The 121,896-nt window shown below is 31.2% G+C and overlaps 1 protein-coding gene across 5 annotated transcripts; it reads left to right on the forward strand.

The window, feature by feature from the left end:
* The first annotated feature begins 20,013 nt into the window (after positions 1-20,013).
* Positions 20,014-120,355, forward strand: LOC113403518 (uncharacterized). Of its 5 annotated transcripts, none has more exons than XM_064215945.1 (15): positions 20,014-21,890; positions 56,668-57,045; positions 78,184-78,348; positions 101,382-101,569; positions 106,030-106,205; positions 111,172-111,298; positions 113,308-113,322; positions 113,971-114,123; positions 114,409-114,596; positions 114,835-114,974; positions 116,455-116,754; positions 118,141-118,386; positions 118,473-118,639; positions 119,341-119,496; positions 120,072-120,355. In XM_064215945.1, exons 1-15 carry the CDS (start codon positions 20,585-20,587, stop codon positions 120,180-120,182), a joined length of 3,816 nt encoding a protein of 1,271 aa, XP_064072015.1. In that variant the 5' UTR covers positions 20,014-20,584; the 3' UTR covers positions 120,183-120,355. The 5 variants fall into 5 exon arrangements, with proteins under 5 accessions (XP_064072015.1, XP_064072017.1, XP_064072016.1 ...); XM_064215944.1 differs by having other exon boundaries at positions 20,016-21,890; positions 111,151-111,298; positions 120,072-120,354; XM_064215947.1 differs by lacking the exon at positions 116,455-116,754 and having other exon boundaries at positions 20,015-21,890; positions 111,151-111,298.
* Positions 120,356-121,896: the final 1,541 nt, after the last annotated feature.

Raw genomic sequence — 121,896 nt, forward strand, 5'->3', positions numbered from 1 at the left:
AGTGGTATATTGTATGTTATTGTCTTTAATTTTACAATTTTATACGCGATGACAATATTTTTATACCATTCTAAAGATTGGTTTTGTTATAAATATAGATTTGTAAGTATAGAATTAACTATCTATATTGTGATGTTAAATATTTATAAGATAACTCATTATTCAATTATTTTTTACTGTAAACAAGATAACTCGCAATAATTATATCTTTGTTTAACAGTTACTCGAAAACAAGTAATCAAAATGTTCCTATTTATAATATTATATTCATACTTTACTTTGTGGTGAGGCACTCATCAGATATTCTACCGCCAAACAGCAGTACTCAGTATTGTTGTGTTCCGGTTTGAAGCGTGAGTGAGCCAGTATAACTACAGGCACAAGGGACGTAACATCTTAGTTCCCAAAGTTGGTGACGCATTTGTGATATAAGGAATGGTTAATATTTCTTACAATGCCATTGTCTATGGGCGGTGGTAACCACTTACCATCGGGTGGCCCTTTTGCGGGTCTGCCTACCGATATCATAAAAAAATACTAGTTTAAAACATGATGAAAAACTGTTAAGAACTTTTGAAATTACTCTTTAGTTCGAAATTCGGATCGTGGAACATTCGCAAGGAAGCCGAAGTGCAGCATAATTCCCAATATCGTGGATTTCCACTTGGAATGGTTTGCATTGTCGACAGATGACATTTCGAGCGAACTTTGCCTCTTAGTCAAATTAACGTTCCTCATAGCTAATCGTACTTTTAATACGATGGTAATTTATTTCATAATAATATAATTTTAACATACTATTTTTTTTTTATAAAACAAATGAAGTTGTGTTAGGGTTTTGTGCAAGCCCGTCTGGGTATTATGCGATACTATATAGGACTATAAATATTAGGCAGTAGATACCGCAAAAGTTATATTAGATACTGTCTACGAAAACTATGATAAACGAAGTTAAGTTTCGGACCTTCTCTTTTTTAGTCTCTCAAAACGGATGGACGGATAACTGACTAACCATAAGGTACTTTCGCAGTTAAAATTATTCATATTTAAATATACATATAAGCCGTGGTCACGTATTAATCTATGCTTCAGAATAAAATTGTTATTAATATTTATTATTGATGACGTGCTTATATAAATTAATAAAGAAATATTTTCTTTCTAAGGGTCTTCTCATTTTCTTTATTAAAAAATATCACCCATGCGAAGGTTGGGTTGATACAATAAACATAACAGAATTTTGGTGGCAAAACAAAAAACAGGGTGAAATAGGTATGTCAAAAGTCAGTTAAATTTCTTTATTAAGATTTTTTTTTACCTTAGGTATATAGATAGTGGGACCCAAATGCTCAAATAAGTAGACTTTTCTTTTCCACACACAACAACAGCCTATAAATTTCCCACAGCTGGGCTAAGGCCTCCTCTCCCTTTGAGAAGAAGGTTTGGATTATATTCCACCACGCTGCTCCAATGCGGGTTGGTGGAATACACATGTGGCAGAATTTCGTGGAAATTAGATTAATTATTTGCGTTCTAACCACTGGGCCATCACGGCTCTAGATGAGTATTACTTAAATCAAAAAAAAAGTCACAAAAGATTAGATCAACTTTAATTGACAATTTATATTACATGTTCCGTGTGAAACTTTAAATTTCTAAAAAAATGTATATGTACATTACTCTTACTCCTTCCAATTATCGTTAACAAGTTTAACGGAGGACATGTCTCGTTGACATATGTAGTATTTGATTACTCGGACAGTAGGTCTAAGTGCCGCGTTCCCGGCAGCTGCCGAACAATGTTAACGTCAAAGTTACTTAAAGCCATAGGCCACTCACTAGGTGTTACGATTAGCGACAATGAGATTGAAATTCTTTATAAATTTAAATCAATGCCGGAAATAAGGTGCCAAAAATGAGAAAAAAGTAAAAAAAAAAATACAAATCATTTATATTTATAATGCACGCCGATCATTTAGTGGGAAGAGTTACTTCGTGTATGCAATGCAGTATGCAAAAATGTCCCGCCTGTCATATGTGGCAAATGCTTTATTTTTAATTGAATGATGGGTACAAAGAGTTAATGGTATGCAATCGTTTTTTAATCTATAAACGGTAGCTGTATGACTTCACTGTCCCATAGAATTGACACGCATTCATAATTTTACCGAAAAACCGTAGTGTATACGGTTTTTCCGGGAGTATTTTTTTACCGAAAATACCTTATAAATATTATATAAACGCTAAGTCGAAAAACAACATTATATACTGACTTTTTAAAATGAACTTACATACGACAATATTATAGTAATAAGTAACTTAGTCTACAATAATATTCGACGAACATGGTAAGGCGACTGTACTATAAAATATCAAGATTACATTTTTATTGCCCGTGAAAGCAATAAAAGTGCAATTGTCTTTGTGGTTCGCCCTCCGGCTTTTATCGCCACTGCTCTGCACCTTGCACACATTCCATTTAGACCTTTTATTCAATGGACAGTGGAATGCTAAAATTAAATTTTTGGTTTATACAGCGAAGCAGCAAACGCCGGTCAAAAAATTCAAAGTATTCGTTATGTCTATATGTGATATATAAAATTAATTATATGCTATTATATTTTATGTGCTCTGATGGCCCAGTGTTGGACACGTGAATATAGGGCGAGCATCAAACAAAGCACCACTCAGTTTTTATGTGTTTAATTTGTATTTATAATACATTGCGTGCTCGGTGGTGAAGGAAAACATCGTGAGGTACATAAATCAGTCGGATGAAAATCTACCACAGATGTGTCCACCAAGTCGCATTGTAACAGCTCCAAAACCATATCATCGAGAGCAGGTTTTTTGTTTTAAATATTATATTCAATTTTTGTAAGTCGATGAAATATACAGTTGTGAGAATTGACGTTAACTTGTTCCAAAGCCAAGTTCACGTCGTTTGAGGTAACATTTGATAAGAATAGAGTATATTACGCCAATAAAAATAAATTGCGTAATGATCGTTACATTATTTCAAATAGTGGTACTGGGTTGTAGCTTTTTAGTCTTATCTACGTCAAAAATAACTGTATTTTGTACGAAATTCAATTTTTTTACCGGAACAAGGTTATATAACACAAAGCTGAATGAAGAACGTATGAATAAGGTCGAACTCACCAGACTGAAACCATCAATTTGACGAGGGTACAGAAGTGGTTCAGACTCGAATTACCGTATCGTTTGTAGATAAAACACTTTCCGCGTTACGGACTTTTAGAAAAGCCGATAATGAATTCTCATTCTTACTTATGTATATAATTTTGGAGATAATTTAAACAAATACGAGTATCAATGAGTGAAAATGTTTATTCATATAGCTAATGAGATTAAAAATTTAGGTATACTAATTTATGTTAGTGCTGTACCTTTACTTGGTACGGCTATGTGCAAGACCATGTCAAGAAGAAACACAGTTTCTTATCATATAATTTACCACTAAAGATAAATACTTAATATTTTTGCGTTCCTGTTTGAAAGTTGAGCGAATAGGGTTGCGCATTGACGATTTTTTTTTTTTTTTTTATGTTAGAGGTGGCAAACGAGCAGGAGGCTCACCTGATGGAAAGTGACTACCACCGCCCATGGACATCTGCAACACCGGGGGGCTTGCAGGTGCGTTGCCGGCCTTTCAGGAAAGAGTACGCTCTTTTCTTGAAGGTTCCTAAGTCGTATCGGTAAGGAAAAACCGCCGGCGAAAGCTGGTTCCACAGAGTGGTTGTGCGAGGCAGAAAGTAAATTGACGATAAATAACGACGGAATAATTATTATTTTTTACAATACCAATGGTCAGTGATAATCGTTTACCAGTCTGTCTTATATCATACTATACTACTATTACATATGTGAAAGTAACTCTGTCTATCTGTCTGTCTGTCTATTGCACTTTCACGTCCGAACTACTGAACCGAATTTGATGAAATTTGATATAAGCGAACATGAACTCCAAGGAAGAACATGGGCTACTTTCTTATGCCTAACACCTAACGATCAATCCCTATAACGTAAACGAATCCGCAGGCGACGACTAATTTTAAATAAAATAAAAATCTTTCTAGATACGACATGCGAGTCATATTTTTATAGCCGTATCATTTGTACTACCAGAACAAACAATTTAAATTAGTAAAATACATGACGAAGGTATTTTAAAATAATAATGATCGTACTAAAAATGAATCTGTATTTATTGTATAACAAATAAATAGTTTGCCCTTCTTTCAAACAGAAACAGAGGGAGGGATAATGGTAATTTTCTCTAAAGTGACGGAGACTTTTTCATCCTGGAATAATGGATGCTGCGCTACGAATGACACTCGTTCTATTCGTTCATTAAAATTGTAAATTTCATTTATAATAATGATTTTATATAAAATGATATATGAAATGAAATAATAATAAATTAGAATTATTATCGTATTTTTATACCGTATACAATGGGCGACAGCTAGTTGGAGAATTTCCAAATGGCGGCTATTGGCTGCACAATAGTCACGATTTGTGGAGTAAATTAAGTGGACATTCCTGAATAGAATTTAAAATTCTTTTAAATACTAGGTGACGAAAATGGCATTATATATTGTGAGAGTCTTTTTACATTTTTATATATTTAAAAAAAAATCAGCGTGCTGCTAACAATAACAAAATTGGTAAAATATATACACACAAATTCGTAAATATTTGATAGTTTTTTTTTAATTTGTTCGATATAAAATGCGTACGCTGTCTACTTTGTTGACACTTTAAGAAATTTAATTAATTCCGTACAAAATAGTGTTATTACAAATAAAACAGTCAACTGATATATTTTAAAGTAAAACTTGCTTAATCGAAATGAGTGTCAAATTCGAATTTGAGTTCTACGTTCTATGTATAACGTTAGAGTGCAATGTTTCTGACACAAAACGCTGCCAGGTATAATAAATTGCACTTTTGACGTCAGCTTAGAGCTTATTCTCATCATCGGTTAATAATCACTTGTTTTAACCATTGAGATGGCCCAATATAAAAGACATATTTTTTTTAATAAAGTGGTAACACGCCGTTCTGATTGCCATTCCAAACGAATTAATACATAAAAAAAATGCAACTGATTTACATAATAGGCACAATTCATAGTAAAATTTCCAAGCAGATCAAAATTTCAAAAGGTTAAACAGTGAAGTTAAATTTTTACATTAGATATTTGATATTGTAATTTTCTTTCAGCAATATTTCTTCCAAATATCCTCTTTCAATATTATTACCAAATTTCATTTGCATAACAACAATGTACTCGAATGTCATACAAAATATTCAGTAAACGTATTAATAAGTTTCGTGCGCACTCCACGAGGAAATTGGAGAACAACTCAACCATGCCGAGAACTCCTTTCTATCGAGGTGTCAACAACACCAGGTACTATAAATCTCCGCTTTGTGCAGCCCATTCCATTCACGTTTATTAAAGCAGAAATATGACGGTCCTTTATGTAAAAATGTGTGCAAAATGCAAATTGTTTCCTCTTTTAATTCAATAATATATTATATAATAATAATATATTTATAAAATTAAATTCTTAAATTTTATTACAGTCTGTAATATCCCACTGCTGGAACAAAGCGTCCTCTCCTCTTAAGGTTTGGAAATTCCACCATTCTGCTCCTTTGCGGATCGGTGGTTTTCCCTCATGTACGAGCAAGAAATAAAGTATTATACATAAACAAATCAATTATATGAATAGTTATGCTGGTCTGGATTTGAACCCGCAATCCCCGGGTGTAATTCTCGTCTAACACTTATTATATTATTTATTTATGTTTTAAATAAATATAATCCAAAAATGTCAATATCATCATTATATGGTATAAAACAAAGTCGCTTACCGCTGTCTGAGTCTGATATAAGTCTCTCTCTTAGGGATAACCCACAATAACCATTTTTTATGGTTTATGTGGTTTACCTTTACTTTTTACGAGAAATAATGGCTTATTTTCGAAGCGATTTTAAGCAATACAGCATTAATCCTTATCCAATTAAGTACCTTAAATACATTGTGAAATTAATATAGATGAATTTGGCCTTTTACAGTAAGTAATTTAAATAAATATTTTGGAAGATATTACAGATTTAAAGCGCACGGACAAGCGGTTTGTATTGTCTAATGAGTGAAAACTGTGGACGTTGTAATACATTCTGTAGTATATTTAGTATCAGCATTGCACCCGTGCGAAGCCGAGGCGGGTCGCTAGTACTAATATAAAATAGTAGTCACCACTACCCACAGGTGGACCATTTGCACGCCAACTTAATGTTAATTTGTACTTATTATTTTACATGTTTACAAAAATATTACACGTTAACATGTTAAGACGTTAATATATTTCTTTAAGTCGCGAGTACAAGAAGTAGTTTATAAATCAGATTATTAGATCGTCTACCTTACTAAACTGAAACAGACACTAATCTGCAAAAATTTCCGTTATATATCAATCAGAGGTCATACACACTTCGATTCTTTGTTGAAATAGTCCTCTTACAAATCTCGAATTTTTATTTAATGAACTCATTTGAGTGCAAATCAGAGCGCGCCCATAAAATTTTGAAGCGTGAGTAGCTTGTCAATGCTTTTATACGACCTTTGTTTTCCATTAATTGGGCATTCAGCCAAATCACCACGAAACGTAGAATGGTTTTAAAAGTTGCGAACAGCTTGTTTTAATCGAAAAACCAGTCGTCGAATCTAACGCTCATCGATACAAACGCAATAAAGCGTGTCTTTTGATGCCAAACACACAATTTTCATCAAACAAATCCTTCTCTTTTTAACGTCAGGGGAATAAAAGAGATAACAACATTCAAATTCACTAACAATCGATTCCAATTATTTTGTAACATGGTACTAGGCATATGGAGGTCTGTTCTGACACTCATCTGTGGAATATCGACACATCAAAATTGATGATTGATTGAACCGCAGTATTGGGTATTAAATTTTACATAATTCAATAAGCATAATTTATGGAATGGCATTTCAATTAAACTGTTTGAAAGTATGAAACTGTACTTCATTGATTTTAAGGATTGGTGTTTTATCTACACAGAATCATATCTATTGGATGTTTATTTAATACTTTTAGTATAGACACTGAAATATATAAGATTTATTAAGAAATACAATTCTGTTTTAATAACAAAAGTCAAACAAACAAAAAGTCTAGTTCACTTTCTCATATAAATTAGATATAAATAAAATGTAATTTTATGTGCAATATTTTTTTTTAAATTCTGGTTCACGTCTCTTCTGAGGATAAGGTTTGAAGTTTATTTGACCGAACTGTTTCAAAAAGAGTTCAGTATGTATGCATCACACATTACCTTTTCTGACAAATGCAGGTTTCCTCGCGATGTTTTCATTCACCATCGAATACAAGAGAAGTTATAAATACGAATATGTGATGCTTATCCAGTTATAAACAGTATGAAAGAACTTTTAGTTACAATTACAATTTATTAGGATATTAACGTTTTTGGATAACGTTAATAATCCTAATAACTTTACCGAAAGACCTAAAACGTATCAAACGAACTCAAAATTTTAACTACTATCGTCACAAACTATGAAATAACAAGCGGACAAATAATTTCATTAAATCATAGAAGGTTTAATTTAAATTCGAAGGAACAAGTTACAATCGTGTTAACTTTAACGAACTATTGTTAGAAGAACAATGATGTAACATATGAGCGAGTCTATATATGAAGGAGAATTACATTTCTATTCTGTTACTAAGGTGATGATGGTGTGGAGAAACCCATATGTCTCTTGACATGACAATATACGAATGTTGCCTTTGAAATATTCCATACATTTTCGAAAACGGCATCTACCCATTAATATGATATTAATATGCTTTTGTAATTTTCAACATGTTACTAATTTCCGACTTCAAGATATATATTCCAGTTGGAAAGTGCGATATTTAAAACAATAAATGTATTAAGTAATATTTTATTCATTTAGGTTCATATAGAACCTACTTATAGATCATCATTTTACAAGGTTAAATTTTATGTAATATTTACGATTAAGCAAATGAGTAGTTGTTATTTTTAACCGATCAAAATAGTTAAAATTAGATTTAAATGTACTGTCTTGAAGCCAGTTTTGTTATAAATCTTATTGTGTTTATTTTGTCAAATTTCATATATAATATTAACATATAATTATTTATATACAACGACTATACGCCAAGCTCATTGATTTTAATAATCGCTTACAAGATAAGGGTGACGTCGACGCATGGATTGGGCACTCCATATTTCAATTTGAATTTCAAATTACTCCGATACCTCATGCGCTTAGTTTCAAGTTATTAAGTCTATTTTTGTCAATATTTTCTACCAAAGTACAGATGAAGCTTGATACCTCAAACGTTTTTCGAACGCAAGATTAATTTAAATAATGCGTCAGAATTATTCTTTCATATGTAGCAAGATATTATTTATAATGAGCTACATGACATTTCCGCTTCGTTTTTTAATGAGATAAAAAAAACTCGTACACTTCTTTGATTTACTGAGCAATTTCAAAAACAGTTAACGCGTTAAAAGTGTTGTACAGTTTAATTCTAAAAAACGACTAGTTTATGAATGCATATATATTGCAAGTGCATTTGTGCCAAGCCTACCTGAATATAATGACTTTATGGTGCTCCGGTCGATGGCGAGACCTGCGCTATGGCAACGGTCGTCAAACAATCCACCATGCAATTAGGTCGACGATCTACTTAATAAATTCTAGGAGAATACCCATATTTTCTGACTACATTTTATTTGTTATGTTAGTCATGACTCATAAATTAATAGAAATCGATGAACACAACTAATATAGGTATTTATTATATTGTAATTATTTTTAAAATATAAGTTGGTCATCCCGACTTCGTACTGGTATAACAAAACTTTCATTTACTACGACAGTAGCGCCACCCGGTCCAATCTGGCTTAGATCCATGGAGTATACATACAAATTATCATCGAAATCAGTCCTACCGTATAGAATTAGTTCAGCTCATATACATATACAGAAGATTTATATATATAAAGATAAACATACAATCATTCGAAAGGTACTGAGCTGTACAATGTACAAGGACAAAAATAGACCCAATTTTGTGCAAAAAGAAAATGCACATTTTCCTATTAAATATTTGGATCTACTCGAGATATTCCATGGTGTTCTACTGAGATGCACAGATATGTTATTTTTTTTATAAACGCCCAAAGATATGTGATTCTCAATAATCAATAATTAATTTATTCAAATTTAGCTCTTTGCAATACAAACCAAACAAAAAACACAGTTTACCCTGTTTAAAACACTTTTTTACTATGTCTGGTGTATGAACAAAAAATCAATATTACTTCAATATCAACATTTCTAGTTTAGTGCTATATTCACGTAGGCTCTTAAAACCACTTGAATCGACATTTAACAAGATTAAATTCGATGTAAAGCTACCGATTCGGAAAGCTACCGAGAAAAACCGGCAATAATTGTAATTATTTTATTAATTTATCTTCAATTGAATTTACAAATCCTGGATAATATATACTAATTCTTATTGTTCTCTGTTTAATTTAGATATATAATCTTGTCTTGTCTAGACTTATTATGCTGCCGTAAACGAGAGTATCTTGAAGAACTACATTTTTTTTTTCATATTGCATAATATTGTCGTGTCACGCCAATTCAATATTTTCAGTATCAAAACTTCTCTTCGTAGTTACCTTGTATCATAATACGCAACCTACACATCTTCACCCACGCAAAGAATTCTAAATATTATTAATATAATAAGTTTTATAAGTATAACAATTACAAAACTTAAAGGATACGCATTGAAATATATAGTGTATCGCCGGTAATCGATTTGCAACATTACACATTGATATAATATGAAGTGAGTTCTAATTCTCACACCGTTGTCGAAACATTCGATATAACAGTTAAGTGAATAATAAAAACTATGAACTTGATTTACGGTAACATACATTACCAACTACCAACCTTGTAAACTCGATGTTATGACTGTCTCTTGTGCCTGTAGTAACACTGGCTCACTCACCCCTCAAACGGGAACACACCTGAAAATGAGTATTACTGTTTGGTTTACCATACTTTTAATGTAAATCCTAAGATTTACCTATACCTTTTTGGATCTTTACCATTAAGAATTGATAAATCTTTAGGTTGTAATAAAAAATCTTAGGATTTACCGTAGTTCGAGCTTATACAGTAACATATACATTAAAATATTATTTTGCGTTATTCTATAAACTTTTCATTATAAGAGAATCTTGTAATCACTGAACCACTTGTGGCAATTTGACTGAATGAATTTAGTTGTACTTAGGTCGGGCTTGAACTCAGAATTATCGTTTAAGATTTACTTCTTTAGTATTAGTTATTTTTTATTATTAGATAATCTTCTCTAAGCTCAAGGCCGACACAAACACCACCGTATTGATATGCCTAATTTATTTATTATTGCGCACAACGGTGTAGGAAAACACCGTGAAGAAACGTGGACGTGGTGAATCTGCCAGGTGTATCAACCAGCATTGGAGTAGCATGGTGGAGTAAAAGAGGCTTTTGCCCAGCAGTGGGGTATTAAAAATCTGATGTTATACTTTTACGTTATTTATTATTTCATCAATATAAAATTGACATCATTCGCATGTCTACCTTAGTACTGCGAGAATCTAGTAGATTTGACCCACGACTTTGTCATGTCGTCGACTTACCCGTAGCTTGAGGCTGGACTCGCATGCATTAATTAAACAAAACGTAGTCTATTTTTGCTGTCATATAGTTTCAATTTCAGGACTAAAAACTTACACATAACCAACGCCGGCTGTCATTTAAAATCCTACCATAGGTTTTCGTGCTAAGTATGATCAAAAATATGTACCAATGGTCGGACAAGTTGTTCAAATTACGAAATATATTCGACGTCCTCACAAAAAACATTTCGTAAGCACTCTCGTTACGCAATTTTTTTACATGTATAAATGGTATACATTTTCAGCACTCCGAATATTTCAAGGACATCGCTAAAACATTTTTCTTGTCTAAACAATTGCCTGTCAACATTTTATTGATACCGATTTAGTTCAATCGCACACAATAAATTTGCCTACTCATATACAATGATCTACGAAAATTGGTATGGAAAATATTTCTATCAAGTTGGGTTTTCCATTACGCTGCGATTCCGTACGAATTCCTTCGAGCCACTTGTTATTCGACTCCCCAAATACATTTCGCATACTTAAGTGGTACTCTCGAAATACTTGAATAGATAAAAAGATATATTCATTGGCAATTGAAATTATAAAAACGAATGTTTTTTTTTGTAACATGCATTATGTAAAGTTCTGTCTCGTTTATGAAGGCGATATTATTATCTAACATGAGATATTTTTTACTATACAGGCAAACAGGTGTTATTATTATAGATCATTTACAACCGGCGCGGCGGCGAGAGACAAAAGCGCCTCGTTTGGAATGAAGCCAGATTGCGGCTGAAACAAAGTACCGTTCCGTTCAAAGAAAATATTTATACCCTAACCTCTGCTAACGACAATTCACACTACAACCTCCTGCCTCAACTTAACTATTTATATAGTTTTTTTTTAATACTTCAGTTTTACAAACGATTTAAAAATCGCTAGTGGTACCTCATGAAACCTGGCACACTAGCTGATACTTAAAATATAGTCGTTTTTGAAGTCTAAGTCGAAATAAAAAGTATCAAGTAAGTTATTCAAATGCAAATTCAGTCAACCATTTAATAAATAGTGGTTATAATTTCGACGTCGTTTATAAGATATGCTTTTTAATCAAATATAAATTGCACTACAGTTAGTAAAATACAAATATCGATACTTGATTTGTTAGTTTAGAGATTAAGTCATTAATGCTAAAACAATCGTTTAATCAAACCATACGTCAAATTGGATGAAAAACTTTATTGAAAGTCAATACTTAATCAACATATCAATAGATCTTATAATCACTTCAACTTATATAGAAATATTTTTTTATTACATTTTTAATGTAACTGAATAAAAAAATTCAAGGCAAATACATTGCGTAGTTAATGTCAACAACGCGCACACAACACAAATGTATGTTAATGAATTATTTAATACATACGCGTATGTAGTTATCGATAAAAAATAAATAATTATAATAAACGTTGCTGTTTCTACAAAAAGGACAAAAAAGACAATATTGTAAACGTGAAACAACTACACAGAATCAATGAGTTTCGAAGATATTTTTCTGAAACAATTGTCGAATTAAAGCAAAGTTGTAGTATTTTCGCCCTTGCGAAATGAATCATTTTTAATTACTATCGTGCCGAGACAGTGATGAAAATGCAAACATTTCAATAATTAATCAAACAATACATATAATTTCATATCTTTATTTGTAATGCATATTATGAGTTTCGTTCAGTCTCTCGGAAAAATTATATTACGGATCGTGTGAAATTCCTTTTTTTTGTAATTTTCTTATGGTAATTTTCACCCACAGCCCATAGATCGTGGCGGCGTAAGTAATTTTAATCAGTCCTTACATTACCAAGACGCCACCAACCGGGACACAGTAATACTCAGTATTGCTGTTTGCCGGTAGAATAAGTGATGAAAGGTAACCTACCCAGACGGGCTTGCACAAAACCCTACCAAGTAAGTTATTTCGCAAAAAGGACCAACGTGGTCGCTCTTTTTTACAATCTTCTCTTTTTATTTTATTTATGGTTATAAATATAGGTCACGCCCAATATTTTTGTGATATAAAAAAATTACGTACCAATATTTTAGCAGCTAATTAACTATTACCTACACCTGACGTCCGCGAGCGCTATTTATCATCGCTAATGTTATTTTAAGCTATGCCGGCTTAGAATAAAAATGAGGTATGAAAATTGATCGTGTAGAACTGATTCACGTTAATATTACGACTCATAAAGTTATATTCACGAACGTTAAGACATTCAAATGAGATTAATCATTTTTGGTGATTCGAATTTGTCGGTCTACAAAAGAAGGTTATTCGTGCAAATTATAGCTGGGTTCTAAAAGAACTTTTAGTGATAAGATTAATTTAAATATATTGTAATATTGTCTATTACGTTCCAATATATTATTTAATATTTGATAATGTTATGTATGTTCATTCAAACATAAAACATGATTTCAAAGAAATTGTGTGATGATGATGATGATGTCGTCCTGACCGATAATGGCCACGATTGTCAATCTCAAGAGAGACCAGCCAACTACGCGGGACATATTACACTGCACAAGTGTGTGCACAAACACATGTGCACTCTCTAATCCCTCATTAACAAAATCCGATGGGAAAGCATATCTTTCTCGACCGAAGAGAGTTCACGCGCAGAATCAACGCCTTTAACGTACTTTCCGAGCCCTAGGAGTACCTACACTCTCGACTTTCAGACCTCGGGGTGTTACTGAATTTTTTACGGTTTGAACCCAGGAACTCGGGACCTGCTGAGATATGCTGCTGCTCGTCTACACCAACGAGGTACAACATAGTAGCACAAATTTGTAACCTCTGTTAACCTATTACAAAAGCTTAGGATCTCTTTTATAAAACAAAAATTTATAGTATAATTATAAAACGTTAAAAAACTACAAATTAAATTTCAAATCAATATTACAAAACTAAACTACTACCTACTAATAAATATCACATTTTTGGATCGACTTCGGGCCACTTCAAGTATTGAATGTAATATTTTAAATCTTAAAATTTCGGTTTTATGTTAAGTAGCCAGTAATTTCAACACAAAAATTAATGATTTAGAAGTAACTTTAAAAGCCGAATTCTGGCCGAACGAAATTAGTTTTCCAAGTTTTATAATTCATATTTATAAAATTCAGCTCATTTTCTACTGTCAAGAAAATGAAGCATTGTATGAAAATCTAAATGCTGTAAAATAAATACTGGCAAATCTTTGACAGACAGGGACAAAAAACAGTTCTACTGGACTAGGACAGGCATGTATAAACATGCCTGTCCTAGTCCAGTAATATTAAATTATTTAAGAAACGCAACAAGTACATTTGATTATATTTTTTCTTTTCAGCTACTTACCCTTAGCCTATTCGTTTGAGATCGTAATCGTAATAAATGATTTTATTAATTCAAATTATCGACACTCTTACTGAGAATACGTATGTATATAATACTAGCGTAACGACCCGGCTTCGCACGGGTGCAATGCTGATACTAAATATACTACAGAATGTCTTACATATCTACTGTACTACATTATTTTGATCTATCTCGTAGGTTTCAGCGGTTTGCAATGTAAGCGAAAAATAATGTGTTTGTTTACGACATCTCTTTAGAAACCTCTAAAATTATCAGTGCTCCTCTACTATATTGTGCATTTATTATACATATAAACCTTCCTCTTCAATAAATCTATCTGTTAAAAAACCGCATCAAAATCCGTTGTGTAATTTTAAAGATCTAAGTATACATAGGGCCAGACAGCAGTAAGCGACTTTGTTTTATACTATGTAATATATAATATGCATAATCTAATCCGATAGATACTCTGCAGTGCGCTAGCCGACCTTGGCGAACGTCAGACATGATGGTGCTATTAAAGTCATTCCGAGTACTTCTCTGATAATCGAGCTCTTACTCTCTAGTCTTTCGAAGGGAGCGGGGAGGACCTATTCTTAGTTAACTAAATGTACAAAATATGTTACGCTATTCGTTAGTACGCGTTACGGTTCACGCTTCGAACATGTGCATTAAGAAATATTACGTAACTTGCTACTGGTTATGTCTTCACGTACATACATTTTGTACCGCAACCCTCACTAATTCGCTTTACCTGATATAATCAGTAGACTTATTCTAGTCTGCATGACGAGGAAGTTTTCGTTATATTCCTTTTAAAATTTTATTTATTAATGAATGATATACATATGTGTAAGTACGGAACATAAAATATATTTATATCAAGGTTTGTTTTTAAAAATATGTTTTACTTATAACTCATTTTATACGAGGAGAACACACATGATGTTTTGTAAATTTATTATTGAAAACATACAATAATTACACCATATTATTAGAATTGATATGCAGGATAAAAAATAAGAAAATCTTATTATTACATAAAGATTATTAGGTAAATTGAAATAAAAGACGTTCGCATTGTAATTTACGATTTTATTTAATTTTTACGGTTCCTCGGTATTCCTTCGAGATCAGCCCGCTATAATTTCATCATTCTTTACCGCTTTCGTATCCGTCTCCTACAATTAAGGGCTAATTTAATGTGAACTTTCGGAATAGGAAACTTTTATTCAAAAATCTAAACCAAAATTACCACAAAATTTAAATCAGTTCAAAGAGTCTACTGTTATTAATATGTAAATTACGACAATTTACTAATAGAACAAAATAAAAAAATATGAGTAACGTAAAATATTCTCTAGGAAAAGGAGCGTAAATTAGGTTTATATATGTGACATTCCTTCCGGTCATGTATGTAGGTTTTATTGACCAGCTCGTCATTGCAGCCTCATTTTGAGCACAACAACATTTGAGTGTAAGCAAGCGAAGCGTAAGTCCAGCGATTTCCCCTCCCTTCGTAAATTTTGCCGTCAAACGAGCAGGTGTCTTACCTGATGGAAAGTGGCTAGTGTCACCCATGGACTGCTGCAACACCTGGGGACTTGCAGGTGTTAATATAAGCATAAAATTAAATGTAACTCAATTAAGTTTGCATTCTGACAAATTATTGACATACACGCCACTTATTCAAATAATTTAGTTATCACGGCCCATTATGAAATATTAAATATCGCACGCTTATTCCAATACCGTCACTAAACGAAATTTAAGAAAATTTATATTTTAAAACCATCTAGTTGCTGAGAGCGGAATTTACATTTTGCTTCGATTCTTGTGTCTTAATTCGCAGCCGTTGATCAAGAAAGCAGTAGTTGCGGATCGACATTAAACGAACTCCTCTCCTCCGTCTATTCCTACAACGACAGTAAACGGATAACATGTCGTTGTTTATAAAATACAATTATTTTGAGTGTTAAACCGTCATTTTAAGTTTACTGTCAGCTATCGACTCCCAGGTTTCGTTACCATTAATTAAATATTGTTTGTATACTGCGATTCCAAAAGTGTCACTATTTGTTTTATGACACTTTTCAAATTATTAAAAACATTTTGTGTTATGAAATTATCTGCAATGAATGTTTCATAATGTTTAATGACGTTATGACTTTTCCCTTTTACGTCTATCACAAAAACTCTTATGCTCAAAACGAATATTAGCTGTTTTGTCCAGAATTATCATCACGCCTACGGGCGTTCCAGAAGCAGGCATAATTTTGACCTTCAAAAGCTGTATAAGGTCCAGAATTTAGTTGAATGCTCGGAAGAAAAGATATTTAAAATATCTCATTGATAATAATTTAATCCCATTCTTTTATGGAAACGAGCTTTGTAACAGCACTGTTTGAATTCATGCAATAGCAATCCTGCTGATTGTTTTCTTAATTTCGATATAATATCGTTAAGACTGATTTATTATTAAGATAGTTAAAGGATCTCATAATTACAAAAAACAGTTTTAGTATAACGAGATAAATACTAAATAGTGGTACGTTAAGACAAATAACAATTAATTGCTTATGTTATAGACTTATGCCATAGAACTCCTCTGCTAGCAAAATTATATGTTTTGTTATTATTATGTTTATTGATTTTTAAGTGCACTAAAACAATTTTATTAAAATTTACAAAATTTCTATATTTTTTTATAAATTTATAGGTTGAATTCTGAATAATTTATACGTATTTTATAAGTAGGTGAGTAGTAAACCAAGCAGATATTATCGGTGACCACTTTCCACTAGAAGTATTGTTTTTTCGTTTATTTTTCGTTTTCGCTACTTTATTTTCGCGATTCAACCAAACCAAAGGATATTGATCGGCTAGGTGAAAAATATGAATTATTATTATTTTTGTATTTCCATACACCTATGAGAATAAAATTACACTTTAATTAATATAGAATTTATTTTAAAACAGTAAAGTGTCACTATAATTAAAAAAAATGAATAACTAACGATTAAATGAAAATACAAAAAATATTTGTACCCTCCTTTCATTGACAATAATAGTCGTTACAAATTAAAAAAATTTTTTTTTCGACTAATGTAAATACTAAACTTTTTATATCAAATACAGTTTTCTTAAAATCTTTAAATAGCTCTCCTGTAAAATTTGCTTTTTTCTGATAATGACGGTATTGGATTAAACGTGCAATATGTACATATGGGTGGTTGTTTAATGTTAAGCAGACATGTTACAGTTTTGTACTCATCCTGGTGTTTGTAACAATGGACGTCAATATATAAAAATTTCATTATAACACACTTTTTTTATGCAAAATATCGACAGCGTTAAACAAAATTGAAAATTTATGAAAGTTGTGTTTTTTAACGACCGTCACGTACCTCACGCTGGAGTTGTTAAAAGCGGTTTCAGTAAAACTTTTTTTTTTGTAATTGAGTTCACAATAGTTTTTATGTATCCATCTATCTATCTATATATTATCGCCGCGACCACCAACCAGCTAATACGTATGTACATATATCACATATATATTTTAATGATTTTAATAATGCCAGTATTAACAACTCGATATTATGAAGAATTCAATAGCAATTTATACTTGAAGAAGAAGTTTCAAAAAAGTTTTAAATATAATAAATATATACAAACTATATATTATTATGTAGATAGCTACCCGTCCCAACTTAATTAATAAAAACCGACATTCGTGAATCAATATTGAACAAACCATACACTTTATCACGAAGCGCCTGTAGCGATGCAATAAGCAAAACTACAATCACGGACTTCGAGTTAAGAATTATTTACATTTCAGCCACGTCAGGCACTTGTACAAAACAAATAACAGCAGAGTAATCAAAGCTTTAAGACTGAATGTTTTTAGTACAGTATAACAACACAAAATAAAGAATTAGCTATTTTAATAAACAATTTGTAACAGGGAATTATTTAGTAATTTTGCTTTCATACAATACCAGCGATATCTATAACGTAGCGAGATCACCTATGGTATTTTAATTAATCATATTTAAGGTTTGTATTTCATTATTTATTGGACAACACTGCAATACGTATCAAACAAACGAGAGCCCGTTTTTACATAACATTTACGATCATAGATAATTAGCGCTAGTATTGTTGATAAGTAAAATTTATTTAATAAAATATGACTAACTGACGTACAATGCACGGCCAAAACAATTGGTCTAAGATTTTCAAATATTGCACAGGAATTACTTATGAATCGTAGATGAGCGCCACTTTTCACTTGGCGGTAGAGCTTTGTGCAAGACCGCTCGGGTAGGTTACGTTAAGATTTATTTGGTTTTTATGTAGATAGGTGGACTGGCAATGGGCCTCTTAATGGTAAGTAATGTATGTGATAACAACATTGGTACTATAAGAAATATTAATTATTCCTCATATCGCAAATACGGTGCCCGCCTTGAGAACTAACATGTTATGTCCCTTGTGCCTGTATGTATACTGCCTTACCGACCCTTCAAACCGGAACACAACAGTACTGAGAATTACTGTTTGGCGGTAGGATATGGCTGGATGTTACCACCCACTCATCATATATTACAAACGACATAACATTTTCCAAAAACTACACCACGAAATGGTGTTGTCAAGATCTTTTTGAAATTCATCGCTCTAGAGGGTGAAATTGGGGATGAAAGTTGGAATTGAAGTTCGCTTTTGTTCAATCTTTGAAATATGAAAATCGGTATTTCGACTTCTATTCAGCTACGTTTTCGTTTATAAGAAACAGAAAAATTTAAATACCTATTCGTCCTTCCCGGGGCACGGTATTCGTTTCTATAATAAGATTCCACAGCTATTTTTAACTTGGCCTATTAAAAAATTTAAAGCTCATATCAAAAAACCATTTATAAATAAGACGTGGACTTAGTACATACTGACTTCTAGTCAGGATTTATAAAAAGTAATTGTTATTTACTGACATACTCTGTAATCAAAATGGTGGAAAAGAGTAACTACTGAGTTTCTTGCCGGTTTTTCTCGTTAGAATCTACTTTCCGAACCGGTGGCAGCTTTAAGTTTAATTCAACAGTGTAACGTGACGATTCAAAAGCCTGCTTTTATGAGCCTACTTGAATAAAGAATATTTTGATTTGATTTGACATTGTTATTACTTAAAACAATAATCACAGGTATATCTAACTTTGTCGTTGAACATAAATCCTTGTATAGTATCTAGTCCAAATACCCACTCCCACCTAAAATCTAATGTTGCGCAACTCAAGAAAAAGGTCTAAATGTACTTTTGTGATATCATATTTTTTAAATATTCCTATTATTCTCACAAAACCGTAAATAAAAATACAATACAACAAGAAAAAAACACATGATTCATTCGACGGATAAATTCTTTAATATTGCAAATGACCTTAGTGTTTATAAACGTATTTGAAATCGTAGACATAACATATTGAGAAATAAGAAAATACTTATAAGATAATTACGACTCGTGACGATTCTAACAGTTTCTTTTGTGTGCGAGTCTTGAAACGGTAGTGTCTTCTATCATTGGTATATGCTTGCCTACGATTATTTTTGATTTTAAAAGGAAATTCGTTATTTGGTTAAACAGCTGTTCATCAGTCACGTGTACATATGGCGATGCCTCGTGGTCAAGTGAAAAACTGTGTCAGTGTAAACAGTTGCGTGGACGCATATTATGTTTGTTACGTATTCTAGGTTCAAGGGGAGCCAGCCAGATTGCCGACGCGTTTCACTATTTATAGTGTCTCGAGTCTATTTAGCAGTTTGCTCTCAGTGCAGAAATGTCCGGAGTCGTGAACGAGCTATACCCACGCTCATGTAAAGTGTGTGTCGAAAACTATCGGTGACGTGTATAAGAGTCGTATTCAATTATAAATATTATTCGTTTTAATTTATCGAAATAAATTGTACGCAGATTAATATCACCAACGTAAATTTATTAGACGGTGCATGGAACGTCGTCGGACATGCAACTTATGCAACCGTTTCAAAACGGCGTTATACGCTACAGAGTGTTCAGTTACCATTACAGTGTGTGCTCGCCAGTCTGCCCAGTGGCAGGTATTAGTTATGATATAAATCGTAAATATAACATCAGGGATGTGTGAACGTGAATGTTGAAAAACAAAATTGACATTGGTGCTATTTTAAATTGAATGCCAAAGAATCGTTGGAAATATGCCAAACTGAATACAGCTGACTGTAAACAAACAAATTAATATTAAGTAATAACATATTCATATTTGTAAAACTATTTTTCATTCGTAAATACAAATGTCTGGCGCAAACAACCGAGAAAAATTTGCAAAATGGCGGAAAAAACGGACTCGAGTGATAGTGATAGTCCAATAATAGACGACAACGTGATACGTATCCAACTCAAGAAGTCTAATCACAAAAAATGGGAACTGCGTACAAGAAACCTTTCCCCTGGTATCAAATTTCCAATCATACAGCTTTTTGATTCCGAAGGCAATCTACTGGTTGAAACAAACGATGAAAACGTATCAATCAAAAGTTCTGATTATAGTGATTCAATTTTAAGAACCAGCCAATCTTTACGGGAGAAGGATTATAGACATATAATTAGACAAAAAATTGTACGAAAATATAATTCGATATCTGGTGATAAAGTTTATACGCGCGTATATCGTAATCCTGTTGAAATAAGTGATAATAGCGAAAAAAATAACAACTGTTACATAATAAAAGACGGTAGCAGTGTAGCAAACATTCCAAGTAAACTGACAGTAAACAACAACTTCCACGATTTGCAAATAAATAGCCTCGACACCACGCCTTTCCATTCAGAAGGACCGAGTGAAGTGAGCAGCTATAAAAGTTCCGACAATGAAACTGGTGATGATTTCGCTACTAATGATAAATTGTCCCAGAATAAGACCGAGATTTCTGAAAACGGTATTGATCCGGTCACGTTATCAAAACACCCGTCTACTGTAACTTTAAATCTACTCGAGGAATCTAACAAAGAAACATTTGATAAAACGGGGAATGTGTATTTAGGACTTCAAACATCACAATCACTCACAAATGCTACGTTGTCAGATCATGTTAAAGGGTGTCATACAGTACAGCGTTCAAAATCCAACGCTGTTTACAAGCATCCCCAAAATAAAGTCTCTTTTCTCAACACATACTTAAAAAGCTTACCTGTCCGGACAAGCTCTAATCCGGATTGGTTTACCTTACACCTACGCCAAACATCAACAGTGGCTAAGAATTCACACGAAGAAACGAATCGAAAAGATTCTCCCACACTTATTTCCGAAAATACGTGGCAATCTTGTAAAATAGACGATAATACCGACACTGATTTTATGAATATTCCAACAGATGTTGCAGCTGATTGTGAAATTAAAAAGCGTTTAAAAATGTATAGGCGAGGTATATCTGATATCGAACACTGGAACGCAACTACAAGTTTGTTTACAAGAAAAAGACGACACTCTGTAAGTGGTGCCTGGCGGATTACTCGCACTTCTTCGTCTGAGAGTGTTGACGAAGCTGACGTGGTACTTAACCGCTTAAAGAGAAGGATACTTAAGAACAAGTTAAGAGAGAAACGTCGGAGTGTCGTCACTAAGCCACTTTTTAGTGAGTATAATTTTTCATTTTTATATACGTCACTTTTTCCCATTTTATTCACAGTCGTAATTATTGAAATCTGTTTTATTAGTTCATAGTTCAACAAAAATTCTAAATACGAGTAAGAGCCTCTTTACAAGGAAAAAATATTGTTTTTTCTTTTCGCAACTATTTTGGATGCCTTTGATTAATATTCAGTAAGGTGTTACATATACCGCAAATACCTCTAAAGGATCCATAAATACACACAAACATCGACATCGTTAAAAACACCTCTATTCCTATGAAGATAAGGTTTGTTGATTTATAGGAAATATTTGAAAAGGTCCAAGTTGTGTTAACATAATACTACACTCCATTATTCTCTGATTTATGGCAGCCAGTTGTTTAGTTCAGCTGTCATATGGTTCGTTAGGTAATAATGGTTAGGCATAGACAAAGGTACAAATTATGTTGATTAGAATTTATCTATTCATAAAAAAAAGTTTATATTATAGTAGAAGATATTTTTATTAATAATAAGTAGGCAGGCTGGCAAATGGCCGGACTGAATACCGGATGGTAAGTGGTCACCACTATACAGACGAACAATGCCAATGCGCCACCAAGTTATCGTTACTGGTTCACTCATTTTGTGTTGTGTCCCGGTTGGAAGTAACTGGAATACAACAATACTAACTATTGCTGTTTGGCAGTATAATACCTGATGAGTATCTAGATGGAATTGGATGGAAAACTATAAAGTAGGTATTCTTATGAATAATATTAAGTTCATTTCACATAAGCTGCTTTTATTATTATGTTACTAATTAGTACGTGTGGGATAAATCGTACACCTGATCTACAATTGATCTGAGTGTTCGTGCTTGTATTTAAATCCGTTCTCATCTTTGATATCAGTAGAGCTACTCGTATTAGAACAATCTTAAAACTATCAGTATTTAAAACGGGATATTAACCATGTTTTTTATTTTTATTTGGTGGAGCTCGATATTTCGACATTATCTACGAATGTCTTGTTCGCGAGACAAAGACAATATGGTAAATATCCCGTTTTAAATACTGATAGTAATAAAAATAACCATGTTAATTTAAAATCTTAAAACTTACCGCAAAATACAATCGTGACTTGCTAGAAAGCGATGTCACATGTGAGTACAATATTCACCATAAGTCGGTTTTCAATAATTCACGAGTGAGCCACGAAATGTGTACTTACTTCTTACAGGACGTCGGGCTACAATAATTATAACTCACCGCAGCAGTATATGGTGCTGTTTTTAATATTGTTTAGTTACTACATTACGTTTTGTTTAAATAAATCGTTGATAATATGTATTATTTCATTTTGTAAGTAGATTAATAAAAAACCCAAAAGAGTATAATGGTCTGTTAAAATCATAAGCTACTTATTTCCTTTGGTAGAATGCCAGTTTGTTCAATTAAAATAACTCTTGAAGTTACTATAAAAATGATAAAAGTAGAACTATTCTGTAATAACAAACACGATCATGAAATGTCAGTAATTACATCTAGGTTACTATGATAATTAAAACATTTAAAGGATACACGCTTATTATCTTCCTTTAATTTTCATTTTTCACGAGTATGATGTTAGAAGAGCCCTGTAGTTCCCAATAATTGTAACATAGACGTTTGGAAGATTTGTCCGTGAAACAGAAAAATCGCGCTTGACATGACGCAATAACGATACACGAAGAGAATTTAAAAATTCATTTGTTATTGAAATACAAACGTAGTTATGAATGCTGTAATATACATTCATATCACGATACAGGTCATATAACATTTTGCTTGTCAGATATAAAATTTTAATTTAGTTACGAGTACATATTTCTCAATATTATTCATTTGTTTATTTCTTGTTTACATCATTTTAAATAAGTTTTGGCTTATATAATACGAAAATTTCGTTATTTTAAGATTATTTATATTGTTTGCTTGTAGTATTTGGCTGACACAACAGGCCAGACCGAGTGTACACAACTTTATAGACCCGTCATAAATTATTAACACGTAAAATTATTATAATTCATTATTATTTTTTCATCATCGTTCAATTATATTCTAATGAATCATGTCATACTTAAATATAAAATATTGTATATAAATATTCTATAGTTTCGAGTGACATACAATTGAGAGAGCTGGGCCTGTGGAAAACCCAAGTTCTCGCAGAATTGCGTGTTCAAGTCAAGAATTGGAAAGCACCGCTGGTTTTTCATAATCATGTGCCTAATTTTTTTTTTCAGTTCAGATGCTAATGAAGTAAAAATCCTCCGATATAAAATCTCATAAATGATTAACACATTTATAAGATATCTATTCAAAGTATATAATACGAAAGTTAAAATACAAATTTAATTGCTACATGTAAATTTCAGTTTATAGCGCCATCTATGTTAAGTCGCACGAGCTAAGCTCTGAACTTCAAAGTGTAAGCTAAGTGAGAAGTTTTAGCCCTCTTGCGGTTGCTTTATGTACTTTTAACTTAAATTCTCTTACATACGAACAAGTAGTTTCTATTTTAAACCGTAACTTGGTGCTGCCACATTTAAGTGATGTACAGTCACAGTAAGAAAACCTTCGTCAGTTTTCAAATTCATTCCTTTATCAAGTCGTAAACTAAAGCACTAAACAGACAACTGCATATAAAATTAAACTAACATAGTATGATAACTTGGTTCAAAATAGTGTAACATCTTTGGACTACGTCTAGTGTCATATCAACATGAAACCTTTTTAATGGACTAATAAGTCATTACAAGATTTAAATTAAAAAATTAAACTCGTTTTTAATAAAATAAAAAAGATTTGTTTAAATGAATAAATTTTACCATAATTACTATTTATTTTTATTATTTTATTTACTACTTCCGTCCTGCGGTTTCATCCGCGTTCCCGAAAGATTTTATGTTTTCCCGGGATAAAAAGTATCCAATATGTTATTCCAGTACATATTCTACCTGTGTGCAAAATTTTATCCAAATCCGTTCAGTAATTTTTACGTGAAAGAGTAACAAACATCCATCCATACCTCAGAGAAATCACCCAGATCCATACACACAAACTTTCGCGTTTATAATATTAGTAGGAAGTAGGATTACTACTATGCACTCTCTTTTATAAGAGACAAGACAATGTCCTAATCTCCAATGTTACACGAGCACTCACGAAGGGCTATGAGGTTTCGTGAAAAGTTGGTAATTGTCATCCCGATCGACGAGTTCTTATTATTATAATAGCTTTTAAGCGCTATTATACTCTTTGCTAGATGCGACTTATAATGACATTGCGACGCAATATGTCATACTCCATCGGTAAAGCAGGTTATCGCTCATACTGTGCACACGGAAATAGATCTTAAGGTGACGAACCTTTTCTTACCCCGACTGTACTTTAATACAAGACTTAAGATATTTTGCGTTCAAATATAGACCTATTAATAATCATCTCGTGTATTTTTGTGACCCACATTTTTTTTATTTATAATTTTATAATGATAGATGAGCAAATGCAATATTAATCATGACTAACACATAACACCCTTAATACGTTGCTACCTAACATAATACGTCCCACGGATTGTAATCACACTGGCTCACTCACTTCAAACCGGAACAAGTATTGAATATTAACAAGTAATGAGTGGGCATTTTTGCAATCTAGACGAGCTAAGCTTTGGGTCTACTACACTTCCCTATCAAACAAAATGTATGTATACCTTTCCTCGATCTGTTCCACTTTTGATCGAGGATACCTTTAAGTAATTACACTATCGACTAGTTAATTATTAAATGATTATATGGCGATTACATACAATAAAATACATTAATATTTCTGGGCCGGATTTAGGGGTGGACAACCGGGGCAACTGTCCTGGAGCCTCCATAATATAGGTTCCGACAGGATATCTATCCTATACTATATTGTGGAGGTTGACTATACATATTTGTCTAGATGTGTATAGTCAAATTATAGTAATAGTAATATTAAAGTATTGCTGTTTTATAAGTGACTAATACAAAGAGTAAATAAATTATAAACAAATCTGACCTATTAAAAATAACTAGGGGCACCCAGTTCTCTGCCCCAGGGCCTCCAGACTTCCAAATCCGGTCCTGTAAACATTGATAGTAAGAGGGAAAAAACAGATTATAGAAGGTAAGTAATGGATAATCTTAAAATAATTATATGTATAAAAGCAGCTATTTAAAGTCAATTTTCTATTCAATGTGTATTTAATGTCTACCTAATGAAATAAATACCAACACAATTTATTTTCAATGGAATTAATATTATATAGATATTAAATTAAAGATAGTTGTACGTTTGTACTACGAATTTCTATTAAATTCTTTTAGTATGTTTAATATTTATGATCATTAAAAGAGCGTCATTCTGATAGAAGTATTCAAGAAGATTAACAATAGAAGAATGAAACTATTGTTGTTCCTCTTAGCTACTTTCACTATGACTCAGATATTAAATGAAAGAATCTTTATAATTATTTGCTTCAATGATCGGTATCTGTGCCATATTACCTGTACCTAATTAAAAACATTCAGAGAAAGTGTAGCAACCCCGTTACCTTCAAATTACTTACTATAAATTCCTAATAACTCGTTTGTTATAGAATTAAAAATTCAAAAGTGAAAGACAATTGACAAAATACTAAAATCATTTTATATCTACGTAGTATAATGCAAAGTCCCCGCCGTTTGTACGCTTTGGGTATTTTAATTACGCAAATGTGGGTTGCATCAATAAACTGAGTGAATTAAGATGAAGGTTTAAGTATAATATATATTATAATTCGCGGCTTTACTCTCCTTTACTATGCATATACATATTACACAAGAGAAAAACCGAGAATTTCAACATTCCTAACCGGCAAAAACAAGAATTCTTCTTTTTAAGTTTCGCTCTTCAATCTTAAAGTTGTATATTGTATCCGTGTGAAGCCGGGGCGGGTAGTAAGTCTTCAATAATATACAGAGTAAATATAGACGTATCCACATTGGTAGGTACGTTCCACATTTTTTGTGTACCTTAATATTTCAGTGTAAAAGTTTCGAAGGCTTCGCCTCTTGTTTCATAAATCAATGTAATGGTTTCCGCTCCTTTTTGCCTTTCGTGAAGAAAACCAAGAAAAAGTGACATCTTAGAAATCTTTCTTCATTGGCTTAAGGCCAACACTTGAGACGCTCAGCTGCAGTCATATTATACCAACATGGAAACAAACTTGTTAGAAATAAATTAGTGACCATACTCGAAATCTCGATTTAGGTCAAGAAAATTTATTACATTTTATCCACTTCTTACTCATATTAGCTATATATAACTGCCTTCTTGGTAACCAAGATTATGAGGCTGCAGCTATCATTTATACAGGTCGAGCTAACAAAAAATATTTCTAATTTCTGTCATTCAATTCTCAGAAGTAGCACTGAGTTGTTTTGGCTGACTCGGAAAACACGTAAATAAGTTGATCCTACACCTGATCTCGCTCTCAGTCGTTATCCATCTGGACGTGATGGATTGACGTCCCACTGAATGAGAGGAATAGAGAGTACATCTGTACTTACAAGCACTTAATATCTTATTCGCTAGTTTGTCATTGCGATAAGGCACTGTAGCAGAAATTCGGTCTGGGAAGCATTATTATAATTTGGTACCTAAAGCGAACTCTCCACTATTTCATACTACGCCTTTTACGAGAAATCTACTTCAAACATTATACAAACAGCAATTTCCTGAAGGAATTACCTTTAAGGTATAGCTTAATATATAAATTATAAGCCATAAATACTTGAAATTAAGGAGACACTTTAATTTCCTGTTGAACAGGTGCAATCAGAAAGTATTTTCGGAATTTTCATTTTAAATGGGAGCACGCGCACTGCACCCATCAATCTTAGCAATATCTAATCGAGCCGATCAAAGTATAATTTGTTTAACCCGATAGGACAAATAAATACGAAGATACGCATTCACGTCTTAAGCACGACAAGACCCCGGGTGCAAGTGTGCTCTTCGATAAAAAAAAATATAAGCGACTCGGGCAACGTACCAACGTTAGGTAACCGGCCAAAGTCTTGGATCAGCAAGTCTTAACACCTATTTTTTGCACACCCCGCACTTGGAATAAGACGGGCCTACTCATTCGTTTCTAGTATCCGACAAATGTCGCTCATAGAATGCACTAAGTATAACACGAGTGTGGTTTTGGGATAATTTTATCATAATAAGATAAACTTGCCAAGGACTTATTAAGAATGTATTTAAGTGTCTTATTTGAAGGTATGTTACTCAGTTAACTCATGATTTTAGTTAATTTTGCGATTTGAATGAACTATCATAATAAAAAAAAATAATGACATAAATCAGATAATACATGCATTTTTGTATTATGTATAATTAAAAAGATATTTCATTTCGATGTCCAAAAACGACAAAAGGTTGTATTCTCTAAAAGGTACCTGCATCGATTATAGACATAACTAAACAAGCCATAGACACACATAGCGGTATGTGTAAAGGCCAGGGTAACTTATTTATAGTCGCATTAATCGCTGCCAACGTAAGCACGTCGAGTTAATTTTTGCTTAGGGTCAAGGCCATTCGGGTCATCGCAATAGCATAGCCACTACGGCATTGCGGCTATAGTTCAACAAATATCATTAATCCGGATTGCGGCACAGTAATTGCACATGATCGTAGTATAAACAAAGAAATAATCATAATTTTCTTAGCAGTACGAGCGGCTTAAAAACAGAAACACATGGTATAGTACATGCGCAGTGACGGCGCCGCAAGTCAATATCCTCCCTACCCAACGCCGACGCGCCGCCATGACGCGGCTCGTTTGCGTGGCCTTTAGACAAAGGCATCTATACGCGTTTTATAACTTATTAATTTCTAAAATAAATATATTCCTATTTTACCACTTCAGAAAATTTTGATAAGTATAATTGGCACTATCAAAACAACGTGTAATATGCGCATTATGTATACATATTATATTTTTTTGCGCATACATTATTCGCTTTCACCGAAAATGTAACTACCGATCTCAAATTATACACAAAGGTAATTCAATGCCTTGGTAATATTAAAATAATATATTGATTAAATAATTAATATTTATTATTGCTGTATTATACTTTGCAACTTAATAAAAACAGTTTAACTTAAAGCGTTATTAAATAATAACGCTAAGAAATCAAAAAGATAGTAACGAATATGATATTGTAACATACTATGCATTTAAAATTTGAAATCTTATGTACAGTCAGGTTGCATTACTAGTGCCTTTACAAATACGTCAAGTGTGACTTAGCCCATTTTACCGTAACGCTCAAGTTAGTTGTGCGTTTGTCCGCCAGAGTGGCGAAGATCGCGAACCAGCTGCTCCGTTTGACAGCGAGACCACTCGAGGCACGTCGACCGGTCGAATCCGACCGATGCCGTCACGTGTACCGGGATCAAGATCCGATTTTTGACTCTCCTAAACAACTTTTATATAATTCGTGAAAGTACCGGTGTAACACACGATTTATTACGATTGTGTTTGAGTTTTAAAGCATTCAGTTCCGTTTTATTGTGTGAAATGTTATAGTCATATTGTGTACGAACGCTTTGGTATTTTCGATTGTTTGCTTTTGATTTTGATTTGAACCGGATTTTGTTTTAAGCTGCAGTTCTATAATTGGTAAGTTTAGTCTTTAAATATTTTATTTGATATTGTGTGTTAAAACTTTGTTTATAAATTATATTAGCAACGTTTGTTTACAAAATTACACGTATCATTATTTTTCACATTTTAAGATTACATGAGATAGATCATCAAATATATCCTTGAGCTTACTTAAATATAGTTTTTTTTACGTACTTTTAACAAAGATAATTTTGATTTTTATTTTTCATTGAACATAACTAGATATTATTTCATTTGTTTACTTTCCAGCCAATCTAATAAAAATATCATCTACCTTATTTTAAGTTACCTACAGGCTACATGTCATCCAATATTAATAAATTAAGTAAAATGAATCGAAAGAATAAAAAAAAGTGTATTAAGTACGCTTTAACTACAATTTCGACTTAACTATTTTTTGATTAGAATATTTTTGTTTCCATAGTACTCTTACCTTAGGTAGGGTAGATAATATGACATAAAACTGAAAAGGTAACATTTTATCGAAAGATGTACGGAAGCGTGCGTGTGCGTTACAAATAAATATTTGAAATCTTAAAATTTGTTTAATAGTATTTAAAAATACATAAATAGAACATTATATTCAAACCTTATCCATAAGATTACCTGTTTGTAAATTTCACCTCAAGTTTTCTTTTCTACATTTTCATTTGAATCTCAAAGAACGAACAAATTATGATCTTACGAAGTGACGTTATTGTCATGTTTTTAAACTTCCATATTCTACTAATTATGAATAATCTTTTACAAATGTGAGTCAGACCTCGTAATTAGAAAAAGCAGTTAGCATTGGTATGCCAAAATATATACATACAGATAAGATACGAAAGTTAAAAAAACGTGTTTAAATAAAATATCATCACGCTAATAGGCAATAAGTGTAAAAAAATTGTAAACTAAGTGACTGTCTTAAGAATAATTAACATAAAAAACAAACTTCTAAATAATTTTAAAACGTTAAGTTGACCATAATTCAAGTAATTTTCCTGTTTAAAATTTTCTTTAATTCACAAAACTAATTATTAAGATTTAATTTTTTTGACAACTGGCTTTAATGTTTCGGTATTTGAAGTTTAACATTTTTTTGTCAACTTCCTCTACTTAACAACGATGAATTTAACTTCAAATATTAGATTAAAATCTCGTTTCTGTGAATAAAAGATTCGCTAATTATTATAAACATGAATATAGGAATAATATAGGTATACTGACTGAGCTAAGTTAATATTTCGCATACGGAATATAAAGCAAGCATGCTTCACGCAATGTATTCTTCGGCATTTTTTAACATTGCACTAGGTATGTATTGTTATATACTACATAAGTATACTATTGTTTATTACGATTAAACATTTCATTAGTGTTTCGTTCGAAAAGTTGTTACACTAAATACATATATGAAATGGAAGATTAAATGAAATTAACGTGAATTAAATTAAAAATCATTTAATCGATATATAAATACTTCACATTGTTTTTAAATTACTTTTAATACAATGTGAAAAGTTTTTATATTTTCTATCATTTTACTTTCTAAGAACATTTACATTTTATAGCTTATAGTCTCTTTTAAAACTTTCTATTGCTTGTTTTATCTTAAAGGCTTTACATATAACATTTTATAGTTTTTGTATATATGTTTTCAATTATTTTAATCGAATATATATAAAAAATGATACATTCTTGGCGAATAAAAAGAATCTTAATATAATTATTAAAAGATTAAGATTCCGAGAATATATAAACGAGCATACGATCCCACGAGACAATCTCAGGCAACAAATTTTTAAATACTTTAGAGGGCTTTAATTATAAATGAAACATAATTAATTTTTAATCTATTAAATATATTAAGTTTAACAAAAACTTATTGAAGTCCCGTCATTCTAATAGTTTTAAAAATAAATATCATAATATTTTCCTAAATAATAATAACCAATCATGGATTATAATACATCTATATAAAACTATCACATTTTAAATTTAAAGCATAGCAAAAAAAAATAGATCTTTTCCCTTAAAACTCTAGCTCGTCACAAACAGCGGTTAGTTATATTATAGGCTAAACTTAAAAAAATTGATAGATATTAAAACTGTTTTTGTTTTAATTGAATGAAGTAGGTACTTTTGCTTAGATATAATCAGAGAAAACAACGAAATCTTGTTTTGAGCACTCATAATAAAGAATATTTGTCCTCTAAAAAGCCACGCTGAATGGGACATTTCATTTGGCGACAAAATGGTTGTTTCATCTCGACGGAATAGCTTGACGAATTAGGGGTCACTATGAAAGTGAGCGCGGTTCAACGAAAGCCTTATTATGCATTCTAGCAAGTCTTCACGTTTATGCCTCCAGAGAGCCATCGTGCATCGTAGCTCTGGGAACACCTCACGTTTTGAGGTCAATGTCGACCGCTTTGTTCCATTTGTATGCTAAATAAAAGTTGTGCTTTTGACAACTCGACTCGTTTTGCGGTGTTTTTAGTCGTTACAACCTTTACAAAGACAATATCGAGAATAACTGTGAAGTCGTGTTATAATGGAACGTTTTAATGCTCCGATGTTTTACGGCGACTTGATGGGCTCCGATAATGCAGTGGTCTCGAGCTAACCTCTGCACTATTGTGGTAAACCACTCATGTCACAAGCGTAATCTCTATAAGAGAAATAAATGGTTGAAGCATTTTCCGAGTCGTTGGAGAATTTATCCTTAAAGTAAATTAAACCGAGCTTCCGCTTCTAAACTGCTAGTTTCTGGGCACAGTCTTATTTGAATACATTTTATGGTAATGTAACGCTTGAACAGCCTTATTTTCTCATTCTATTTCACTTCATTGGTGTTAACCTCTTTTATTTGGAAATTAAATATTAACCCATATTCTTATAATATTTACGAGGGCCGAAACAATTAGAATAAATTGCGCCCAATAAAAATGTCTCAACAACAGGGCGTTGGTCCACTTTAATGAAATATTACTAAAAGCTTGACTCGCAAACTGATACAATTACCCAAAAATCTCTTATAATAAATCTTGATTTCTATACCCAATTATGACATTTATTTTTCGCAATATGTACCTATTGATGACAATCTATAATCATATTGGTATAATTATATTAAGACCATCTCCTACTAAAGCAAATTGCAAACTTTTGCGTTTTATATAAGGGACGTGGTTATTTCCTTTGCTGTCCCTAAATTTTTCTTAAAGCCTTTAAATTCTGAAAGATCACGATTCTCAGAAATTTATAACGCTCACCGGTGAGCGACTTTTAGTAATGAATTATAAGATGTGACAAAAGTTTAAATATTATTAAAAGATCAGAGACTAAGTTTTGCGAAGACATTTGAAAGAGAACGGGTCTCTGTGAGCTAAAATATGAACATTTTTTATAAGGTTCTGGTATATATGGTTTGCATATGTAACTTGAACTGATGACGCAACATCAGCGTTTGATATTCATACCGACTACCCTTTTTTCAATTAGCCTTGGTCAGGTAAAAAGGGCGCGGTGGACAACCATTATAACGGTCCATAAAGACCATTTCATTTTAGGTCCACCTTCCGGGCGGTCCCATAAAAAAGATCGATAAGACCTCGGATGCATTAAAGTGACTGTAAATAAAGTATGTTTGCGTTTTCCCGTCCATTATTTAAAACTAGCCAAACGCAAATAACTAATATATTCATTCAACGAATCAATTTCAAGAGTACGATTTAATTTGAACGATACGATTTACACAAATACATTATTTGTCTAATAACTAGAATTATTTAAATAATATACTTCGTACGTTGCTTCACGACGTTCTATTTACAAGTGAATTTATCGATCAAAATGGTAAATAGTGTTGCTTTGGTTCGAAATATAAACAGTGAGCTTCTGTGTCAGTTCGTACCGATCTCTTAATCGTAACAACCCTATCCTGGTACGGCTATTGCTATTCGTTTTATTCCAACACTGGAATTATTGTGTTTGAATTGGTTTATCCGTACAAATAAGAAGTAAGGTAATTCGATTCGTCGATGTATTAGTTTTATTCGAATAACAAAAAAAAAATGTGTCAAATTTAATCTGCGAATTTAGAATTGTGTATAATTCTACTGCATATGCACGAAAATATTTTGAATAAATTGAAAAGTAGGCACCAATAATATTACTAATTTGTAAAAAGTGTACTAAATAAAGATTCCATATTTTTTTTCCAATACTTATCACACATTCCGGAGTTAGTGCTATTGACAATATTATTTGTACGCGCACAGGAAATGGAATTATTTTAACTTTTGGTATGACTAAAAGGTATCGCACATTTAACCCTTAAATGCGATTTGGGCAAAAAATCGTTATTTTCCTTTAGTATATTATAAACATATATATCAATAAAATGTTAAAATAATATTTTAAATAAACATTTCATTCTAAGCATTTAAATTTTACAAATAACTTCGTACATTAGTTACGTACATAGATAACTTAGTGTATATTATATTTACTTGAGAATTCTCTAATTTCGATTGAATCATTAGGATAGTAATTGCAGTAACACGACATTTTATTTCGAGGATGATTTATGTTTTTGTCAATAAATTCTCATTGGTTATTAACCCATTATGATAAATAAAATTGTATACTATTAAGGAACTGTGTCCTTTATGTTAGCATATTAAGTATTTCTCGATAAATAAACTAATAATTAAACTACACAGCTCTAATAGCTCTAGTCTACAATCAAATTGTTACGATACACAGTATCAGCGAGCGCTGCGTAAACAGCAATTGATCAATTGAGCTGGCACTAACGAAGTAGATGATGCCCTGTTGTAATGAAGATAGTCAATATTTTATTTTAAAGGTTAACTATTAATATGACGTATATTGAAGTCACAAAGCATATAATTAATTTATTATATGTTACGTATTACGTTTACTAACTTATGAGCTCCATGAGGTCCATGAACCAAGATGATCCAGTGACTAGAATCTGTTATTCTTAAGCACGGATCGCGGGTTCAAAAGTGGTACTTATTCCAAAGCGATATTTACTGATTTTTGTTGTTTGTTGTTGTAGGTTGCTAAAAGTAGCTGTAAATATGTCATTTATTTATGTCGTATGATAGATACATAGTAACTTAAAATGAAATACATTTGATAAGTATTACTAAGTAAAGCATCGCAATCTATAAAAAAAATATTATTTTTTAATTTACTGCATAAATATTATGTTGCTCAAAGTATCAAGACGCTTTGTAAACAGCAATTGATCCATTTTGCTCTACACTAATGAACAAGATGGATGACGCGCTCCTGTAATGACGATAATAGTTTTAATGCTTTGAAAGGAAAACACGTTAATAGTTTAACTGTTTATAAGTCTCTCGTAAATGAAGTCTTCGAATTTATAAAACTGTACTGTAAACGAAATACTCCTGAGTGTGTTTAATTTTTATAAACCAAACGAATAATTATTATTTTGCGGCTTTGGGCTTTGCGCAGGAGTGTTTTTTAACTTTGCCGATTCATAAATTTAAATCATTTTTAAAAAAATACCTTAATAAATAAAACATATTATTCAACACTTGCTAGTACTGAGTTTCTTGCCGATTGTGTTCGGTAGAATCTACATTCCTTACCGGTGGTAGCTTCACTTAATATAGTTTTGTAAAATAACGTTTCTAAAGTGCTTGTAATAGAATACTTGAATAAAGTATATTTTGATTTGATTTTGGTAGGTACCACTTACCTACTTACCCTTACTTGAATACTTATATAACAATCCCTGTAGGTCACTAGCAGTGTTGCTAGTAATAAAATATAAATGGATTAACACTTTATTGTCGAGTTCCGGTTTGAGGGTGAGTGAGTCAGCGTAATTACCGACGCAAGGGGCGATGAGATTTGCCAAACTTGGCAGCAAATTGACGTTGTGCGAAGTAATTATTACTTTTCACATTATCAGCGCTTACAGGTGACCACTTACCATCAGAGGCACATTTGGTGGTCTGCCTTCCCAAATAAAATAAAACTTGTAACTTTCAGTTTCAAACTTATTGTAATGGATCCGATTCTTGTTACATACGTTTTTATGACAATGGAGTTAAATAAGATAGTTACAGAAGGATGTGTGTATATGTGTTGAGATGTATTTATATAACTTCGGAATGTTGCACACTTGCTCAATAATATTCGAATATTGAATGAATTGAAAAGTAAGCACCAATAATGTTACGATTTTGTGACCAATAGCATACAAGTGTAGTAAATAAAGATTCGAGATATTTTTCCAATATTTATCACACATAGCGGAGTCGGTGCTACCGACAATAATATTTGTACGCTCACAGGAAATAGAATTATTTTAACTTTTACCGAAAGTCAATATAATATGTACATGATGTGTATGCTTGTTGACATGTAATTATTTACATGTAAAAAAACTGAACGAATTATTAGATACATCAAATCAACTTAGATGACGTTCAATTACGTATTCGAAAACTTATTTTTTTTTTATGTGTAATACTTTTTAAATAAATAATAAAACGAATTGTAAGGCTGTTAAGTGTATATAAATAATAACGATTGTCTAATATTTGAAGTCAACCGTTGGATTCAACTGAGAATAGTGTGATCAAAAATAAGCAGAAATTCTATATTTTTATTTGTACGATTTGAGGCCTCTGAAGCGGGGGAGATAAAGTTTTTGATTACTCCCGGGAAACGCTCCATTTCAAAATATCCCATATGTTAATCCATAATATTAGAGTTTACTGTAGCGGGTTTTGGTAACTTTCATGTTATAGAAATATTTGTTTTACTGTTTGTTTTTTCAATATTCGAGCAAATATGAGAATGATTGCTGGATTTGAATTGATTTAATTCGCTCATTAGATTACAAATATATATTAAAATAATTTAGGTCATCTATAATTGTTAACTAAATTAAAATTATATACGATAGCATAAAAAAAGAAAGAGAGAAGTTATCTCACTACATATTTGAATTAATTGATTTTATTTGATTACTCTTAAGAGGAGTGGATTTATGCAGTGATCTTTTTAAATATATGTATATTTAATAATAGATATTTAAACATACAAACAAGATTAACTCAATCAGTTCATTGTGAAAGTAAACATTAACGTTAAATAACTATATGAAACATCCCAATATTATTTCGAAAGTATTTCTTAATTAATTGATTTTAAAAGTGCGGAAACGAGTGTAATCTCAGTAACATAACCGAGCCATGAAGTAACTCTCATCTGTCTCTCAAGCACAATCAACACTTTCCCAATTTAATTGTGTAATGTATTAAAAGTTTCGTGGTCGTTTGCAACAATCTACCTGAAAAAATTACAACTTTTTCAAAGACATATATTTATACTTAAGAATTTAAAAATTAATTACAAATATACTCGTTAAGTATTCATTAATAAAGGCGATGTAAATATAAATTGAATAATCACATTGATGACGATGTAAGTACCGACTTCTACATTTGACCCAATTCCGTAAATAGAATCTGTTATAGTTTTAACCAAGAAGCTTTTGGTATACGGGGTATCTTAATTTAAAACACTAACTTTATTAATGTTATAAATATGAAAGTACTCACTTATGGATACTTTTGTTTCTTTCTTTATGATATAGGTAGGCGGACAGGCAAATGGGCCTCCTGATGGTAAGGGGTTACCACCGTTTTTAGACATCTCATCATTAGACGCTGTAAGAAATCTTAAACACTAGCTTTGCCCGCGACTTCGTGCGCGCTTGAATTTAACAAAAAAGTTATTGTTGTAGCCTAAGTTACTCCTTATTATATCAACTTTCTGCCAGTGAAAGTCCTGTCAAAATCTATCCAGCCGTTGTTCATCATAATCATCCACCTGCCCTTTTGCCAATTTGATTTGGGGTCGGCGCAGCGTGTCTTGATCTTCCATACTTCTCTGTCTGACGTCATCTCACAAGTAACATTTTTTCCAGTCATATCGTCTTTTACACAATCCATCCAACGTTTCTTTGGTCGTCCCTTTCCTCTATATCCTTCTTTATATTTTATTAAGGTATGGAAAAATGCTTTAAGTTGAAAATAAAATCATAATGACAATACTGCGACACACCTGAAATTTCTCTAGTAAATCTTATTTAATTAATTTATATAATTGAACAATAACTCCAAATAGGATAAGATGATAATTTTAAATAAGGTTGCGGTTGCTTGAAACCATTTAAGTTTACATTCACTATATACAAAGTTTTTATGTATAAGTTATATAGTTTTATTAGGGCAAAAGCGGTCGGGATAGCGATTTTCTCTTTGACAACGTCGACACAATGAACTATGTACATCTCATTAAATTTGCGACGCACAGAAACGTATTATTAATTAAATAGACTACGAGCTGTTCTACCTAATGTTAAGGTCTTATGTTACAGGATATGTTATAAGTTAATTTACGAAAAAGGTTTTGTCAATAATATTTTTTTAGTAACTGTAAAATACTGATTAAAATCGTTCACAAATCTTTATTTGTAACAAGTATCTCATAAAATCGAAATGAATAATAAATAAAATTTATTATTGTATATAAAAATGTATTAATATATATAAAAATGTGCTATATTTGATTCTGGGAAAGTAATTGTATCGGTAAACATAAATGAAAATTAAAAATTTAAAAATATTTGATTACAAATATATTATTAGTCATTATTAATTTGCATTTCGTTTTTGTCAGCTTTATATTAAAACCCAATGTAATCTCAAGCGCAAGTTACATAACATCTTTGTTCCCGTGGTTCACGCATGTAAGGATTTGTTGAAATATCTTACGGTGCCAACGTGAGGCCCGTGGTGACCACTTACTATCAGATGGCCCACTTGCCAGCTCGTCTAATTATTTTATAAAAAACAAACACAAACAAAATAAAAGGTAGTTTTTATTCTTATATGGGAAACGGTGTATTAAAAAATATTTATTTTATCTATACAATCGGGTTCAGTACATAGTACTATCACACATTTTTTATGTGAGAAAAGTAGCACCGGTTGCATTGTCTTTAACTCGATATTGTCTTATATTGTAGAATTACTTATAACTTAGCAAAGTACGGAAAAGAAAATAGGAAAAGGTGAAACGCAAAAAACCTTATTGCGCGAATTGTTATATTAACACTTCATATTGTAGTGTCCACAGTTTTCAGTTTATAATAGTTACTTGGAGAACGTAAACAGTTGTTTAAACTGTGCTAATATTATAAATGTGAACGAATTATTGAGAATTTAATTGCCGTAGTCGTGCTATACAACAAAGAAACAAGAGGAGGCTTTTAAAACTATTTAGTTTGAAGTAAAAAAACTTTACTACATTTTAATTTACGTCAAGTAAAGCGAGCACGAAAAAGCTAGTTACTAAGTATTGTAGATAATAAAATACGCTCATATTATTATCAGTGATTCCATCAAATATTTTAATTACACTTTAAATGGTTTTCGTAATGCTCTAGTCTATTAAGAAATTACGATAATAAAATCAATATTTTCTATAAAACTATCAATTTGTTGATCATTAGTTTGATTCCGTACATTCTTTCAGATTGAATCGATTTACGAATTTGACTTTATTTAATTCTGAATGTCACTTCGGCTTTCGTCGTCGAGCGTTCGAAAATTGGTACAAAGAGTCACGCCTTTAAAATCAAAATGAGTCTAGAACAAATCACATGTAAAAAAAATTATTATGTATAATCTTTTATTAGTTAGCCCAAGGTTGGTGGCGCATTGATAATGTAAGGTTCATATTTTTAACAGCGACAAAGTCTTTTCTTATAATAGTATAAGAAAATATTTTGCTCAATGAGCTATGGTGACCACTTAACATCAGACCACTCAACACATATTTTATCGTCCGACATACATATATTATATAAAAAAAAATCTAGTGTCGATGAAAATATACCATCTTCATTATTGTACTTTTGTAAATTTTTAATCGGTTACTAGTTTTGTAAAATACTCAGTTGTATAAATAACATTGTTGCGGATTCGAATGATCATAATAAAACAACCTACATTGAGCTTAATCGACAGAGTAATTAGAGTATAAATTAAATTTGATAGAATAATCATTAAAAAAATTGAGGAAAACTATAACTAATATTATAAATGCGAACGTAACTTTTCTGTCTGTCTGTCTGTTACGCTTTCATGGCTGCACCACGCAAGCTAAAGGCAAAACCTACGTCCGATAGAACGAGTTTGGTATAGAAGTAAACTCAAACAATATACTGAATACAGAAGCGAATAATTATGATTGGATTACGTAAGTTTCTTAGCATAAGCATAAGGTTTTGACCTCTCACTTTGTAATATTATACGAACTAATTTATATCAAGATTTCATTTCGACTTACATATTTTATCACCAAACGTTTGCTATCTCTACACGAACAATACGTATCATTTTATATCATAGCCCAGTAGACACACGGCTTAAAATATAAAATCGTAATATAAGTAAAAGAAGACTCAGGCTTAGCAAAATTTAAAGCAAAATCATCTTTAATCTGTGTACAATAAGAGCTACAGGTGTGTGGTCATTGTAGCGGGATGAGTGAGTAATGAACTTGACAGTGGTGATATTATTGCTGGTGGGCGATGCATTCCGACGCTATAAATACCTAACGCGGTGTGAGACGAGTCGAGTCGGATAACCGCTTAGTCCCTTGATGTGTTGAGGGAGTAAACTTTAGAACTCATGCGTTGGAATTTGCTTACTTTTTTTCTTTAATTTCAGCCCTAAAGGCTAGACAAATTCTCTTTTCATTTATTTCTATGCGCTATTCCCTGTTGTACAGCATTTTCGAACGAAGGCGTAGATGTTAATTTCCTTTTTTTTGTAGCTTAGACTTACTTTGACTTATAATATTATATATGTATATATTTAAGCACAGTTGACTAGGTACCGGTAAAATTCATACGTAGTTACTCCTCCCATTTACCCTACTTCGTCTTCTTAATCGTCATTTAAGACGATTGTATAGGAATAGAATCTTTTAATAAAATTACAATTTTTTAATAAAATGTTTAAACTATTTCTAAGGTTAGCCGTAAATAATCTGTCTGTTGTCGCCGCCAGTTATACAATAAATATCGATCGCTGTGTATGTTCGCTAAGTGCCTTACTCTTCCAACAAGTCGTTAAAAGACATTTCGACATTGTAATATTTTACTACTCCATAGCAATATTTTGCAAACATTTGTTTCTTTGATAAACTGTGAACAAATAGAATGATATATAATATACATAGGTAAACTATTCGGTCGCAGCACTTCTCGCTGGAACACTTAATTTTATATTATGGACCTTATTGGATTTTTTATATTATGATGTCTGATTTTCATAAGATAAAATCAAAATATTCTTAATAAAGTAGCCTAAGCATAAATATATCATTGGTTAGGAATATAAATATACCTACTTAGTGTTGTGCTTTGTGCAAGCCCCAGGCAAGGGCAGGTATCAACGACTGATCTTAGGTATATTCTACCGCCAAGCAGCTGTACTTAGTATTGTTGTGTTCCTGTTTGATGGTTGAGAGAGTCAGTATAATTACAGGCACAAAGGATATAACATCTTTGTTCCTAATGTTGGTGGCGCATTGGCGATGTAAGGAATTGTTCAAATTTCCTATGGCGCCAAACTCAATGGGCAGTGGTAACCAATACGCTCGTCCGCCTATCTATGTATTAAACAAAAAAAAAAAACAAATGAGAAAAAATATTTTTCTCAAATATATGTACATATCATATTTGATTATGTATGGAAAAAAAAAGGAATTCCACGCTATTTTATCATATAAATAGCCTGTTAAACAGTATCTATTGTACGGATATCACTAATATACAATATCAATGCATTATGTGTCCGAAGTTACCGAAACTTTGTATCGCATCCATCATTATCGAAATCTTCCCAATATATGTTTATACCGTTGGGACTAAACTCTTAGGATCGAAAAGGTTTGACATTGGTATATTTGAATAATTTTGTGTATGTCACGAGGGACTTATTCGCTTGGTTAGTTTACCCCACGATCGTCTATCACAACGTTAAACACCCATATGTATAGACATATGTAATGTATATATATATATATATATATATATTACGTAATAACTTTTTCTTCTCTTTTCACGCCTGTATTCCCTTCGCGTTCATCTAGTCGAGGTGGCTCGAGAAATATATCGGATAGCTACGTCTCGTATAACATAAATATTTGCCAGTGGTTTTGCCATTTTTCTGCTCACTCGCCTGGGCACCACTATTCACGCATCAGTTTCAATAAATACATACAAAATTGCATAATGAATATTGTATATATATAATTATTACTCTATAGTTTTACTTCTATTATATAAATCTTCTTATGTAATTTTCGAAAAGTCGTAATGTTGGTCCAGAATTTACTTCAATTGATTAAAGAAATATGTATTTTAAAACGTAAAACATTAATAATGTTACGTATGGATATATACTATCTATATTTAAATAATACAGTGCCATAATAATAAAATAGAATGTTATTTAAATTAAATTGTTATTCATATAAATGTAAAAAATAAAGAAAGCGAAACTTTACTTTAAAAAAAAAATTGTTATGGTGTTTATATTAAAGAAAACAGAAAGTACGGTCTGATTATAATATAATGTTGATTTAAATATATATATCAGAAGTAACAATGATTGTTCATAATATTCCACTACTCATGAATGTTCCATTGCTTTCCAAACGCCTAATTTGCCGTTGAAATGATTTTGAGCTTACTATACCAAGCTGCATCACTGCGGTTTCGAAGCATGGATCCTACAAGTGACAAAATTTCATCCAACATATGCAGGTCACGGTGTTATCCTTCAACGCCGAGAGACGCACGAGATGAATTATAAACACAAATTAAGCACTTGAGACTCAGTGATGCTTTGCCCGATTTAAACCTACAATTTTCGGCTAAAATCCTGGTTGTATCTATAGAGGACCGTGTCGCATCTTTTAATACATACTCGTAGAGTTTAAGTTATTTGATTTATTTAATGATTGTTTAATTCATAATTAATTATTATTGTTTTTTTATTGTAACCAATCAATAAATCATTTGTCTAGGATAATATTCATAAGGTCAATTACCTTTAAGAAGTTTTTTTTATAGCATTTAAAGCAATTGCGTCATCATGTTACAATATTTATATTTGTATTTTATACATTATCTTGAAAGTCAGATTATAATTACTGAATACAGATTTCTTATCGCTGTGGAATCCGTATGTACTTTTCCACATACTTTTCCTTATCAACGTCGTAATATGCACTTCGTTAATCGAGTAAAAATCCGTGTCTCACTTACCTATCAGGCGAACAATTATATCATTGCATTTAGTAAGGTAAATATTGTTATCACTGTGTATACTAACGCGCTGCAGGTAAAAGACGTAGTTACGTATAAAAAATAACGTTTGTTTGTATTTTCAGTTTGACTATCAACGCATAATTTAAACTATATGTGATAGAAATCAGTTCGGAGAAGATATTTCGTAATACAGTGCCATATTGTCTAAGGATCAGGTTTTAGTGATTTTAACAGTCATGTTTGCATAAGACTTATTATATGAACATAAATAAATTATTGTCTTATACGTTTCTGGAATGAGACAATTGTATCGCTTTGAAAATACAGCAATATAATTTTAACTGTCCATAGCACAGACGAATCGTACAATGCTAGTATAATATTATAAGTACTTGACAAGTATTTGTCGAGTATTGGTGAAGCTGAAGGACATATATATGATATGTTTAAAGACGGAATAATAATAATCGAATACAATTTTTATTAAATTAGTGGTCGCCCATTGATCGAAATGCGACCGTAATTCATTGATAATAAAATATAAGATGCGTTCATTCGACAAAAAATTTCACTACTACGATAAAAAAAATTCAAATGTAAAAAAAAAAACATTGATTTTGAACTTTGACATGACGTATTTTGTCATTGGCAGTATATACGTAAACTATGAATGTTTCATAGTAAATATTATGTAGTTTTTTTTTAAATTATTTTAATGTATTTGTAATGGATACTTTATAAAAATTCCAGTCGCACTCTGCACTCCTTCTCATAAACTTTAATAGTGCCAAATTTCATACATTTCCGTGCGTGTCTTTTTGGTAAAAAAAGTTATAGCTTCACGTATTGATATATAGGTAACTAATATTATTGGTAATAAACTATATAAATAACTGTTACTAACAAAAGCCAAGTTTTATTATTCTCATTTTTTATTACATTCACTAGCGATAGATATAGAAACGTTAGGACGTTACGGTTCACAAAACAATTATGCAAAAACAATTCGCTTTGCATGAATTTATAGTAAACGTACCATAATAAAACAATTACGTATAAGTTTAACGTATAATCACGCTGTGATAATTTACACGATACTGAATATATATAGATATAGAAAAACGTAAAAAAAATTACGACTGTTATCTATCTATTAGGGTTCAATCAAAAATTATTAGTTAATAATTGTTTTTGAAGTGTCCATAATTGTATTTTAGGTTAAGTATAATTACAAAATGACGTCGCCACGTCAACAAACTTATGATGTTTATATTTTTTAACAAATTCACGACAATTATTACCAGTATCTTTTAGTGTTACTAAATATATACTGATCATCAGATGTCTTTTATATCATGGATCATAATAATATTATAAAAGCGACTGCGTGTTTGTTCATTTGTTCTCATATCTTTCACGTCTACTCAACTGAACATGACACAGAAAAGATACTCAAAACGCGAAGGACTAAGAACTAGTAAATGCTCGCCATAGATTGCTATGGCTCTATAGTCTTTACACAATTATCCGATACGGCTGGTGCGTTACTTATTGTATATCGATAGGATTGTACCAGAAAGCTTCACCCAAGCGCTAAGAGCAACCAAAATATTGTACTCTAATGATTGAACGAGCATGAAGTCATATCAAGCATTAATTTCTATAAATAAACTTGCCAAAATGCACTATTTAATAGTAATAGTAGTCAGAGACAGTTTTTCGTCAAGATTTAATTAAAAATAATAGACGTTCACGAGCTACGATCAGCTAAATGTTTAAAAAAATGTTTATTCAGCGAATCATCTTATTTATCAACGAATGTATTTTTTCTTTTTTTTGAAAAGGTTAATTTTTCAAAAGTAGGCATATACTAGGTTCTTCAAATTAATTGAACGAGTTTTCGTCAATGCGACTTTGCGCTCGTATATAGACTGCGTTCAGTAAATGCGATACACGAATGCTAAATAGCAATCTTTTAAAGAATAGCTTGAATGTGAATGCAGACTGCAGTGCCTTTGCAGTTTTGTTCGATACTTTTATTTCTTTTCTTTTAAAATGACGTACTCGGTTAGCTTTTCGACATGAACATTGCGTTGTGTTTAGAATTTGCTTCAGTTGCAGAATAAATTGAAGGCGGTTTTAAAATTATGATAGAATTTATAAGATTTTCTTGTTTTTTTTTCTTTCGTTTTTAGATCATGTCATCGATCATATCAAAATAATAGTATTTTGAAGGTTTGAAATAAATCGCGTTATTAGTTTGCTCTGCCTTCATTGATATGCTTTTAACATGCTCTAAGAGAGCCTATAACTTTTTAACGAATATGATGCAAAGAGTCCTTTCAACATCGACCATTAGTGATACGATACGCAAATGTACTTATATTCTGACCCGACCGAAAAAGGAGGTTATATGTTAAATCCTTATGATTTCTCGAATACGGTTAGATCGATTTTAAAGATTTAATTATAATGAAGTTAGTTAGGTTACCATCTGGGGAGATAGGCTAAATAAATATTTCTTAAACATATATTATACCATTTTTCTATCTTTATGACTCGAGAAATATCACGTATTTTGTTGAAAATCGTTTTTGCAGTTCATTAATTAACGCTTATTCTTACTGATGTTCATCTTCCCGATAATTTAAGTTCAAATTAAATGGCACTGAGTATTAATTCTTATCAGAATTGTTTACAAAAGTTTTCTGTTAACAAAAATTACCGTTTATATTTTGCTGGGCTTGGACTGGATTGTAATATCGAATATATATTTAAAATGTATGTATAGAAATCTTTCTGTAACCATGCATTTATACCTTACGGGGTTAAAGTGAGATGTAGTACGAAATATGGCAGGAAGGCTTGTTTGTTTGACACTGTTTGTTTTAAAATATACTAATATGTATCCAAATAAACTAAAATATTTATACAAACGAGGTAATTACGCCGAGATAATTGGAAGCGTCAATAGCGCAATAGTTTACGGGCCGACTAGCGATGTAAAAAGTCGCAGGATCGATCCTGACCCGTTGGGCTGTTGTCGTCCCCATTCCTAACACAAGTGATAAGCTTAAAAGGAGGGGTAAATAGGAATATTAGTAATTCCTTAATTAATTTGGGGCATTGCAAGTACGCTAACTTTCGTAATTATTTTATAACTTAAGATTCAAATAACTACAATTGTATTTCGTTTTCAATTAATTAACTCATTCATATTGATATATACTACACACTCTTTATTGACACCGACATTACAAATTTTGTAAACCTTTTCATGAGATACTTAATTTAGCTATTTTCAATAAACGTTCTTGTATTTTTTAATCGGTTGGTTTTTTTTTTAAAACGGGATTATTTTTAACAATAACTCCAAAATGATAAATATAAGTAGGTGGTATTATTTTAACATAAATAAAAACAAAGTTGTTTGTTATGACAAATCAGTTATATGCGATAAAGTTATCGTGTTGTAATAGAATATGGCTTTAGTATATCACTAATCATATTTCCCTGGGAATTATCATATGAAACGACTCCCTTGATTTAAAGAGATAGAATTATATACGTATATATATAAATAATCCTTTGATAATACGAACTTGTTATTTAATGCTTATAACGAGAGCTTGATTTAGCGACCCCCGGGCTATGGAAATCTTAAGGATTCAAACGCCTCTCCTAACTTAATGGAACGAATTGATTACTTATTTTAACTATCTTATATTATCTAAATTAATTTATGGTACATTATATGTATTAAAATCAAGTAAATTAAGATAAAACGTATCAAAGTGTAAATTTAAGAGTTTTGGTTTTGTCGAATAAAGTTGTTTAAATTCTTTAGGTTATTAAATATTTTGATTAGATTTTTATTAATAATATATGTATACGAATTAGTTTTTTAAGTATTTCTTATTAAAACATTGGAACGAAAAACGGCTCTAACATTTTGAACTATTAATAAATTCATTATTATTGAATTCAAGATTGCAATTATATTTATACAGCTCTGTTCCAATTAATATTTCTGAAAGCCGGTACATATAAATGAAAACAGGATCGTACGATCCAAAAATACACGTCCATTCGAAAGTTAAAATTTTCCGACTACAACCCATCAAAAATATTCCAAGTGACTACTATAAAATTCACCAGAGGCGAGAGTTCTCAAAATCAGGAAATAATTCGGGCAAGTTTGTGTCAGAGTTCAGAGTTGAAAGAGTTTTGTAGAAGTAAAAGCACTGACCAATAAAACTATAATCTGTAATATGTACACATTTTAGTACAATAGCTCACGCAATGGATTATGTAGAATTTCAATGCCTTCAAAGTATTGTAACATGTGAATTGTTTAACTTGATGGTAGAGCCTTGTACAATTGCGTCTAAGTTTATCGTACTCATCACATTTAATTCTACCACCAATTACCAGTACGAATCAGCAATACTTAATTTTAGTATAGTACGGTAGTAGTTATATAGTATATATACGGGTTTGAAGGCTGAGAGAACCAGTGCAACTATAGGCACAAGGGACATCTTAGTTCCTATGGTTGATGGCACATTGACGATGTAAGGAATGGTTATTATTTAGCCAATGTCTATGTACAGTGGTGACTATTTAACATCAGGCTATTTGAAATTTCGCCAAACCACGTTATAAAAATAGTTCCAAAATCAGCGATGAAGAAAATTACTAATATTAAATTTAAAACATAAGAGAATAATTATTTGATATTCTCTCCTAAACTTCTATGAATTCATTCATATATTTTACGTACGATTTAATTCAATACGACTTAACAATATTACACAGGTCTATTTTCGACAATAGAACCTTGAAAACGATGAAGTTCGTTAATATTGACTTGACATTTATGAAGAGTCATTCGCGTTCATCGATCGAAAATATTATTTTGTTGACGAACATTGCCTCCATCGTTCTCGTGGACTTTTGTTAAGGAGATATCATTTCAATCAATACTTTTTACAACTTGTTCATGGTTCAGAATACCTTATATATTTTTAAAGATAATATAAGGTTTTGATTAAAGAATACTGTCAATTTTTATTTGTGTTGTGCTTGCGCTGTCAGGTAACATACAAGGGCAATAATTTATAAATATTATATATATAACACATAATGCTGTGTATTATTGTATTTTACCTCATATGTTGTATATAGACACTTACTTTATTGATTTTAATCAAGAAAGTAACAACCCGAGTGTCACTTCTGGGCTGAAGGCGTGGTAGCTTAGTCGACCTCGCTATACCAACACGAGTTCTTGGCTTGTCGCTGACATTCTTTCGGCTAATGGTTTCCAACATTGCCGCGCACGAAGTCAAAAACCGAATTCTAACCTGCAATCTCCCTTCAAAATTCACGTTTTCTTACCACTAGGTAAGTTCAATTCTCTACTAAAGTAAGGTCAATATAACATATTTTGAGTAAATGTTATTTTGCTTGAAAACTCCGTATTTTCACTGCGCTTATTATCGAAAGTGCTTGCTCCACTCAAATGGAGACAAGCACTCTTTACTCCATATCCGGGAGCCGCTTTATATCTTCTTCGTGCTTTAAACCTTTTATTTCGAAAATAGTGGTGATCCCAGATTTCGTTCGCTGGAAAATAAAAAACGCATTTGAATTAATTAATATTTTACATAACGATATTAAAACATTTCAATAATATTTTCATTTACTAACAATTAATTATACATCAAAAAAAATATTTTTAATCGTGAAATTCTTCATAACTTGATTATAATTGATATTAAATTGTCATATTTTTTTTATTAAACTTTGTATTCCTTTTCGTTTCTAATCTGACTCTAACTTCCAATGGATTCTACAGTAATTTGGCACAAAAGTTAACTACGTCGTTGAATGGCGTACTTATTTTATATATCTTTGTAATTAACAAAATTGTTTTTTTCTTAATTTATGCTTACGAGGCAGGTGATTCTCAGCTAGTAGGAATTATTATTGTTTCAAAATATAGTAAATAGAATATCAATAAATATCATGTCATATTTAAACTATCTAAAAAATAAATTTATTTAATATTATATTACATGTTTTATAGAATAATATATATTTACACGAGGCCATTGAGGTCTCAAAAAGAAAATAAGTCCTAAACAAATTAGGTCTCTAGAAATAATCATAATAATTTTAATCATATTTATTAAAAAAAGCAATATATTAAATTAGCTTGTAGAAATACAACATAATATATTAGTGACCCAGTTATATATTAATACTAGTCGTATTTAAGCTAATAGCGGTCAAAAACCCTTTTGTACCTAGTATTATTCTTTGTTTTAGTCCTCGACTACTCACATAGCAAAATTTATACTAATGTTTTTATGCACGAATTTAAAAAAATAAGAACAATTTGTATAAATAAAAACTATTGTAACAAACTGCGTGTAAGTTATTTTAAGTACAGTTTAATTGCAATAAAACATCTATAAAATCGGATACGAACGGTTTCACGAACCGGATTCACGAACACCAACCATCACGCAACATTAATTATATTGTCAAAATGCTAGATAAAGAATTTAAACTCATTCACATATAATTTATATCAAGAATAGATAATATTTTGTGAAGTCAAAGTATTAATGAAATATTATTGATAAATCATACTTTGGACTTCGTTTATAACTAATTTTATAATAAAAAGTGAAAAATATTCAAAGTTATGATTAGCAATAGAGTGAAATCGTATATTTTGTGGTCAAAACTTTTACAGACGAGTTATATAGAATACTTAATAATTTGTTATTATAAATATCCACAACAGCTTATAGCTTTACATAGATATGTGACACTAAATATATGTATAAAATTATTTTTAAAAAAGTGCGTAAAAATATATATGTAGCATATTTAGTTCAATTTATTTCTCACGCAGTATTAATTCGTATCAAAATAAATACGATCTATGTAAAAAAATGTCTATTCCATTTTGCAAATTCGACTACGCATGAAAAAATACGTTAGGAGCACTGTAAAACGTATATTCGGATAGACAGTTTATATTTAAAATTAACTTTTACATTTTTAATATTTACAAATTTATATAAATAATATAAAAGAAAGTGTGTCTCTGTCTTCATCTCTATCTCCATTAACTTCTTCTTTACCACTCTACGAATTTTGATGCGGTTTACACTAATAGAAAAAGTGATGCTTTGTGCAAGTCCACCTGGGTAGGTACCACCCGACCATTAGTTTGAAGAATAAGGGGGCCAACTGCAGGCTAGAGTCAATTTAGTTCCCAACGTTACTGGCGTAATAGCGATGTGAGGAATGATGAACATTTTACAGTGCCGAGTCTATTAGTGGTGGTGGTTGTCACTTACCGAAATTTGCCCGTCCGCCTACTTATATTTTAATTTATTTTTTTATATTACTGGGCGATATCGATGTATATCCAAAAAAACTGCTTTCGTATATACAAGCGTTAATCATAAACACTGGCTAAATCAAAATAATGTACGAGAAAATTGTAGGTGTTCAAATGCTAAATAAGTTAATAAATAAATGTTATAAAGAAAAGTCATATACCTACCTAATACTTTCTTGCGAAGAAGTGCCCAGAGCTCTTCTCATAGCCCCTAGCGTTGCTGTGCGGGTCGTTAACTATCCTATTTTTAAAAATAGATCGGTGCGATCCTCCAAATTTACCGATACAAATTTAAAAACATTACACTATTTCAGTGTCAAAACTTCCTCTCTCTACTCAATATATAATAAAATCAGCGGGGCTATATATATTTTTTTTAATATTTAATCTTTTCCCGTAGAGCGTATTGTAAGTGATCGTTTCATGCGATCGATCGGTGCGATCCTTGGTCGTATAGTAGTAACGTTTGGCAAACAAGTGTTCCTTAACCAATGTTTTAGTATTAATGGAATTTTACAATTTTTCTGCAAAGCCTTTTGTGGAAACATATAACATATACCTACATACATTGTCGATAGAATACCTATTAGAAACCGGCTTCGATCACATGTAGTACATAGAAAACATTTTTAATAAGGAAATATATAGAGAATTTTACTTTTATATCATAAAAATATTCTCCGTCTATCTTTCTATATAGTTATAGTTCCAGATTCCATTTCCATTATATATATATAAACTGTAAAATAAAGTTTAAATCATCAAAGCCGTTTTCGAATAATCGTTAAATATATATTACATACAAGTTAAACACATAACCATTACTTACTTGCTCTCTACAAGCCCGTCTGAGTAGGTACCGGCCACTTATCATAATTGTTGTACCGCCGAATAGCAATACTTAGGGTGAGTGAGCCAGTGTAAAGGGACATAAAGTCTCAGTTCTCAAGTTTAGTGGCATATTGGCGATACGAGGAATGATTAATATATTTTGCAGTAACAATGTCTATTGGTAATGGTGACCACTTACTATGAGGTGGAAGATTTGCCAGTCCGCATATTTAAGACATTCAAAAAACGGTAAAAAAATAAGCACTAATGCTGTGTAGTCCGAAGTTATAAGCTCCGTTCTTAACGAATATGCTGCAGTGCCGACTCTTCGCTCAACCATTAATATGGGTTTTTGCAGTGCATAGGTTTCCCCGTTTTCGTTTCGCAAATTCGAAATACTCTTGTGCTTATAAATAACAATGCTTCTCCGTTTTATGATACAGCTACGATTACGTTTGGTAGTAGTAAAAATATTTTTTGTTTTTCTTTCCGGTTACTATATTCAAAATGGATTTATTTTGCTTATGGATGGTCTCAATAAAAAACATTCCGTAAGTTTTTTACTTATGCAAAATAACTATAATTAAATATGGACTACTCTACTCTAACTCGGAACTACTGTTTAATAGTAAATGTTGAATACCTAATAATTGCATGTACTTCCACCAAACCGCAGCGTGGTGGAATATGTTCCAAACACTCCCCTCAAAGGGAGAGGAGGCCTTAGCCCAGCAGTGGGAAATTTACAGGCTGTAATGTAAAACCAATATACTATTTTAAAGAGATTTGGGTACATCGTAATTAATTAAACGTCTTATTAAAAAAATTGGGAAATCTTATCATATAGAATATCTCGTCTCGTGGGTTCGAACCTACGGTCTTCTTTTCAAACCTAGAAGATGTGTACTATCTACTGAAACGTCTCGGCTCTATTTCAAAGGAGGCTAATAAAGCCTTAATCCAACCGCAATACCGAATAACTATAAAATAGGTACCTTGGAAATTTGCCGTAAATATTTTACCGCTTGCCAAATGGATTTATTTTACGATTTTGATTAGGAAGTCGGTCCATATAAATGTAGCGAAGAGTTCGCGTGCCATAGCGCGTTCTTACGTAATGTGTCTTCCTCGTACGAATTTCAATAAATGTTATTTCTAAATTTTTAAGACCACATGTACAGAAGTCAGCTATTTTGTTAACGCTTAAAACGTAATAAGTACTATAAACGTAATAGCTAAAATTTGTAATTGTTTGACTAATTTTGTTTGTACATGGCGGTTAAAGTCAGAGAAGCACTGGGTCCTGATTCTAAAGACATCATTGTAAAAAAATAATAAAAATATTTTTATTATGTAGCGTTTTTATTTGCATGGATGATCTACCTTAGGACAAAGTGAACGAAAGTAGTTCTCAGAGAATCGGGACGATGGATTTCTTAGAATGCTTTCAACCCTTACGCTGTTAAACTTCTCGTCATCTTAATTGAAACTTGATTCCGTAAGTTTGAATTACTTAGGTTTATTTCGCAGGAGAATGTTCATAGAAAATACGAACTTTTACGTCTATTGATAATTGTTAAATGTTTTATTTACATAGTTAGTATTTTTGTTGAATTGTTTGTTATATACAAATTTTACAAAACATAAATTATTAATCTTTTGGTACGTAACATACATTTATACTAATTAAAAAGTAAAATAAGAAAATTAAATATAAACTAACATTTGTAAAAAAAATAGCGATGAGTTTGATATCAATTGTTGTAAATCTTGATTTTCTACATTTCATTTTTGGTGAACATTTGAGTAGGAATTCAAATTATTTTTATCTCTTATTTTTTATTGTTTAGAACATTAACGTTTTTCAACAATATTTTAAAATATACATATAAATGGTTTTTTAAATTCAAAAACGTATCGTATCTTTATCGTTACAAATTATTTAGAATTTCAGCAGTGGGTGATGAATATTTGATAGACACGCATTTATTGTTAGATCACGATCAAGATAGTAAAAACGTGTTAAAAATCAAAAGCTATCTAAATATATTTACTGGTTGTTTAATGAAACAGGCAATAGTATATTCGAATAGTTTTATATCAGAATCGAAATATTTGTCCCCACAAAATCCTACATATACATATATTGAATTGTGTTTAATTTTCCATTAACAAGCGTTATTTTTAATACCTTTTTCATTTATAACAATGAACTGTTTTCTTGGCCTAGTCTTTTAAGTAAATGGGGCACAAAGCCTCGCATAGTGAGCATTATGCTGAGTCAATAAGAGGCTATCTAAAAGTCTTTGTAATATCTTACACAAAAGCTTTAATTTTTCCCTCATACGTCATTTTCTTTCTGTTAAAATTGCTTTCAGCTATGTTCGGTATGAATACTTCTTAATTAAAACTTTCAAATGTTAAATGATATGTTTAATGAAGAATAAAAACGTGGTGTAATAGTGGTGCTGGCACAGATTTGAACTCGGAAACATTGGTCCACTCACTGGACCATCGCGGCTCATTAATGAGTATTATTAATTTTACTATTGCTCAAAGGATATTTTCTAAAAAAATATTTATTTATTAATTATCTTTTTTTTTAATACATTTACAACATCTTTTGATAAATTGGCAAAAAAAGACGCTTTGTAATGTAAAAACGGCTTTATATTATGTAACTGATTATATAAAAATTGAAACTTTAGCTATTCCGTAGGTCGCCTAAAAATATAAAGGTTTTAAGGTCTATTGTCGTTTTAATCTATGGTTATAAATTTCCAGAATATTCCGCATCGAAAAGAATGGTTATGGTTTCGTACAGTTAAAAGGAAAGGGAACTTTCAGCGACTCATTTGTGTGGGCTCTTAATTGTCTAGCGAGATTTCATTGCGACCCAAATCGGCTCAAATTTCAGAGCCCTCAAATTGTCTGTAGCTTAAATGGGATATTTCTTAACGCATTGTACTAAAATGTGACAATTGACGTTTTTTATATCTTTTTTGTAAGAGTAATATATATAAATTTTGCTAATGTTTGAAAAAATTGATAAGTATCACGTCTTGTTATAAATTTGGAAATGTACTAACTCCAGCGCTTACTTTAAAATTATAGAACAATGAATTTAAAAAATATGTAGAAGATAAAATAATAAAATTGTGGATTCTGAACGCATAAGTTTTAATGTTATTTTATATATTTTTTTTAATTTTACAAATTCTCGTACAAAATCCATCTAAAATCTAGGTGACGATCAATTAGACTAGATTCGAACAATAGCAAGGACGTCTCCCTTGAATGACATCGAAAGGTCATAGTCATGCTTCATCATGTGCTAAATAATAACTAGATTTTATGCTCCAGTTGCTAGAAAACAAATCAGCTAGTTTAAAGATATATCAAGCTATATGATTTATTTAATTAGGCTCAACAAGCATATTCAAATAATAATTTTATAAGATTTAAAAAAATGTAAAACAGCTACCGATGTAGAATAAATATTCTACCGAGAAGAACCGAAATGAAATAAATTAGTTACTCTTTTCTACCAATTAAATTGCATACGTTAATACCGTTTGATGAGTAAACTTCGGTTTTCAGATTTTATGGTTTTACAAACAAAATATTATTAAACAAAACTTAAAGGACTAATTATGACTTTTCTTAATTTTAATTACACATATATACTAAAATGACAATACAAACTTTATACCCTTTTGAAACCCAATCTGTGAATATTCACATAACACGTCGTTTCCCTTACAAATCTGAATAAAAATGTCTATTCTAAGATTCTTAATTGTCACAAGTGTTTAAAAAGACTATTATACTTCCTTCTATATCTGCTTCATTCAACTACTATCATAATAATCATTTGCAAATTTGGTGCGTAAATATGATGGAAACATTTTCATACCGAGATGGCGAAATGGTTGGTCCGCGTTCATCTTAGCCGATGAATGCGGGTGTTTATAATTTATCTCGTGTTCCAGCGGTGAAGGAAAACATAAAATTCTGTCACACGCGCATCTTCTAACCCGCATTGGAGCAACTTGGTGAAATGCTTCAAACCTTCTCATCAAAGGGACAGGAGGCCTTAACCCAATAGTAGGACTTATATAGGCCGTTATTATATTTAACTGCAAAATTTTCACAAACTCTATATGTATTATTACAAACACAATTATACAACGATATAATTTTGTATTAAAGATCACGTCTTCAAACAGCGTTTGAATTTTTTATTACATAAGGTAGACTTTCGATTGTTATGCTTATATATTAATTCGTTACTAATGGCAAAATTTTAAAATATATATATTTAATTGGATCACGAACTAAGTAAATAACAGTACTGTAAAATTACAAGCCTTAAGCGATAAAGTTCGCAGAACTTGGATTTCAGTTCCAGAGCATGAGTTATGTGGTATCTCTTTAATCTCAATTTAAACTACAAAACATAAGTTCGTGTTTCTATATAGATCTTGCTTGTGATTTGTAACTTACTTTTTGATCTTATATAAAAAATATTTTATATTAAAATCTATGCAATTTTTTATTGAGAGCCGAGATGGCCCAGTGGTTAGAACGCGTGCATCTTAACCGATGATTTCGGGTTCAAACCCAGGCAGGCACCACTGAATTTACATGTGCTTAATTTGTTTATAATTCATCTCGTGCTCGGCGGTGAAGGAAAACATCGTGAGGAAACCTGCATGTGTCTAATTTCAACGAAATTCTGCCACATGTGTATTCCACCAACCCGCATTGGAGCAGCGTGGTGGAATATGCTCCATACCTTCTCCTCAACGGGAGAGGAGGCCTTAGCCCAGCAGTGGGAAATTTACAGGCTGATTATATATGCAATTTTTTAAGGAAGAACCTGCCCAAACTATGACTAATATAATTTTGTTTAATATGTTTAAAGGAACTAAAATTTTAATTTTAGACATGATCTGATGTCTAATTAGAGTCAACCTCGAAAAAACGTTTATTTAAACTAGTACACAATCCATTCAATTCCTAGAAGTACTTATTCGAAATCAATAAAATCGCTGCGTAAAACTCTTGGAAGACGTTCACGATAAACATTGAATTTTAAGTTTAAAGATTCATGATAAGAGTAGTTTGCCGTAGTTTGCAATCCGACTGCCGGCATTGTTTACTAAACGGATGTCTGGAAAGCAATCAGGAATAAAGTATCACCAACTTTTGGAAGTATTTCATTTTGTTCCTAGTTCGACTTCTTTAGCATATATTTGTTTGATACGTAAGTTTCAAACGAGTATTCTTAAAAGATTCATGACTTCAAAATATATACGTAACAATTTTCTGTACAAAATTTCATTGTAATAAAATTTATTTTAATTTTTTACAGATCAGAACGTGTCCGAAGGAACCGATAGCGAATCTCAGGAAGATTGGCGCGATGAGTGCGGCGGGGCCCTCCTGAGGTCCCGCCTCGCAATGGGCTCAAACATCAGCCAGCATTCCGCTAAGGGCCTAAAAGGACGCCGAGCACGCTCTAGTGGAGATCTCTGCAATGGAGAGACGAAAAGTCAGACTGAATCGTCAGTCTGCGGCTCAGTTGTCGGTGATGTTATGGGCTGGAATCGGTCTCTACCCAACCATCTGGACGGAAACCGACATCTAGCGGATTACAGTCGTGTGAACAATAATTATGGTGAATTCGGAACTTATAATCGGTGCCATCCGAAAAGCGGGCGTGGTTTGCGCTACCGTGTCTCCAAGTCCGGTGAGTGTTTTAGTTAACACTACTTCACTATAAAATTTCATTTTAAAATAATTTGAATCAGATTATCCATTAAAATCTTCATCATACTAATTAATGTACATTAAATATGGCAAACTGGTATCAAAAACATTATCTACATGACGAGAAAGTAATCCATAATTAAAGTATGAAAATATTATAATAACTTGTTTAATAAAGCAATATTTGTCGTTTACAAAATGAGAACATCTATTTTTAAAATATATACATTAATAACATAAATTACAATGTCATTGTGGGTGTAAATCTGTCGTTTGCAGAATATGAGTTTGAAGTATGAAAAGATGACATGGATCGAAGTAGATAAAATTGGAATCTTAACGCTAGTTCCGCGAGAAAATATTGGACGAGAAGATTTTTGAATGCATTTTTCTAAAGCTTACGTATAAAGTTCAATACTGCATGTTCACTTAGCTTGGAAATATGTTGTAATAGTGTCCAAAATTACATTGTGGCATTAATGCTTCCTCGAATAGCGTTTTTACATAATTAATGTTACAGTTAAAAAATAGTTGTTCGCATAACGTTCAACGGATTACATTAAAACTACACAGTACAGTTGGTTTTTGTATCTCTAGTGAAGGTTTCGGGTATAATATCATCAATGTATAGTACAGTAGGTGTTGAGTGAAACAGAGGCTTCGCAATTATTATTTTTTTTTAAATATCAAATATTGGACAACATCACATACATTAACTTTGATCCCAATGTAAGTAGCTAAAACACTTGTGTTATGGCAAATCAGAAGTAACGAAGTTACCACAAACACCCAGACCCAAGACAACATAGAAAACTAATAAACTTTTTCTACATCGACTCGGCCGGGAATTTAACCCGGGACCTCGGAGTGGCGGACCCATGAAAACCAGTGTACACACTACTCGACCACGGAAGTCGTCAGATTAATGAAAATGAAAAGAGTAACTACTGAGTATATTAGTTCTTCTCGGTAGAATATATATAACGAACTGGTGGTAGCTTTACATTTACTTCAAAACAGTAACATGACGATTGAAAAGTGATTTTATTCAACCACTTCAATAATTTATATTTTGATTTAAAATGCTGGGCAATAGTAAGTTACGTATACCGAAATACGTATGTTTTTTTTTAATATTTTTGTTCCCGCGTAACAATAAAAAATATACTAAAATTGAAATGATAATATAGAAAATATTCCTTTAAAGAACAGCCTGATAATAAAAATCTGTTTAGCTTTATATACCTTCCCAATCTGGGGCGTAGTCTTATCGGATCAAAAGATAAAACGGCTAATGGTCGCGAGGGGAAAACGTCGATCCGTCTTCTCGGACTATGTTAAAAATGTAACGTATTTTTCTTGGATATTCCTTAAAGTAGCTGAAAAGTTAAACCACGTGATAAAATGTAAACCGATGGCAATTTACATGTTATGTATAGCTGCCAAAAATGTCTAGGACCATATGCATGTGTGTGTTTAATAATATCATGTTTTACGCAACACAAATAAAATAATTCTTGATTTTTATCACTTTTGACCAGCAACCCCAAATAATCAACTACTATACCGCAGCTATATAACCTAAAATTAAATTATTCCACTTTAAAGGTTTAGTAGGTTGGTATTTGCTGAATTACGAGTTTGAATGAAAAATCACCTCTTAAGAGTGTCGGCAATCCGTTGAACTAACGGCGCCGATTAAATTAGAGCTTATATTCTTTAGGACAATTGTATTGAAATATGACATTCTTGTATGACATTAATTTGATGTTTGTAGGCGACCATCTTCGAATACTTACAACAATTTCTAATCGACCTGCCACGGCGGTCTCAAAGAGGAGCGCACCCACAAATATTTTATTCCTTCTTTCATTGTTCATTGAGACTGGATAAAGAACAGGGGCTTAAGGATCATCGGCTATACTCCCTTACAAATAAACGCTTACAAATATTTTAACATATCTTTTTTATCTACTTGACAGAATAGAGTACCTACTGAGTTTCTTGTCAGTTCTACTGGGGGAATATATAAATTAGCATTTCTATTAGTGTGCTTCAAATTCATATTCCGACCAGGCAAGATAAAATCTAAATTAATTATGGAAAATTACGATTTATAAATTTTAGAAGACTTCCTTAAATGATATGTATGTATATTGGTTTGATTTGATATCATAATTACTGCGCATATTTTTTTTAGAAATCGTATCGTCGTATTATAAATATAACTTTGTACGTTTAGACATTAATTTAAAAAAAATTATAACTGTGTCTAAAAATCTTATTTCTATAGAAAAACTTAATGAAACTCGCTTTAATTCCTATGGCAAATGCTTGCACTGTATAATAATCACATAATTCAGAACATCCGGAGAACCGTGCTCTACTACCGAACGGTCGTTAGTTTTGCATAAAGGCGTAACTAAACACAAACCACACACCTGTCTTAATACACTACACATAGAGACTATATTGCGGTAGATGTCTTCAAAACGGATGCCCCTCAGTTTATATCTGTATCAAATTCAAACTCGTCTACCATATATAATACTACTTTTTTCTCAGTAACTGCGAATGTTTTCCACGGGTCCATTTCGTCTATTTACATTTTTATTTAATTTCAGAAAGAAATAGGGACGTTGCAGTAGTTTTTATGGAAACGAGATTCAATTTAATCATTTGCCTCGTAGTTTATGTCGCATTTTGAAGCGCGTTTTATTAGCTTTCTTTTCAGGGAAGTTAAAATTAAATACAAAGTTTTTAATGGAAGTTTAAAGTAGTACTTTTGAATTTAAATGTTATTACTTATTTAATTTTGGTTTATAATATCGTAGTAAAATATTACTATACTTAACGCAATTTACCCAAAACGTCAAGAATAATAAAAAATTATATTATAATAAATATAAAGTAAATATGTACAAATATTTATTTGGATGACATATATAAAAGTGTGTGTATGTACATAATCAGTGCGAGTGTGTTTATATAAAAAAATAAGTAATCAGCTCTAAAATAATAACTCATAATTATAAATTGAACTACTTAAGTTTTGTAAAAAATTGTTTAATTTAATATTTAATTTTTCATTAAATTCGTTTTACCTGTACATAATATAAAAATATCTCTAAAGATCAAAATATTCTTTCTTAAGGTCATAAATTCAGAAATTATTAGTGTCTGCTGAATTTGTTCGGAATCCATTTCCTTTTAATAATTTGGCGGAGCACTTCGACGGCTTCGCTCGGAGATAATGAAAAAAAAAGTTTAACGAGAGTTTTAAGCGCATTACTTTTGTCAAATCCTAAAATCATATATGACCACTTGTCATAATTTATATTAAAATTATACCCGCTACTAGTGGCTTAGATATGAATGGAGATGTAAAATGTTGAATTGAGAAAAAAATAATTCAATCACCTATTCCTTGTGAGACTCTGAATTACGAAACTAAGGCCTATATAGTAATCTATAAGGGCCTCAGTTTCGAAATTCAGAGTTGACTAGCTTAAACATTAATAATAATAATTAGTTTAAGCTAGCTAGCCATGCATACATATACGATTAAACTTGTTAATATAAAATACTGTTAAAAAAATTGAAACTTTTATTTGCACTTTTGTGTGGCGTTATCATTAGAAAAATTAAATCCGCGAAAATGAAATAAAGTTACACTGTTACCTTTGTGGTTTTGCCATTCATTAAAAGTTCAAGCATGTTGTACACGTCACAAACTGTACCAGAATTTTATTGCATTTGTAGAGTAACTTTACGTAGGTATGAATGTTGACACACGGTTTAAAATTTGAATTTTGCGTACGCAAAATACATATTTTATCCTATTTTATACGAGTAATGAAACAACGCGTATGTACTCATTTCCATTATGTTACGATTAATAACTAAATATTATTGATGAATTACGTACTCAAATATATAAAATATATGTATGCTTATCTAAATATGAAATTATTGAAATCAAATCAAAATGCCTCGTCAGCGGATATAAACCGCGCGAACGACATCGTGGTGAACGTTCACTCGTTGAGCCGGAAACCAGTTTCGGGGATCAGCGACACTGGTGACGTCACGCTTGCTCCAAATAACTTTGGGTCAAGGACAAACTTCCACTTACATAGCATGACACATTCGGGCAAGCCTAACTCCATCCAGCACGGTACGCCTTGTCTTTAACATTACGTCACAATTTGCAACGTCGGTTTGCCATGGAAAATCATATGATATTTAATAACTACGTATATTTTAATTTTATTTTTTATTCGAAAAAATGGTACAATTAATTAATAGCCTGTTAAAAAAAACGTATTAATAATAATTAATTTTTCATAACAAAATATTCCCGACGGTCGTAAAAAATCCATCTCCAAGACGCATAGCAAATGTTGTTAATTAATTCATATACTTACATAAACGAAAGCGCTAAAAGCGAACTTTATATTATTATTACTTGTAATAAACCAAGCTTATTAAGTTACTATTATAGTTGTTAAACAATGAAAATTATATGCGAATGAATTCTTTTCATTATAAATTTCTTATAAATTATTTAGTTAATCTTATTATACAAAGGTGAAACTAATTCAATGATTATTTTTTTTGTAAAACATAAGTTGTTGAATGACATTCATTTACGAGTTATTATTTCGGAGTTGATTTAGTTAATCGATATATTATATTGGATAAACATATTTTTCTCACTTAGACATTATATTAAACGAATTCAATGACAACAAGGTACGGATTCATGATTTCTGGCAAACATTATTGTTTGCTCTTGGTAATATTTTCATATTGGTCTTATATTAAGAATCTTTAATAAATATTTATCTTAATTTTACTTTAGGTAAATTTAATCCAGGTCAGTCATGATTGAAATATTTATGTATAAATGCATGACAATTTAATTTTACATACATATATTTAACTGCCGAAATGTATAAAATTTTTACTTTAATATAAAATCAATTAAAATATTTAAGCATACATTACTTATTATTGAGGTAAAAACTATTTGTGCGCTTTGGAGTATTATGACAGATTTACAACCCATTCCATGTCGTGACGGAATACGGAATGAGTATGTCGGTATACGGTCTTATTCCATCATATCTCCCGCCACTCCACTCTTTTATCCGTGCTACTATAATATATACTATATAATAATTATTTATTGATTTATTTGATTAAAAAATATTTCAATAACCGTCAATAAAGACATTGTAAGAAATATAAATATCGTCATCATCATCATCCTGCCCTGCCCTTATCCCAATTTTTCTTGGGGTCGGCGCAGCATGTCTTCTTCTTCCATACTTCTCTGTCGGACGTCATCTCATAAGTAATATTCTTTCTAACCATATCGTCTTTCACACAATCCATCCATAGTTTCTTTGGTCGTCTCCTACCTCTATATTCATCCACATCCATTCTCAAAACCTTTCTCACAACATTCCTCCGCATACCACGACAGCCGGTTTCCAGATAGCTTCTCGGTTACCGGTGCCACTTTCAAACTAAATAATAAATAATATCTTAACAATTCTCTATCTATTTTGGCAGTTGAGTAATTAATTGTTCAGTTAGTGGTATGCACCCAAAAATGCCTGTACAAAGCTCTATCGGTTCTTTATATTTTACCTTAAATTGGTACTCATTATGATTATTGATTTTATAAATATATACTAATCAATTTTTTAATATAACCCAATAATGTTGGCTTGAAGAATTCCTGATACACTTCTTTTTGTATATAATATTAAATATTTCTGCTTCATTTTAAAATTATATTTGTAATGCGGTCTCAAATTAAAAGAACTTATAAATAAATAAAATATAGTGGAGCTCTAAAGTTTTTATAAATAAAACCTTACTAAAGATATTCAAATTTTTATTTATTCAGAATGAAAACTTTTAGAGTAGTCAGTTGAATTCAAAAATTGAAATTAATATCTTGAAGCGTTTTACAAACAAATGTATTAAATTTCTTATGGGTAACTTATTACTTTTGGAGTCATTGCATTCTCGAAACATTCCTTTGCCGATTTGTCACGCTAATCATCACAATGGAAGAGGAAGACCTTTCTTTGAACGCCATTATTAATCCCAATTTGCTTCTTAGATTGGACTCGCTTGACATTGATTTATTGCCGTTTCGAAATGGAAAAGGAAAATGGCCTATTATTATAATAATGTCAAACATTGTCTATTTTAAGCAATTAGTATATATGTTATTTTTATTATACATTTCCTTTTACTTCTTAATTCTAATAGTAGATACATTAAAATAATATTTATAATAAAAATTGGCGCAGGTTTGGTACTTATGACATTATAATAGTGATACAATTTGAAAAAGATAATTTTCTAAAAAGTATTGATTGAATACTCTAGTCTTTAATGGTCAAAATAAAATGCTTATAACTTCGTATGCGACACGTCCGTTCGCTAAGGCGTCCGTTGTAGTTACAGAGTTACATGACGTTTAAAATTTTAAATTTATCAATTTTTATCACAATAAGATTTACATACATAAACATAATCAGCCTGTAAATTTCCCACTGCTGGGCTAAGGCCTCCTCTCCCGTTGAGGAGAAGGTATGAGCATATTCCACAACGCTGCTCCAATGCGGGTTGCTGGAATACACATGTGGCAGAATTTCGTTGAAATTAGACACATGCAGGTTTCCTCACGATGTTTTCCTTCACCGCCGAGCACGAGATGAATTATAAACAAATTAAGCACATGTAAATTCGGTTCCACACTCACCGACTACGGGTAAACGGGTAAGGGTACCTTACCCGTCGTACCGTATATATGAGAAGAAAAAAGCAGTTAATATATAGGTATGTGCAAATACCTACAGAAGCGTATGATTTGATCAACGTGATTTTAACGAATAATACCATTTCAGATTACGTCGTTTTTGCTTAAATACATTGGTGTATAATAATACGCGTGATAAAATAAAATTTAATACACTCGGTATTTTCATATTTTGAGCTGAGCGATTTTTTTAAGGAATATTATTTCAGTAATGGATTTTTTATGGTGTTATAAACGAGCGGGTTTTCTGTATAAATTTTAATCAGGTGCCGAGGTTGTGGAGAGTAATTGTTTTTTTTTTAATTTGTCTTTATTCTTTAATATTTTTCTCATAAATCCTTTTTATGATGTACCTGCCGGTATCCTGAAGCGGAAAATAAGTTACACATTCTAATTTTAAAATTTGATTAAATTTTTTTTTTGATAAAAATATTTTTAATTTATTTAATTGATCAAATTACCATTATAAGACATTTAGGACATAATGAAGTACTAGAACTTCTAATATGAAGCGCGTTGAGCATTATAGTGAAGCAACAAAAGAGAATACGAATTTCTTGTTTACTTGTCTTTTTGTTAATACGTCAACATCAAAATATACTTTATTCAAGTAGTCTTTTACAAGCACTTTTGAATCGTCATTTAACAAACTATTTAAAGTAAAGCTACCACCGGTTCGGAATGTAGATTCTACCGAGAAGAACCGGCAAGAAACTCAGTCAAGAAAGTCATACTAATAACTAATAATAATTAATGTGGCAGCATGTATGTATGTGGCCCTTTGAATCAAATTTGTTCGTTATTTCTTTATTTGGTGCGCCTTTATATTACGAAAATAAGATTTTTAAAGATTATAAGATTAGTTTTGGGTTAGCGTCAATTGTCTTTTAATATATGTAGTTGATAACTTTATAAAATGCAAGTTTATGAAAAAGTATAATATGGATTCTATAACATATCTTTAAAAATGAGCTAAATTTTAACGTAAAAATTTTCAACATAAAGTTTCAGAAGTGTAATCGATTACAGGCGTGACCTAATTCTATTCAGAACAAAAAATTATAAAACTCAGCGGTTTCATGTGGCGAATTCAAATTCAAAGTGGACTAGAGAACACTTACAGGTATAAGTTATTTGCTTTTCAAGGCACAAGTTTAAATACAGCACTAAGGACTTAGCGAGCCTCAGGCAAAAGTAGTCTTTTCATTTTAAAAGTAGCACCTTTGAGCATTTTAATCTAGGCTGTCGAGCCTTGCTCGCGCTGCATCAATTAATTTCTAGACATCCTTTTCATTTACGAATATTAATAAAATTCCATTAGAATTTATCTCTTCAAAGTTTGAAGTTCAGCGTTGCGGTACAAAGATCAAATGATTAATGAGCTTGATCTTATTACACATTAAATTAGCAAATTGTTTTGAGATTTTGGAATGCTCTGATAAAACCTTAACAAAGATATCTATACTATTTCTATACATAAAATTATAAAGCTGAAGAGTTTGATTGTCTGGTTGAACGCACTAATCTCAGGAACTTTCTTTCAGTGTTAGATAGATTTATTGAGGATGTATTTAGGCTACATAGCATCACGAAAGCATCATCCAATCATCATCAAACGGCCGCGACAATGTCAATATTTTAAGGTTGGCTCACTATAACGTTTTATTGTAATCAAATTTGTTCTAAAATAATGAAGATGTTTTAAAATAAATATAAAAATAATTCTTCCCCAAATGAATACAATATTCATATATTAAAATTACCCTCAGGATAGGATCAGCTCAGGTTATAACATAGCTTTAAAATAACCCTGTAACAAATTAATGATCCAGTACTACTAAGTTATAGTTGCCTTCGTTATAAGATTATAATCAGTACTTTTACCTAATGTTCTGAATTTCTAGTCTTACTGATAATCGCGTGATGCCTTACACAACGCCTCGATGTACTTGGACTTTACAAACAATTTCAACTTCTACCTACGTAAATGAAGTCGCAAGCAAAAGATTACATATATTTTAAATACGGACGAATTAAAAGTTACAAAATTAAATTTGGTTTACCTCACGAGTTCACGAGTACGATTTCTTATGCTCTTTGTACAAAAAAATAAATTATTTTATTGTTTATTTATTCGATTAGCAGATCATTGACCATAAAGGTGACGACAGCGTTTGTTAAAAATATTCGATTGATTTTACAATGTATTATTAATTGTAAAATAACTAAGTCGAAAAGTTAATTATGAAAAAATAAAAACGTCTATAATCATATAAATCTACTAGGGTATGATCTTCCAAAAAAACATTAAAAACTATCGAAGGACCGATCACTTTGCATGCATGCGCAACCGTTATAGCGCGCTGATCGTTCAAATATTTTCGATTTTCAATCAATCGCAATCAATTTTTCGCAATGTAGATTGTAACAATAATTAAATGAACATACGTAATTACAATTGTCAATTCATACAATTGATTATTTCGCAACAATCGCCCATCGCTCACATACCAGTGGTAAATGCCCATCGCTCTCATACGACAATCACGTGTTGCATTTGGCTTATTTACCCTTACCTTACGTCCGGTGACTACTTATCTAAATAATTCAAATTATCGTCCACGTCAAACTATCAAAGACTCAACTTATTCATAGAATTTCATCAAAGACATTCTATTGTCAGGCTCGTTGTATAGTCGCTTGATACGTCACACGTCTATGCATACAATAGTACTTGTTAGAATTGTTACATATGATGCAACTGGACATATGTCTACAGTATTGTCGGAGCTATATCCATTGTGGTGGACCACACGCACATACTGTGTATCATTCAATCTCACCTACATACGGATAAGATTTTCTTAATTGGCCATTTCAACAGGCTGACTAGATGTTTAATGTATACTCACATTCATGAGTATGCTTCAAGATTATAATTTTCGAAAAAGAAATATACCTAATACATTGTGCCGATATAATATATCTTAACCAAATGTTTAGAGCTATGCAATTACTTTGTGTTTTATGTATTTAATTTGTATTTAAAATTCATCTCGTGTCAAAGTTATATCCATCAAAACTGTATTTGAAGTTTGTTGGAATTAACTTCAATAACCTTATTTTTAAAAGGTGTGAAGACTCTGTTTGATAATTTATTAGCATTACTTTACTTAATATTTATAATCTATAACATATGTCTCATTATTATATGTAGACATTTTTTCGGACGAGCATATGGGCCACCTGATGGTAAGTGGTCACCACCGTCCATAGACAATGACGCTGTAAGGAATATTAATCGTTCCTTACATCGCTAATGCGCCACAAACCTTGGGAACTAAGATGTTATATCGCTTGTGCCTTTAGTTACACTGGCTCACTCACCCTTCAAACCGAAACACAACAATACTGAGTACTGTTGTTTGGGGGTAGAATATCTGATGTGTGGGTGGTAACTACCCAGACGGGTTTGCAGAAATAACAGGAGTGATATCAGTTGAGTACATCGTTTGACTGGATTTGAATTCATACGAAATAGTAGATTCATAATTAAATCATACGAAATATAGTCACGAGTCTAAATTAATTAGTGTTTCAATAAAACGTATCATTATAGAGTTATCAATTTTACAACACTTTTGATATATTTATTACACATAAGTTATTGTGATTTTGTTCCGACAGTTTTCTCATACGGATTCTATGAATTAATCAAGTTAATCCCCGAGAAACCCTTTCATACCCTGAGATAAGATACATCCCTTACCTCGGCCCAAGATATAAATTATTGCGCCAAGATTGATTATAATCATTTTCACGTGGTGAATATTATGTAAGCTATTCAGCTAGAAAAAAAGACATCTTATAGATAAAATTGTATTAAATGTAATCATATTAAAACAACTACTAAGTTTTATGTCATGTATGTAGCTGGACTAGCAAGTAATCCAACTGACGGTAAGTGCTCAATATCGCATAATTCTTAGCAATCGTACTAAATAAAATCAAATAAAACTAGTTTTATGTTTTAAATGTAAAAATAAACTATTGTTGCCTGAGAAATAAGAGGATTCCCGAGGCTTAGACAAAAAAAATCCCAGACGTCGTACGAAGTCGTGTGCCAGCAGCTCGTTTATAAATATTCGCGTCTCTGTACAGTATTTCGGAGACAGTGAGGCGACATTGAGCCATTGTCATTTCCATCACGTCCCAATTTTCGAGAAAGAATCATATTTTAGTCTCCATTGAATATTATAAGACCCCGTCATCTTTTCACATTACAAGTACATTTTATTATTTGAAAATAATATTTCTATAAATGTTTATTTTATACAAAGCGTTCTATATTTTTTATAAAAAAGTAAGTATATATCCAATATATATAACTGTAATTTTATTATTTATTAATGGAAGATGGTCGATCCACTTGATAGCAATAGCAAGCGAACTATCAGTTCCTGACTGACTGAACGAGAAGTAATCCTACAAAGCACTAATTACACCGTCAATGTGCCGCCAACCATGGAACTTACTCGTAAGATCTTATATATCTTGTATCTGTAATTATAATAGTTCATTAACCCCTCAAACATGTACTCTACGATACAAAGTATTGATAAATGTTCGGTTTAGTATGATGAAATAAAACTAACGTAATAAATATTTCATACAAAATAAAAATATTTTTCATTCAATTCGTTTTTAAACCGTCATGTTACAGAGTATAATTGAGTTTAAAGCGGTTCTGAATATATATTATGTCGTGCTGGCTGTATTGTCAGTAGCTGTTATAATCTAATAACTAGCAAACCCGGCTTTGCTCAGGTAGAAAAACGATTTACATAAAACGTTTATATTGAAAGAAAAACATACGAATAAATATTGATTTTTGTTTATGAAGATATATAACTGTATTGTGTGAGCCTTATCTAGTAAGGTTCTTTTAACATAACTAAAATACTGCGCAATCTGAATATTGAAACGAATGCCGATTATTATTATTTTACCTTTAAATAATTTGTTCTAAATATGAATTTAGATTAAATGTAGAAAATTATTTTCAAACTATTAAATAATTAAATATATTAATTATATTCTGAATATCATTCAAAATCAACATTGAAATGGTATGTTGTGTGCCGTCGTTTGTGCAAACAAAACAATGTCACCTATTATGTTGCAAATTATTTGACTAAAGGAAAATCAAACAGTTAATACGATTGATTTTGGTTCGACAATGGAATCCATTTTCCGTTTCTCGTTTATCAATACAACAATACCGTTCGGGAATCGAGGCGGGAATATTAACTGATTTATACAAGTATAAACGAAACATTTGTGCCTAATGACCCGATCGTTTCTGCGTAATAATATTAATCAAATATGAAATTGAAACAAATCAACATTATTAATTATTTATATTATTAATTTACTATTCAGGAGATATTTTAGTGGAAATGTTCTAATCTAGTGTCAAGGACGTAGAGCTAAAGCATCAAAATGGTATAAAAAAAATGAAGCCTCGTTTCCTAAAAGGACCGTTTTGGCAGTTTTGTGTTCCTACCTTTCAACAATCGATATATATAATTTATTATGAATCGATATTATTTAAAATATTATTAAATATATATTAATTACTATATTTAAAATATGATTATAAGGATATCCTCCTGATAGATTTTATTTATTATTCACTCACTATTCTGCGCAGGAGATATTTTAGTGTTTAAGTGCGTTCGCACAAATTCACGCTTAATTCAGTCACTCCTGTGGAACGACTTTCCGGCTGGTTCGACAATTACTTACAGGAAAACCTTAATAACTTTGTCTACGCTCGAATCTGAGATTAAATATTATTTACTATACATTTTAAAATCAAGCGTACAGCGAATATATTTATTAAGCGACTTTCAAACTTTCAAACTTGAAAAAATATATATAATGTATTTTATAAATAATAATTTTTAATAGATGGATATTTTAAGACTTAAATTTTACTAGCAAGGTTTTTTAAACCATTTAAATGAATCTAAATAATAGATTATCAAGATAATAATTATTGATAGCAATATTTCTTCGTTTTGAATGCATTTACTAACTTATATTGCAGATGTACCCAATCGTTTAATATGTAATATTAAAAAGGTAATTCAACGTAAAAAATCATTATATATTTAAAAATTTTCACAACCTTTTCTATTCCACTGTAAACATCGACGATTTTAATATAATAACAGTACTCTATATTCTATTTGCGGATTTCCCAAACTTGATATTTTTCGAGAACACGAAACTTGCTTAAAAGCAAGCGCGGAAAATTGTGTGCCGACGTCACATTTGCATATATTCATAAATCTCTTCGTTACAAAACGTAGCGAAAGCATAGGCAGTGCCATAAATCTATGTTAGTAACGCCGTACTCTAGAAAGCCCCTAACTAAACCGTGGCATGCAAACCGATATTTTCCCTTTGTTCTTCCAAACTTGTTTTGTACACGCAAGATTGTCTGACGTTAGATTCCTATCTATTATTGTTAATGATATCTTCGGATTTATCTTTTAAATATTATATATATTATTACAAATTTATGGACCAAATAACCAATTTAAGAAATATTTCAAATTAACTGCTTCGTTAGTAGAATATATCCTAAAGCTGATTTCAATTTTGTGTCGAGAAATTTTCTGTAGGTGTTCGAAGTTTCGATGTTGGATGTGTGTACACTGTTTACTAAAGTATTAAACAAATAAAGTCGTTGGTATTGCGCTTAAACTCTTTCAAGTCCTATCGGATTACTGATTATAAGAGTAAACCTGTATGAGAGTACACACTTGTATGCCCTATAATCTTTTGCGCACTCGTCTACTCTCTTGAGAACAGAAATCGATCAGAAAAATATCATAACTATAATTATATAACAATGATATTTACCTTCTTAATAAATTGTATTTTTACGACTCTAAATGTTGTAGGCATATTGTTTATATACTACACGTTTTATATAACTCTTTTACCGATATTCGTTAAATTGTAAATATTATATTTAATTGTCGATCTGTTGTCAGTTGATTATGAAAGTGAAGAAATAGACTGTTCCCGTGTTTGCATACAAAATCAAATCAAATCAAAAATCAAAAATCTTTATTCAATATAGAAGTGTTTACACTTGCTTATTGATTGTCAAAAATCTACCACCGGTTCGGAATTTAGCACCTCGGACCTGAGAAGAACCGGCGAAAGAAACTCAGCGGGATATTTTTTTTTTTTTTTTTTCATTTTGCATGTACAATAATTATTATATTTTAGTTATTTGAAACAGCCTGGAGGCGATCATTTCATTCCCAAGGTGTGCAGTCAACTAAAAAGTCATTAGTGTTGTAATATCCTTTAGCACACAAACGCTCTTTAACGATTCTTTTGAATTTTATAATTGAATAATTTTGAACGTTTTCTGGGATCCTGTTGTAAAAACGTATACATTGCCCCAAAAAAGAGTTACTAACCCTGTGTAATCGGGTACTTGGAGTAACAAGTTTATTCTTGTTCCTAGTGTTAATAGAATGTACGTCACAATTTCTGGGAAAATCGTTTATGTTTTTGCGTACATACATAACATTATCAAAAACAAATTGAGAAGCGACAGTCATTATTTTAATTTCTTTAAATTTATCTCTCAACGAATCTTTTGGGCCCAGGTTATAAATTGCACGAATAGCCCTCTTCTGCAGTACAAAAATAGTATTAATGTCAGCTGCATTACCCCAGAGTAGGATGCCATACGACATTATACTGTGGAAATAACTGAAGTACACAAGGCGAGCCGTATCCACATCAGTCAAAAGTCTAATTTTTTTTACCGCATAGGCTGCAGAGCTGAGTCTATTCGCCAACTTGTTTATATGGGGGCCCCATTGGAGCTTAGAGTCTATTGTCATACCAAGGAACTCTGTTGATTCTAAAACATCTAATGCTTCCCCGTTTAAGCATACACTCGTTTTGACACATCTTACATTGGGAGTAGTGAATTTAATACATTTAGTCTTTTTACTATTTAACATTAAATTATTAACACTAAACCAATTTACTATTTCAGAGAGAGTATTGTTCACATCGTCATATATTGAAAGACGTCTTTTTATTTTAAAAATTGAAGAAGTATCATCAGCAAACAATACTATCTCGAGTTTATCACCTAGGAGATGTGGCAGGTCATTTATATAAACAAGGAAGAGGAATGGTCCAAGAATTGATCCTTGAGGGACCCCCACAGTAACTGGAGACCCGGGAGATCTCTTTCCATTTACATCAACCCTCTGAATCCGATTGCTCAGATACGAAATCAGAAGACTGAGTGCAGTGTCCCTAATTCCATAATGACGTAGCTTCCTGACCAAAGTTTCGTGTTGCACGCAATCAAAGGCCTTAGATAAATCACAAAATATCCCTAAGGCATCCTGTGACTCCTCCCAGGCCCTGTAAATATTTTTAACGAGCTCAACACCAGCGTCAGTTGTCGAGCGACCCCTTGTAAATCCAAATTGTTTCTTGTGTAGCAACTTGTTATTGTTAAAATGTACTAGCATTTGATTTAGTAATAACTTTTCAAAGATCTTGCTAAGAGTTGGTAGTACAGAGATGGGCCTATAGTTGTTGGGGTCTGATGTACTACCTGACTTAAATATTGGTAATACTCTACTATGTTTCATGAGGTCAGGAAACACGCCACTAAGGACACATTTATTAAATATAGTGACAAGGTAGGGTGCGATTACATCAATTATTGAATTGACTACCTTGACAGAGATCCCCCACACATCGGCCGTTTTCTTAATATCTAGTGATCTGAAGGAACTTATTACATCACTTACACTTACTGTATTAAATTTAAAGCTAATATTACATTTTTCCACGTGGTTTTTTAATAATGATTCAGCAACGGTAGGAGAGGAATTTAATGAGTTAGTAGTCGAAAATGGAATGTCAGCAAAAAATTTTTCAAAACCAGTTGCAACATCCCGATCTGAGGAAAATAAATTGTTGTCAATAGATAAGCTAAAGTCGGAGATGTTATTTTTGACTCTTCCAGTTTCACAATTAATAATTTTCCATGTCATTTTAATTTTATCAGGTGCGTCAATAATTTTTTTTTTTATATGCAATGATTTAGCTGTATGACATACACGTTTGAACAGTTTAGAGTAGGCACTAACATAACTGATAAATGAAAAAGACCGGTTGTATGATCTTTCACTATAAAGTTCATACAACCTCTGCCTACTCTTGTGAATTCCGACAGTCGCCCAATCATTAAATTTAAGAAAATTCCTAGAATAGACTGTCTTAGAAGTAAATGTGGCATTAAATTCTGTTTTAATTAATTTAAAAAAATTGTTATAAAGCTCATTAGAATTATCATTTAATTGTAAATATGAGAGCTTTGCCATGATATTACTTCTGAACTTCTCAATTCGATACAAATTGATTGGAACAAATGTCTGTTTTAAATCCTTAGCATTATTTTTTATTTGCGAATTAAATGAAGCCAACTGTCCACAATGATCAGAACTTAACATATTTATAATACATTTATGATTAGGTACACAGTTGGTAAATATGTTGTCAATACATGTTGCAGTGGATTCAGTGATTCTAGTTGGCTCTAAGAATAAGTTAATGAGGTTATATGAATATAATAATGATCTGAATCTAATACTTGTGCTATAGTTTTCTAATAAGTTTATGTTAAAGTCACCACAAATAAAAATATATTTACTTGATCCAGATAATTTCAATAATGCACTTTCCAATATTTTCTCAACATACATACATACTTGTCCACCGTAACTTATCTCTGCAGCTGGTCTTGAGAACACTCGTGTAAGCGTATGTCGATAAGAAGGGTATTCCTGTAATTTAATTTATTTGTTTTTAATATAAAATTTTCGTCCTGCTGTAAATTAATATGTTATTATTTTTCTTATGACATATTAAATATGGTTTATTTTTATAAATAACCTAGCAATAATAATAATAATAACTAATTAAATTAGTTATTATTTTCGAGGTGAAATGATACGTTCGGTAACATTATACGGAAGCTGTTTTCGTTATTCGAATAAATATGAACTATACAAAAGTGATATTTACAATTGTAACGAATAATCCATTATTTCATCAATAATTATCAAATCAACAAAACATTTATCAATTACATTAAAATCATGTCCGCTGTTAACGTAACATGAAATTAAATTTTCATTAACCCCCGTCATCGTTTTAATCAAATCGAAATTATATTCTGTCCAATTATCACTATCGTTTTATTATATTATTTATTTTATAAATATTATAATTTTATGAGAGAAATCACGATTTTTTATATCCACTCTGTGGAACCAGCTTTCGCCGGCGGTTTTTCCGAACCGATACGACTTAGGAACCTTCAAGAAAAGAGCGTACTCTTTCCTGAAAGGCCGGCAACGCACCTGCAAGCCCCCCGGTGTTGCAGATGTCCATGGGCGGTGGTAGTTACTTTCCATCAGGTGAGCCTCCTGCTCGTTTGCCACTTCTAAAATAAAATAAAAAAAAAAAAGAAAATATCATTTTCATATTATTTAGAGGCGGTTTTTTCTAGATGGTCCAGAAAATTTAACAGACGTCTGATAAAATCTATGTGATGCAAAGTTGATGAAAAAAATTTTCAAATGTAATAGGCTTTATTAGGTACCGGCCCTGACTTTTCACGAACCGAAGGTTCTACTGTATAAGATGTAATTGAATATTATTACGCAATCTTTTTTTAGCCAAGCGATCTATTTACCTGTATTGTTCTATTTATTTAAATTGTGTGTGTTTGCGTATTTCTAATATCGTACGATATCTCCGAAAGTTTTTAAGACTAGTTAAAATTGCAAAGTAAAAGCGAACAAATTTTTATTAAAAAAAACACTTGAAATTTATAATTGCGTTTTTTTATAGTTTTTGGTATAGTATTACTTAGTACATAGGTAGGATACCTACCTAAAGCAGAATATTAATCCGCCAAATAGCAATAAGTAGTATTGTTGGTTTTGGTTTGAAAGGTGAGTGCCAATATGCCAAGCATAAAGGAAATATCATCTTAGTTCTCAAGGTTGTTGATGTATTAGCGATTTAAGGAATGGTTAATATTTCTTACAGCACCAATGTCTATGGACCACTTATCATCAGGTGACCCATTTGCCAGACGGCCAATCTATACCAACCTATTATAAAATATATATATATATCAAAAATGGTATATGTATACAAAAAATAGATTTGTCGTCGAATTATCTTTACCTATTTTTAAATTTTGCAAATAATTCATACAACATTTATATAAATACATGTATATAATATATTATACAATAGTTTCGGTACTGTCTGCATGGAAAGCAGGATAAGCAATATTTTCGACTACGTTCATTTAATAAATTATGTCCCGTAAATTAAGGGATACTTTTTTCTGCTGACTTAAAATCTAGGCAGACAAATAAAACGCATGCAATAAAATATGCAACTTGTATGCAATTAGTCTATATCAGTTCTGAACTATATTATGATAAACAGTCATAATATCAAACCAATTAGTAGTATTTGCGTTAATTGGTTTGAACAAACGAAAAAATAAACTTGAATGTTTACATAGTTTGTTAATTTAAACTAAATTAAAGATCGAAAGAAGTATGTGCAAGATTATATATATATTTACCTAATTATTTTTATTGGTTGCACTAAGGTATTTATTTATATATCTAGCGTTTTTAGAAGTATCTACTGTATATTGCCTTAAGTGAATTGAAATAGAGAAGAGCTTACAGATCCTAGATAGAGACAACGTACGTGTCTCAAGTTTCAATGCAACATCGAACTGTATCTAAGCCCCGTCTAATGTGGCTTCCAACTGCCAATATGAGAATTACTTACACGTATTCCACGATCTAGGAATTGTCTTACGACAAGTTGTTTTGTAGGACAGAGGTTTATATATAAATTGGTTTTTCTTCATTGTTTTATTTGCTTTATAGTTGTATTAAATGTTCCTGTTTAATATTTTTTTTATTGTCCACTCCGCTAACGCTACAACTTGTAAGGGTTACCTTTCTCAATTAATGCGCTATGTATAATTTTAAACATTTATTTAGTTCTTATTATGTATCAATAGATGTCGTGGTTCATTTTATTCGTTTTTCTGAGTCACGCTATCCTTTATCAAAGGAAATAATATTAGACTAGTAATACAAATTATTAAACTGTCTCTGTCTAGCTTACGCGAGGTGTTTTATTCACGCCATATTATGAAAAAAATATCTTCAAAGAGATTTTTTATGAGATGATCGCGTTCACTACACAAAGTCAATTACTTAATAATATAAACATAGATTATAAGACTAAACAGTTATCTCAAAATTGTGAAGGTAATATTATAGGTTTGAATTTTTTACTGCTTTTTATTTCATTCATTCGTCTAAATAACTTAAAAGCGCTGAACTTCGGAGACAGCAATAAAAACAACCTAAACTGAACTGGAGCCTTTTGTTATAAAATGGCTGTGAGCTTCATTTAAAAATATAAATTGTCCTTAAAAACATTCGTAGTGCATTATGATTAATACAACGGTCGTCGAACGTCAGAATATGATGGAAGGCGTGACAAAAATATGTTTTTTTTTTAGTATAATACTCATTAAATAATTAGACTGAACGATTACCAACTTTTAGTTTGGAAAATTTTATTTTACATTACACAAAGGTGTTAATAGGAATTAGTTGGAAGATTTTTCATTAAAACTAGACAGCACAAGCACCTTATAATGTAGTTTATAAAGCAAGAATAAAGCGAGATTTCGACTCGATCAACTTCTGTGTTCCAAATTAAATTTAAAAAGGAGGACGCTTACGTAATACAAAAAGAAACAAACATTTTTAAATTCAAAGTAAAAAAGGGTGAGTCGAGGGGCAGGGCATAATGCTCGTATAATAAGATTTTGTTTTCCTTTAACTTGAGTCCTTTTCGTTTCATTTTGAATAATTAACCAGTTTTCCGGTATTTGTTGAGTTCATTCCTGAACTTTTGGAACTTTATAAAAATTTATTCATGTACCGTTAACTCTTTTTAACTTATTTTAATGCAAACAGAAAACATTTAGAAACAATATATCACGAAACAAGATGCGTATTACAAATAACCACGGACATGAGATAAAAATTAGGCTCTTAAATATTAAACCGTAAACAATAAAAAAAAATGTATCCATATTTGTTTTAATAAACGGTGATTCATCAATTAAAAGAATAGCTTAGCTTACTAGTTAGAGTTCAAGTTCTCTCTCATTGTTTATTATTAAAATCAAGAAAATTTTGATACGAAATAATGAAAAAGATAAAATTATCGACGTAAACTCGACAATTCGAATAATGTCAAGAATTCCGCAGTAAAATCATTTCTTAATAATGATTTGGTGTATACTTATGGAATGTTCCATAGTCAATAAATAATTATTTTAAATGATAAAGCACTTTTAAGTCGAAGAATTCGTTATATAGTAAAATATACAATAATAATTTTAAGAAAACAGTTGGCACCGCTTTCAAATGTGCATCAATTTAGTTAGTCGAATAGTTTATTTTGCAGAGTATCTACCTTAAGTGTGATGCTCGGAATATGGAAGTAGAAGTTTTACTTTAAAGCGATTTTTACGATTTTCATTATTAATGAAGCGAAAAACCTTCTTCTGAATCTAGATTCCACTACCATCTCTAACATTTGAATATCCCGCTTAAATCTATCTACTTATGTTTTTAATAAAACTGTAATGTTAATTCAATCATCGTGGCAATCTCAGAATCTACCAGATCCTATTTGAAAAAATATTATTAGATAGAATAAGTAATCTAAATAGGTTTATTGAGCAAGGTTATTGTCTATATAACATCACGCTACGACTGAACGCTGAAGAGTAACATAAATGCGGGTGACGATTTCACCCGGCATGTATCTGGGTAAATCTTACATCATTTTTAACATTGGAAATGTTAAAAAAATAATACAGAATCAGTGTTTCCCAAATTAACTTTGTAACTTCGTAGATCTGTATATTTATATATAGATAGTTTAATTATGTTTTTTTTAATCAATCATATTTATTAAGGATTAATTAATTATTACAATAAACAAAATTACTAAATAATACTTATTCATCGATTACAACCTCAGGTAACAACGTATAATAATTCGAAAAATCTTGTTCAGGTTCAGACGCAGAGCCAGTATGGAAGCTCCAAGATCCGGGATTCGATCAAGGCTATGGCTCTGAAAGATCACCGGAGGAAGACTTCGTTCCGCCCATTGTCCCCCCCATTTCACTGGAGCAGTATGAAGCTGAACTAAGGAACGTTTATCCTTTCATCACTGAAGGTGAGTGTATTAAATTTACTTTTATTATTATTAAACTAACGAACAAATGCAGCTCCTGATCATCATTAAAATTGACATTATGAAAAGAGAATCAAATGTTGCTTACGTTGCTAATACTCCATCCAAAGGATTACATTTCTTATACTTTTTACCGGTGATATAGTAACTAATAGGAAAATAATCTCGATATACCTATAATCGCTATACGTTCAATATTATTAAACGTATAAGATATATATAATATTACACGTTTAAGTATTTATATGTGTGCCAAAATGTAGCGTGCACCATAGACGTTGAAGGGTTGAGTAGATTACTAAAACAAATTCATTATTACATGATTATTTATAAATGATCATTCTCATTATCGCGTGTGGTCGAAATCGGCACACTTTGTACGAAGGTCGACCTAGTTCCTTCCCACGTAAGACACGATACTTTTCGAATTATATAAGTTTCATTTAGTTTCATATATTATATATACAAGTATTAACATATAGATACTATCGTGTAACCGATTGGATATCCCATCGGAAAATACTGCAACTGTAACGTTTTTACTTTTACGTTTCTAATTCTGAATTTCACCCCCTTAGGTGATGTGTTTTCAAAAAATCTTTTTCACCGTCTTTAACTCGTTAACATATTACTAATAATAATTTTCATATTTCTAACATCAGAAATGACGAAGTTCCCTACAAACTTTCATCCCCCAATTAACCCTATGGAGTTTCATCCATAGGAAATAAATTTCAATCCCCTCTTAGTACTACGTTACATAAGTAAGTGCAACATTGAATCCTTTTAGCCTCACCGGTTTAGGGTATGCTTTGTATGTCGCTCGGATATTTTAAAAGTTATATTAACAACAGCTTACTTTTATATTTAAATTCATAAATTATTGCCTTGCCATACCCACGACAGGTAATCCATAAAAAGCATGACCGCGGTTCAAACACGAATATAATATAAAAAAAATTTAGATAAATGGTCAAACATAACAGCTGATTTAATTAAAGCCAAAAAAATTAAATATTAAACGATACATTTCAAGCGATTCTTTGATTGCATACCATATGCATTTAATTTCCCTGCGTTCTCTTAACACGAAAGACCACTGAGGAAATCTACTATTATACCATTCGTGAATCAGAAATGTTTCGTCGAATTATGACTAACGTTGATTTATTCCCCAAGTGACCTGGTAACGAATTCACATTATCGTGATAATATTATAAAGGAATAAGTTTTGTTATTCTACTTGTTCTCTTCGCATTCACACAAAAACCAATATTCAAAAACATAATAAATGGGCTGTAGTTACGTAGTCTTGAAGAAAATCATCGGTCGGGGCGCTTTTCCGACAAACGCTGCCTGAATTATAACACTTTTCGTAAGAAACTGTCAATATAAAATGTCAATACTTAATGTAATATAACATACCTAATATAATATTACACATTAATAGTAAAAATATTTTAAATTTGAAATTAGAACACGTCATGATCGAAGAGAATTTGTCTATAATTTTGAGAGTTATACTTTTGGTAGTATTTCTTTTTTTTTTTTTTTAAAGAGCATTTTCTTAGCCGTTTCGTTACTTTCTGAATTTTATTTAGCTGTAAATAATACATTATGAAAATTACTCATTATCATTATGGTTGTTGTTGCCGAGATGGCCCAGTGGTTAGAACGCGTGCATCTTAACCGATGATTTCGGGTCAAACCCAGGCAGGCACCACTGAATTTTCATGTGCTTAATTTGTGTTTATAATTCATCTCGTGCTCGGCGGTGAAGGAAAACATCGTGAGGAAACCTGCATGTGTCTAATTTTAACGAAATTCTGCCACATGTGTATTCCACCAACCCGCATTGGAGCAGCGTGGTGGAATATGCTCCATACCTTCTCCTCAACGGGAGAGGAGGCCTTAGCCCAGCAGTGGGAAATTTACAGGCTGATTGTGTTTTATGTATTATGGTTGTTTATATCAAAATAACCCAAAGAGTGAATTTCTGTCGATGTAAAATTTTTAATGTACCTTGTGTGTGAACTTCAGATTGTCTTAAAAAAGAAAAATATCCTATATATCTCGACAAAATATTCGTGCGAATTACTAGTAGTGCTATCCCCACGTATTTAAACACGCGTTCTAGTCATTAATTTTATTGATTTATATATTTTATACATAAAATGTCAAGGGTATTGAATAAGTACAGAATTAGAGCAATATATTATGTAAAGCAAAATCTCAACATATATACTTATATTAAATATTTTTTAGTATAATTATATTAAAAAAATATATTTCCTATGATATATTGTAAATAAAACGTTATAATTTTTATATTCAACATTGGTAAACATGCTACATACTTTTAAAATAATATTATTCGCTCATATTTCGAGGACCCTCGAATACGAACCCAGGTCATTCAAAAAAAGAACGATCAAAATCTGCTCAAAACCAGCATAGCTGCTGAAAATCATCCACAAAAGGTAATTAAAAAATAAGGCCGAACTGATAGTCTATCTTTTTGAAGTCGGCAAAAAATATATACTATATAATAAACAAATTTCCGCCTGGCTTCGCCCGCTTGTGAGGAGGGGATGATGTTATTTATTGGCACTGGGTTATCCTAACTAACGTTTCATTTATTGATTCGATAGCAAGTATACGTGTCATGAAGTAGATACATATGTATGGCAACGAGTACATGTGCACAGAGACGAAGTACATACTTCTACATGACGGCATAAATCCGCAACGCGACCTGATCCTCTATTTGCGTTTAGTATATACCAGAGGTCGTTGTTATTTGAAATTAAAATACAGTAAGGCGGGTTTCAAAATTCACTTTGACATGCCAAACATTAAAAATTAACATAAATATATTTTATTTGAAAGTTACGTCGTTTTATGATTTGGTTTTAAGCCAATTTGACGTTTTATTATCTTAAACTAATTCTCATTGCGATAAGATCAAGGATAAATATATCAACTAAAAATATTTAAAAATATTCTTCAATTATCCAAACTACATGCCGTTGCATGTGGCATAAATTGGATTGGCGTGATTGATTGGCGTGGGAAAATTATCTAATACTAACATTATTGATACGAAAGTAAACTGTTACTTTTTCACGGCCTCACTAACTACTCAAACGAATTCAATAAAATTTGGTATCAATCAAGCTTGAATCTCGAGAAAGAAATATTCTGCTATGGAAGTCGCGGACAATAACTAGATTGTAATAAATTTGTATAATATAATTTAACTGTTCATATTAAAAAAGTGCGAATTTCTAAGAAGCTATGATTAAAATGTCTGATTATTTTCCAAGTTGTTTAAAAATACAGTTAAAACAAATAAAGTAATTACTAGGGTAGCTGCTGAAATAAGGAAACTGACCCGTGCTGTCCAACACAGCCACACCTTCGAAAATTTTAATAAGGAAATGTATAAACTTAATAATTCGAATACTATTATACAAATATAATTTTATTTTGTCAAAGTTTATCCTCGAAGTGAAATTATATAAGTGTGTTAAACTTGGTATTAAATAAAATAAGGGATTCTTCTTTTAAATAATTAAATCAATCAGTTTCATTACACTTCCATTGTTTTTTTTTTTAAATGAGTATAAAATTGTTGCATTTTTTATAACGGCTAGAAAGCCAAATGTCTTTTATAAAAATAGCAATCCAAAACACAAATTAAATATTTAAAATACAAGTTACCTAAAACATAGCACGATATAAAAATCCGAAACATCACTTGTTTAAACAAACGGTAAAACTGTTTGGAGAAATTTAATACATTTCGTTCGTGTTCACGGCAAATATTGTAGCATAATTTCAATTATACGAAAATATTTGAAAACTACTACTGTTTGCGTATGTATTATATTTTAAAAACAGTCTAATCAGAAATAATAACCAAGTATTTCAAGAATGCAATACAATCAATGAGACGTTGTAATCTATTATTAAAAACAATGGGTATAATAACAAGGGATTCATTAGTTAAGTATGAAAACATGAATCACTTTTAAAATGAGCAGTTTTTATCATTTGATTTGATTTTGATTTTGATTCTTTTTACCGTTAATATCAAAAGCACAAACAGCCAAAATTTCATTAAACATTACATTAGTCATAATTGTCTTATATTAATCAAAGCACTAGCTGCTCCGCGCGGCTTCACCTTCGTTAAGCGTTCTTGCTCCGCTCCCGTGGACTGTGACGTGATGTTACATAGCCCGTAATCTTCTTTAATCAAATGCAAAAAAAAATATCTTGGTGGTAAGTCTTTGTGCAAGCCTGTCTGGATAGGTACCACCCACTCATCATATTCTACCGCCAGACAGCAATACTCTTGTAGCAGTATTGTTGTGTTTCGGTTTGAACGGTGAATTTGCCAGGGTAACTACAGGCACAAGGGACGTAATATCTTAGTTTCCATTTCAGATTTTGAATATTTCTTACAGTATTATTATCTATGAGCAGTGGTGCCCGCTTACCATCAGGTGGCTATTTGCCAATCCGTCTATATTAATATGGCATAAATAAATATTAAATAAATAAAGTAGGTAATCGATCGTAGAAAATATTTCTCACTTTATTAGCCAAAATGGATGAATCTTTTGTCTAAATCTTTTTGAAGAAATTGACATGATTTCAAATCTAAGGCTAAATTATCACTAGTATCCTTATTCTGTTTCACAGTGAATATGTTTTATGAAAGATTAATATTTACGTTTACATTTACGTCGAGAACTAAAAGCTTTTTAATGAATTAAAAGAAACGATGCGTGATGTTTTTAAGCGAAAAATGCAATCAAGAAATTGATTTCATGTGCATATTATGGATAACGACGTGCGTCAAAATGAAATTTAATAAAATTTTTCTCGTATACAAAAATTAAAAAAAAAACCTGTAGTTTTTATTTTTTAATTGGATGGTAGAGACATGAACTTTATTCTTGTTTATACGTAAACTAGAACTATAACGTATAGATTTCGGATATCTCGTTGGTCTAGTAGCAAGTTATAATGCTGCAGATTCCTATGTTCCTCGATTCAATCACTGAATCGGAGCTATAAATAAAAATTGGGTTTTTTTTAACATGACAGTACACATACGTGCCAAAATAACACGGAATGTCCTTCGTCTGAACTATTTCCGGTTATGTCGACTTGTGTTTATGTGTGTTGGTACACACATAACATCTTACATTTGGAGTAGTCAATTTGATACATTTTCTATTTTACAGTTGTTTATAAAAGAAACGGAAATATAATTTATATTAATTAAAAAAAAACCTCTATATGTTTTATTCGTTCAAAATTATCCGATTTGTGAAAAAATATATAATGTTCTAAAAAGTCGCATAAATTGTAATGCAATCGCATAAAAAAACTAAACTTTACTCTGTATTTCAATTCCACATAATATTTTGAATACGCAGCACACGTTTTAGCTCTTTTTGCAATATTTATTCAATTCTCCGAAACCGAATATTACATTACATACATTACAGGTACGTAGAATGCTTCCAGTTAGGTATTTCCATTACAATTTTTATTGCGTATTTTAACCTGGCTCCGTGTTTTGCGAACAAAACAGAGCTTATCTTATTTAGGCGTTCAATTTGTATGCAAGACCTATGGCTCCCTGGGTTCGAAGACGGCTCTCATCATTTGCACTATCTAGCTAGAACAAAATTCTGTAGTCCTAAGCCACTTGTAACAGACCTTCGTGCATATTCAATTGAATGTTTTCCTATTCGTTGTAATGTTGTTTTTTTTATTCAATTCACATCTGTACTATAATTATAAATACAAAAGTAACTGTCTGTCTGTTGCTCTTTTACGGCGATAAAACTGAACTAATTTTGATTGATTTTCGTATGAAGCAAGTTTGCCTATGGAAGGATATAAGCTTACGCGAGCATAGCCGCGGGTGACAACTAGTTCTTAATAAAATGCGAATATAGCGTCGATTATTTAAAAACTTACATTAATAACAGACACCAACATAGATAAATATAATGTTTATAAATATTAATTATTATCTACTTCCTTATTTTTTTATATTATTAATCATTTGTGTATTCAAAAAATTGTAATAAAGTTTATTTAATTAACTGATTGTTATAAAGACCTTCAAGAAACGGCTAGAAACACAGCAGTTACTCTTTGTAACAAAATAAATTATTTCGACCGTGTAACTGTATTTTTTTTCATCACGAAGTCCTCATTTCGACTTCTATCTACTATCAAGTTCCCTGAGGTTCATAAAACAAATATTTAAACAGATTTTACATGTAAATCATTTTTATATAACGTATTATTTTTACAATAAAAGCGTTTCATTCTGGCTTTTCCGGTTATCTTGGCTGTGATATGACAATCAGTAATTTATGGTTTAATATAAATTAATCCTGACTAAAAACATATTTTATATGTAGTTGTCTTATCAAGATGTAAACTAAATAGGCTAAAAATAAGTTATTTAAAACATTTTCAACAAGGATTTTCGTATATAATATTATTTAAAATATCAGCAGAGGTTCAATAATAACTAAATTTATACGAAACAATTTATTATATTTATTTTGCTACTAATTTATTAAATAAAAATAAATTACATTTCAATCAATCATGAAATTGGAATTTAAATATTTTTTAATGAAATTGTTTCTAATTTTAGACTACATTCTTCCGCGAAACCAGGGGTCTCGTTCGTAGTTATTTCATATATCGCCGGAGAGAAGGTAATTGAATTGTCTGATGGCGTCCAATCGAAACCTATCAAACCGCTATTTCGCTGCGCTTTTCGATAGTTCTTGACGCTTAATCATCCCCACTTCATATTTCGAGAGCTATTGCCCCTGGCATTCGATGAATGAAAATATATTTTATATTTTGACCTTTCATACTTTTAGAGGATACAGTATAAATAATGAAATTTTTATGCGATATGAAATATCGCCAGCTAGAAATTAACCTTTTACTTCTGTGACAAGGTTCCATAATTACTTTAAAGCAAAATAAACATTAAAAACCACAAATCCAAAGAATCTGTCTATTCACAGGGTAACTTTTTCATATAAAATAAACGAAATAAACAAAAACTACATTTTTTAAACACACCTACAATTTTTTACCGAAAATAGAGATTGTTGCATATTTAAAACGCACGCGAAACACGAATAATGAGTTCCTTTTATGGGTCAACCGTTTAAAAGTTGTATACTTCAGTGTTAACAGTGTTATGTCTAGCAAACACTCACGCAAGGGGTTATTCTAAGAACATGAAGTATAAGAAAGAAATGGCATGCATAAAATACAAAACAAACATACGTTACGAGTATATCGACAAAAAAATATGGATATGGAACAAAATAAATAAATCAATTATAGCTAAATATTCGATTAAAATTCTGTATTGGGTGTCATTTTAACGTTATGTTTTTAAATATGCGAATTAAATAATATGTCAATGAACGCGTCCTATACGGCTGAACCGATTTTGATGAATATATATTTTTGTGTGTTTTTCAGTGTCTCTAGGTGGTTCAAATTAGACTCAGAACGCGGTATTTTGGATAAAATGGGCATTTAATTCAATAAATCTGTAATTCAAAGTCAGGACAAGCAATCAGTAATTAATTACAATAAAAAAATATTTACAGAATTTTAATGTATTATGTTTAACGCTTGGCTTTCAAACGCCGAGAAGTGGAAATGGCATTATGATTAATTAGGCATTTGTGGCCTAATTAATCATAATGCCATTTCCACTTCTGATCTATTCTAAGGGGTTCAACGTTTATTTTTCACATTTGGTTTTAAAAACCTTGACACGCAATTTTACCATCACGAAATAGCCTTAATGCAAATATATATACAAGGCCTACTTAATGTTATACATCTAATATATTCTATAAGACGAAAAAATATGTATATTTATTCATTTCCAAGGTATTTATACCCAGTTTAAAGTAGAATAACTTATATCCATTTTGAAAAATATAACTAAAAGTTAGTGTGTTTCGCTTCTATTTGTAATGAGATCGATTAATAAACTTAAATAGTGAAGTATCGCTTATTATTTAATTTATTGACTTAATATTATTTTATTCCTTGTTAACTTGTTTTTTTTTTTTAATCTATATTAATATTATAAATTCGAAAGTAACCCTGTCTGTTGTCTTTCACGGCCAACCCACTAAACCGAATTTGATAAAATTTGGTACGAAACCAGCTTAAAGGTCAAGGAAGGGCACAGGCTACATTTTATGCCTTGCAGAACTACCAATAAAAGCTACGAACAACCACTAGTTTTATTTACTATTTTAATTAAAGAGTAAATTATATATCAAAGAAAAGTTAAATAATACATAAAATGTTCAATCACGATTAATTCTCTCTACCGTGTTAAATAATATACGAGAGTATCCGACGAGAACCAATAATTAAACTCCTGAATCTTGAACAAAATAGCTTCATTACTTTCATACAAAGAGACCTTCATCAGAATCGCTCGCATCCTCCACTTCAGCGTAAATTCAATACGACTTACAAAAGGATTATTATCTTCGAACTAATTGATAAAAATAAAACAAGTAAAATAATTAAGAACGGTTTACTTGTTTTTGAAATAATGATATAAATCCGTATTCATTTTAATATGAATTTGATGAATACAGTATATACTGTCGTAGTAGCTGTCTGCGTGCCATCTGGATGGGTACCACCCATTCATTAGATGGCATTATTAACGTTATCCTCCCGGCCGACGGCAATTCTTTGTTTTGATTTCGGTTTAAGCCGTGGATATCCGGCTTTATTTGAGTTAAATTGATTCTTTTTTTCTTAGTAATTGTTACCGTAGAAGCTTAAATGTACATATGTATATGCTATATATATATACCTGAATCCTACCTATATATCATTTGTTGGTCATCTCCAAAAAAAAATGGAAATTATCTGCTTAATATGTTAATGAGAATATCATTTTTTTTCTTATCTATCTATCAATTTTTAAATTACAATATTAATGAACAAACTACTCAGGGAACCTTCGACTTATTTTTGCAGAATATCTTTTTAAATAAATTTTAACGGTTTTTTTTTAAATAAATATATCATAATAAATGCTTACCCAAACTTACACAGAACTAAATAAAAAAATACTTATAAAACTCTTAAAGATTTTTTTTATTAATAATAATTAATTAATTAATTAATCCTAAAATATCATCTGATCCTTACATAAACTGGCAAAACAAGAAAATCATGAGCGTATTTTTCGAGACAATTTTCCACGGTTTAGATTGAAACCCATATGCTGAAAATGTTCCAAACGATCGTCAATTTGATTTATATCTCTATTCCGCCATTATGGAAATCAGTTCTGAAAATGGCAAAATATTTTCACTGGTTTTAATTTTTTGTGGATTTTTAAATGAAAAGGGAAGCAAACGATCCAAAACTTTTAATGATATCCCCTAAAGAATATAATTTGGTTAAAAAATTTTTTAAATATTAATCAATGACTTTGGACGAAGCTGACAAAAAATTAATTCTTTTTTCCATGAGTGATATAATTTATTACATTTTATATTTATCATTATCTTAGTTTACTGACATTCTTAAAATACATACATCTCACCACACGTAAACCTTTTAAACATATCAAATTGCAGATATATACGAAGTATTTTAAGTGGTAGAACGTCGTCTTCAATATTGCTACTGTACAATTTATGACTACGTAAATTAATTGCAAGAATTTCAGCAGCATTTCCAGCTTTGAATGGAAACCCCTTTAGGGAAAAAATGTATCACACTTCATCTCATCAAGAATACGGGAAGTTGTCTTCTAAAGATGTTTGAACTATTGCTATTAGTTCCATTCATCTGCAAACGGAACACAATATATAATTTGAAATAAGCTGTATATTTCTGCTGATAAATTTAAGACGATCACGTTAAAAGAATAACACGGAGATGAAAAAAAACCGCAGCTTAAAAATATATTGCTGCAGTCTGAGTATTATCTTTAGAAAATTACACTTGAGACGAGTTATGTGCTACACTTGCGTGTAACAGATCTCATCAACTGATATTTTTCACGTGTAAAATTCGCTCATTTCATACAATGACGCATATTCCTTTTATACACATGGCATTTTGCGTTTATGAAATAAAACGAGTGAAGTTTTTTTTTACGTAGAAGTTCATCCCGATGCGATTAAATGATGGTTGCAAATTGTTGCATGACTGAGTTTAAGCTTGCAACAAAGATAACTGTTTACATAAATATGAATAGTAACATAAAATAAGTTTTAAGAGGTGACTGTTTTGTATGAATTGAAGAATTTTTAATTTTGTCATGTTTTATATGTTAATAGATTAAATTAAATCTATTATCATATTATTTTTATAAACATTGCTGTGAGAATATATTATTTTTGTATTGTATATCAAACAGAAATCTAAAACACAATATATTGTTATAATAATGGGAAATACATTAAGCAAGTTTGACTTTAAGCCATGCCAAGGTTGTGTAGGTACGTTTACAACACATGATAAGTTACGCGAACTATGTATTATTTTATAGTTTGGTACGTTATATCTCTTTATATTTTTAAGCCTTTCAAGGTCAACTGCTGCATATAGCTTGCCAATGAAATCAGCTGTCTAGATGTTATCCGCTGACTCGTTCAGGTCGTAAGTCCACCTTGTTTTTAAGTGTATTTTTGTTTTTGATTCGTGGTGTTCATTCGCGGACTTTCCTTTTTCATAGATTATAAGTAATCCAACCGATGTAGCGATGTCCTCTCCTGATGGTCCTTAAAAGTAAATTTGATTCGTCTTAATACAGAATTAAATTAAATGTTAAGCTGCTACTAGTTCGATTTAAATTTAAAATAAACAAACCATCAGAAAACAAATTTTACGGTTACCGATGTTGACTACGGAACACTTAAAATACAGCAATCAATTTCCCATCTACTTGGTTGGTTGTGTTTGAGTGGAAAAATATCAAGAGTTATTAGTGTCGTCCATCCATCCGACAGAATAATAAGACTTAAGAACAGTTTGATCAATATCCTCACAATTTTTATAACTAAGTTACTTTATTACTGTTGAACTAGAAATTATTTTTCCTCGTCTCCGTTTGAAATTTCCATGAAATATTTTCTACCATCTATTATCAACATTCCGTTAAGCATTTCCATTACCGTTTTTATCAAAAAATATTTTCTCAATTATTAAGAATACCCTTAAATATACACGAATATAAAGTAGCAATAAAGAAAGAAACAAAATCAATATCATTTAATAATATAACCATAACATAAAGTTTGCCTTCTTTCTCTTTTTTAAAAAAAAAAAGCAAAACACTTTTAATAAAGATTAATCGATATTTATGTAAATTGTTGACTTCTAACGTACGTTTAACGTGACTATATCGAGTACATACAGAAGTAGCATGAAGGAAGTAGATTAAAGATTTAGCTAACTTAATTCACGAATGTCTATATATAATATTTTACACGACTTAAACATTTTACCTCGGTCATGGTTCTTTATAAAACCATTGAACAAATATAATTAGCCTTGTTAATGGAATGTATAATGGAATTTAACAATATACGGTAGCTATTGTTTACTTTAACAACGTGAGAAACAAAGCCAATTATGGAAATAATTTCCTTCGATCATGAGAAAACTATTCAGGTTATTGAGTGAATAATGGAATAAAAGAAATGAGACAGACCTATATTCTGTGTGATTCTAATGAAAGACGTCGAAGAGATTCACATTGAAATAAATGACCTACCGTTTTATTTATTTTTATAGTAATCATAACTTACATATCATTTGAGCATATGTATATAATCTTACTTATTAAGGCGAGGACATACGTGAAATAGCAAAATTTGGGTTGTGTTGCTTCCTTTTTTTCTTAGTAATAGTTACTGGAAAAACATTAAAAAATAGATAATACTAGTTAGTCTCGTGGGCTTCGCTCGCGTTTCAGGGGCTGGTCGACATATATTGGGGAAAAACATAGCCTAGGTTGCTAAGAGTTGCAGCTTGCTTTATACCAAATGTTACAGAGTTATTTTGCGCATATAATATTTGTGTAGATGTTAATCTACACGACATAAATAATTTAATCATTGTTTCAAAAACGATTAAACGAGTTTGCAGAGTACGTACACTCTTGAATTTCGATTATTTGGGCAAGCTGGTGATTAAAATTATTATTAATATTTAATGAAATAAACTTCATAATGATACTCTGTTGACAATTTTGAAAATACCATATATTAAACATAATCTAGTTTTTTAATGTTAATTTAATATGCGTAATTCTAAGGACTTACAATTAGATTTTTTTTTTTAATAATTAGATATAAACAAATTTTACCGCAATATTTTTTTCTGATCATTTTAATACTCGTATTTGTAACAATAGTTTTCCATATCGTAAAGTGTTAATTTTATTTATGAAGTGTTCTTAAATTTGTTACTATTACGAATACGAGGTTTAATAGTTTTAAATAAAAATATCAAAGGTATTTGTTGAACTGCATAGATTTAATAATAATATTATTCTTTAAAATGTTAATTGATATTGTATATTCAAAAATTTAATAATTTCGTTTCATTAATTAAATTTAAATTATCAACCAAAACGAAAGCTACATTTTGTTATAATCGAAATATTGTTTAGTATATTTAAGTATATAACCGTTTTTAAGCATCAATAATAAACGCTGACGCATGCCTACCTTGTACTATATAGAACACGCATCGTCGAACACGGCGCGGAGGTGGTTGGTGATCCAGAACACGATAGGTGAACAAGCAAATATTATGGGAAAGAACGTATTTAAAACAACGGAAAAAATATACGTGTATATAACATATGGATTGTTTAATCTGTATACGTTTCTATAGCATTCAGCCAATTGAACTGAACACATACACTTGAAACTTGTTCGCAAGTTGTATCGGATAACTTCTCAAAAAATCGACTAAGTGGGAGTCGGACTCGCGCACGAGGGGTTCCGTAACCGTTCAGACGGACGAACGGACGGACAGCGGCGTCTTAGGGACCCGTTTTACTCTTTGGGTACGGAACCCAAAAACTCTTTTCATTCAGTGAATTTTAAACAAATGAACTTCAGAACTGTTCTTTTATAATTGCTTTAAATCATATCGGTGTATTTTATGTTCACAAAGGAACGAAATGTTTTAATAAAAATAAATGAATATTTATCTTGGTTTGACACGAAAACAACTAGTTTTTAATTAAACTTGGCATGTTAATAACTATTATTGGGAATCGGTATAGGAAACTAACGGACTGTGTTAGACGGCAAAGTGTTAGCAAAAAAAACCCGACCACTATTAAATATTATCTTATATAAGCAAATTCTTTATAAAGTAGTACGCTCTGTTGATCTGTAAAGAATACTCCACAGGCGACTCATTAAATATTTAGATATCGCGCTAATGATCTTTATCCGGCCTTTTTTCATCCAGACTATTATACTTAGTAATTTAAAAAAAAATAATCTTGTAACTTTAACGTCTCAATACATAAAGAGATATATGCTTTATTACGATATTATTATGATATCAAATTACTTGCTACAAATTATATTAAAATAGATTTAAAATCAAAACTCAACGTAGAAATCTCTAGTAAATAATTAAATTATGATCCATGCTACTCTAATCGAAATGCTTTTATGTACAGTATGTAATAATGAATCAAAAGTTTACTTCAGCTGAATAATGAATTATGAATGAATATGTATTCTAATAGGTATTGTGTCAGTGCATATAAAATGAAAGTAAAATTTGTTTGTTTTTTTTCGATAGCACATTTTTTTTATGCAACAAAGCATTATGAATAATATGTAGAACAATAAAACATATAAGTTTCTAGCATTTAATAAAGGAAACAAACGGTTTGTTTTCAAATCACACTAATGGATATAAATATGTTTTAGCGAGGTAAGCTTTTATTTGTTTACTTACGGACTAATCCGATTGATACAGAACTTTCAAATTATGATCGGCTTAGGACATGTATTATATATAATGTTTTTAAATTGTTTATTTTTATCACACGACTGTCCAATAAAGGAATGTAATATTGTCAGAGTTTACGTATGTATGTGAGGTCATTTATTCCACCATAACTTTTTAATTCCTGAACCAATTGCGATGTATATGGTATCGTTAGAATTCTTCCATTATTTTGAAAGTGAGACTGACTAAATAATTCATTTATTCATGGTAGTCGTATTATTTAATTTTAAGAATAAAGATTTTATAAATCTACAAAATGTATACAAAACAAATCGTTGTGAGAGTATCTCTTTAATAAATCTATATAATCATTTTTATTTTTCAAAAATGTGCAAATGTGTGATTTACTTCTAGGACTTCGTGCAAGCCCGTCTGAGTTGGTAACACCCACAGATATTCTACCGCCAAACAACAGTACTCAGTATTGTTTTGTTCCGGTTTGAAGGATGAGTGAGTCAGTGTAACTTTCTAGTAACACTGACTCACTCACCCCTGCACAAAGGACATAACATCTTAGTTAGGACGAGGTTTACGCATTGGCGATGTAAGCTCCATGGTGACCACTTAGCATCATGTGGCCCATTTGCTCGTCTTCATACCTATATAATATAAAAAAGTTTATATTGATTTAACTTGAGAACATTAAAAAACATATTTGAATAAACCCTTATTTTAATTGAGAAGTCGGGATGTTCGGGTAGTATAAATAAAAATATATTCAGGTAGGCATTCAAAAATATATTTTCATTTTCTTGTAAAGGCAATAAAAATAATTCAATAATAATTGTTTTTATGAAAATATATATCGTATTCATTTACTTATCAATAACATTGTTTCATTTTGTGTATTTTTATAAATTTAAATTTTGTAATATGCTAGCGACCCGCCGGCTTCGCACGGGTGCAATGCTGGTACTAAACATACTATAGAATGTCTTACAACATTCACAGTTTTTCAGTCATTAGACACTATGTACCTGCTTACATGCAGTAAAACGCCATATTGATTTATATTAAATGCACAATGTATTTATGGTATGTAATTGGAAAAGGATTAATGGTGTATTGCTTAAAATCGCTTCGAAAATAAGCCATAATTTATATTATTACTCGTAAAATGTAATGGATAAAAAATGGTTTTTGTGGGTTACTCCGAAGAGTTAGACTTATATCATCACGGACTTTTTTGAAGACCTTTTTAAGGTGTACAGTACTTTAGTACATTATTTTGATCTATCTCATAGGGTTCAGTCAGCATTTGCAATGTAATCGCAAAAAAAAGTGTTTAGGCACCTTTAAAACCTCTAAACACCTCTAGACACCTCTAAAATTATCAGTGTTTCTCTACGATATTGTGCATGTATTACATATAAACCTTCCTCTTGAATCAATCCGTTGTATAATTTTAAAGATCTAAGTATACACAGGGACAGACAGTGGTCAGCGACTTTGTTTTATACTATGTAATTATTTTAATTGTGTAATTATTTTTTATGAAAACATAAAATCTATTTATTAAATATATTTATGAAATATTCTAAAACTATAACTTCTTAGTAATAATAAGAAATATAAATTCAGTCTGATTTTCCTAATGCAATAGTGTGTTTCGAGTTTCAAGTACATAAAAAAATTGTGCTAGATATTATTTCAGACAAAATGACATCAGTAATAAACAACATCCAGCAATCCTGTTCTGATCACTTAGCTTGCCACACTCAAGGTGGTGTAACAATAGTATTTTTAGATCGTGTTTATACGTTAAGTTTCTATAGTGCTTTCTGAGACGTAGTTTCATCTTTCCATCCGTAAATCTATTTGAATCGTAAACACACAATTTTGTTCGAATATTTTGAACATAACATAGTTGAAATACTGAGAGAAAAAAATATATAATACCCAAAAAACATGAAATTATATTACAGTAATTTTTACTACGGTCAATCATAACTGTCTGTGCACTTAAAGAGCATGGAGTTGCCTTTACAGACAACTTAAAACTTACCAATGACTTAAACTTAGTCGTAAAGATGGAGAGACTAAGTAACTGCAGCAACTTGAACATACAGACACCATATTGGTTGCAGGTCACATTGACTCAGCATCGACAACGGCGGGTTTAAAGTCATTTTGCTTTCCTTGTACACGGATGGAATAAAAATTATCCATTTTATTTTAAATAGATAGCCAAATAGGAAGACTTGAAACATCATTGTAAACAAAGAACCATTAACCCTTGTTTTCTCAATGAGACGTCCTGAGAAATGTTCTTAAAATGGCTTAAACTCAGTCTTAAGTCTTATTTTGGTTCCACGAACAAAGTGTATAAAGTTTAAGAGTTTGCTGTAGACGAAGTTCAGGGCATTTAAGACTATAATTTATAGTAAAAAGGCGACAAATTTAAATAACACTTTTCGCTATTTCTTCTTAGAAAACCTCATTTATACGTTATAATACTTTCAATAAATAACAAAAAAACCTCCCTCGCTTTGATGTCCGCTAAAAAGCAATTATTGACTATTAGAAAAGTTTTTCTAATTTGGATTTCGTATAAGTATTATAAACCGATAACAATACAATGATATCATAATATTTTTTCAATTCAATTTTCATTATAACGGATATATTTACTCTTATTAAACTAAAAAGGGTCAGGGTGCTTCCCTCTTATATTTTATGACTTTTACATTTACGAATTGCTAGCGATAAAAATTCGATTAAGCACCCTACGATTTCTCGCGTTAATTTATTCAAATATATAACAATATATTATACTTTTAAGTGAACGTTTTATTTAATACAATTAAAAATTAAAACGTCATTAATATGTTGTGAGAATAATTTTCTATTACAATACTTTACATATAAAACGCTATGAAATTGAATGCGCAAACAAGTAAAAGACTGTATAAAAGCCGGTTCACGATAAAAAATTATATCCTCATAACAAAGAGCAAGCGGCGGCTTTATTCAGTAAAGTCCACTTTGTTCCAATTCGAGACAACAACAGCTGAACGAGCCAGTTGTCATAGTTCCACAGTTCCAATATTGGCAAAGTTAGCCGCCACAAAATGGACCAGCCCACATTTAACATTCGTTGCATCCCAGTCACGTTACGTCATCCTAAGCTCTGTAATCATTGCTCCACTACGGTCTACGGGTACTATACTATCTAATACACTCGAATAATGGAATATTATCGAAGCAGGCGCACTTGTAAATAATATGATCATTATTGAAAATTATGAACACAACGTATTTTGCTTTTTAATAAATATCTAATGAATCCTTTTGAAATTTTGTTATACATAAATAACAAAACCCAACTTCAAATATTTTAACATCATTACTGCTTTCAATCTAGAAATTGTTAACATTTAATACAACGCTTTTGTTATGTTCAAAAGGCCGTAAACAAAATTCTCGAGCTGAAAAATCTTGTGCTGCGTTCTTTTCTTCGTGGCGGGACAAAGTGTAAGGACTCGTTAACAAACGACTTGAAGACTAGCAAGTTTTTGCACTCATTAAGAAAGACAAAACCCTGTTTCCTCATCCCAGTTGGAAAGCTAAACTGTCTTTTTGCATTCCATTTACGTCAAATTCACTAAAACTGTATTGTTTTATTAATTTCATTCTTGCCGGCTTCATATTGGGAGGTTATCAATTCGGCTGTTTTTATAAGATTGACGATATTTATTTATGGTTTTATATTATACTAATTGTCGCCCACGTTATTTGAATTGAAGAGTTAAATAGGGGTAGGAAACTAGTTACTAGTAACCTGTGCTTATATTAATCAATATATTCGGTAATCGTGAACTAGTTTGCAGGTATTACTAGTTTGATCATAGAAGAAATAATATTTCTACTTAGTAGTATATACCTATAATTTCCTAGCCTTATAGTTAAGGCTAGGAAATTAGGGATTCATCACTTGTTTCATTAAATGGTGCTCTTTATTCCTGCAGCGTTTTAATGGCCTATTTATCTATTAATAGTATTAAACGAAATCGCTGCCTGTCTGTATCTGTAATTCCACTTACTTCTTCTAAATCACGCAATCGATTTTGATACGGTTTTTACAAATAAAAGACATATGTATGTTTGTTAATAATTTGCGCAAATTGCTAAACTATGACTGTGTTTGACCAGAAAAACAGTTGTCTAGTTATTCATGGTAACGTTGACTACATCAAACAGTGTACTAGAAAAGATGCGTTAGATAGCATGTTTCTATCTTCTAAGGTACACTCATAAAACTATTGTTAGCTATTACAAAATTTCCAAAAGGTATTTGGTAACCCATTTTCTGCAATGAATTATTAATCCTTATTCAGATGAGGATTATTCATTTGCAGTTTAGCAGCGTCCAAAATAAATATTCATATCATTTTCTTTATTAGTAAATTGCACCCTTGTGAGACCGGGTTGAGTTACTAGTATTAAATATAGTAAACTATACATATTTACCATTAAATAAAAACATTTACCTATACACAAACTTGTAAACTCAAACATAAAAATTTATATTACGATGAAGGCTAAGAATTTGTTTATTTCCATTTTCCATTTTTTTTTAATTTAATTTTATTAATATTAACCCACCTAGTAATAATATGAAGTGTATAAATTATAAATTCACAGTTTTTTGAATAACTATACATTAATACAGTTGAAATAAGTATTCTTTTTTATAATGTCGAACTCGAGCAAACAAATTGTCTTAAGAATATGTAAAGATTTTTATCTTTACATATTCTGAACTACTCGATGACTTGTAAGTGGTTCTTCTTAGTGCTTCATTCTTTTCAATCGTGACTTATTCCTTCGCTATAAATGTAGATAAAAATCTAAATTCACTTTAAAGGATCTTGTATAAGACTCTTCGGAGTGACAAGGAGTTATTAGTCACGGTAAACGAACAGAAATATCTGCTAATAATATGCGAATATATGTTGACGACGCAGAAACGGTGCTTTTACGCATAAATAAAATAGAAATTTTGAGAGTAGGAATTAATGGAAGTAGTATTATAATACTTTATAATTAATTGTAGGTTAAAAACGAGACTAAAATAATTTTTATTTAACCGGAAACAAACTGTTTTGTTTACTACAAGCCTACATACATACATAGGGTATGAAATCAAATGCAATAAGAATCTAAATACTATTTAATCAAGTAGGCTCCTGAAAACATTTTTGCTACTGAGAGAGCCCTGATTCTTCGCCATTATCATAGCCAGACTGACTTCTTTCTAGCAAAGATTGAGACACAGTACTCATTCAATTCGACTGCAACTTGCGTCGGTGCTTTTTTTTATTGTTGTTTTTGTACTTATTAATGTTATAACTTTAGGTTGTTTTATTACCTGAAATGACTTTTTTTTTTTGAATTGACGTGTTATTACACAGTAATTACTCTTTTCTATTATTTTAATTACAGAGTTTTAATTACAGAGAGTCAATCAAATACAATAATATTTATATATTATAATATATTCTGCCTGAAAATCAACAACTGTTCCATTTTTGGAACTGATACTTTCTATTGTATACGCTTTTATACAATATTATTTGAACTTGTTTTTTTGTTATTGTCTGTTATTTAATACATAATTAAAGAGCAAGCGACTTCCTTACAACTGGGTGTCCCACGACAAATATATTTTTATTGATTATATTTTTTTGAAAAAAGATTTACATTTATTAATAGGTCGATTTAAAAATTACATATTAAATTGTGTCACAATAGCTCATTCACAAAAACATCGCAAAAGGAGTCCCAAGCTCGATCGCTTGTACATATCTACTTACTACCAATTCCGTTTCTGACTTTTAAACTGACGATATATATTTTCTTACCTTTCATGTTACTCATCTATTAAAATTTGTCTTGAATTTTTTTATTAGAGCCGAGATGGCCCAGTGGTTAGAACGCGTGCATCTTAACCGATGATTTCGGGTTCAAACCCAGGCAGGTACCACTGAATTTTCATGTGCTTAATTTGTGTTTATAATTCATCTCGTGCTCGGCGGTGAAGGAAAACATCGTGAGGAAACCTGCATGTGTCTAATTTTCAACGAAATTCTGCCACATGTGTATTCCACCAACCCGCATTGGAGCAGCGTGGTGGAATATGCTCCATACCTTCTCCTCAACGGGAGAGGAGGCCTTAGCCCAGCAGTGGGAAATTTACAGGCTGATTATGTTATGTTATGTTATTTTTTTATTAACGTTACACTAAATCATATATTAAACGGACAGGATAAATATTTTAACAAATATATTAAAAGAATGAATACGCAATGTTTCTATTTATTTATATTTTATGTTCGCTCCATTTACAATATCTAAATGTTTCACAGCGTGACATATTTCTCATATTTGGAAATGGATCCGAGGCTAAATTTCGTTACATTATGATCTACACAAACAAATGATTCATATACAAAAATAAATAGAACAAGAGCGATGTTTAAAAAATCGTCCGTTTTATCATAAAATTTCTAACGATTTATCTTTTCTGAAGTTGTCGTCGCATTACGTCAGTCGTAAGTCTGTTCTATGACGTCAATTTTGCTCAACGCTTGTAATTATATTCGACGCTTTATTATCTCATACAATACATTTTCAGGCTAGAGCAAACACAAATAAGCTTGCTCTAAAAATTGTTTTAAAAATAAATGCAACGTTTTAAATAACAGATTACTTGTTTTCAGTAAATATGTCTCGAAATGATCGGAAAACATTGTGTTAAATTTGTTTCACTATATGCTGTTGTAATAATAATTCTGTAATATATTCAAGCTTCAGGCAGCAAATGAGTAAACCACAAGAGCGGTTTTAGTGAATGAAAACGATTTATAAGAGCATATATTCTTTATAACGGAGATGGCGAGCGTATTAAACATGTGAATTTAAAGAGAATTGCGGATTCAAACTCTGGCAAGCACCACTGAATATTATGAACATAATTTGTGTTCATAATTAATTTCCTTTATTATTGGTGCCTGTATGTGTAGAATGAAAATCAGCCACATGTCATCTCCTCAAAATTGTGACTAGCTTATATTACTGAAGTGGATAAAAAATATTTTTATTCGTATATAATAACACAATTTCGATTAGTATCATAAACCTGCAATTTCCTTTGTAATGATAGAAGTAGTATATATATTATACTATAATATATATATAATATATATACTATAATATATACGAACTGATGTTAATATTTTAAAATGAACACTCATTTGAAATGTAAGCTAAATAATATCCCTTAGAGCAAAAACTCATCTTAATTAATGATTTTAGACAATCACGACTGAAAGTAGAGAAAAAAGTAATAAAACTCCATAGGATAAGCTATAAATTGCCTTATGTGGAGAGAAACGCGACCGAACGCCCGAAATTGAATGAGATCATTGCCAAAATTGTTTCTGTAGATCCCTTAGGTAATATTTAATTCATGTCAAACATCCTCCAATGTCCGTTACTGCTATAAAAGATGTTAAATTCACTGTCCGTGGTCAATTTTGTGTATTTATTTTGTTATCCTATTAAAGAAGCCTAATCTCTATTATAAATACGTAAACACGATTGTTTATTCGTTTGTATAACTTTTATTTCTTAATCTCAATCATAATTAATTTGAATAAACTTTGTAGGGGATACATAACCTGTTAACTCACCTCCTAACAAAACGTAAACTAATCTTAAATTATTTTAAACATAAAATATATACAATAATAGTCAATGCTACAAAAACGATACAATTTACACTTCCCTACTTATATAATAAATACGATAGTAACTCCGTTTGTCTGTCCGTCTATCTGTCTATTGCTCTTTCAAGGCCAAACAACTGAACCGAATTTGATGAAATTCGATTTGAAGTAAGCTTAAACCCCAAGAAACCTCACGAGTAACCTTTAAAACGCGATCGACATCGCGGGCGACAACTATTAAAAAATAAAGATAAATAACGAAATGTCTGCTCGTGGAACAGGTATAAAAACTGAACAATAACCAGCAGTGGATACTGCTACGAAAGTATTCATACAATGGAATGGTTTGAAATATTTTTTGATTATAAAACAAATGCAACTTTCCTTTTTAATGGTCTCAGTTGCTGGCCTTTTATCTGTGGAAACTGTTGTTCAATTTGAAATACCCAAGCTGTATAACGTTGTATAGTTTGTGCTTGAAGTATGAACAGGTTCTGTTTTAAATATTAATTTCTAATGATTCCATTAATTCATATCAATTATTATTGGTACTATTAGTAAGATTTTTTATGATTTAGGTTGGCGGACGAGCTAATGTGCCACCTGATGGTGAGTGGTCACCACCACCCATAGACAATAGCGATGTATCAAATATTAACGATTCATTACATCGCCAATAAATAAATTATAACTGTCAACAGTTTTATGACAATAATCAAATAGCTGTTATTCGGAATAATTATTGATGAACAAAAAAGATAAGCTGTTTAAATTAATTCAGCTATAAAATGGTTGAAGATCCGAATACAAGGCACGTTAGGATTCAATACATTAAATCTCATCATGAATTTATACCATAGCATAATGAAAAAAGTAATTGTCTTTCTGCATAAACTGGATAAATATCTTATATTATGTTATGTTCGAGAAATTTACAATTCTTTCGTACTAAGTTTTCGTGCATGTATTATGTATTGGCAATTTGGCAGCTTTCCCTTGTAAAACATCCGGACCGACTATTTTCTCCCTCCTTATCTGACACGATAAACTATTCAAAAATTACTGAATTTAATATTGCGTTAAGCCAGAAAAACAAACAAATAGATCTCAACTCTTTATCATAATACAAGCTAAAGGTATTTTTTTAATTATCATAATTATTGTTTACAGAAAACACGTTCACAGTCGTGGTGGAAAAAGATGGACGAGGATTGGGAATGTCGGTTTGTGGTGGAAGCGGTCTCGTAAGGATAAGAAGATTGTACCCGCCACAACCTGCCTGGCGTACTGGCAGGCTCGCTCAGAAGGATCTCCTGTTATCAGCCAACGGCGTACCCCTTGCTGGACTCAGCACTTACGTAAGTACAATAATAGTTTGTTTTTTCAATAAAAAAATTGAAAAATATTAACAACTAATAATATAAGTTCAACTAAAGTAGATATTTGAATATTTAAATATTGATGAACTTCTAAACTCGATGAAATGAATATAAATATACTTAGGCTTTCTACTTTACGACTAAAAATGTTTTAAAAAACTTTAAAATTAAAAAATGATGCGCAAATTCCATCAGCTCCTCGTTTATCTTCAATCTGAAAACACAATTTATTCTCAAACGGAAATTAAAATATTGAAAATTTAATAAACTCCACGAAATTATTTGATCGGCCAATTTTCCTTATAAATTTTTTAGCAAGAAAAGCATTTGCTAGCGACTACCAATAAAATGTTATAATAAAGCGAGGCTATGCAAACTGAACCAACATTACAAAAACATTGACCGTTAAAATACATTTATTCGGAAGTAGAGTTACAGAATAAATTGATTCATGATTCTAAAAATATTGAGTAAGAAACGGAGAAACTCCGAAATGGAATTCGTAAAATATTATGCCGGCGGAAAATAAATACGTGCATTTAAATTGGAAATTCTCGTAGCCCTTTCTACAACCAAGAACCGAGTAATAAACATAAAAACTTTTATATAAACGTCAACACAGCTTGCTACGAGACGTACAGTTTGTAATAAGGTGAGTAATGTCGGCCACGGAAATATTATGACCTTTCTTCGACGCCTGCAACAATTCATGATATGAAAAGCTATGTCATATTCTCGCTGGTGTACATTTAACGTTATGAAAAAGTTGTAATTACGAGCTCTCAAATAGTTTATAATCTTACTATATTTCTTGCTCAATCCTAGGCAAAATTTGTGTTGTTTTGTTATATTTGAGCCCAACGTAGAACTGAACGCCTATTTGGAACAAATCAGGGTAGCAGACGCTGTATCACATTGTAAAGGATTTCTTTTTTTTTATGAATACATTGTGGTTTTTACGTTCACTTCCAGATTTTGGGTACTACTTAGGTGTTCTTATTGTTATATTTCTATTACTTTACATTTAAATAAATGCACTGTTTGTACAGTTGTTATGGATTTTTTTTTCTAAATAAAGCTTTTCTTTCTTTTCTTTTAATTGAACGACGACCTTTAAACAAAAATTTACTATCATGACTGTTTTTTTTTACTTATTTTTACTAGCTTATTGTATCTTAAAAACATTTCTGCATGTATAATTTATAAGTATAAAAACATTTACTAATACGTATTTTTAGATTAAAATTTATTTTTAAGTAAAAAGGCTACAGATGAAGTGTTCGATTAATTTCTCTGAACGCATCACATTAAAACAATCAGATAATTTAAAACTATAAAAAATATATTATATACTCGTACATAAAAAAATATGTTTAAAATGAATAATGTCATTTTAGAAGCTTTTATCAAAAACAGAAAGCTTACGTGGTATACATTTTAAACCTGAATATAAAATTATTACAGTCGCCGCTCCAAACTTTACCATTTCATCCAACGCCACACGAACAAAGCCATAACACCTCGTACTTTATATATACTTATAACTTCCTAGTTAAAAACAGTTTATCGTAGTCTGTCATTGTGCTATTGTTTCTATAGACGCGCAGAGAATTGAAGACAACACTCTTATTATTGCACGTAGCACGCCAATAATGTCTGAACATCGGGAAACTTTGTCTCACGTTGTATCCGAAGCTGTAAACACATGTCGCCGATAACGTGTTCGAGAAACTTCGGAATTCATTGAAGACAAGCTGTGTCTTTTGATCACGAACGTAGTTTAAGAATACGGAATTATTCAAATACTTGTATGTGAGAGTATACATTATTTGACGATAGCGTTACCAAATTTTAATACAATTGAATTTGACAAATAATAAAATAATTATGAAATAAAAAGCATCCGTTAAAATTGTATAGTGTTTTCATTTCGAAATCAAATTGAATATTCATTTTTATATTCATTCACACTGACGATATTTGACCGTAATTGTGTTTTCACGAGGTTAACAAAAAGGAGTCCGTATTTATTTAACAAGTAACAGGAACAAATTTATAAATCAATGTGTTTGTAAATGATTACTGGGCAACAGAATTCAATTTCATTTCATATTTTCCTCGTATGCTGACCGAGAGAATAAAATGTGCGAGATTTTAATATTGCCCTGATTAAATAAAGCCCCGGTATCTATATACGGACGTACGAAGGACCCTGCAATTAGTGATTTAACAATAAGTTCTATTTTTAATTTAGGAATTAAAGTAATTAAAAAGGAAGTGAAGTAACAAAGAGCCGCTTAATACGCAAACATTTCTCTCCGATTAATGAAAATTATCGAGGATTTGAGCATATTCTATTTGCATGTAGATTACGAATTAGAATGTGAACGCAATTTAAGCACTTAAAACTGTGTCGTGATTACCCGATTTAAAGCTTTAATTAATTGACAAAAATATATATGTTGCAGTATCAAACGTAAAAAAGAACCAATAAACAATACCACTTCAAAACATCCTCCAAGATAGCCGAAGTCGTTCAATATTTTTTACTTAATCTGATTTTGGCATCGACTGACTAGATCTTAGAGTGCACAAGTTTGTGCGCAACGACGGTGCACTACGGTAAGATACGAAGACTATCTGACACAATCAGCAAGTAATTAGGCGCCAGGACCAACTGCCTTACGTACTTTCCGAGGCACGGGAGTGTATTTTCTTATCCCGACAAGTTAGTCAAACCTCCGGGACCTCGGAATCTCCTAAAGAATAATCGAGCTATTACTCCAGTTATAAAAACATGTAGACCATTTGAATAATTTCAACGTATCAATATTTATCATTTATGTCACCTTTTCTTAACGAGGCCGTCAACTGAGGTCACAACACAAAGCACTTTTTCATATCTAACAATAACGGTATCTTTTGTCACTTCGATACGATACACAAAGCGACTGAATAAAGACCTAACCTCTGTTGGTGTCACTTGAAAAATAGATGGCCCCTTTGTCTCAGTGAATTAGTAGTCGACATAACTATGGCCGCTAAATGTTAGAATTAGTCTAGAGTTCTCGCTTCAGTTACTCTATTTAATTAAATAATAGACTTTATTCAAGTATAGTTTACATTCAGCTTGAATTACATGTGAAATTCGGCTTCAACTGAATTTCAGACCGTGTTTAATGAGACCTTGAAGGTGTTTAATCGTATAGTTTAACTATCTTTGAAACTCCATCATAGTAAACTCGCTTAATAGCAAAAATATATACTAAAAGCGTTATTGTTTCACATATTTTTGTCGTAATAAATAAATAGACAATTTTTTATAAGTCAATTAAAAAAAAATTACTGTCGTTTAATAATATTAATCATTATTGCCTCTTTATGTATTCGAATTCTATATAAAAACTATTAGTCACGAAACAATGCTAAATATGTATAAATTAAATGGTTAAATGTTTACTAATTTAACTTTTTTTTTTAAACCACGTTATAGCCACATCAAGAACGACCAAACGCTTACTCGATCAATACTCACAATCCCACAGAATGGCTTATTGCTTCAATAACCTCGGTTTTGGCTGGGCTATTAAACGCGGCGTAGGCCAACAATATATAGTACACCAATAAGAGTTATCTCTTTGACAATTGCATTCTAAATTACGAGATATCACGTTATAAAACTACTTTGACTAAATTTACAAAATCTACTTAAAAATATTAAAGATTTATTTTTGTATAGTCTTAATTATAATCCCATTATGTCAAAATTAAACCAAATCGTAAAGACTTATAGGATAAATGTGTGTTTATATCGTCCAAACAAACCGGTATAAATAGTAGATATAAGTACAGTAGATAAATAATAAATAAATAAATTTTGGACAACATCACATACATTACTCTGATCCCAATGTAAGTAGCTGAAGCACTTGTGTTATGGAAATCAAAAGTAACGTAGGTACCACTAACACCCAGACTACCAGACGACTAGAATATTAATATACATTTTTTATTAGCCATTCATCGTTTATCCATATAAAAGTTATTTAGTTAACAATCACTTATATGAGTTTGATCTACTCTATCCCAATTAGAATCATCAATTTGTAAGAAACTCTTCCATAAGTAATTAGCGTTAAAAAGTAAAGAAACATGCTTTTTTGTACCGTAATTTATTTAATTTACCTAATTGCAAAGAACTATTATTTTAAGCATTGCTTAAACTAGTATAATTAGTCAATTGCCCTTAAAAACATGACGTAATCAAATAAGATAGTTTTAAAATCCAATTGACTAGCATAACCTAGTTAATAATAACTTTTTAAAAAGCTAAGCTAATAATAACTTTCTTCCTCATCGTACAAAATAAATAATTTAAATGAAACTGTTTATAAGCTCGTTCTGAAACGTTTACCAATTTAATATTTTATCAATACCAGGAGGCTCTTGAAGTTCTTCGCACGGCTTCGACAAGGGTAGAGTTACGAGTGTGCCGGCCGCCAAGCGATGTCCTCGAGAGTGTCACGCCGCCGGACCCTCCGACCCCCCCAGCTCGGACGCCACACCCGCCACACTTACCCCTCGACCCTCTTAACTGCCATCCTTTACACGCAAGGTGAGATATCTCAAGCACTTAATCAAAATATAATCTCACAACAATCCGAAAAACATACTAAATTAAACATTTATATAGTTTATTATTCTTGAATACGTGGACAGATGGATTTATTCAAGTTCATTTGTAAATTGATAATTTAATAAACACAAAAATACTATAAAATATATTTTTTACTAAATATTACTTTGTAGGCCTTATAATTCCAAAAGAGTTGAATAGAGTCAGCCGTTTAAAATTAAACTAAGTATCGTCTAGTTCTGACTCCTATGGATTTTTCTATGACGCAGTCGTCAATTCAATTAGATAAGCCTCAAAAGCTTTAGCATCTGACGGCCGAAAAAGTACGCCAAAATTTTTTTCATATCTAGTTGCACACTGCATTAAAATAGTAAAGACTGCACTGCGCCCAAATAAAAAGGATTAGAGGAGCGAATAATGTCTGAAATATCCAAGTCAGAATCCTGTTGTTTTTACATATATTTATAATTACTGAACATACGCGAATAAATACAACTTATTTGTAAATAAAATAAACTTATGTCAACGTGATTGCATACTTTAATAAAGAAAAACAAACAACTTCGATATACAGAGTTACTTCTCTGATCTAGAGATATTTACTATTTCTTTTATTTTTATAAAATACTTTTGAGCTTTGGAACTTTACAATGTTGCTTTCAACTTTATTTTCATATACAACGTAGTGACATATTCAATAAAAAGTTTTATGTTTCTGAATATAAGAACTAAATCCATGACACAGAAACGTATAGCGCTTTACAATTTAGGCCTCATACGAACTAAAGCGGCTTTGTTTCCAGGCATATTGAGTTTTCTATAGCAGAATCTATTAAATTATGCAATATTTTATGTAACTAAAAAAAATTCGAATAACGTTCAACTTGTGTGAGGATCTCTATAAAACTCGTATGAATAGGTACTTCATACTGATGAAGAGTTGATCTTATTTAGGTACGTAAGCCACAGACAATGGTTACCAGTGCATGAGTTCATGGTTTTATAGGCGTAAAGTGACTACGTATTTTCATTATAGCTGTAAATTGACAACCTAGTGGTATTAAATAGATATAGAGTAATTTACTTTCCGATTATTTAATTATTTTTTAGTAAAAAATATATTATTATTGCGTTCAATTTTGATTTTGGATATTAGTTTATTGGTTGACTATTTCTTTTACTATTGTAATATTTAAAAAAAAGAAGGAAACAGCCTGTTAATGACCAACGCCCAATGTGCTGAGTGAAAGTGGAGGCCTGTTTGAAGAAAAGGCTAGAGTAGAGAGAATAAGAAAAAAAAAAGAATTTATATGTCTTTTTCGTTAAATTTAATATCTTGATCGAAATTTAATATAATAAAATGATAGTTAATTTATTGAGATATATATTCGGAGTAGTTCTCGGTGGTCACATAGTGAATTCTGGTTGCCAGTATTAAAAATATGCACATATAAGCACAAAGTAAACACGTACAAGTTCATCCATAAACTAATAATACATTAACTGCGATTGAATCGTAATAAAGTAGCAGGTTAAAGTGTCTACATGTCACGTTCAAACAATCGATAACCTTTCCATCGTACCTGTATTTCCACGGCGAAATATCTCGGGGATTCCATTAAAAGTCAGGAAATTGGTATTCTTGAGTTACGAGGATAGATTACAGTTGCCAGGTGTAGCTTTTGTGTCGATCGTCAGTATTCTAGCCTGAAATAAGTGTTATACTTAGACTATTTATGAGTAAACGTATTTAAAAAATAACCCACGTATATATTTTTCTTTGAAGTATAAATAATATAATCAAATATTAATAGCCTTATTAATAAAAGTAATGTGGTTTGTCTATAAGTTGTAAATATTTCAAGTTAATTAAAATGACAATAATAAATATCATTGATAAAAGGTGCTATGAAAATTACTTTTACTTAAAATCTTAGCATACTTACTAATAAATTGTATAAATAAATAAATATTGGACAACATCACATACATTACTCTGATCCCAATGTTGTCAATTGTATAGCGGTTGTAGCTACAATTAAGCATGTTTGTCTTATTCTTACAAATGTCAAATTAATTATGACGGAAAGAGACGTATCGGTGTGTATTTATTAGACCGCTACACGTTTTTATAGTGATATCTTTTATTATATTAGTAGAATCAAATATCGCGCACCTTATGTCATGGAAGTCGAGTATATTATTTCATTGAAGCCATAACTAGAACATATTTTCAACATGCTATAATTACTGTTATTAAAATTAAATTTCGTAACTTTTTAAGTATACTTCACTAATAAAAATATATTTGTTTTTTTCGGGTTTAGGTGAAAACCACTAATGCGATTGATATGAAAGGATATATATGATGTTTATACCGCTTACAGCAATACGCAGCGCTTAAAGCGCGTTAAATTAAGATTATGCATGTCTGGTTTAATACACAAGATCTATGTATATATTACGTTATCGTATGATGGTAAGGACCATTAGTTTATAATAAATCTAGCGAAAAATTATGAACCATACATATTGTTTTTGATATAACTAGCCAATTTCGTTATAATTATAAACACACTAATTCAATCTTAAAGATAATAAACTATCGAAAAATAATGCGCTTTATTGTAAACTGTCTAGATTTTTTATAAACTAGCTGTGCCCGCGACTTTGCGCGCGTTTAAATTTAACAAAAAGTTATTATTCAGTTTGCAGTTTCATAGATAAATACTTATTAATTCTCTATTAGGCAGGTTTTGTGATATTAAGTCGTTGGTTGGAGACAGAGGTGGCATGCGCGAGGGCTACATGCGGCACTGGACAGTATATCGACTTTTCAGCGTGACTTTAAATTAAAAGTAGCCTAAGTTATTCCTTATTACATCAGCTATCTGCCAGTGAATTCCCGCCAAAATCGGTCCAGCCGTCACAGAGATTAGCCGGAACAAACAGTCAGACAGACAAAAATTGTAAAAAATGTTATTTTGTTATATGTACCGTGTTTACATACATACATATGCATTTAGTAAAAAGCCGTTATTTTAATATTACAAACAGGCACTCCAATTTTATTATATGTATAGATAATGGTCCTTAAAATTTGGCAGTGATATATATAACCAAGCGTATCTCAGTAGCTAAATTTGCTGTAAAGTTTTCCAGGCTGGTGATCGTTTATGATTACTAGTCTGCTTACTCTAATCTTACTCAATATCTCTCTGTAGCTCTGTCGCTTGCCGAACGGCGTTTTCCAAGCGAAGGCAGCCAAAATTAAACTCAACGAAAACTTTGTAAATCGCTTAAATTACCACAGTAAGGTCCGAAACAACAGCACATTTTATAGACAAAATAAGATTAATATTGAAAAATTTGATAGGAAACCATAACTTAACTTTAATTAATTTCTCATACAATAATTACCCTTAAACGTATAAGATACATTTTAAGTTCAATAATTCTCTGTTACTGGAAATTATCTTTCAATCTTTGCAAGAGAAAAACGAAGTCGTAGCTTTTTGTAGTCTTTTCTATGTGTCTCATTATTAAGAACAAATTCATTGATATATATATTTTTTAATAATGACAGCTTAAAACCGTATTTTAAGTTTTTAAGTCGGAAAGGAAGCTAGTGTTTTATAATTGGATTGGTGTCTCAGTGTTTGCCAACTTCAGTCGGTACCAATCACTCACCTGTTACTATAAGTCATTTATATGGATGTCTCAATATGAAGGGTTAAGGGCCAGTGTAATTAGAGTACATGATCAGTATATATATACATATATTCTGTCTGTAGTCATCCTTGACGTTGATCTTTTTCAATTTAATATTTATTAACTTTATTTTAAGGTTTAAAATCGAATTTATTAAATTTAATACGACAATGAATCTTAAAATGTTCTTATTTTAAAGGTATGTAACCAATTTATTGTATACTTGTTTAAAAAAACATTCGATTAAAAAGTAATAACTTATTATTTATTAACAAGTAATGCTATTCGTTCTATCAAAGAGCCCATTCATCAGTCCGACTACAATTTTCAATAAAAAAAAAACAATTGAAACATACTATTTTGTAAATTCCACATGTTTTCATTATTATATATATACATAATTAATATAAAACCAAGTATCTCGCGTCTGTTTGTCTGAATGCGATAACTACGGAACGTATTTTTATATATTTTTTACCAATAGACGGACTGATAATAAAGAAGGCTGTTAAATTTTCGTGTAAATTACCTAAATTATGATGAGGACTGTTAAAGATGTCGGAAATACTCTTGCTGTCCGGTAACCTCAACGGCGTGCGCCACATAAACCAATAAAGCCATATTTATTACGATATAAACGTTGGTTGTAAACCCGCGCGAAGCCGGAACGGGTAGCTAGTGTACAATATTTTAACATTTCTAGCCCGAGTCAGTACAGTAAAACCACACTACTGCAGCCAGTCACGGCATATGTCACGAACTGAATGAAATTTCCCACTGTGGGAAATCCAGTTTGAATAACGCTGTGTTATTTCCATTTTATGTGTAATTGCTTTATGGTTTTCAAGCGTGCGATATTATACACGGAAACTTGCAAAGTAGTTCTTTAGGTAATTGAAAACTACCCGCGATTTAAACAGAAGTTATTCTAAATGGTTTATTTTTTTAACATAAATCTGTACGCTTTTATTATTGTTTTAAGAAAAAATATATACCTAATATTGTATTTATTATCGTCACCAGAGACTAAACTACATTTAAAACATACACTGTCAATCTTAACATATCCATAAACACATAAATAATATCTATTTATATGAAAATACATCAATACCGTAAAAGGATATCGTATGTTTGGAATTATATTTGATTGTGATGATAAATTCCTCCCATATCAATTAAATACAATTAATACATCACAATCTTGAACCAGACTTTCCCAAACAACAAGCAGTGCCACAACATCATCATCCGAGGGGAGAGGACGACGCGAAGCGAGTCCTGAAACAGAGAGAAGAACGCAAGACTTGCACCTACCAGATCTTGACAGACCTCTGCCAGTATATGACATACAATATGGAGTGAGTAAACACATATTTTTCATATAAAATCACTTGTGTTTTCCTAAATCGACGGACGCTCGTCGTCCTTAGACCTCTAAGTATGCTGATAAACAATCTGACAGTTTATACGTAGTTAGTACAAACACGTTAAGCCCTTTAGTTGCCAGGTGGTACTGAGTAAGCTAGTTTAGTACTTACCAAGCGAGAAACCTCGCCGTATATATTTACCTATAAACTTAACGTATCTGAAGGTATGTTCATAGCTCTATATTTACGAAACTAGTATAATTATTTCACTACCTATGTCTTAATACTTTACTTATTAATTTTTGTAAACTATCACGTAATAATATAAATAAATATTTTGAACTTATGACAATCAATAAATAGTAAAGTTTAAATACATTAAATAGTTTATCGCTTTTCATAATCTCTAAACTTATATTTTACGTAAGAGTTCACGTAATTGTTATTATTTTTCGTCAAAAATATTTTTTATTTGACCTTTGATATATTTTATTTCAATAATTAATATTACATCATGAATAAGGTTTATATGCATTTAGAATAATTTATTTTAGATGAAAAAATATTTTAAGAATAAATTATAAATCTATGCAAGCTAGCTTTGTGAAACGCTAAAGATTTCTTACTTACGTAGACGTTACCCAGAACTAACTACTATTTATTGATCGACGCTATAAAGAACCTTTTTACTGCCCATTTAGACACATTGTAACTTATCGCAGCAAAATGTTAATTTATGGCAATTCGCCTACAATTTAAATACTTATGGAGTTTAAACTATGAAGCTCTGAGCAAGTACATCAAGCGAAACAGTAATTTCGTTCCATTAATGATTTGCATACCACAGTTCACTTGCGTATTGATCTATCGTATCATTTATTCATTGCAATCGTGGTTATCGAATGTCACCGGATCAGTTTACACAATTAAGGACATGTTGTGTTGGGTTACAGGTGAATAAATCACAAGGCACCCGATATTCTTTAGATAAATTGCCGTAATTATCGATTTTACATATTTTCATATGGACGTTGCATGTGTTATTACGATCCATTTCTATGCTAATAATTCTGTATATAAAGGTACTACCCATACTGGGTTTAAATCCAAGTCGAACTCAACAGACTTTATTGGCTAAAAAGTTCTCAGACGCAGCCCGGAGTTGACAATCTAATACTACTATGCTACACGTAAAGCCCTTAGTCCTGTCTGCTTGCGGAACTATTGTATTAGGCGAATGAGGAAATAAAAAGTGCTCCTGTCCTTGCACACACACTTGTGCACTGATACACGCAGTTTGCTATTCCTTGTCTACCGCTGGACTTACATTCGTTTAGGGGAATTTCAGTAGGTGTACTGTGAGAATGATCGAAAAGTTTGTCGGCGATCTCGAAAGAGGCGCATCTTTAGTTACTATATTTTTTTATTCAATTTATATGACCTTTTGCCATAAGAATTAAACATTTTATAATTTTTTAACAATAATTGCTTTACATCGGAGCTACATATATCTTTTAAATCTGTTAAAGTAGAAATTTCATGTTCAAATAATATTGGTATTGAGTTTAGAAAATATCATAATGTATTTACCTATTCGGTAAGTTTATTATACAGATAAAGTATCTTGGATGATCTATGCTAATATGTCTGTCCGTTTGTCTATTGCTCCTTGACGGCCAAATTACTGAATCGAATTTGATGAAATTGGTTTTTAGGCTTAAATCTAACCAACCCCTAAAACGTGAGCGAATCCGCGGATGACAATTAGTATTTTATAATTATATAGTAATAGTTGAAATAATGAAATTAATATCAGTAACTTATATGTCCTTATAATAAATAATTTCCATTTTATTTTTCAATGAAAATATTGAATTGTGTTTAGTTTCCTTAAACATGTAAAGACTATTTTTAGTTTGATTAGAATACCATTTAGCTTGTTTCTGTAGTGTATATTACCCTATTCCAAGTTTATAAGACTTTTTGTACACGCTTCTTAGGATGACGGATCTGTGGTGAGTAAATAATAAAGTACTATTTGCATGACTACAGTACCGTTATAAGTACATATATAATTATATGTATATATGTTCGGTTACCTCTAGGGAGTCACTTATAATTCCCATTAAGTTTTCATATAAACCTAATGTTTTATAAATTGAGAAAGTGAAACTTAACACATTATTTCTAATCAAGCGAATGAAGAAGTGTTAGGTTGAACTTATCTAAGTTTTAATGTAGTTGTCTTGTTCTAGCAAAAAAGATTGGCTTAAATAAGCTAAAGATTATTTAAATTTATACTATGATTGAGCGTTTTAACTTTAAAATATATCGTAAAAACCCTACTGAAGTGATATTTTGTTTTATTAAGATTAACTATTACGGAACCACTTACGTTATTTATCGATAATTACTCAATATTTTACCGGAAAATTACGGTTTTCATATTAATGAAGCAGATACGCCGAAGTCACGTGAGCAATGTCGTAAACGTACAATTTTGTATAACGTAAATTGAACCGAAATAGTTATCAATTAGTTATTAAACACATCCATCACTGCTAATATTATTAATAAATTTTGAGCCGAGATTTGTGTATTTTTTATTATTATTGTATTAGGAAATGTATTTCACATTACAATAAATTAAATATTTTTATTAGGAATTCGACATAATTATGACGAAAGTGAATGGCTCCCTCGGATTTACGCTTCGTAAGGAAGATCACAGTGCACTAGGACACTACGTACGAGCTTTGGTTAGGGAACCGGCTCTTAGCGACGGCAGGATACAACCAGGGGACAGAATAGTTGCTGTAAGTAATTAAAGTTGATACTTTACTGGCTCTTGCCCGTAAATGCCTCCTCTCCTAACAGAATGTTAAAAGCACTCTGCTCTAGTTCGAATTGTTTGATACGATATGTATGATGTAAGAAAATATCATTCTATACATAAAAAAATGTCCTTACGATGTTACCCTTCCACGAAGAATTGTAAACAAAAATAAATACAAGAAAAATCCGTATAGATTGTCCGAAATTCCATTGAGATTTAGTCGCAAATTTAATATTTAAATATTCCACTCTGATCGCTTCTGTAGGTGAATGACACTCCAATGTCAAACATGTCTCATGCTGAGGCAGTTGCTTTCCTTCGCGCATGTGACTCCGAAGTTCGACTACGACTGTACCGCGATCATGCCGCAACACCACTGTCACCAATGTCGCCGAAAGAGGAGGGGCCAACGGATTCTGACGCACCTGTTAATAGGCCTAAACCACCATTGAGGTAAAATGAAGATTATGACCATTGAGTCAGGTGAAGGGTCACTACTGTAGGTGGTTTCTATCACGTGTAGTGGCATATAAATAAATATAAATTTATGATGTGCATGCAACAGGAACAATTTTTTCACAAATATCGGGATGTTGATAAGTTGTATCCTGGCTTCTATGTTTCTATACGTAACGTTATCATACAATATTTGATACGGCTCATTATGGTTATAGTTACATTATTTTTATAGAGCTGAAGCAGTATCGATGCTTTGCGACTTAGCGGCTCGTCGCCTGACGCCGGACGCGGGCGACGGCTCGCGCTCACCATGTCTGTCGCCGCGCAAACACCGCAAGCTCACTAAGGACAACCACTACGAACTGCCTAATGGTAACACTATCTATAAAATTATACCCTGACAACGTACAGCCTTAACTATTATACATATACAAAGACTTAAAAAGGTAACCTTCGTTTTGTATTGTAGAGGTACACGCAGAAAATACTTTTTGAAATTTTGATTATCGCACTGCACCCTCTCAATCTTCAACTATAACGAAACGAACTATTCAATTGTCATTGATATGACATCAAGAGAACTAAATATAGTTCTGTAGTTTATTGAGATTAAAGAAACAGTAGGTTATTGATATTTTTTAGAATAAATAAGATCCTTATCGAGCCGTAATTTAATAATTATAGATATAATTTTTTTTTAATTAGATAATCCTTTTCTTTTCAAATACATTTTATAAATTTTAATTTAACATTACGCTATATTTTAAATTGAGTATGACATCGCAACAGCTGGCTAATTTAAAAAATCAAACTCTATGAAACTAAAAGTTATGCTCAAGAATTAATTTAATTCGAATATTAATTAAAAAAATACGTTTATTATCGAATTGTCCGCGTAACGAAGCTTTTAAAATTTGATAAGTGCAGTTTATCATTTCAAAGCGATTATTCAAACCGATAGAGGAATTATTAATATAAATAACCATAACTGTCAGATACAATGCAATACAATAATTTAAGCCGGTAGAATTCTATTGTACATAAATTTTAGCTAGCAAACAATCGTAAATACTGCGGCAAACGTACAAGCAATGTGGGTTAGCGATTTAAATTAATTAATATTTTGGTCTGCAAATTATTCGGCAACGCAAATGTGTAATGTACAAAGTTTTAACTGAGGCTCTTGTTGTTATCAAATGTAATTAAATCGAAATCGAAAAACTAACAACGAAAATACATTGTACATAATCTGTAAATATTATGTTATGTACGTTGATCTTTACTGTTGTCTGTGCCCATTTATGTACTCATCATTAAGAAAATATGTCGAAACAACCATATTTTATTCTTGTCTATGAAATCGTTCGATATTTAAAATATTATTTATAATCCACGCTTTTATTACGATCCAAATCAATACAGCGACAAAATGCAATTGTTTCACCATTGCTCAGCCGTGACGAAGTTTCTATGACCACCTCATCATCATATATATATATTTACAAAATTTAACCAAAACAGGTAATACGAACCTAAGAGTTCAAAATTATTGTATTTTTATATTAAAATTTTTATATTTACGATTGAGGTATTCTCATATTCTCCGTCACTTTCTCCATCAGCTCGACGGTGCCATTTTCTTGTACCAGAAGTTTAGATTGAAGCTTCCGAATAATACGATATTTAAAAGGGGGTGAAAAGTGACTTATTAGGTTTCCTTACAATGTTACAGGCGAGGCTAATAGAAGCGTGTTTATAAGTAACATGGTTGTTCCGTCAATTAATGTACACATTAACACACCACACTCGTAAATAATCACGCACTATCTAAGCTAGTAGGTTTTCCGCACAGATATGCCAAGTTACAACGTTACGCTAGAATCACGCTCTAAACGTACTGAAAGCTTCAAACGATCCGAAACAATCGAATGTTCTATCGATATTTCGGGAGCCGAACGTTCGACGCTCGATCGTCGCGCAACCATGGAACGATCGGCTACCATCGGATCGACAACCGTGGAAGTGCCGGCTTCCGTAGAGTCAAATAGCAAAGAGTGTATTGCTGTTGAAGAAGTGAAGCGGCAACGCTCAATAGCACTCACGAGCCCCACAGCTCCGCCTTCTTGTAGAAAACAAAAACTAAGCCTGACAGGTGAGACTCGGTCGGCTCACACGTAACCCTTACAGTTTTCTGCCTTAGCCTGCACGTTGATTAAAAACTTTTGTTGTTTTTAGTGTTGATAATTGTAAGAAATAATTTTCAATTACTGAAATGATCGTAACTATTGAATTGATTTTTTATTAAATATGTTTTGATAATAAATCAATTATATACAAATAAAATCAACCGTTAATAAAACAACAACTGTCACCATTCAGCGTTCCCTCCCTGTACACAGATCCAAAACAGCAAACTGACGGCTTACAGGATTTTCAAAAGTTTCATGCTTTGGACAAACCCATAAAGCAGCACTATATCGTTATATCCACTGACTAAAACTAACATTTTCAAACTTCTTAGTTTTAGTTACGGCTTCATATGTGTAATTCTAATAATATTTCCCTAACATGTATTTTTATTTTAATAAATGTCATTGCTTTATTTGTAAATTATTTATATAATTGTGCTAATTACTTATGATTTGTTTATCGACATTTTTACCTTTTATAACGGTTTATTGTATAAATTAGGTTTTTAAAAATGCTTGCTTCGAACAAATGTATACAAAATTGAAACGATTTCTGTTAAACGTTACAAAAACAACTAAAACATGTCAATGTAACACTATACATATATAATTTGCATTTCTTTAGAACATAAAAGTAGATATGACAAAGTATCGTGATTTTTTTAATGGTAATAAAATAGAGAGTTCTCACTTCTCATACATGTCTTATTTCAAATAATTATAAGCTCGTGTGCACACGCATGTTCCTTACCACGCATAATGGAAAGTAAAATCAAGCTGAGAACGTAAAACTATCGACAAAGAATCACACAGAATACATTTGTGTAAATTCGAAACATTTGTAGAATAATGTACTGTATTAATAATTTTTCGAAACAAACTTATATATTTATATTGTATAATTTCATTGTAGTTACAATCATGATTGTGTAGTTTATTATACTAATTCAATTTTTAAGTGTTAATGGTTCAATTATACGCATTAAATATTTTACTTAAATAATTTATTATGGACAGGGTGTTCAATTAACTTCAATTAAAATGTATTTTCAAATTTTATTAATAACGGCATACCTTATTAACGCTTTGCTTGATTTGTATAAACATTTATATGGCGTTATCATTACATTACAATATTAACTTATCTATGAATACTTAAACCTAATTACAAAATCATTTTATGCATTTTCAATTATGAATTACAGTTTACATTTCATGTACTCTTCCGACATATATAATATTATAGTAACATAATTATGGTTTTTATAACATATTTCATTTTGATTTGATGAATATTATCATTATTAAAAAAAAACAATGTTGATTTAACTTATTTCCTAATTTTTCAGTGCCCCCACATCGATACGAGCTGAACAATTTAGATAACGATACGTTAGACGCACCAAATTTATACCAGGAGGACATAACGTTGCAGCGGTTTACCGAATCCGCATTCCCTGTTGATTCTGACGAACCAGTCTCGATGCCCGCAGAACTGTCGAGCGACGAACGATTTAAACACTCAAGTCCGGCCTACCAAAGTGCCGTTTTGCATACAGCAAGTGAAAGTGCTTCTGACGGACAAAAAGATGATGGTATGAATTCTAACAAATACTGTCATTAAAAAACATATCAGTTTTGTGGCAAGTGACTAATATATAAATGATTCAATAAATTTCAGGTAACGGTCTAATGAAATGGAAAGGAGTCGCGTTATCACCTGATAACGAAAGAAAAGCAAAGTCAATTCCTATAGAGGTTCCTTCTAAACCTAAGGAAATAGATATAGCCCAAAAGGAGAATGTTAAACCTGAACCACCGGTAGAAGCAATAAGCACAGAACCTACGGTAAGAAACTTAAAAGTATCTCGATTTGAATTATTTCATAATAACAAGATTATTTGCCGTCAAAAGTGCAATAGCAAGTGATGTCATGTGTTTGTTAATAATAAATAAAAACATGTTTTTCTACATATTATTTTTATTTAGACTAATCCACCGATACGAATAGAACCATGATATAAATCAGTGATTCCCAAAGTAGTCCCCCAGGGGTCCACGGGTGACTTGCTGGGGGTCTACGTAGGCTTGAATAAAAAATGGGGGTCCATAAGATGTTAATGGGGGTCCACGAAAATTTATCTGCTTTTGATAGTAAAGAGCAAAAATGTAAGCATAGTTTTTATAAGGGCCTACCTACATTGTTTTAAGTACCTAACTAAGCAGATAATATTTTAATAAGGCAAGCGACTGTTACTTGTCCAAACTTGCGTATTCGATATTACGTACAATTTCGTGTACAGACTTGCAAAGCTGGTCCACGAGAAAAATAAGTTTGGGAACTACTGATTTAAATAGTCGTTCTGTCTCAATTTCTTTGTTTGGCTACTTTGACTAGTAAATTTTATTACATATTATATGTGTATTCGTAGGATAGTGCTACCGCGAACATTATCGACGTAAAGAATGACCCAGATGGAAAACATGTGCAAATTACCGTTCATTTTTGTTTGATTTTTGGTCGTTTTAATAATTTTTTTACATTACAGATAGTGACAGTGGAGCTGAACCGCGGCTGGAACAGTCGGCTGGGGTTCAGCGTCCAGAGCCATCCGGAGTCGGGGCAGAGCTACATCTCGGCAGTATACAACGACAGCGTGGCCGCGCGCGACGGGCGACTGCGGCGCGGCGACGTTATACTGCAGGTAAAATAAAAATAATATAAAAAGGCGAAACATAACAAGGAATATTTGACAACAATATATTTGCGATATTATCTCTATGTGTATAGAAAGATTTAATGAAAACTTTCTTTGTGATATTTTATTACCGATATAAAAAAAGTATAAATTTAAAACCTATTCAAAACATATTTGAACAATTAATATTAACTATTTAATTCAGTATTCAAGTTTTTATTTTTCACTTTGTACAATATTTAATTTCATCAATCTATTATTTGTATTATCTAGAGTCTATTCTTGATATATATTTATTATTAAGTAATTGTTGTATGAAAGTGCTTGTATGTTGTAATGTATTTACATTTTCTTGAAAGACAGAGCTTATAGACATTTGTACGCATATATTTGAATGCGAATATGTGTACTTATTATACTAAAGTTCGTGTAAGTTTCTATCATCTCACGTGTCTCGTTTATAAACAATTATAATTAATGATATTGAAAGCATTATTTTATTTTAACATTCACTGGTATAATGAAGATAGGATATGAGCATACTATAACACAACTCGATTTTTATATTGTTTTAAATACAGGTAAACGATGAAAACGTGACATCCATGAAGACCCCAGAAGTGATCGACTTGCTGCGAATACTGCGAGGATCCATTTGTATCACCGTACTGCGGCCACCAAATATTCAGTAAAGTGACATTGGATATACATAAGTAATTAACGTTATAAGAATACGTATAATTTAAATATAAATAGATAAATCACACGTAGAAAGTTTTTAACATTTACTCTCAGATTCAAACGCACAAGATACTATTTCAACGATATTTTTGGTGATCAGTATCGTTAAAACTTCGAAAAAGCACACGATGTCGTTTTATCATATGTTTATTTCGAGACGGTCGTAATACAGATTACCTTAAAAAAAATCTCGATAACAGAATATTAAATCAATCCTACTTATATTACGAGACATCAATCAAACATGTATCTTAAAAAAAACATTAACACAGTATGTAAAGCAGGAATATTATATATTATATCATGTAAATATTTACCTTTTTTTTTTAATATGTTTATTTTTACGTTGATGTCAAAACCTCGTCTAAATATCGTTTCATTAGGCTGTTTACACATTGCGCCGCAAAACAACTCAACTGCAACACTTCGGCGATCAACTCCATGCATAAAATGATGAATAAAACTCAAAAATCTGTAATAATTTCGGTAGCGATCGTCATTAAGGCAAAAGTCGTTATTAGCCCCGTACATGAACAGCATCTGCGGCCTCAAGGCTTTTGCGTTCCCCGTACATTAACGGTTTTGCCAAATTCTAACACATTGTATTATATCATGTACGAAATTTGGGAATCAGATTAATAGGAATATTATTCCATGTACCTCGCTTGAAGACTATAGATACACCAGAAATACAATTATAACATGTTTTTAATCAGTACATCATAAACAATTATTATTACATAAATACATACCTACACCGTAATTGCTTAAAAAAACTTATCACTGTACTATTTAATAATTATAATAATACACTTATATTAATAAAAAAAATACGTTTGAAACATATGTGGTAAAAAGTGAGTAACTAACTGGCAGTAGCTGATCGAAGCTTCAAGTACATTTCGCGAGTGTACAAAATCCACACTATTAATAAAATATATAATTATAAAAGAACGAGACTCATCGTTTGATTAGAACATATATAGTTTTAATATGCATATAAATTAAATCTGATGGCGGGATACGTCACCGTACAATAGGCGTAATCTTACTTGGCCGGTAAGTTCTCTCATATAAAACAGTATCAAATAACGTTAATCGACTATTTACGGAATAACAGCCGATACGCGAATATCGCATATTTAGCGCCCGCACTTTTCATCCTGATAAAAACTATATCTGCACAGATACTCGTAACTTATTTCGACCGGCCAGTATAGATCACACCTGTTATAACTCTTATCATATAAATGAAATGTTATACAAATAATTATATTGTAATCAATATTTCTTAGGAAATTTAGTGGGTACTAAAAATGTAAAATATTTAAGTTCCTAAAAATAAGAAACAACCACAGAAGTATTTATTACATCATTTGTTCTGCCTAATATAATATAATTATATGTAGCAATTTGGAAAAGATCCTATAGTGTATCGATCTCATAGATATCATTAAAAAAAGTATTAAACAGCAAATCAGTTAATACAAATGCCGTCTTTATTATGTCCTAACAAATTTTCAGCAACGACATGAAATATAAACTATTTTCTGGACAAACATTGAATTGAAATACTATGTAAATACTGCGTTTCATTAAATAAATAGTTCTTGTAGTAAAAAATATGTATAGCATTCCAAGTATATTTGTTTTAATTGTAATTGT

Source organism: Vanessa tameamea, chromosome 10 (genome assembly GCF_037043105.1).
Source record: "Vanessa tameamea isolate UH-Manoa-2023 chromosome 10, ilVanTame1 primary haplotype, whole genome shotgun sequence".
NCBI lineage: Eukaryota > Metazoa > Arthropoda > Insecta > Lepidoptera > Nymphalidae > Vanessa > Vanessa tameamea.

Coding starts and splice junctions, on each gene's coding strand:
- LOC113403518 (XM_064215944.1), top strand. CDS start 20,585: ATGGCGGAAAAAACGGACTCGAGTGATAGTGATAGTCCAATAATAGAC. Junction 101,570..106,029: donor TTGCTGGACTCAGCACTTAC/GTAAGTACAATA, acceptor TATCAATACCAG/GAGGCTCTTGAAGTTCTTCG. Junction 106,206..111,150: donor TGCCATCCTTTACACGCAAG/GTGAGATATCTC, acceptor ATCTTGAACCAG/ACTTTCCCAAACAACAAGCA.